Genomic DNA, 144,179 nt, shown 5'->3' on the forward strand with positions numbered 1-144,179 from the left:
AAGCACGAAGTCGAAAAATGCAAATGTCGAATGAAATGGTTTACGATGTGATGAGGAGGTTTCGAAGTGGAAAGTGACCTTCATCAATTACAACACATATATCATGATATTTGATTTTTACATGAATTACTGAGGGAAAGCATACCCATGCTCAACATATAAACTTTCATTACATGTACATTAATAGTTGTCTACAGATATAGACCCATGATCGGAATGACCATCAATGTAAATCCATTGTGCATATGATTTAGTACTCCTAAAATCGCAGCCCGGATGTATGAAACTAGATCTGGGGTCTTCTATCTCATTCAATCATTGGCTCAAGTATGAGTCTAACCATTTGAATATATGATCAGAAGTTGAACATAGGAAGACATCGTCTAATTACCAAGCAATAATGTAAGCTGTTAACAGACGTGAGAGAAATCACTGATAATGATAATTATTCTCAAGGTACTGTAGTACATTCTGCATGGTGTGAATGGATGATTTGATGTCAAACACCACACAAAGTATTTCGGTAGAAGGCCATTGATGTCAACCTATCGCCGGAAGCGAGAAACCTGCCATTTATGTATGCAAGTTTGAAGGTACTGGAAGGGTGTTTCTAAGTCAACTTTTTGGATGATGTGCTGATGTCGACAAGAAGTGACTCGTCGCAGGAGGGCCTTGATGTATCCCACATCAACGACACGAAACGAGTGTAATGATTTTGGTGACAGAATTTGATTGACGACACAAGGTTCAAGAATGGTGGTCATGAAAATGAAGGTTTATGGTATTGCAAAGGATGAATTTAAATTGGATGACTTATCTTGAACATGTCGATGACACTCAAATGAATTGGTCGCATTGATCCAAAACAAAGTAGTGGATGGTATGATATACCAATGGTATGATAACCATCAAGCTGATAACCCAACCCAAGTAGTCATGGTGATGGATCAAAAGTGTCATGTTCAAGAGCGACCTGCTACCATAAAGTGGTTTGCCCCTTTTTACCATTTTCCCCAGTCATTGCTGACCAGTACCTCTTTATTTTTTATCAAGCTTGAGGAGGATAATGTATGCTTGTTGTATGATTCTACCCTTCGGGTGAATCCATCGTTATGTGATGTTTTAATGAGTCTAGTGAAGGTGAAACTTGGTCTTGCATAGATGGACAAGTTTGTCACTATTTGATGTTTTAACAAGTTTAGCGACAAAGATAACTTGGTCCTTTTCATGTTTAGAGATTTTGAAAAGGGAAAAAAATAAAACTCCACAAGTTCTTTTTCGTAGATTTGTCTCTCAAACCTGAAAAAGCGTAAAACAATATGAGAGATAACCTATTGACCATGTTCGCTCAACATATTCCATTTTCGTAGTTAATCTATCTCAGCCTGACAAAGGGTTAAACTTATACTGAGTATATGTCATTTCCAATCTATTAACGAGCTGAAAAGGACAAGTGCTTGGCAATGTTTTCATGTTTAGAGAGTTTGAAAATAGCTTAAAGAGAACTCCACTTTGACAAATGAGTGGTGTCTAGGATAGCAATTGGTTCTGGTCATGTTGGAACTTTTCAAAAAACGTTGATTTCTGTGAAGAGGCTGGCTAATAAGACCACTCATTGCAACTGTTCCTCAAGAAGGGTAAAACAACCAAGTGAAAGTGTATGATCTCCAAAGGGATGGTATTGATGGGATGAAAACAACCAAGGCTGATAGAATGGAAATCAAGAGGGTTAAAAATGGAAATGGGTTCATTTTTACACAAGATTGAACCATAGGCAACTATGCTTGGATTCAGTTTCATGTTTACACAAGCTTGAAACGAAAAACTATGCTTGGATTTAGTTTCATTTTTACACAATCTTGAAATGAAGAACTATGCTTGAGATTGGTTTACATGCCCCCAACATTATGAAAGGGAGAATCTCGTGTAGCCAGATGGAAGTCGCTGCGGTGAAGCAGGATGGTTATCCAACACATTTTTGGCTTCGTCTAGATAAGGAGAAAGGTGAATGGGGTGATTCCCTTCACATAACCTACAGGGAAACTTAACTTTACCACGAGGTGCATGACCCCCAAGCTTCACTACATTCATCTAAGTATACTACTTGTGGCTATCAAGTGGATGGAATGAAGGTTCTTTTATGAGATCAAGTGAAAGACTCGACTGGGATTATATGAGATCTAGTCAAAGACTCGACTTGGAACATGCTCCAGGGGACCTTGTTTTATTTTTTAATGAGCCTGACATATGACAAGGAACTCTGCTCAGTTTCCTTATTTTATTTTTTAACGAGCTTGACACAAGATAAGGAACCCTGCTCTAGGACTTGTTTCATTTTCTAATGAGGTTGACACAGTAAAATAACTATCCTCTTATTCCTTGTTTCATTTTTTAATGAGCTTGACACAAGACAAGGAACTATGCTCATATCCTTGGTTTCATTTTTTAACGAGGTTGACACAAGACAAGGAACTCTCCTCATGGGAGCTGTTTCATTTTTTAATGATGTTGACACAATAAAAGAACTATCCTCATATCCTTGGTTTCATTTTTTAACAAGGTTGACACAAGACAAGGAACTCTCATCATGGGAGTTGTTTCATTTTTTAATGAGGTTGACACAGTAAAAGAACTATGCTCATATCCTTGGTTTCATTTTTTAACGAGGTTGACACAAGACAAAGAACTATCCTCATATCCTTGGTTTCATTTTTTAACAAGGTTGACACAAGACAAGGAACTATCCTCATGGACCTGATCACGACTCATAAGAGGTCATGACATCCAAGAGGTTCTCATTAGATGGGAGAACAATGCTCTGGAAGGGATCCATAGCAAGAAATCCATTAGAGAGATCTGGCTCCAATGCCCCTAGTACATAATGTACAACATCACTGAATTGATTGTCAGTTGATGTAGGCATGGAATAGGTTGCCACATAATTAACCCGTGGTGCGGATGATACCATTGGTACAATAGGACCATTTAGTGAAGATGGTTGACTGGAAGCCATATTTTGACTGAGAAATGAAAGCTGGTCAATGGTGACAATTTTTCCTTCATGCGAGAAACAAATCACTGGAAAGAGTGTTGAAACAATAGCTCCCATGTCATAAACATAGTCACACCCAAGAAGTGAGTTGTAATCTAAAGGTCCCAGGACTACCATCAGATTGAGATAAACAATTTTTCCTCCCAAAGTAATAGGCAACTAAGGAAGGACCCCTAATGGTTGACTGGTTCCTCTGTTAAAAGCCAAAATTTTTTGGGTAATAGGCACGAGTGGCAGTGAATCGAGCGCTTGCCAAGCATTGGAGGAAAGGATACTCATAGATGCACCTTCATCTATAATAGTGCCAGATACAATCATATTACAATCTTGTACTATGATCTGGAAAGGCACATAAGAAGGATGGAATCCTGCCAGTTGGTTCCAATCAAAGGAAGTGACCAGACTACTTGGAGGGGGTATCGTAAAAACGGGAGAATTAACCCCTTGAGTTACGAGAGTGGGAGGATTTTCTTCCTGTCTTGATGGAATAGGAGGATTTCCCCCAAGTTCATTGGAATCTGAAGAAATGAAAAGAACCTGAGTGGTATCATACTCACTCTCTTCGGGAAAGGTATGATTAACTAAAGGTGAAATCGGGTCAACTATTTCCTTGACCTGTGATTGGTCAGGTATAGACTCATAGGATTCACATTCAGAGAGAGTGGGTTTGACCGACGGTTGATTTGGGTCAGTCACTTCATCAACTAGTGAAGGATTAAGGGAGAGTCTCCTGTAACTAGATGGAATTCGTTGCAGAGAAGCATGACGGTTATCCGAAACTTTTTTGGCTTGATCCAGATAAGGACAAAGGTGAATGGGGTGATTCCCTTCACATAACCTACAGGGAAACTTTACTTTACCCTTCTTTCCATGAATTTTACTACCACTAGTTGATGGTGTGTCACCAGCATGATCTCTAGAAGTTGATGACATAGGATAATGTGAATGAGAAGACCATTCTTCTAAGATCTGAGGAATATTAGGACAATTTCAAAGAATATGGTCTCCCGCACAAAGTTTGCATGGATATTGAACTTTGTGAGGCTTATCAGATGATTTCTCATCAAAATTTTCATTCAAAGCAATGGTTGCTTGGTTGCCCCCCTACTGAATTTTCTTCTTCTTCTTCTTCTTCTTCCCTTTCTTCTTCTTCTTAGCCACCTGGTTACTAGTACCAATACTTTCACTAGGCGAAGAGGAAGAAGGGGAGGAGGAAACAACCAAGGAAGAAGGCAAAGGGACAGCTTTAGGATTGACTGGAGGTTGATTTTGTCCAGTTGGAGGAGTACTCGATTGCGAAGAAATCACAACATTTTTAACCAAGGAGGTTGAAAAAAACCATACTGGAAATCCAATGGTAAATCCCGAAAGGGACAATGTAGCCATATATGGAGCACCAATATCTCCGAAAGGAGGAAAAAGACTAGGATTCCCATGAAAAGGAATTCCTTGATCGGTGGACTCTAGATTTGTTGCCATATGTTTCAACCTAAGATCAACTAAGGACTGAGCATTGAGGATGTTATTCGTGGGAAATTAATTTCATTTTAATCAAAGTAACATGACAAAACAAAAGCAGGATAATCTAGGCAAAAGGTTTACCAAGCAACTGTGAACTGTAGAATACCTCCTGGCGAACCGAGAAGTACGGGAACACAATCTCCCCGAATGCTATGTTTGGTGTATCACAATGTACAAGGCGGCTGACTCGGTTACCTAAGAATGGATAGAAACCTAGTTATGTCCTCCCATATATACCTGAAAGTACATGGAGGCCCAATTCGTACTAGTGTTGTCTAATACAAAACTTCACAGTGAGAGCATTCCCATATACTTTACATACTATAACACCACCCTATATACCCGAAGGTATTTGGACGAGCTATGATATAATCATGTATGTGGAATGAGAAATCACACTCAGGATGTATTGCAAACAAGTTAGCGACAGCTACTATGTTTTACGATGCCATAACATATCTCTAGCCTAGAACCTCTAAATGTTTTTCGTTAGGTGACAACGCTCCATTAGGTAAATTCAGATAAATTTTAAGTCGATCTTCTTTAGAATTTTCCTTTCAAGGTTCACCACGTGATGTATGTTTTCAATTGCTAAAATGCAACTAATATGATAAACATTATTTTCATTCAATTGAACAATGAAAACCTTATTCAGTAGGGATAGAGCAATCAAATCTTTGACAAAGAGAAAAGAGCACATCTAATGAAATTTCCCTAGCTATTCCTGTGAGCACACAAAAACTTTTTCAATGCAACAAGCATGTATTTCTTTTTGATTTCCTTAATGTGAACGTGAACAAAAAGGAAACTAATGCACATACAATCAATCAATCTTTAACAAGAATGAAGACTTTACGACAGTTCCGTTTCGAAGGAAAAGAAGACTTTTATGGGACTTTCTTTCGAACAAAGATTAATCGACTATAATCTAACTTTGACTATGGATTGATAATGACAAAGAAATATTAATCAACCAAGTCAAAGCAGGGCTAGGAAAGGATATAGAAACTTATTTTCTGAGACATGACATTCATTAATCAATTACTAAGCAAACAAACACAAGAAGGTTGGAAAAAATTCAATCCAAAGGTTGGAAACTAACCCTAGGAGGATCAAAGCAACCCTTAATGGGATATAGTGTGCTTCAAAGCACTGTCCCTAAGCCAAATGTGCTATGCAGCACATTGTGTCCCTCAAAAGCCTGCATTGGTGACAATGAGCCATTTCAAAAGGCAATTTGACACAGTTTTGACCAAAATTGAATGTAAAACGGCTGAAATACAATCAATGAACACAAGTAGGGTCTGCAAGAGTGTCCTAGGAGGTGGATAAGCTACTAGCAAGGATGATATTCCCCAGCAGAGTTGCCAATTTGTTTTGGAGAATTTCGTACCCACGGATAAATACTAATTCCCTAGATAAGTAGCCATATCTAGAACAACAATTTAAAGAACTTTAGTATTTTCCTATAAGCAATAGATAAGAAAAAGAAGATGAGAATAACTACTTGTAGTTCCACTTTATTCTTGTATCCCTTGTATTGAACCTGTCACTCCTTCCCGTACTTAACATGCTTGAGAAGTACCTGTAAACACAAATAGAAGACAAAGAACCAATCAAAGCAAAAGATCTATTGAATACAAGTAAATGGAATCAGATACATTCATACATATAAGCATCATATATCAATACGAACATATGGGGAAAAGTTTCAAATACTTTATTGAATAGAAGAAGGAATCACAACCATCATGTCTAATTCAAATTCATTCCTCTAGCTTGGATCCCGTCCACATCACATCAAAAGCATGACAAACTTGTAGCATAACAATACTTATATCAAAGCCAATTATCATGGCAACATTATCTCCTTACAATTCAACATAGTCGAGCCCCTAATCACTTAGATGAGTGCTCAATTTATAGGAGGATGAAGGAGGTTATGTCATAAATGGGGGTATTGAATGGCCTTCCATACTTAGAATTAGTTCCATGGAGGAAGGGATGAGAGGATAGGATGCATCTTAACTCATTCCTTATCCATTTTCGAGCTCATAAGAGTTGATAAGTGAGGGATTCTTCTAGATGACTCCAAGAGATAATAATATTTCCCAAACCCTATGTGAATTTCTCTCAATCTCGCCCATCACAGGTGAAAGAGTTCCTAAGTGCTCTATAGAGCACCCTGGCATGGACTCAACTACTCTGCAGCCCGCCCTTACATGGGTCTACCTGCGTTGGTCCCTCTAGAGGCCATTTCGGGATGTCTTCAAGTCATGAAACTTGTTTGGGAAAAGTGATTTCTTGTAATTTAATTTGTCAACCCGGGGGTTTTATAAACTTGTGAAGCATGCATGCACTGTATGTGCTAGAAATTATCTTTCAGTTTAGATCAACCTAATGAAAAAATAACAAAAACCAATTCATCTAATTTATGAAATCAAATAATGAAAATGGAACTCAACTAACCTGTGAAATCATGTAAAGAAAAGAAATAAAACAAATTCAAAAGAAAATATAGCGCGTGCAATCACACTTGCAAGAATTGAAATTTTAATCTAAGAAAGAATTTCAAAGCATGTAAGAAAAGGAAACTAATGTATACTTAGTTACTCCAATACTCAATTATGAAGTGTTACCTTCTTGAGATGATGCGCAAGCAACTATCTATATTTTAACTTCTAATGTCCTAGAAAAGCAAGTAAAGTGTGCAGAAAATAACTCAGTAACTACCTGTATTAAATATTCAGGCATTCAATCTTGAAATATAACTAAATCAATTTCTTAGAATGATCTTTAGGAATATCAGATAATACAATCAAATGAGGATCTTAAATGTAAATGTAAATGTAAAAGCACAAAAAAGTATGCATAGGTTGAACATTCAATCAACCAATTTGAAGTCACCTTCTTGTCCTGATCTTTTATTCAATTATACAATGAATTGATAGTTTGATCTAAGAAAGTAAATAACAAAACATGAAAGGAAACTAAATAACTATGAGCTCTTGCCTCAAAATTAATCCAATTAGAAAATACATAAACATTTCCTATTGAAATATTTAAAAAAAAACAAAGATTACACAGTCATTCTAAAACTAATACTAAGAAAGCAAATGAACTTTAATCTATAAAAGGAATTAAATCTCACACATTTTAGGCAGCTGATATAAAAGTGTGAGAGATGGTAAATTGAGATGCTCCATATGTAAGCAAAACCAAGTCGAAATCAAGTAACATTCATGAGTAAGGTGCCACAATCTAATTCTGTATTCAAAGCTTGAGCATAACTCCAATTTTACACATGAAAATGGTACGAGAAAACTTCCCTTATTTATACAAAAAGAAGAGAAGCTATCTCATTAATGAGAGTCCATGAATCTCTCCCCATATCTCTAGAGTTACAATCAAAATAGGAAATGATAAGACACATGTCTTCTTAGAGTTTCAATACAAATAGGAAATGAGACACATATCCTCATGATCCCATGATATTCTCCACTCAAATTCGAATTTGGCTTTGGGAGGCCACATAAGGGTCTTTTAGAAGCTTCCTTTTGACCTACACATGTCAACAATATCATCCCACTTGTTAGGTATAAGAATATGCACATTATTTTCTAATTTTTAGCCATAAATTCACTTAAAAATGCTAAAAATTAATAAAGTTTGGAAAAACATAAATGTGACCCAATAATGATAATGGTAAGGTAAATGTAATGAAATGGAGGTAAATGTAATGAAATAGAGGTGGAGTGAAGGTGACAATATGGAAATATAAATGAAAATGTAATGGAAGTGAATGACAATTTAAAGGCCCAACAAAACTGTCTGGAAAGGAGGCATTCAAAAGGGTGACTTTTTTAGGGCATGTAGAAACTAAAATTAGGGTTTTATGAGCCCTAAAACAATGATCTAGATGATGGGAGTGACCTGCCCAAATGGATCTATAACACTCCCAAATCTCCTACATGAAATTCTTGCATAACTTTGTCAACTTCATCTTTTAATAAACAATTTAATAGAATGCCACCATTATATTTCCAAAATAAAGCATTATCTATGATACAATATTTCATTGATTTCATTTTCAAAAATCTATCTTTAGTTCTAGATAAACCAGGAGGAGCTTGTAAGTTTAGTAAAACAAATATGATATCTGCATACGAAGATGAATCTGTAAAAGGTTCACTGATATGTGGAGTCGCCATCTCTTCCTAATCATCTAGGGCACCAATGAAATTTATTTCTAAGGCCTGACAGTTTGATTCAACCATGATTTTAGCTAAACCTTGGCCTTTGATAAGTTTTGTAGGCTTTATTACAATGTCATATTCCAAAATAGTGGCAATCCATTTGCCTCTCTTTCCTTTAGGCCCATCCTATGTCAAAATGTCCTTTACTACTAAATTTGGAACATAAGCAATGATGTGTGAATACAAGATGTATACTCTGAAATATTTAATAGCTTTTACTAAATCAAGTGCTTGCTTTTGCATTATGTTGTACTTTAGTGTAGCATACCTCAAAGATTTACTGAAAAATGCAATAGGCTATTCATATCCTTGATCATTTTTTTGCAACAAGACTGCTGCAATAGTATGTTCTCAAGCAAAAAAAAAGTATAAAATCTTTTTGGAAATCAAGACTTATGAGGATTGGTGTTTTAGTAAGAGATTTTTTGATTGCCTCAAAAGAATGTTTAGCCTCTACTGTCCACTTAAGTGCTGAATATTTCTTTAACGTGTTATTTAGTTCTCTGATTAATTCTGCTAAGTTTGAAATGTATCTCCTAAGCAAATCGATTTTTCCTAAGAATGACTGTAAATCTTTGATGTTTCTAGGATGAGTGATGTTCAGGATTGCCTTTATTCTAGCTGAAATTATTCTGATTCCATCTTTGGGTATTATGTGTCCCAAGAGTTTACCTTCTTCTAGACCAAAGAGTGTCTTTTTGGGATTTAAGGAAATACCAATTTTTCTACATTTAATGAAAACTCTTCTTAGGTGATCTAGATGTTCATTATCTGATTTTGAAAACACTGTGATGTCATCTTGGTAAAAAAACTAGAAAGTCATGGATTTCTTTTGCAAAGGATATGTCCATAGATCTTTGGAATTTTTCTCATGCATTCATTAGTCCAAAAGGCATCATTAAATATATAAAAGTACCCCAGGAAGTGGTGCATGTAGTCTTTGCTTGATCCTCTAGTTGAATTAAGATTTGGTTATATCCAGAGAATCCATCAAGTAATGAAATTATGGATGAGCCTACTATACCCTTTGGAGAATGTGGTCCATTTTAGGGAGAGGGTAGTTATCTTTTAATGACACTTTGTTTAATTTCCTGAAATCAACATAGAGTCTGATTTCTCCTGTTTCCTTTCTAGTAGTGACCAAATTAGAGACCTAGTCTGAATATCTAATTGGTGCTATGATTTGTGTATCATACATCCTTTTCACTTCCTTTTCAATTAATGACATAAGAATTTGATTAATTCTCCTAAGCTTTTTTTAAAGGGTTTATGATCTTCTTTGATAGGTATCTTATGTTGAATTATGCTGGTATTATAAGACTTAAGGTCTTCATAACTCCAGGCAAACATATCTTGAAACTCTTTGAACATACTTATGTATTTAATCTTTTCATCTGGAGGTAATGCTTTTGATATTTTTATAAGCTTGGGTTTTTCTTCTCTTCCTATGTTACATTCTTCTATATCTACTTTTCAAGGTTCCATCTTTGGTTTCCTAGCTACATCATTTGAATCAAACAAATCTTCTAATGGGACTAATCCCTTGGGCAAAAAGTTATCTTTAAGGTTTAAAATTTTAGGATCATCATTCATTATTTCTTCTATTTCTACCTTTTCTAAGTTATCTATTTCTACTTTAGTGAAATTAGTGGGTTTATTCAAATCTAAAGCATTTATATCTATCTCACTATCTATGTTATTATCTATTGTACAATCAGTATCTATATTATAGTTTTGAAACTCTCCTTCAGCATTCATGAAATCATAAATTTGAGAATCTTGTGAAAAAATCTGCCAATATTTCAAATTGTCAGGTATAACAAGCCTATGTCTTACTTCTGCAGTGTACTTGTGGTTGGGATGAAAAGACAATTTGCAGGTACTAGAAAAAGTGGCCAGACTATGAGCTTGCATGTTCTGTTTCCTAGGAATGGCAACAAAATCAGTTTCAAGAAGGTCCTTAATCAAATCTAGGATAGTCTCTCTGTATTGGCTAAGTCTGGGATTATTCATAGAGTATTCTCCTTTAATTTGTTTTATAATCAATTCTGAATCTCCCATGATAGAAACTCTCTTGGCTCCAAGTTTTCTAACAATTTGTAGTCCTAAGATTAAAGCTTCATATTCTTCCATGTTGTTTGTGCATTTAAAGTTTAATCTAAAGGCATGACCTTCAGAATGATTATTTTCCATGTTGTGAATCCAAACTCTTGCACCTGCTCCTAATCGATTCATAGAGCCATCAAAATCCAAATTCCATATAGACTCATGAAATATGTTTTCACTATCAGGCGATTTGTGTTTTCCTTATACAGCTGTAATTTCAATTTTTTAATTGTTTGAATTGTACAATATAAAAGAGTCCATATTAGAATGCATGGAATATATGGGGAAATTCTGTGGTTTTTCTGCACTATTCACCATCTATTTCATCAAGGTCTCTCTGTAAAGATTTCTTGGCTGACCAAACACGGAGATGGTGGAATATGACATGTCTAGCTATAGAGATCGCTGCAATTTTTCTCCCCATGAGCGAGATAACAACATTCCATACTTGGGTGGGATATCAGCAAATACTATGTCCATGACAATGCTCTTTGTTGGGCATTGGACTAGAGTCACACACAAATCTTTAATCAGGTCGAGGCATTTGACTTGGCTAGAATCAAAGGAAAAGAGGTCCTTGTATGGTTTGGTGATAACTAAGTTTATTCTCTCCATGATTTCTTTTGGCATTAAGTTATGAGATTCCCCTGAATCTAGCATAACATTATGTAAGATTTTATCATGAACATTAAAGCTAATGTAGAATGGAGGGATACCCACTTGCTGATGTATGCCATTTACTTCTGGGCCAAACAATAACTCAGGTTGATCATCACTAAGGTTTACAACATCTTCTCCTTCAACTATGTTTAGTGTTCGAATGATTTGTGCTTTATATGATTCATTTTTCACTAACTCTATCAAAGGAACTGATATTTCAATTTGGCTATCTCAGTCTTAATGTTGAATGGCAATTGAGTTTTGTCTAATTGTGTGAGATCTTCCTGAGTAATTGTGGTCTGTGTAGTTTTATCTTCTTTATCAACAGTTGGAAATTCAATTTCTGTACCAGCTGTTTTGTTTTGGATTCTCTTATTTGGGATAGTTTGACCAGCAGTTTCAGTTTGAGTTTCAAATGAAGTTATATCTACAATTTTAGAGCTTGAAGTCTCCTGAGTTCCTCTAGATAGAATTTGTAGAACTTTGTTCAAAGGAGCTTATTTTATCTTTTTAATTTGGGTTTGGATTGATTTCTTAGTGGGAATTTCAGTATTATTTTTTGCTTCTAAGGTTGTACTATTTGTGAACTTCATATATAGCAGATTCATAGCCTTGTTTGAAGTCAAAGCACTCTCCAGATTCTAATTGTAATTATTGTAGCCTGTACAATTACTGTTCTTCCTGAGTAAGAAAATCAACATCTTTGTTTTTAATTCCTAAAATATTTATCTGGGTATCCTCCTCTTCTTCATGGTTTTCTGAACCCTCAAAATAGTTTTCTTGGAAAGAGGTCTAATCTGCTGATTTGGTATAGCATTTTTTCTAGTGTTAGGATTTTTCCTAAAGTTGGGGTTTCTTATTTGGGGTGGCTGTTGATTTTCCCACTGAGTTTTTCTTTCCACATTTTCTAATCTATCCATTATCCTTTCTACTGTCTTTGCTAAACTATCTATTTTACCATCACAAAAGTGGAGGTTTCCTCTTTAATGACAACTCATTTCTCATTTCTCATCCTATATTTTTTAGCTAATAAATTTGCTTCTACACTAACAGTATTGCTTTGCATCTGTTCTAATGTTTCAAGGTTTCTTTCCCTTAATTGGTATGACATATCAATGTCAAAACCATCAGGGAATTTGATGAGTGCTAGGTCTGGTGGAGGTTTAATATTAGCAGGGATTGCATTGTAGATACTATTGAACCTAGTACAATAATCCTGAACAGATTCATTAGGAGCTCTTCTAATGTTATCATATTCAGATAGTATTTGCAAAGGGTTTTTCTTTCTTTCCCATCTATCAATAAACAATCTATGAAAAGCAACTAAATCTACAATATGATTAGCAGGTAAACCTTTAAACCATTTCTTTACATCCCCTGTCAGTGTTTGGGCAAATAACCTCATTTGGACATCAGATTCATCAATCTCATGCAATTCAAAATAGCCAATCATTCTACTCACATGTTGTTGGGAAGTATAATGACTAGTAGCATCAAACAAAAAGATTTTTCTTTGGTAATCTTGAGGCATGCCATGTAGTTGAGCTGGTAAGACCAAAGGTGCATATTTGTTTGCCATGGCTGAGATTTTGGTTTGACTGTGGGGCAAAGCAGTGATGTTTGGAGAAGAACTTGAGATGGTTGTGGATGAACTAGATGAGCTTGAGTTGTTTGGTTGAAGAGGAAGTTGAGGAATAACTGGTTTATGGGAATGAGCTGTGGTGGATATTATAAGTGAGGTGGTAGTAAATGAAGCTGTATTTACAGATTTTGAAGATTCTGTAGAAAGTACAGAGGCAGCAGCAATGAGGGCATCTAATTCAACTAATTTTTGAAGATAGGCATCATCTATATGGTTTATCAAGGCTGAGGTTAAAGCTTCTAGTTTATTGAAAGTATCCAAAACAAGTTGATCTAAATCTGGATGTATAGGCACATTTTTTGACTTAATGAATTGAATAAAACTAGGGTCTATTACAATTTCATGAATTGAATTTTCTTATTTGGCTGTAAACAAAGAAAGATCAAATGATAGATCAAATTGAATATCCTCTAAACTTGATAATTCTTTGGGGAGTGAATTTTCTTTAACTAACTGACTACTACTTCCCTGAGTTTCTATCTTTTTTGATTTTCTGAAAATTCTTTCAAGGTCATCAACTGTTGTTGCAGGGTTTGGATTTTGATTTGCCCTGGTATAGTGTGTTCTCTTGGAAGCCATAATTTTATGTTTTTTGATTTGTTTTATGAAACTTTTTAACAACTCAAAAATGACCTTAAGGTGCAAAAGGTAAGACTTAAGATTTCCTTAAAATTTTATTACACTGAGGACTGTTCCCCAGTATGGTCGCCAATATGTTATCACTCCAAAATTTCTCTAGAGTTGTTGGGAAAGAAATAATAGAGGTAACCACAAACCTACTTTGGAGATTAGGATCTAGCCTTCCTAATTCTCAGAGAGGGCTCTCTCTTTATGATTTAACTTTGTTTAGTTAATTGACTTTAGGATATTTATGATTACACTTGGGTTTTGATTTTGATTTGGTGGTGGGATCACTAACTTAGATGGATAGAGGGATGTCTATTACCATTGGGCTATGGGGTCAAGTGTTTAGACAAAAGGACTGGATCAAGGTCTAAAGATAGTGTTTACAAGGCAAGGTAGTCGAGTAATTTCAGATCTTATGGTTGGACGGTGAATTTGTTTTCAATCGGATCCAAGGAGAAATTAAGGATTCCTTAGACCGGATTATGAAGGAAGTGAATGAGGTCAACTGGGATGGGAGAGAAATTAAGGATTCTCAGATCCGGATATCAGAAGAAAACATTAAAATCATTAACTGTTCCAGACAGAGTGTACTTAAGCAAATTCTGAAATAAATTTCCAGTTAGTTCATTCAATTTAGATAACATGTAAGTTTGTGAAATAGATAATAGAATAACATTTTCACAAAAGAAAATACTTCATTGGAATAGCTCAACACATGAATCCTGTAATGCAATCTGTTTATTGCTCAGTCCAGTCTACTAACTTGAAAAAATGATACAATGAACCCTTAGGTTTCTGATCAATACAACTCTACAAATGTCTAGTAATCCACACTCAATACTTTGAATTATGAAGTATTTATACAAAAATAGTTTACAAAATATCCCAAATTGTCTTGGGAATTAATCTAGGAAAAAGAAATATCTTCATGCAAGAAGATAGAGACATATGTTCAACTGTTGTATGTTGTCCCTGTTTATTTGGTTGTGTTGTCTTTATTTTTTTGACCTTTTGTTGTTTATTCTTTGCCTCGTTTTTGGTCTTCACGCTAGTTGTTCTTTTTACTTTGCCCTTTCAACTGATATTCTTTACCTTGATACTCTTTCATCTGGCTGGCCTGTTATTTTTCTTTTACTGTGCTTTTTCACTTTGACTGTGCATTTTTATAGTAAGTCATTTAACTTCTCCCAAATATCTGCATCTGGTAATTTTATATTTACCATTTTCCTATAAATTTCATCTGCTTCTATGTACTTAGCAAAAGTGGGCATGTTCACAAAAAGGTGTTTTACCTCATGCTAGAGGTAAAATAGGTTCTCAAATGTCTGATATAGAACCTTTCCAGTAGGCATCCCCTTCATAGAAGAATTATTTTCCTTATCCTTTGCCACCTCTCTGATTTTCCTATTGTAGTCTTCTTGTGGCATCAATTTGTCATTTATCACTAAGGGATTTGGCGGACCTTTCTGTCTTAAAACATCAAACTTTACCATGAACCTGTCTATAGCCAACTACATGGTTTGGCAATTTTCCTCAAGGTTCATCATCAAATTCCTCTTGATGAGCACCTTTTTAACCTCCCTTATGGTGCCTGTCCTGTCAGCTATGTCTAGTTCCTACAATTCATATTTATTTTTAGAGTTAAGGAAATGGATTATTCTAGTGGTTTCCTCTGGCATGTCTCCTAGTTTAGCCTTAACTCTTTGTATTGCTTTTGTAGCTTCTTTGACTAAGTCATTTTTCTCAAAGATGACTTGTATAGATGGCCAAATATCATTAACGTAGTCAATGATATTAGCCTGTAACTGTTCTTTAGCTTGGCCAAGTGGCTCCTTGAATGTTAGTTCCTTCTCTATGCTCTTCATTCTTTTAGTCAACCTGGTTGACTTCTGAACTTCCTCCTTGTGCATAATCTATGCAAGCTTATTCTCGTTGTCTAAACTTGTTATGTTTTATTTAAGCTTATATATCTCTATGGTCTAAATGGACATGTCTTCCATTACTTTGACCAATTTTCTTGCCTCATCACATGGTTGAGCTACTACTGTTGTCGAACCTGTTGCTAATGTAGATGCTATTACAGCTAGAAGTGCTATAGCCAATGGGGCTATAGGAGCTAACGAAGCTACCAAGGTAGATGGAACTGTTGTAATGATTGTTGGAATGACAATGGTAGTGGCAGTCTCAAGGCTGGCTTGTTTCAGCTGTATTAAGTTGTCCAACTCCTTCTCCATTTCTTTCAATTGGTCATTAAGTTGTAGAACCAGATCCATCATCTCCTCCTATTGTGTTTGGCTTTCTAAGACCTCTTTTGTCTGTGGATGCTCTGAATGAGGTAGTTTGAGTTACTTCTTCAAAGAAGCAATATCCTCATTCTTTTTCTTTATCAATTTCTCAGTAGCCTTGACATCATTGGGATCATGTCAACGTTCAATCGCCAAGTCTTCCAGTGACTTGATTCTGTTGTCCTTGGCCTATGAGGAGGCCTTTTCTAGTTTGTACTGTGCAGTGATATTATCTAGTGAGCCTTGGAGTCTGTGCACAGTCATAGCTTTGTTTTTCATGGTGGAATAGATCATCTCACATGCCTGTTTGTGAAACTCAATTTGGTCAATGGGGTGAACATCCCTGGCCAAAACTTCAAAGTTTGTTTTCTTATAGTCTGCTGATGATATTGGCTGCTAGACTGTAGGTTGCATGAATATCATTTGCATCTTCCGAGTCTTAATGTCAAAGTCTAACATTATACTATTTTGATTTGCAGGTGTCTTCTTGAAGTACTGGGCATAAGTCTCAGCCTTTAATGTATCATTCCTCAACTTGATTTCCTTGTACCTCTCTTTAATATCTTTCTCTTTATCCATAGGCCTGGTGGATGAAGAGACCTCAATGCTGAGCTGTTTCTCAATAAGTTGGGTATTTGAGATAGAAGGCTAGTGTGTTTCTTCTAAAGCTGCTAGGACTTTATTCATTCCAACCATTGCTTCAATGTCAATGATTTTGATTGAGTCAATGGTGTCTTCTTGTTCAGTTACAACATTAAGCTTGGGCCTCTTCTTGTAACTGATCTCAAATTGTTCATCTGTGGTTTCCATGGCTGAACTAGAACCTTCTTCCCTGGTTCTTTTCACATTCATGTCTTCATTTGCTAGAGTTTATAGGATGGGAGTAATATTCATCTATTCTCCTAGGGCTGGAACCTGTAGAAAGGAACTAGTATCAATCTACTTTTCCACATCTATCAATGTATTTTCCACATATACTACAGTACTGTCCATGTCTATCAAAGTGTTTTCCAACCATTCATAATGGTTGTAATATATCTCAATGTCTGGCCTAGGATGATGTATGAAAGGGCCCAATTTGACTTTGAGCCTTAGTTTATTTATGACTCCATGAGGGTCATATTGCCACATAAAACTATTCTTGAAGTTCATCTGTTGTAAAATCTTCTCAGCTTCTGGTCTAGCTTCCATATTATTACAAATAAAGGGGCCCAATTGGTTTTTCATTTTGAATTGAGTCTTCTTCTTGGCTGCTAGGAAGTTAACTTAATTAGAGTTTATAATCTGTTTAAAGTACTCTAATGCAAATATCCTCATGGGGAGGTATTTGGGCAGTTTATAGGGAGCTAGTTGGCATCCATATATCCTCATCTCTGTGTTTTCCTGGTATAGATACCAGTCTCCCACTTTATTGTTCTTCACCAACTATAAAACCCTTTTAATTTCTCGACTGATCCTGGGCTGATAGCTACTGGTTAGCATGTTTACAATAGGATGCACAAATGAATCAATGAAGTCTTTATAGGAAAAAATTGTAGATTATTCTTGGATCAATGGTGTCCAATAGATTATTGATCTTGGATTGCCTTTGGTTTTTAACTTCTAAATGTTGATTGGAAACCTGTCTGACTAATAGTACAGGAGCATGTGAAACAAAACTGAAGAGTACTTGAAAACTCTCTCATTTGGTAGCCTGATGAATTGTTCATGCATTCTGTCTGCTAGGAACTGAGCATAGTTATACATTATAGTAGGAGGCTTGCCTGGGAAAAAGATAGAAACAAAAGCCAAGACAACCTCATCAACATGTTCATTTGTGGTGTACCCTAAAATGCAAGAGAGCATTGTAATAATTTGTCTGCGTCCCTCAGAAAAAATGGTGGAAGCATAATGAGGACTATCTATTGGAGGGTGAGACTCCTTAATGATGAAAGTTTGAATAATTTGTGCTTTCTTTGGAATGTCTAGCTTGGTATAGTGGTCAAGCAAGCCTTCAATTGAAAGTGGGGTCTCATTTTGGCTTAGCTAGATTTTCAACATTTGATTAATGGATTTTGCTGTAATGGTGAATAAAAATCGCTGGTCAGGGGTGACTGTGGCTCTTTGAATGGGAATGTAGCAAGTTTGGCAGAAGTGGATGATTTCTGGGAATGGGTGTACCTGTGGGAAATAATACTTGGGAAAATTTGACTCCCAAAGCTGAATGTCATCATTTTGGTTCAAAAACTTGTCTTTACTCGAGTAGTGGAGTCTCAGTAGGTAGGCAGGGGAAGTAGTATCTTTAATTTGAAAGCCTCTATCAGCTAATGAAAGGTGGTCAATATCCAGGTGAGGGGCTTACAGGGTTCTTACATCCAGAGAGGTTTGGGAAGGCATAATTTGGTTTAATGAACTGAATTATGCTTTATGTAGCTTTGGAAGTAATGTTTAGGAGCTCTCGACAGTGGGAGGGTAATTTCAATCTGTAAGAAAGGGTTTAGGATGTACAGTAGGTTTCTCTTCAATTCAAGAAGGTTTTTTAGTTAATTTAATTAATTAACCATTCAATAATTATTGTGCATTTTTCAAATTCACAGGGTCATTCTGGTTTTTCCAAGAATACCTGGAAATTGGTGATTTGGTGTGCAGACGGGGTTCTATGGTAGCTGCAGAGGGTACTGAGGCTTGAACTGGATATTTGCTACTTCAATTTGGTGTCCACAACGTCTTCAGGTGGCAATTGGTGGCTAAATTGGTCGCTCAGAGGTTCTGGGTGTCACAATTGGTTTACAGCGATTTGCAGAAAAAACGAGTGAAAAGAGAAATTTGGGGCTTTTTTGGCCTTTTAACCGATAACAGTCACATTTTGGCGCAAATATTATTGAATGAACAGTGGGCAGTTTTGGCTTTAAGCGGGGAGGTGGTTTTGTGTGACATCGCACCGCTTTTGGATGGCAGGAGGTATTTTTCGCAAGCACATGATATAGAGTGGTGCTGCCACGTAACCCAACAATGCTCGGTCAAAACCACGAATCTCGCATGCTCTCGGGCCGTTAACTGTCAGACAATGAATCTGTGCGATACGGCTTTTCACTGTTGGATCTGGGGGTGGAATATCAGACAGATATCACACAGTTGAGTTTCACGGATGAAGTCAGGAAAGTCGTTAGCGGGGCTCGAGGTTTAATTACAAAGAATTGTAGTTAATGAATGAATAATGTCGAGATTTAATATGAGAAAAAGGCTAATAAAGGCGGGACCATGGGTTATGTGGTGGGGGTTTTTAAACTGCACCAGGGTTAGTGATTTAAAAAGGGTGTCGGGGAGATATAAAGTGGGGGACGTTAATTACATAATGCGGGGGCATACTAAATAAAAACTTAGGATAAAGGGGTTTTGTGGGTTTTTAAAGGAAAGGGGAAATTAATAAGGGGGGAAGGTGATATTTGTAATGGGGAATGGGTTTCACACTAAGGAAAGGAGTTTTGGGAAGGGGGGATGATTTTTGAAAGGTAATTGCTAGGGGAAACTGTAAAACCAACGGGTAAAGGTCAAAATGAGGGGGAAGGGAATTTATAAGTAATGAATGGATAATGGGGGAAATTAGGAAATAAGTATGTGGGGGTGTAGTGAAATGAGGGGGAATTTAGTAAACAGACTTTGGTGAATATCCTTTCTTTTTCTGAACTCCTCCTGCACATGAAACATTGGAATAAGCATGATAAATGTGCTTTTGACTTAGCAACTTTGTGCACTTTGCAAAAATTGTTCTACCTACCCTTTATTTACCCTAACATTTGTTCTTCATTTCAATGGGTGCATTTGAGCTTGCTGACCCTTTATTTTCGTTTCTTTTGATAAACAAACTATCTAATTCTAACCTTATAATTTCCAATGGCTCAGATTATACTAATGAGCTCATTATTATTCTCTACCTAACTATTGATCTGCCAAGGTTAAACAGTTTCGCTAGATCTCTATTCTCTATCTATCAATATGAAATTTAAAGCATGAATGAGTCAAGATTAAGCTATTTGACCATCATGGATTGTGGCATTTTGACAAGCTGCACACAATCTTATTTTGCAAATTAAAGTAAAAGGAGTGGCATTTGAATTTGAACACTTTCATGATCTATTGTTATCTCTTTTGGGGTTCATATTTTTCACTTTTTTGATCTTTCTTTTTTTCTTTTCGTCCTTTGATTATTCTTTTAGGACATACCCTCTTTACCTTTTTTAAATTTTTAATATGGAAAACATTTTGCATAAAGCAAAAGTATGTACAATATTGCAAGACTAACCATAGCCAATTCAAAATTATGAATCCTATTATTATAGGACCCTAACAGATCCTAGACCTCCTGACACTGCCTCTTTGACTCTTGGCAGACAGTCACTTGTACAACTTTTATAATGATGCTTTTACAATGACTATGTACAATGATACCTTTACAATGATTGTATGCAATGATTCCTACTTGAAGACTTCATGTGGTGAACTTCTTGATGTTCTTCTGAAACTTGATTTCTACTCTTGTCATGCTACCCTTTCTCACTCTTTAGAACATTAGATTATGCATTGAGTCTTCTTTTGATGAGTATATAATACCTGTAAAAAATCTTCAAAGAAATACCCATGAACATATGTCAGTGCTAAACAAAAAAAACAAATTAAAATACAAAGAAACTAATTCAATTAAGAGATGAACATGCATATACAGAAGATACTTACCTATAGGTTACCTTTGCTGCATCATTTTGCTACACCTTGCTCTTTGCTTCCCTAGAAAGTCTGGTCCTTTGCACCCCTTGAAAACACTTGATCTAGTTTTTCTTGCCTTCTAGGAGCACGATATTTAGTCTTATGTGTCTTTGCGATTTCAGATCCCCAACATGTGATCTTCGGTCCTATAGAATTCCTCTGAGTATTCTTTCTAATGCCATAGGTCTGACCCAATTTAGACTCTTCAAGACAAAGTTATGCCCAATCTCTCACAATGATCTAATTATTGACTAGTTCAGTAGAGCGAATTTGTACGACATACCACATGTCACTATTTCCTCCTTCAGCTCTGAAATTGATACAAAAACAACTACAGTCAGTGCACTATTCACCACCTTTTACAAAATTCTAATCCTCTTCTCAGAGAGAGAGTGATGACGATTTTCCCAAAGTCACTTCTTTGAGATGAAATTCGGGAACCTACAAAAACCATAGCTTCCACAGATCATATCTCCGAAAATATAGTGAACCAAGATCTGAAATTAGGTCACGACAGTCATCTGGATTGCAAATCAAATGGTTTTTCATTTCAGAATCTAATAATTCACAGAAATAAAGTTATAGAGAAAATGCCATGATCACTACATTTGGAGGATATATGAGATTTATTTTTATAGAGTTTAGAGGGGCTTCTATAGAGAATGTTGGAGGGATTTTAGGTTCTTAAAAAACTATTAATTATTGACTATTTAATTACCAAAACCAATTATGAGTGCCATGCCATAACCCCATAGGGTTTTAACCCACTAACTGGGGTTACTAACTTCAAACATGAATATCTTTCAAACCGTGAAGAATTACTTGGCATGCCATATATCAAAGGAAACATCTTGACGAGTAGAATCTATTTAGAAGATCCTTGACTCAAAATAGAGTAATTTTTCAAGTCAAAATTCCCTTGCAAGATCAGGGTAGCCCCTGGTGCTTCTTGGGTTGACATCAATGACAACCTCAAATCATATTTAGACCAACATAAACTATGCCTCGGAGAAAGATAACTACCATTTATGGAATAGATACTGCAAATAGTATCGGGATCAGAAATTTTTTCTCTCTTAGATGGATATTTAGGATACAACAAAGTTCTAGTCTCAGAGCCCGATAAACTTAAAATGAATTTCTGCACAAAGTGGGGCATGTTCGCATTTAACCAAATTCCATTTGAGTTGATTAATGCTAGTGCTACATTCCAACATGCCATGGACATCACATTCTGGGATTGATCAGACAAAGCATAGTGGTCTATATTAATGATGTTACAATGTTTTCCAAAGAGAGATTTGATCACATATGCCACTTGAAGAAAATTTTCGAGCAAGGTCGCAAGTACAAGATATATCTTAATCCAAATAAGAGCGTCTTTGAAATGTTTGAGGGCAATCTCTTGGGCCACATCATTGCTAAGAGTTGGATTAAATTATACCCAGAGAGGTTGACATAAATTATGCAAATTCCCTTCCTACTAAATGAGAAAGCTATGTAGTCCTTCCTATGAAAAATAAATTTCCTCCGCAATTTCATCTCCGATTATGCTCAAATTTTTAAACCAATATAGGATATTATAAAGAATGAAATAGTATACAAATGGGAAAAAAGGGAAAAGGACATGTTTTCTCATATCAAGTAATCTACTGTAGAGGCGCTTGCACTATACAACCCAAATTTCAGCAAGGGTGTTTTTCTCTACACCTTTGCTAATGACACTTCTCTCACCATTGTGCTCACACAAAAGGATTATCAGAATAATGAGCAGCCTATATCTTTTATGAGAGCTAGTCTTCAAGGACCCAAACTCAATTATCCCACCATGGACAAGTATATTTATGTAGTATACAAGGCAGTGAAGCACTTTCAACCCTATCTCTTGAAAAATCATTTTACTATGCTTGTTTCACACCCTGCATGAGATCATTGTTTTTCGAACAAGAACTGGGTGAGAGAATATCGAACTAGATGACTGGTCTACATGAATATGGATTAGATTTCAAACTAGTTCACATACTCAAGTTCCATGGTCTATGTCGACCAGTAGCAGAAGCAGTGGACGGAAAGGAAGAAGAAGATCTTTCAGGATGGGAGTAAGAAATCAAAATGCACAATATTGAGTGAGCTTACCCCACTACTGTCATGAAATCTTGGTATATAGATGTGCAGCAATACCTTGACCATGACACTATTCCTTCCCATATATCCACATGGAAAAAGAGGGAACATAGACTCAAATCATTATCTCTCCAGTTGGTCAATGGGATGATTTCCAGAAAGCACCATAATGGAGTACTGCTCAGGTGTTTGGAAGCACATGATTTAGAGAACGTACCACCTGATCCCAATGACATACCAACATGGGGACATTTCGCAGGTAACACAAAAACACATAAAGTCATGTAGGTTGGCTTTTACTAGCCTACGTTATTTAAGGATGCTCATGCTTATGCTCACATGTGTCAGGTTTGTCAAAGGTGTGCCAATAGAAACAAGAAGTCAGTCACCCCATTACAACCTATTACAGTGGAAGAACCTTTTCAACAATGGGGCTTGGATGTTATTGGAGAGATTTTTCTACATTCATCAAAGCAACACCACTATATTCTCATTGCCAAAGACTACTTTATACGATGGACAAAAGCAATTCCTGTCAAAGAGGTGAATGATCCAGACGTCATAAATTTCCTTCAGCAAAACACCATTTATAGGTTCTACATTCCTACTTCACTTGTTTTCAATAATGCAACACACTTTTCATCATTAAGACTTTATGATTTTTCCTTGGAAAATGGTATTGTATTGAAAAATTTAGCTAATTATTATCCATAGGGGAATGGCCTCATTGAATCCACAAATAAGAACCTCATATGTATCATAAAAAATATCACATTCTTTGAGAAAGATAACTAGAACTCCGCTTTAGTAAATGCTTTATGGGCTGACCAAGTTACACAAAATCCCTCTCTGAACACCTCCCCTTATTTCCTAGTATACAGAAAAGAATTTGTCCCCCTGCCCAATATCTACTTGCTTGCTCTCCAACTTTCACAAGAATCCCAAGGTAGGCCATGTTTATTAGTAAAAAGAAGGATGGACACCCTTCAAAAATTATAGGAAGAAAGGTTGAAAGAAAAAGAAATATTTTCACTTCATCAGAACCGCATCAAGAGGTGGTTGACAAGAAGTCTACAGGGAAGAACAAATTCAATGTGGGTGACTTAGTCTTGAAGTGGGATAAAGCCCATGAGGACAAAGGAAAACACATTAAGTTTCAATCCCTGTGGATTGGGCCATTCACAATCCATGAAAATCTTGGACAACAAACTTATCGTCTAAAATCACTTTGATGGGAAGATTGACTATCTCCTTGTTAGTGGCTAAGACCTAAAACAATGCTTTCAATGATGATCTGGGATTATTCCCTACACTGTGTACATAGTCTTCTCTTTTCTTTTTGTTTGAATTTTCCTATTTATTTTTTCATGTGAATAAGTGTTTTGCATGAACATGTTGTGGATTCTTAGTATGTGTGTGGACGAACTCTAAAGAGTCTTATGACACTTCAACATTTGGATATTCTCATGTTCGTCTTCCTTGTGTCTGTTATATCTTTTGGTCAGTGAAGTTCTAATGGAAAATATTATCCATTTGTAAGGAGAGTTTTGGTCCAACCATGAACCTATGTATATTTAGGAAGCTTCATTCCTACAATCGGTTTTTGTGTTTCAGTGTTTTCATGCTCATCCAATTAGTATAAGAGCAGAAGGAGAAATATAAATGAGCAAACCTAAATTAGAGGTATCTATATACTTATCTAAAGGAAGAACCTCTTCTGTTCTCAATAGGTCAGGATCCCTCTTCCACCAAAAAATGAATGAGTGTTGATGCACAGTCCTCTTTAAAATAAATAAATAAACGAAAAAGAAGTGAAAGGCTTCTTGTGTAGAGAAATGAAGCAAGCAACTTCGTCGGGGTACTACTCAGGCTTTCTAGCAGCGGAACAATGTTTATGTTCCTGCATAACTCCACCGGGGTAGTATCCAGGCCTACTGGTAGCAGAGAAACACCAAAGATGAAAAAATATAATCTGAATATCTTAAGATCGGGAGCTACACTACCCTTCCCAACTTGAAACATTGTGATATCATTGAATCTTTTGTTGTGTTCAACCGAGAAGGCATAAAAGAGATTTTTTCTATGCATTGGTTAAGTAGAGAGACCAAAGTAATCTAGAAAATGAATCAATACTCCCTGAAGAATGTAGGCCCTGCATAGAAGATGTTAACCGAGGCTGAGAAGATGGAATTCTACTAGTGTGTCATCAAGTGTTGTAGTTTCTACAACACCCTCCAAAATTTTGGCTTACACCCAATTTCATAGCCTTCCTTGGTCTTGTACATTGTTGTCTCAAACACCAAAACTCATTTAATATACTTTCTTGAATTATTTTGCTCCCCTTTGCAAGTTGAGTAAACTGTCATCTGTTCGCATGATTGGTTGTCACGCAATGTGTAGAATCTCATTCTCATGGTTTCAAGGGTCTATCTTTGTGTATATGATTTTTTCTAACCATGTAAACATCTATCACACTCATTCCCAAAGTTTTATGTACCGTCACACAAGTGTTGTCACGATCATTGCAAAGTGTATCATAAGTGTCACACTTGTCGTAATTGATCATAAAGTTGTCACATGGAGGGAAATGCATTGTTCATGTTCCCTGGGTTATCTATGTTGTTGTTTCATCAGGTATTCTATGTGTGAGATCACAATCAAATTTTTATCACTATTCACATAAACCTGACTAGTCTTACACTTATCCATTTCTAAGAAGGATTCCTGACCAAGTAACTTGGCTTCACCTAGCCTCCCTAAAATATGCACTACACATTTTTAGTCCTCTAGCTATGACCTTTCCCCTTGGCACTGTGCAATGCGTAGTTCCTACCTCCCAGGACTACTGCACTATGTTGTTTTCTATGCTCAAGCTTCGACATTGGCCTCTAGAATTTCACAATCCTTCCTCCCAGCCTAGTCCTAACTATGCACTATGCAATAACAAGCCTCAAGATTGTTCCTTGAGCCTATGAACTATGCAGTTGCATAATTTTCTAGCCTCCCTTGTCTCCTAGAACTACACATTATGCCCACTTAGTGTCCACCCCTCATCTTATCTCACTGGATCCTAGAACTATGCAATTTTCTCCCTCAATCTAGCCTGAACTGCACATTGCGTAGTCTCAAGGCTCAAGCCTTACCCCTGGATGCTTGAACTGACTATATAGTCACTAAGCCCTCTCTCTTGACCTGTCACCTGGTTCCAGCTCAATCAATAGATTAGAATGCACCATATTAGACTAGAATGTTTTCAGATTGATGTTGTCTAGTCTTATAGGTACCTTACCATGCTATGGTGAGATTATGAAGAAGGAGATGAAGGAGGGAAACATGCTAAAAGACACTCTTGTAGTTGAACATGCAAGTTGATCAATCACAAGAAAGCAAAGAGACATTAGTTTGTGATCGCAAATCAACACTTAATATCATTGAAGATTCTTTATCACCAAGTCATACAGAGGTGAAACGAAGATCATTTTTAAGCAGTCACTCAGCACACAGTAGCAGCAGTGGCTTGAAACCACCACATAAATTATTATTATGAGTACTCTCTATATATTTATGTATAATATGATATCTAAGTAAAGGGTATGAAGCGCTATAGATGGGGCCCATGTCTATTGATTTTAGATGGATATTTATTTTTTTCATTTGTTATAAATTCTCCTGTATCTCTATTGGAGTATCTTAATTGTTAATTTTATTATCTTGTTCTATTATTTTTTAATATTCTTTTTAAATTTAAAAGAGTTTTGTTTACTTGGATTTAATAGTGTAATTTAATTAGGGAAAGTCTATAGCTTGCACTTGAAAGTGTTGGCATTATGGTGTACATGGTGGCGACTAGCTCATGTTGGCATTTATGTCAACCCTTGTAGACTAACTGATGTTTAGATGTATTCATTGTAGCTAGTTGAGTTGGCATTGAGATGATTGTGTTAACATTGATGTCAATATTATGATGCCAGCCTTGTGATGTATTAATGGACAAATAATAGCATTTGTATGGTTGATGGTGAGTTGGCATATTAGTAGAGTTGGAAACTAGGTATTCATCTAGGTCTTCATGCTTATGCTCATGGAGATGACTTGTTGCAGAGGTGTTATAGGTCTGGTCAGAGGTGTTGCAGCTTGTGCAGATGATTATTGGAGAGTGTAGTACTCATTGGCACTCTTTCCAACCTTCTTTGTTGGCCCTTTTAGGTCAACTTGGTAGTGACACCTGGGAGACATGTTTGATCCACTTGTAGATGTGTCAAAGGTTATGTGATGTAAGAGCATCTAGACTTAGCCAGCAATGTGATAGTATGTTCACATGTTGTGGCGAACAAGAGATGAATTTCATTGAACTAAGTGGTCAAAATCAATTCTTAGTAGAGAGGGTTGGATCTCTCGAAAATTATCTTTACTCCAATTATTGTAATAATTAGAATATTATATTATTTTTAGAATAGGATATAAGTTGTTAGTATAGGTGTGTATCAGAGCTTGAGAATAGGGATTTAATTGTTGAGTTGATAAAAATAGAGATTGAGTTGTCAATGCAGTTAGGATGGTATTTGATTCATAAAAAAGGAAAGAATGTAATGATAGAGAGATGAGATGATCGAGAATAGAGTGAGTAAGCGGGAGGTGTGTGAGAGATAGGGTTGGAGAGTGAATAGAGGTCAGACAAACTATTGTAATAGAGCCAAGAGGGCAAGACTTTGGAAATTCTATTTTATTGAATAAATGATTAAGTGTGGTGTTGCATGTTAATCCTGGTGCAGAGATTCATTTGTATCTGTGTTTCAATGTTCTGGACCCTAATCAAGAATTTTTCTCTATTTATACATTTTATTGATAATCACATTCGATTAGTATTAAGGGTTAATATTGAGCTTAAGAACTAAACATTTCATTAAACGTCTTTCTTAAAAATATGAATTAAGCACGTGGGTAGTATAAGAAAAGTTGTAAGTGGCATCTCGCGCACCATAAAAGTGGTAACTAAAATTCATGCGATTAGCCTAAGTGGGTGACACATAGCATGAGAAAACTACTTTTCTCGCGTGCTCTCGACCTGGTATAGGTCGTGCAAGATTTCACGCGAGATTGTGTGATAACCATTGGATCGAGTGGGATTAATCGATGGTGGAGATCGACCGAGCTAGTTGGCGAGCAGGTGACGCAACATTTGTTAGATCAGAAGGAGTGAAATCAATGGTGCAGATTGAAGTGCTTGCCAAAGGGAAAAGTCAAAGAAGGACCAATGGTGATTGGTGAAGTAAGTGAAACCCTCAGGAAAAATCCATGTACAATATCCGTCAATGTGTAGCTGATTGGTTATAAAGTTAACTAGTAGTCTAATTCCAGACTACCACCCCATTTTCGTCAACCTCCTACATCATTTTGGTATCAGAGCTAGATTAATTTTTGCTATAGTAAACATGCCACCGAGGAGAGGAGTTGGAATAGTTTGAGGAAGACCTGTAGCAAATGCAGTTCTGCTGGATGAGATCCAAAATCTGCATACAAGGATGGAGACAATGGAGACTGCTCAAAGGAGAGCACATGATGAAGGATATTTCAATGCTGCAGAAGAATATTTTGAGGAAGAAGAAGAGGATGAAAGTGAAGCTACCAAATTTCTCAAGATATTGGCTAAAGCAAGTGGAAGAACAAAGGTGGAAATACCTTTGTATGATGGGAATCTCAATGTAGAATAATTGATGGATTGGATTAGTTCATTAGACAAGTATTTTGACTATGAGAAGGTTGATGATAAAAAGAATGTGAAATTTGCAATTACCAGATTGAAGGGTCATGCAGCTATCTGGTGGGATGAATTACAAACATCCAGAGGAAGAAAGGGAAAGCCCAAGATCAAACAATGGGATAAAATGGTAAGTAGATTGAAATACAAATTTATTCAAAAAGATTATCAGTTAAATCTTTTCATACAGATACAAAATTTGAGGCAAAAAGGAATGACTGTCAACAAATACAGATAAGAGTTTTATAAGTTGAGCATTAGAGCAAGACATGTAGAGGATGATGTAGAAAAGGTAGCTAGATACATAAATGGGTTGAGATATGACATACAGGATGAAATCAGCTTGCTGAGTCTGAAGACAATTGAATATGCCTATCAAGCAGCTTTGAAGGTAGAAGAGAAGATGTTGAGGAAGCAAAATTAGAGGAATAGAGGAAAAAGTTGAGCAATAGGTAGAGGAACTACCAGATCAAGATTTCAACACCCTCGGGGTGAAGCAAGAGGTTCAAGTAGTAGACCACCACAGAAAGGAGAATTTAGTAGAGGAAGATTTGCACCCAGAGGAAGAGGCCGAGGAAGAGAAATTCGGTGTTACACATGTGGAGAATGGGGACATGGATCATGGGATTGTACTCATAATAAAATAATAAATCAAAGGAATGTGAATGTGGCTGAGGCAAGGGAAGAATAACCTAAAATTGCAAACAAGGAAGAATCACCTGAAGTAGGAAAATCCTTGTTGTTGAAAAGGATATCGCTTAAGATAGAGAAAGAGATAAGAGAACCAACTCAGAGAAATAGTTTATTCAGAACTACATGCAAGTCCAAAGAAAAATGTTGTAAAGTGATAATTGATAGTGGAAGCACTAATAACCTTGTCTCTACAGAAATGGTGGACAAGTTAGGACTAGTAAAAACAATACACCCTACTCCTTACAAAGTATCATGGCTGCAAAAAGGACATCAACTTATTGTGATAGAAAAATGCAAGGTAGAGATACAGATTGGTACTTATAAGGATGTGATATTGTGTGATGTAATGCCAATGGATGTATGCCATGTGTTGCTGGGAAGACCTTGGCAGTTTGATCAGAAAGATATTCATGATGGGAGAATAAATACTTACACTTTGGAGAAGGATGGAAATAAACACACACTACTGCCATTGAAGGATGAAGTAGGCAAAGAAGCGCCTGGAAACAGTGTTATGCTAATGAGTGGGAAAGAATTGCTGCAAGAAATCAAGAAGGATGAACATATGCAATTTGCTGTCATAAGGAGACCTAAGGTAATTTTAACTTCTAGAAACTTAGATGATTTATTTTAAGAAATCAAAAATCTGTTGAATGATTTTATTGATATTATTGTGGATGAGTTGCCAAATGCATTACCACCCATCAGGAGTATTAGTCATCATATTGATCTAATACCTGGAGCAAATTTGCCAAACAAAGTAGCATATAGGTTAACTCCTCAAGAAAATGCAGAAGTTGGAAGACACGTATAGGAACTGATGGATAAGGGATTAATTATAGAGAGTCTTAGTCCATGTGTTGTGCCAATAGTACTCAGTCTAAAGAAAGGTGGTGAATGGTGTATGTGTACAGATTCCAGAGCCGTAAACAAGATTACTATCAGGTATATATTTCCTTTACCACACATGGATGATTTGATGGATTGTTTAAGTGGGTCAAAGTATTTTTCTAAAATATATTTGAAGAGTGGGTATCATCAAATAAGGATTAGAGAAGTAGATGAATGGAAGACTGCATTTAAAACAAATAGTGGGTTGTATGAATGGTTAGTGATGCCTTTTGGACTCACTAATGCACCTAACACATTCATGAGATTAATGAATGAAGTCTTGAAGGAATATGCAAGAAAGTTTGTCATTGTTTATCTTAATGATATTCTAATTTTTAGTAGAAGCAAAGAAGAACATCTAGATCATATTAAGTTGGTTTTAAGAACTCTGTAGAAAGAGAAACTACTGATAAATCTGAAGAAATGTAGTTTCATGAAAGAAGAATTAATCTATTTGGGATTTGTAGTTTCTAAAGAAGGTTTGAAAATGGATCCAGAGAAAGTCCAAGCAATTTGGAACTGGCCTATTCCAAGAAACATATTTGAGGTAAGAAGCTTTGGTCTCGCAAGTTTTTATAGAAAATTTATCAGAAGTTTTATTCAAATTTGTGCACCAATTATAGAAATGATCAAAGAGACTAATCAGCCATTCAAGTGGACAAAAGCAGCAAACCAAAATTTTAAGTTGATGAAGAAGAAAATTACAGAGAAACCAGTTTTAGCTTTACCTAATTTTGGGAAAGTTTTCCAAGTTGAAACTAATGCTAATGGAGTTGCAATAGGAGCAGTTTTGAGTCAGGAACAAAGATCAATAGCCTAATTTAGTGAGAAAATAAATGAAGCTAAGAAGAAGTATTCTTCTTATGGTAAATAATTTTATGCTATTGCGCAAGACTTTAAAAAATGGGGACATTATTTGCTACCAAAAGAGTTTGTATTGTATTCTGACAATCATGCATTACAGTTCATAAACAACCAGCCAAAATTGAACCAGAAACATGCCAAGTCGGTAGAGTTTTTACAGAGTTTTACTTTTGTGATAAGGCACACAAGTGGTATGTTGAAAAAGTTGTCAATGCTTTGAGCAAGGTAAATTTCATTGTACAAGAATTAAGAGTTGGTGTTGTAGGATTTGAAGAAATGGTTGACATACATAAATATGATGCAAAATTAAAAGATATTTATGCAACTGTACAAAATCCAATAGTTCATAATAGAAGTAAATGGTTAGATTATTTTATCCAAGGAGGTTTACTATTTAAAGGTAACAAATTGTGCATACCCAAATGTTCTATAAGGGAAAACATTATCAAGGAGAAACACAGTGGAGGATTATCTAGTCACTTTGGACAAGAAAAAACCTTTGCTCAGGTAAATTCCTTTTACTATTCGCCAAAGATGCAAACTGATGTTAAGAAAATTTTTGAGAAGTGTAGAATCTGTCAGCATGCTAAAGGGAGAAGCCAAAATACAAGATTGTACCAGCCATTACCAATACCAGACCGACCATGGGATGCAATTAGTATGGACTTTGTTTTGGGGTTACCTAGAACTCAAAGAGGGAATGATTCCATTTATGTTGTGGTAGATATATTTTCCAAAATGGCACATTTCATTGCATGTAAAAAGACTAGTGATGCAACACATATTGCTAATCTGTTTTTTTTAGAGGTTGTAAGGTTACATGGATTTCCTGTAAGTATTGTGTCTGATAGGGATACAAAGTTTGTTGGGCATTTCTAGAGAACTCTTTGGAAGAAACTAGGTGCCAACCTTAGTTTCAGTTCAGCATATCATCCTCAAATAGATGGACAGACCAAAGTGGTAAACAGAAGCTTGGGAAACATATTGAGAAGTTTAGTGTATAACAATCCTAAGAAATGGGATTTAGCACTTGCTCAAGCTGAGTTTTCTTATAATGACACTTCAAACCAAAGTACTGGAATGAGTCCATTTCATATTGTTTTTTAAATGAATCCAAGAGGTGTGTATGAACTCAGAAATTTGGGTAAACAGGAGACAAGAAGTGCAAAAGTTGAAGAGTTTGTAGAGCAGATGCAAAGACTACAAGAAGATGTCAAAGATAGATTGCAGGAAAGTAGTGGCAAATAAAAACAAAGAGCTGATAGCAGGAGGAGAGAAAAATAATTCCAAGTGGGAGATCTAGTCATGGTATACTTGAGAAAAGAAAGATTTCCTGTTGGGACTTACAATAAACTAAAGATGAAAAAGATAGTGCCATGCAGAATTGTGAGGAAGTTTTCAACTAATGCTTATGAAATTGAATTTCCAGAACGGATTAGAATATCACCTATCTGTAATGTTGCAGATTTGTATCCATATAAGGAGATAGAGTCAGATCTACAGAAGGAACCTGCCAAAGATAGTCAAGAAAGAGGTGGAAGCTAATTTGGAGAAAAGAGTATCCAAAAGAACCAGAGGACAAGTTTATTTTCAATATTTAGTCAAATGGAGGGGACAACCGATGGAGGATGCCAGTTGGATAACAACGACAGAATTACGAAAGTATGGAGTCAATCCTGAAAGTTTGATTAACGATTCTTTTCTTTCATAGGATTCTGACACAGGAGCATCCAGACTTAGCCAACAATGTGATTGTATGTTCACATATTGTGGCTAACAAGAGATGAATTTCATTGACCTAAGTGGTCAAAATCAATTCTTGGTAGGGAGGGTTGGATCTCTCAAAAATTATCTTTACTGCAATTTTTGTAATAATTAGAATATTGTATTATTCTTAGAATAGGAGATAGGTTGTTAGTACTGGTGTGTATCAGAGCTTGAGAATAGGGATTTAATGGTTGAGTTGATAAAAATAGAGATTGAGTTGTCAATGCAGTTAGGATAGGATTTGATTCATAAAAGAGGAAAGAATGTAATGATAGAGATATGAGATGATCAAGAATAGAATGAGTAAGCGAGAGGTGTGTGAGAGATAGGGTTGGAGAGTGAACAGAGGTCATACAAACTGTTGTAATCAAGACAAGAGGGCAAGACTCTGGAAATTATATTTTATTGAATAAATGATTAAGTGTGGTGTTGCGTGTTAATCTTGGTGCAAAAATTCATTTGTATCTGTGTTTCAGCATTCTGGACCCTAATCGGGCATTTTTCTCTGTTTATACATTTTATTGATAATCACATTCAATTAGTATCAAGGGTAAATATTGATCTTAAGCACTAAACCTTTCCTTAAACGTCTTTCTTAAAAGTAGAAATTAAGCACGTGGGTAGTATACGGAAAGTGGTAAGTGGTATCTCGCGTGCCATAAAAGTGGTAAACAGTATTTCTAAAATTCACGCGATTAGCCTAAGTGGGTGACGCGTATCATGAGAAAACTACTTTTCTCCCACGCTCTCGACCTGATATCGGTTGTGTAAGATTTCACCAGAGATTGCGCGATAGCCGTTGGATCGAATGGGATTGATCGACAGTGCAAATCGGTCAAACCAGTTAGAAAGTGTGTGATGCAATATCCATTGGATCAAAAGGAGTGAAATCAACAACTCAGATTGAAGTGCCTAAAAAAGGGAAAAGTCAAAGAAGGACCAACAATGATTGGTCAAGAAAGTGAGACCCCTGGGAAAGATCCACATACAAGATCCGTCAATGTGCAGCTAATTAGTTATAAAGTTAACTGGTAGTCTAATTCCAGAATACCACGCCATTTTTGTCAACCTCTTACATCACTATGTTAGACATTTGGCAGAATGTACATGAGTTGAAGAAGAACATCCAATAGGTGGCAGAGATTCTAAGTTGAAAGCTTGATGTTTTTCTTCATCCTTAGCCTCATTTGCATGGAGGCAAGCATGTGAGAGTGATTGAAAGAATCCAGTCACTGGTAGATAGGCTTAAGGAAGTGAACAAAGTTTCCAGTCGAGTTCAACCATTTTTATGCATGTGACTAAGGATTTTCACGAGATGTTTTTTGATTTCTCGTTCAAAACAAAAGAAAATCGGCAAGGAAATTCATAGAGGCTTCGAGAAAACATTGTAAAGGTCATAAATGATATGAAAAGTTCCTCCAATGATGTGAACTCATTTAGTGCACAGGTAGTGGTCTTAGTGGATTGATTTGGTCTAATTTGTGCACTCTTGATCCTAGCGCCAAGCTCAATTTCACCCTACATGTTTTATATTCATTATTTTGGAGTTCGTTGTTGGTTGGTCAATGTGTGAGTGAATGAGTGAAGGCTACTGTAGAGCCTTGAACCTATACCTTCCCATACACCTCTTAGCCTCCTTTTCCCACTCATTTCATCCACCAAGTTGATTAAATCATTGTATTTTAGGAATTTTTACATGGTTTTCTAACTATGCTAATGACTGTTGTTTGGTTTAGAATTTTGGTTCAGAGTGCTGCGTTTCCGCAACCAACACAGGTTTCCGCAGCTGATCCAGGTTTCTGCAGCCAGCACAGGATTCCGCAGCTGTTTTATTAAACGATATGTTACAGGTGTCCTCTGAGAAGATGAGCCACATGGGCAAGTTCCAGGGGTCAAGGACATGGCACGTGTCCCTCCAGATCACCCAGAACAGCCATAAAAGCCCACGGTCAATGAAGAGGCAAATACCGGTCAACAGAAGTGTTCAGCGGTGGCACGGCTCTGCGTTGCTCTATTTTTGGGCACGTGAAGCTAGGTGGCATCATCCTCAGCCACGGAGACAATATAGAAGCACGAATCCAACAACCATACTCTCTAGATTGAATGAACACGATGACAGTTACCTAGATCTGGGGATGCAGAGGATTCACGTGTTTTTAAACAGCTGGTTGAATAGCATAGATCTTGTTAAAGTAGCTTGCTTTCTCCTTATAAATAAAGCGTCCTTGAACGCTGTAGAGTTAATCGTTTTGTAATCATTTTTAATGTAATTTTGAGCTCCCCACTGTACTTTTACATTTGCTGTCAATACATGAGAAGACTGTTTTGCATTTAAGCGTATAACTACTCCTTGAACCGGCTGAAGTAGGCAGAGGGCCCCTGTTTGCTGAAGCCCTGTACAGTAATCTTTAATTTCTTGCATTTCTTTTTCTTGTTTCATGTATATTAGCTGTACAGATGTCTTTTAAATTGCTGCGTTTTTATTTCTTTTCACCATGTATATTAGCTGTACATAAACTTTGATTTCTGTTGATTTACATTTCTGCACTTTTATGTTCATGACTGATCAGTGTGTTATGCAGGTTTCTTAGGCAAGCCCGGGATAGTTTTCCTTCTTTTCTTTCCATAACTAGTGGCATGCATGATCATCTTGTCTATGTTGCTGACCTTCATTGTTTTGCAGTTTTGATTTTCCTTACTGTCATTTCTTTAACTTGCATATTTACTTTCTGCTCTTAGATATCAAGTTGTTCATCTATTGATGGTTCCTTTTCCATAATCAAATAATTTTATTGGGAGCCAAAATATCACTTAGTATAGCTTGATTTAGTTTGCTTTAGAACTCACATTACTTGACTTATTCATAACTGTTTCTTACATGATAAATTCAGCTGAAAGGAAAAAGGTTAAGAGAAAGTTAAAGTATTGTGACTAGTCTTTTTTATGTAGTTTCACTTAGATTTCACATTGCTTAACATTTCATGATATCTTTTCATAGAGAAGATTAAGTTGAAGAGTTGAAATAGTGTGAGATAGTTGTTCTTACTATTAGTTGGATTTAATATAGATTTCATTTTCATTTTCATTCAGCAGCAGAGATACTGGGCCGATGTCATTAGTCCTTTATTTGATGTCTTTATTTTCCTTTAAGAGTTGATTTTATTGCAGTTGTTGTTCAAACTTTCTTGTAGAATACTTTTTAAGTTTTGAGAAATCATTTAGAGATCACCACAATCATCCACATTTCACTTGCTTTATTACATTTCCATCACATCACAGTAGGAAAGATACATTCGAAAACAAATTTAAAAAAGCTAAAAACGACAAAAGACTAAGAAAACGGTTACCTAAGTACATATAGTACACCTCACTTCATCAGCTTACGAGCCCCGGGTTGACATTTAAAAGTTGCAATTTAGACATCACTAAATTGACCAAACATTTTGGCGCCGTTGCCGGGGAAGTGAAATTAGGTAGCCAAATTCTTAAAAAAAAAAAAAACAAGAAAATTTCAAGGAAGGAAAATTGATAACATCTCAAAGTATGCTCTCCTCTTGCACTTAATGTGATCTGGAGGATCAGAAAAGAGAAAGTTATTGGTTTAATAGTTTCTTGAGTATGCTCTCTTCTTGCACCTAGAGTGACCTGGAAGATCAGAAAGAGAATTATTAGCCCGACTTGAAGAAAAAATAAAAAATGACATGCATAGAGCAAGAGATTCTAGGGGAAGGTTTTTAGCTAGAGCCAAAAGTTCGATTTTTACAACTCCATCTACTTCAAGGAATAGACAAGAGACACCTCCATCATCTCCAACTTACACTCCTAGCCCTAGGATTCCTGGAATTCAAGAGGCAGGAGTCGACTCTCCCACACCTTCCATCGAATCTGAACTAGAAAGAGATCCTTTCCTTCCTTCTACAGAGAGACAAATTGTAATTGAAGAAGTAGAATCATCTGAAGAAGAGGGAGAAATTCCTTCTCATACACCCTTAGTAGAAGAACCAGAAGACTTTGAAGTCTCCAGGGAAACTATCATGACAGAGGAAGGAGCAACTGGATTTGGTAGAGGTAGAGGTAGAGGAGGAGGAGGAAATAATGGAGGAGGTAGAGATAACATTGGGGGAAATAGGGATGGGGATAACTCATTCGGATTTCCTATAGTTGATGAGGACTCCCAAGCCACAATGAAAAACATCTCACCATTTGTCCTCCCAAACTTCCATGGGTTCAAGAATGAGGACCCTGAAACATTTCTATTTGAGTTTGAGGTCGTGTGTCGAACTTATGATTATTTGGAAGACTCTCAAAAACTCAAATTGTTTCCTTCAACATTGAAAGGAGCAGCCTTGAAATGGTTCATGGGATTACTCACTCAATCCATTAGGTCTTGGAATGATATGAAACAAGCATTTTTGGATAGGTACCTGGACTATTGTATGCCCACCAATCACAAGGATGAGGTATTCAAAATGATGCAAAAAGAAGATGAAAACTTGGAGGAGTTACTTGAAAGATTTCAATACAACGTGAAAAGAGCAAAAATGAGTAACTTGGATGAGGAGACCTTGAAAGCCCTTCTATTAAAAGCCATTAGAGATGAATGGATAGATATTTTGAACATGATGGGAAAGGGAGATATATCTCAACTTCCACTTTTTGGTATAGCAGAATTATGTGTCCATCTCTCAAGGGGGAAATCTAAAACTCAAAAAGGGCCTAGAGATCCTTCTCTCATCAGAGCAAATAAATCTGCAACTGGATCGGTAAGTAGGGCTGAGATTGGCAACATGCTTGATGAATTCAAAACTGACATCTTAGGGAGTCCTAGTGAGCAACTAGACACCCTTAAGATTCACAATAAGCAAAAAGCAGAAGCTGAGGCTTTGGCCATCTTTTGCCCAAAGTGTAGGAAGAAACATGCTCTAAGGGAATGTCCCTTGGATGCAAAAGTTGTAGAAACATGTGTAATTTGTTCAGAGAATCATGAGACCAAGGATTGTCCTTCAATTCCTGGGCTCAAATCTGTCTTTCAAGAAGATCCAAATACAATCGAATCTCTCTGTTTTGTTGCAAGGAGACCTTGGCAGGGGCAACAAAATCAAGGGTTTAGCAACTCTATGAATTTTCAACCCCCACCAAATTGGAATCCTTGGCAACAACCTTGGTCCCAACCTCAAAATCCTTTTCAATCATGGGTACAAGGTATGAAAAATCCTTATGGGAGATTTGCTCAATTTTACCAATATCCTCCATCTTTTCAAAACCAACAAGCTCCACAACTTCCAAATCAAAATCCACAACTATCATTGCCATTTCCACAACAACAACAACAACAACCTTCTCAACAGAATCCAAATTCTCAACTCTTGCTTCCATTCCAACAGAAGTCAAACCAACTTCCTTCTCAGCCATTGCCAAACCCCAATAATAAAAAGCCTCAAAATGCTTACATGATGGAAGGTCAACAATTTCCTACCTATATGATTGTTCCTCTTAATGAAGTACAACTCAGATCAGGTAGAGTCCTAGATAAACCTTCTATAAATGCTCAAAAACAAAGAATTTTTGAGGAAGAGTCTCTTAAAGCCAATAAGGGTTCTGAAGCATCTCTTCAAAACCCAAACACTCAAAAAGAAAAAGAAAAAGAATTAACCCCCACAACTCCCATAGTTGAGCAACCTGCATCTTTATCCACACCTCCTTTTCCTGAAAGATTACAAATTGACAAAGGAGTGGAAAAACAAATTTGGTTGCCTGACTATAATTTTCTAGATGAATTGAAGAATGTCTGTATCAAGATTCCCTTGTTACAAGCCATTAAAGAGATTCCTATTCTAGCAAAAATAATAAAGGAGTTGAGTCTTAAAAGACCAGGAAGGAAACCAAGAGATACCAGAAGGATCCACCTGGTAGGGAAAATTGCAGATATCATGATGGGAAAAATTACTATGCAGAAATATGTAGATCCCGGTAGCCCAATTGTTAAAACACATATCAATGGGGTAGAAATACCAAATACTTTGATTGATTTAGGGCTGCTATCAACATCATGAGTAGACAGACTATGGAACAGCTAAAACTTCCTAATCTTCTTTTTACACCTACTTTATTGCAACTTGCAGATCGATCAATTATTAAACCAGATGGTGTATTAGAAGACATTCCAGTCTCCCTAGACTCTTGGGAATATCCAGTGGATTTCATGATTTTAACTCCCAAGAGTAATCTAGGAGGACATCCTCTTATTTTAGGAAGACCTTGGCTAGCCACAACTGATGCTTTCATAAGTTGTAGGTCTGTGGATATGTATATTTCTGATGGTAATTCGACAAAGAAGTTCAATCTGTATCCTCCAGCAAAAGCAATTACAGAAATAGGAGATAATGAGTGGGTTGATGATGAAGATACTATACAACCTGTCTTTACCATTTCTGAGATTAGTGAAGATAGTCAAATTCTGAACACATTAGAAAACTTTGAACCATCTTCAGAATATGACCACACAAAATTTCAGTTGGATTCTGACATTGAGTGTCTATCATCTAGACAAATGTCTCTTTTCTCTATGGAAGAGTTTGGTAGTTCTGCCATTGAGATTTTTCCAGGAAAAACATTGAATATCAACAGAAACTTGGAAAAATCACAACAGGGGGAGCTAACCAAAATCTTGCAAAAACATTCTACTGCATTTGCATGGGAGTATACTGATATGAAAGGTATTGACCCTAAGACTTGCATTCATCACATCTACATTGAGGAAAACAGTAAACCAATCGACAACCTCAAAGAAGGATGAATCCAAACCTTAGGGAGATAGTGAAAGAAGAGCTCCAAAAGTTACTTAATGTAAACTTCATTTACCCCATTTCAGATAGCCGGTGGGTTTCTCCTTTGGTTATAGTACCTAAAAAGAATGGTAAATGGAGGGTTTGCATTGATTACAGGGAATTGAACAAAGCAACTTTGAAGGATCACTTTCCTTTACCCTTTATTGATCAAGTATTAGATACTTTAGCAGGCAAAAAGTATTTCTCATTTTTGGATGGTTTTAGTGGTTACAATCAGATTCAGGTAGCACCTGAAGATCAGGACAAGACCACATTTACCTGTCCATGGGGAAATTTTGCTTACCGAGTACTTCCTTTTGGATTATGTAATGCACCCACAACATTTCAAAGGGCAGTACTAGGAATCTTTTCTAATCTAATTCATGATTGTGTAGAGGTCTATATGGATGATTTTACAGTTTATGGTAATTCATTTGAAGAGGCATTGGAGAATTTGGAAAAAGTCCTTATAAGATGTAAAGAAACAAATCTTTCATTAAGTCATGAAAAATGTTTTATGATGTTTACTGAAGGGATTGTTTTAGGACATCATATTTCAGGAGATGGAATTAAAGTTGATAGATCAAAAGTTGAAGTCATCTCCAAGTTATCTATTCCAAATTGTCAAAAAGATGTTAGAAGTTTTCTTGGATTTACTGGATATTATAGAAGATTTATTGAAAACTTCACCAAGATAGCATCTCCGCTCTTCAAATTACTTACAAAATACTGTGAATTCAATTGGGATCCTGACTGTCAATCTGCATTTGAAACTTTGAAAACAAGAATATCTGAAGCACCCATTTTGAGAGGGCCAAATTGGAAACTTCCTTTCCATATTTCTACAGATGCTTCAGATACAGCTCTAGGAGCTGTGTTGGGTCAAAAGGATTTAGTTCCTTATGCCATTTACTACACCAGTAAAAATTTGACTCCTACTGAGTTAAATTATACTGTGACTGAAAAAGAGTTCTTAGACGTTGTTCATGCAATCAACAAGTTTAGACACTATATAACTGGCTATGAAACTTTTGTCCATACTGATCATTCTGCAATTAGATATCTCATGAAAAAACCTGTTACTAATGGCAGAGTTACAAGATGGATTTTAATTTTACAAGAATTCAATATTACTGTGCTAGATAGACCAGGGAAACAAAATACAGTAGCTGATTTCTTGTCTAGAATCCAAAATACTAACGAAGATTCTCCTGTAGAGGATAAGTTTCCAGATGAATATTTGTTTGCAGTAACTACTAAAACTCCTTGGTATGCAGATATTGCTAACTATTTGGTTACAAGGAAGCTACCTCCACACTTATTTCCTAATGAGAAAAGGAAAATCATTCAGGAGAGTTCAAAGTATTCATGGATTTCTAATGAATTCTTTAAAACAGGGCTAGATTGTGTGATCAGAAGATGTGTTCCGGAAGATGAAATGCCTGACATCCTTAAGGCATGTCATGATGAACCATGCAGTGGAAACTTTGCTGACAAGAGGACTGCCTATAAAATCCTTTCTTTAGGATATTATTGGCCTTCTCTCTTCAAAGATGCAAAACAATATGTTAAAAGGTATGACAGCTGCCAAAGAGTTGGGAGACCAACTATTTCAAATGAAATGCCATTACAACCACAGGTACTCATCGAACCCTTTGAAAAATGGGCTTTAGATTTCATTGGACTCATTAATCCACCATCTAAACAAAAGAAGTATATATTGGTTTGCACTGATTATGTTACTAAATGGGTAGAAGCCAAGGCATTGCCTTCTGCCACTGAAAATTCAGTTGTTCAATTTCTTTTTGAGGATATTTTTACTCGTTTTGGTGTCCCAAGAGAAATTGTGACAGATCAGGGAAGTCAATTCACATCTAACTTGATGGAGAAGCTGATGGAAGAATACAAAATCAAGCATAGAAAATCTACTCAGTACCATCCGCAAGCAAATGGTCAAGTGGAATCTACAAATAAAGTTCTTGAGAGCATCATCACCAAAACTGTTCATCTCCACAGAAGAGATTGGGCAGAAAGGCTTCCTGAAGCCTTATGGGCCTATAGAATTACATGGAGGAACACAACAGGACATTCTCCCTATGAACTTGTTTATGGGAAAGAAGTCTTACTCCCCATTGAGTTTCAAGTCAAGACCTTCAAGATGGCAGTTCAGTTGGGGATGAATTTATCAGAAGCCCAAAAGCACAGAATGGAGCAGCTGAATGAGCTAGATGAAATAAGACAAGATGCAATTTTAAGGACTGATCTAGTTCAGCACCAAAGAACTAAGTGGCATGACAGATATATCAAAGAGAAAAAGTTTCAAAAGGGAGATTGGGCGTTACTGTTTGATTCCAAGTTTAAAGACTTCAAAGGGAAATTTCAGACTCATTGGCTTGGACCATATGAGATTGATGAAGTCTTTAGCAATGGAGTAGTTCGAGTCAAGACTATTGATGAATTTCAAACTCCTCTCATTGTGAATGGCCACCGATTGAAAATTTATCATAAGCCACTCTCAAAAGAGGACTTTGTCAAAATGTTTCAAGAAAATTCTGCAATAAGGCTAGTGGGGAAGAGTCCTTCTCCTCCATCAGCCTAGTCTTTGTTTCTTTCAGTTAAAAAATAAAAATAAAAAAAATAAAAAAATTTCTTTTGTATAAGCCTGAAAACCAATCATAGATTGGCAGTCTTATACAGAAAATGTAGAGTGAAAATCAGGGGTACCTGACACTCTATATTTTCCAAAAAAAAAATCTCTCTTTCTTTCCATCTTCACCTCACTTGTCATTCCACTTCACCTCCATCTCATTTTCATCTCCATTCCACTTCACTCCATTTCATTTCCATCTCATTCCACTCATTTCATTTCATTCCATCAATAAAAGTCCCCTTCAGGACTATTTTCATTCAGTTAGTTCTTTTTCTAACTATCTTTGTGCAGTTAAAGGGGTGTTGTCTTAGTTTCCGCAGCTGGAAACCGTTTCCGCAGCTAGCACCAGTTTCCGCAGCCAGAAACGATTTCCGCAGCCAGCATCACTCTGTCTCTACAGCCAGCATCACTCTGTTTTAAAAAAAAAATCTCACTGTCAAAGGTTAGCATCATCATCACCAAAGGTAGCAAAGATATGAGGCATCTGCAAGATCAAAGAGCAATAATGGGTCAGAAGCCTTAATCAACAAATGGAAAACTTCCAAAGGTATGATCAAAATCTCTACCAAATAACAATTTAATGTCATTGTATGCATAGTTATTAGATCATGGAAATTCCACTAAATACAATGATTTGATACGGCAAGATCCATATCACTCCTCTTCCACGATGATAATCCATCCACCTCATTCCTTTCTAACGGTCCCATAATCACTATTAATTCAAACTCGAAACGGGGCTGCTCTTTCATTTATTGGCCGTACGTGTAAGAAGTGACCTACTGTACTACGGCTCTCCTCCACCATAATTTCCGCAGCCAACGTTGAGACATGGCGTAAGTCAAGGATAATTTTAGGGGCGAATGTTCGCCCTTTGGCGAAATTAAGGGGTTTTAAATTTTTAGTGGGCGAATATTTTGTATCATAGTACATTTTTACAAATCGCCTCAAATAGCCCACCTTATTTTAAGGGAGAGGGTAAAAAAGGTAAATTTAGCCCTTGAAATTAGGACTTACAACCTTCCATTCGCCCATTTTCAAGAATAGGTTTTATTTAAGTGAATATATTCGCCCATTTTCAAGAATAGGTTTTATTTAAGTGAATCCTATGGGCCAAATACCATATTTATAAAAGAGGTATGGTAAATTAATAAAAATATAAATAAATGAGAGGTATGGTAAATAAATAAAACATTTTTTATATTTACTCCATAAGTCACCTTATATACATGTAAGGGTGTAAACAAATAAAAATATAAGTAAAGTGGAGGTATGGTAAATAAATAAAACGTCTTTTTATACTTACTCAAAAGGTATGGTAAATAAATAAAAATATAAATAAACTAGACGTATCGTAAATAAATAAAACCTCTTTTTATATTTAGTCCATAACCCTCTTTCTATTTATGAAGGCTCAAGAAAGAGGTTTTATTTAAGTGAATCCTATGGGCCAAATACCATATTTGTAAAAGAGGTATGGTAAATTAATAAAAATATAAATAAACGAGAGGTATGGTAAACAAATAAAACATTTTTTTATATTTACTCCATAAGTCACATTATATTTACGAACACTCAAAAAATGGGTTATATTTAGGTGAAACCTATGGCCAAAATACTATGGGACAAATACCATGGACTAGATTGTTATTAATACCATGCAAAAAAACATTATTAACTCTAATATTAGAATTAATAAAAATAAAGATAGCACATGGTATTGACCCATGGTATTCACCAAAATGGCACATGGTATTGACCCATGGTATTCACCTGGAATGTAGCCTATGCTAAGATTCACTAGGACTTTACAAAGTTTTATTATTTAGTGAAAGACTCGCCAAGATCTTACAAGATTTTATAATTGAGTAAAATATTCGCCATGCCTGGTGAGAGATTCGCCAAAAAATTATATATACATATTATATTATTGATAAAATCGCCTTCCATTTTTCCTATATACCATGGAGATTCGCCCATTTATTATATTTATAAATTTAGGGGTGGTTCTTAAAATTTTCCCTGGCGTAAGTCATCTGATCCCAAAAGGACTCAGCTGTTATTGTGCCATTATCACTCCACTCCCGCATGCATTGAATTTGTTTCTGTTATTTATCCTTTACTCCCTCGTACTCATAATATTTCCTACTCTCCATTTCCGCTGCAACCTCCATAGCTTTGCTCTAAACCCTGATTACAGTCACTGCATACGCTTTGCATTTCGATTACGGCCACTCCACTTACCTTAAGAATCCCATAATCAGCTCGTTTTTCCCTTGAACGTCCACACATAGTAAAATTTTCAGCCGGGGTTGAAAGCCGAGAATGGGAAAGTTACTCAGAGCTGAACCTGAGGGCCCAAAATACCTGGAGGGGTATCCGCAGACGAAGGAGTCATTGAAGAAAGCAAAGTGGCTGAAATTTATTCAAAAGTTCAGAGGTTATAATAAGGAAGTCACTAAAACCTTTGCTCGGTCCTTTAATGGACACATAGTGGAGGTAGGGGACTTGAAATTTACAATAACAGAGGCCACAATAGCAGCAGCAACCAGTTTACCACAAGAGGGAGATAGATAGTTTAAAAACAGAGGTCTGGATGATCAAGGATGGAAAGTCATGCTCAAAAACCCAGGTATGGATACTTCTATATTTACTAAAGGAATTCCTGTGCATGTAATCAAAGAAGAATGGTCTACGCTATTATTACTTGTTCAGAAGTTTATTACATGCGAGGGTCGTTTTGGCACCATGTACATGTATCATGCAAGGATTATGATGAATTTTATGGAAGGTCATGCCCTTAATTTACCTTACTTTCTGTTAGCAAGCCTAAAGAAAATGAGCTCTACTGTTCAGAAACATGTAGGCCATATTGAATCCCACCTTTACCATCACGGGCTCATCAGAATTCTCATTGAAGATCAATTGAAAAATAATAACGATACTTGGGAAAAGTTTTTGATCAAAAATCACTTCCAAGAAGTGACTGAAGCCTCTGCCAGCAGTTCCCCAAAAATCCCAAAAAGAAGTAGGAGGAAAGAAAGAAATGTTACAGCCCAGGACCTTCCTACAGTAGACACTCAGGAAACTGTTCAGGAGGAAGAAGAAGAGGGAGCTAGAAATAAGAAGCAGAAAAAGGACAAAGGTAAAATAACTATTCAAGAGACATATCCATCCCCTGAACCATCTGTAGAAGAAGAGTCTCAAACTCTGACCGATAGATTAGCACATCTTCATGTTGCTGCCATCAAAAAGAGAAAACAAAAAGAAAAACAGAGTGCCTAGAAAGAGAGCACTAGTCCATATGTGAGAAGAAGCAGTAGGCTCAACGGAAAGAAGAAAGTGACCCAAGAAAAACAATCACAATTCATTGATCTAGGTAAGGGAACACCTCCAACTCAACCTGACATTGAGTCAAGCCCTCCACGTGTTGAGTCAAGTCCTCCACGTGATGAGAGTCCTTTTCAGCCAGAACCTCAACCAGATTTTGATTTTGAGCATAGCCCAAGAAAAACACCTGAAGTAGACCCTGACCAGCAGCAGGTATACAACTACCTAGAGTCCTTGGAGCAATAAGTTGCAAGACCAAGCACCATATTGCCACTAGATGAACAAATACAGTCTTTAAAACAGGAAGTGTTTGAGTTGGAAGTCCTAAATCGGCATATTAAACAAGAAAACGAAGCATTAAAAGAACAGAGTAAGGTAGACAAGATTGTCCATGACAATACTATGCTCCACTTAGGACTGTGGCAAAAGAAGAATAGAAAGCTGAAGAAAAATTGTAAGAAGCTGAGCAGGGCATTGATTAATTTGAAGTTTAGATGTCTAGTCAAGAAACCAAGGACCATTTTGGCATCAAGGAGAAAGAGAAGAAGGCTGGATGTTCTTGCAGAAGCATCAGAGCACATGGATTGAGGAAAAGAACTAAGTTTTGGTTGCATGAGGACATGCAACACCTTCACAGTGGGGGTATGTAGAGCCTTGAACCTGTACCTTCCCATACACCTCTCAGCCTCCTTTTCCCACTCATTTCATCCACCAAGTTGATTAAATCATTGTATTTTAGGACTTTTTACATGGTTTTCTAACTATGCTAATGACTGTTGTTTGGTTTAGAATTTTGGTTCAGAGTGCTGCGTTTCCGCAGCCAACACAGGTTTCCGCAGCTGATCCAGGTTTCTGCAGCCAGCACAGGATTCCGCAGCTATTTTATTAAACGATATGTTACAGGTGTCCTCTGAGAAGATGAGCCACATGGGCAAGTTCCAGGGGTCAAGGACATGGCACGTGTCCCTCCAGATCACCCAGAACAGCCATAAAAGCCCGCGGTCAACGAAGAGGCAAATACCGGTCAACAGAAGTGTTCAGCGGTGGCACGGCTCTGCGTTGCTCTGTTTTTGGGCACGTGAAGCTATGTGGCATCATCCTCAGCCACGGAGACAATATAGAAGCATGAATCCAACAGCCATACTCTCCAGACTGAATGAACACGATGACAGTTACCTAGATCCGGGGACGCAGAGGATTCACGTGTTTTTAAACAGCTGGTTGAATATCATAGATCTCGTTAAAGTAGTTTGCTTTATCCTTATAAATAAAGCGTCCTTGAACGCTGTAGAGTTAATCGTTTTGTAATCATTTTTAATGTAATTTTGAGCTCCCCACTGTACTTTTACATTTGCTGTCAATACATGAGAAGATTGTTTTGCATTTAAGCGTATAACTGCTCCTTGAACCGGCTGAAGTAGGCAGAGGGCCCCTGTTTGCTGAAGCCCTGTACAGTAACCTTTAATTTCTTGCATTTCTTTTTCTTGTTTCATGTATATTAGCTGTACATATGTCTTTTAAATTGCTGCGTTTTTATTTCTTTTCAACATGTATATTAGCTGTACATAAACTTTGATTTCTGTTGATTTACATTTCTGCACTTTTATGTTCATGACTGATCAGTGTGTTATGCAGGTTTCTTAGGCAAGCCCAGGACAGTTTTCCTTCTTTTCTTTTCATAACTAGTGGCATGCGTGATCATCTTGTCTATGTTTCTGACCTTCATTGTTTTGCAGTTTTGATTTTCCTTACTGTCATTTCTTTAACTTGCATATTTACTTTCTGCTCTTAGATATCAAGTTGTTCATCTATTGATGGTTCCTTTTCCATAATCAAATAACTTTATTGGGAGCCAAAATATCACTTAGTATAGCTTGATTTAATTTGCTTTAGAACTCACATTACTTGACTTATTGATAACTGTTTCTTACATGATAAATTCAGCTGAAAGGCAAAAGGTTAAGAGAAAGTTAAAGTATTGTGACTAGTATTTTTTATGTAGTTTCACTTAGATTTCACATTGCTTAACATTTCATGATATCTTTTCATAGAGAAGATTAAGTTGAAGAGTTGAAATAGTGTGAGATAGTTGTTCTTACTTTTAGTTGGATTTAATATAGATTTCATTTTCATTTTCATTCAGCAGCAGAGATACTGGTCCGATGTCATTAGTCCTTTATTTGATGTCTTTATTTTCCTTTAAGAGTTGATTTTATTGCAGTTGTTGTTCAAGCTTTCTTGTAGAATACTTTTTAAGTTTTGAGAAATCATTTAGAGATCACCACAATCATCCACATTTCACTTGCTTTATTACATTTCCATCACATCACAGTAGGGAAGATACATTCGAAAACAAATTTAAAAAAGCTAAAAACGACAAAAGACTAAGAAAACGGTTACCTAAGTACATATAGTACACCTCACTTCATCAGCTTACGAGCCCCGGGTTGACATTTAAAAGTTGCAATTTAGACATCACTAAATTGACCAAACAGCTACATTGAGGAAATACAGTTCAGACCTAGTTGTGAGAAGAATTTCTTTAGTGTATGAGTGTTAATGAATGCATAGTGAGAAGAATTGAAGCATGTTGCAAAATGGATTAAATTTGAAGTTTTTGTAGTGGAGATTATTTTCGAGAGTTTTGTATGATGCTGGATACTTATTGTTGGTGAATCTCACATTTATTTTTGTAGGTTTTTTTAATGCATTTGGCACATAGCCATAGTGTCTTATGTTGTTGATTGTATTATGCAACATTCATATTTTGGTGTGAGGTTTTGTTATGAAACCAGCTCGAGAAAAGATAGAAAAGATAGATCAACGCCTTAGAATTCAGCCTCTTCGAGGGGGCAACCTCCTTTACATTACATAAATGAACAATTCTTGGATGATACAAATGACAAAAACTCCTTTCTATATATAGGAGTCTAAGGAGTCACAATATAATCCAGCCGACCTAACAATAATAATATAAAGCCACAAAAATAACAATAGAGGGATTCTATGGGCACAGAAATAACAATATGGGGGTAATAGGGGCACAACAATATAAATAAGGGGTATAACTACAATAGTAATGGGGTAATCACTAGTATTATAGGGACCCAACATGCCCCTCTCCTTCAAAAAAGTGTTGTCCTCAACGCTTGAGTAGTTCTGGATACTTCTGCATAAAATTATCATCCTCCCATGTGGAATCTTCAGCGGATAAGTTCTTCTACTTGATAAGATACTCTGAAATTGATCGATTTCGTAGCTGTCGAGTTCTTGTTTCTGTGACTGCTTCCGGTTCCAATATAATTTTTCCTTCCTCGTCAAGTTCTGGCAATATTGTTTGAATTGGGAGCTTGTCACCTATAACCTTCTTTAAACATGAAACATGGAAAACTGGATGCAATCGAGAAGCTGCAGGAAGCTCCAATTTGTATGCCATAGTGCCAATCTTTTGCAACACCTTGTACGGACCATAATGCTTTGGTGATAATTTATTATCCTTCTTAGCTTGCTTTAGGGACATTTGCTTATATGGTTGTAGCCGTAGGAATACCCAATCACCTACATCAAAACTTCTTTCAATGCGATGTTGATCTGCATGTTGTTTCATTCTATTTTGTGCCAATACAAGGTTATCCTTTAAGAGTTGGAGGACTTGTTGTTGATGTTCAATGTGATGTTCCACTGCCTGAAGCTTAGAATTTTCTCTTAAATATGATGTGATGGATGGTGGTTGATACCCATAAAGTGCCATAAATGGGGTCATTTTTGTTGCTGTATGGAAGGAAGTGTTATACCACCATTCAGCCAGAGGCAACCATTTGACCCATTGTGTCTGTTTATCAGATACAAAGCAACGAAGATATCCTTCCAAACATTTGTTTACTATCTCAGTTTGCCCATCAGATTGAGGATGATAAGATGAGCTATGAGCTAACTGAGTACCAAGACAAGAAAATAATTCTGTCCAAAAATTTCCAGTGAAAATGGGATCTCTGTCACTTACAATAATCTTTGGGTTTCCATGTACCTTTTGAACTGTTTCCATAAATGCAGTAGAAACTGTACTGGCTTTAAATGGATGTGATAATGCACAAAAGTGTGCATACTTGGTAAGTCTGTCAACTACCACCATGATGACACTCTTTCCCTCAGACTTGGGTAAACCTGTGATAAAATCCATTGAACCCTCCTCCCAACATTGGCTTGGAATGGATAAAGGTTGTAATAGACCTGGTGTCTTAATTGTTTCAACTTTATTTTGCTGGCAAACCAAACATTCCGCCACAAACTTTTGAATATCTTATTTAAGGCCATCCCAAAAAAATTCCTTCTTAACCCTGTGGTAAGTTTTTAAAAATCCTGAGTGCCCTCCTAAGGGAGAAGTGTGCAATTCCATAAGAATCTTTTGTTTTAGCTGGGAATTCTTACAGAGGTATAAGCGATCTTTGTACCATAACGAATCATTTTGCCAGCTAAATGTATCAGAAGTACTGAAATCTTGTTGTAGCTTTTGAATAAGTGCCCACACTTCTTCGTCATTCTTCCATTCCTCCCTTGCTTCGTTTATCCAATCTGGTTGGATAATAGAAATGGCACACAACAATGCTTCCACATCCTCATCCTTTCTTGAGAGTGCATCTGCCACCACATTTTGCTTCCCTTTTTTGTAGATGATTTCAAAGTCATAACCCAACATCTTTGTGACCCACTTTTGTTGCTCTTCAGAGGATAATCTTTGTTCTAAAAAGTATTTAAGGCTATCATGATCCGTTTTTACCTTGAAGTGTCTTCCCATTAGGTAGGGTCGCCATTTCTTAAGTGCATGGAGTATTGCCAACATTTCCTTCTCATAAATAGCTTTACTTAAAAACTTTCCCTTGATTGGACGACTTTCAAAAGCAATGGGTCTTTCATCTTGCATTAGAACAGCACCAATTCCATTTCCTGAAGCATCACATTCCACAATAAAGGTTTTTGTGAAGTCTGGTGTAGCTAAGATCGGTGCTTGGCACATTGCCTCTTTAAGATGTTCAAAGGCCTTTGTTGCTTCCAAAGTCCATGAAAATGAATCTTTCTTCAATAATGTTGTTAGAGGTGCTGCTATTCTCCCATAATTCTTAACAAACTTGCGATAATACCCTGTCAACCCAAGAAATCCTCGCAGATGCTTTATGGATGTGGGGATTTTCCATTCCTTAATGGCTTTAATTTTGTTAGGGTCTACCTTAACTCCTTCATGAGATACAATATGACCCAAATATTCCACCTCCTGGACTCCAAAGAAACATTTGGATCTTTTTGCATATAATTGTTTCTCCTCCAATAGTTGTAGCACCCTGTCAACATGTTCAACATGATCCTTCCAAGACTTGCTGTAGATTAGTATATCATCAAAAAATACTAACACAAATTTTCTAAGGAATGGTTTGAAAATTGAATTCATCAAACCTTGAAATGTTGAAGGTGCATTGGTAAGGCCAAAAGGCATGACCAAAAATTCATAATGACCCTCATGAGTTCTAAATGCCGTTTTCGGAATGTCTTCAATCTTCATTCTGATTTGATGATATCCCGAACGAAGATCCAACTTGGTGAAGTAAATTGATCCATGCAATTCATCCAGTAATTCATCAATAACAGGAATGGGGAACTTATCTTTAATAGTGAGCTTGTTGAGCTCCCTATAATCCGGACACATGCGCCATGATCCATCCTTCTTGTGCACCAATACTACTGGAGCTAAGAAAGAACTTTGACTCGGTTGAATTATACCAGCCTCTAGCATTTCTGCAACCATACGTTCAATTTCACTTTTTTGGACATAGGGATATCTGTACGGCCTGATGTTTGGAGGAACACTTCCTGGAATCAGATGAATAGCATGATCATGATCACACATAGGTGGGAGACCCTTGGGAGTCTCAAATACCTTGGAATGATTGTCTAAGACTTTTTGGAGATCTGGAGAAATAGATGATTCCAATGTGGAAACATCTAGCGAACATAATTGTGCAATTACACCTCTTTGCTCCTTTTTTAGAAGCTTTGTCATACCATGAGAGCTGATTATCTTTCCTGGTTTCCCTGCAATACCCCTTAATTCAACTTCCTTTCCTTCCGTAGAAAATTTGATGAAAAGTTCTTGAAAATTAAAAGCTATTGTACCCAAGGATTGTAGCCATTGGACTCCTAGTACAACATCAGCACCTCCCATTGGAATGGAAAGCATTGGGCTAGTCAATACATATTCTCCCATGGATAGCTTGATATTATGGCACTTTCCAGAGCAATTTATTGTTCCTCCATTTGCAATCATCACTTGACACTCTGGTGCTGGATATAAGAAGCAATTCAATTCTTTTGCTACCCTACAATGAATAAAATTGTGGGTGCTTCCTGAATCAATCAACACTATTACCTTTTTCTTCTTGATTTGTCCTTCTATCTTGATGGTTTGAGGAGTGGTAATTCCTGCCAATGCATTACAAGATATGGTCGGATTTATTTGTTCTTCATCTAGGCTTTGTTCCTGGAGTATATCTTCTTCTTTTGACCTTTCTTGCTCCTTTTCTTCTTCCTCTTCACAATCTATGTAAAATAATTTCTTCTCAGCACACTTATGACCTTTAGTGTATTTGCTATCACAACTGTAACAAAGCCCTTTTGCTCTTTTTTCTTCCAATTGTTGTGGTGTCAACCTTATAGGTTGTGGAAGACTAGGGGCAACAACACTTCCGTCTTTATAGTTGTGAGTGGTATGCTTCCTGGTTGCCATAATTTTGCTTTCCATTTTTCTTGCTAACCTGAATGCCTTCTCTAATGAATCAGGTTCCCAAAGGCGAACATCATGTTGGATATTATCCTTTAAAGACCCTATGAACACATCAATCCTATGCTCCTCTGGAATATCTTTTACCCTTATGTTCAATTTTTGGAACTCCTCAATGTGCTCCATTACTGAACCCTTTTGTTTGAGACTTATCAATTGGCTAAAAAAAGTGTTTCTTTTTGTATCTTCATAATGTGCTATCAATTCTTCCGTAAAAATTGCCCAAGTGATAAATTGTTTACGAGAACAAAGCCATTGATACCATACAAACTGATTTGGTTCCAAATATACAGTTGCCATACGTACCTTTTGTGCATTTTGCACATTATTGAGATCGAAGAATTGCTCCATTTGTAATATCCATGTGGCGGGATCCTTGCCATCAAACTTCCTCATATCGATTTTTGGAATATGGTGATTCTTCGATCCAACAATAGCATCTATGGAATCAACATTTCTTTTGTTCTCATCATGAGTTTCCTTTACTACCTTTTCACCATTAGTGACCCTTTCTTGTAGCAACTTCTTCAATTCTTCCATGTCTATCTTCAAATCTGTCTTCAAATCATCCACCTTAGCTTCCATGCCCTTTATCTTAGATTCCACGCCATTTACCTTAGATTCCACGCCACTTATCTTAGCTTCCACGCCATTTATCTTAGCATTTGTTAACTTTTGTGAGCGTGACATTTGTTGCACTTGTTCTTGTAATTTTGATATATCATGTAGCATTTCTTCCTCTTCTTCATGAGTCATGCTAGAGCTTTCAGGTTCCTTACTAGGTGTTTGCATTTTCTTTCCTTGGGGCATCAATTACCGATAATAATGCTTTACTATGCCCTTTGAATTCCGTTAAACCAAGCTTACACAAAAATTTAGAAAAAAAACTACACACCTTTTTTCACTTTATAGAAGCCTGATATTGACTCTGATGTATCTCTGTAATTTCGAATCATCTAGTTTTGAAATTGCTACCTGTAATAGCCTTCTGTTTCCTCTTTCCAATGCCACAAGTCTGAGCCAAATTGGATTCTCCAAGGAAGAGTTATGTGAAATCTCCCACAGTGACTTGCTTTTAGACTGGTTCAGTAGAGCGAACTTGTACGATGTGCCATGAGTCACTGTTTCAACCTTTGAATCTACAACCCACACACAAGAAACTAAAGTCTGTCCTCTTTCTGTACCTTCTTATGAAATTTCAATCCGATCCACAGAGAGAAAGTTATGACAATGTTCCCCAGGTCACCTATTTTGAATGTAATTCAGGAGTCTGCAAAAATACCAACTTCCTCAGATCATATCTCCGAAAATATCACGCGAAAAGCTCTGAAATTTCGACCCAAGGTTCAGCACGATTTCTTATCAAATGGGTTTTTTTTGCGACTTCTGAAACGTCACAGAAAAAAAGTTATAGCGAAAATTCCACGATGACCTGTTTGGAGCAGCAAAACCCTAGAATCCAAAGCTCTGATACCAAATGTTATGAAACCAGCTCAAGAAAAGATAGAAAAGATAGATCAACGCCTTAGAATTCAGCCTCTTCGAGGGGGCAACCTCCTTTACATTACATAAATGAACAAGTCTTGGATGATACAAATGACAAAACCTCTTTTCTATATATAGGAGTCTAAGGAGTCACAATATAATCCAGCCGACCTAACAATAATAATATAAAGCCACAAAAATAACAATAGAGGGATTCTATGGGCACAGAAATAACAATATGGGGGTAATAGGGGCACAACAATATAAATAAGGGGTATAACTACAATAGTAATGGGGTAATCACTAGTATTATAGGGACCCAACAGGTTTTGTTATGAATTTTAATTCAGCTGCTAGTGATATTATTCATTTGTTCTATTGGATGGATTATGGCCATTATTTTTCTTGTGTGACAGAATATGATTGTGGTGATTTTTTGTTGATGAGTTTGTCTTGCTGCCAGAGTTTGTATTACAGAGTTGAATAGATTTGAGAAGAAAGTCTTGGGATCCAGTTTTAAAATAGAAAACAAGGTTCGCATAGAGGAGAGGAGCAATGACTTCATGAATTTGGAACAATGATTATGGAGTTTCAACAAAAGGAATAGTTTCTCAATACAATGGTAGTTGGATAGTCCAATCGAAGTTGGGCAAGGATCAATTGATCGTGGTTGATTCCAGTGGATGGTAGTCCATAGATCCATGAGAACATAGTATTCTAAGCTGGTTAGTAGAATTGAGTCTCTATGTTGATCGGAGTCAGCTAATTGTATATGAGGTCGAGTCTCCATGCTGATGGGAGTCACCAAATCTATGTAAAAGATATATTTTGCATAATAGAAGATTCATAGTAGTGCAACAACAACAACGATGTTTTTTTCCAAGTGAAGAGTTTTCCACCAGATATCTTGTGTCTCATGTGTCCATGTATTCTTGTGTTCTTGTTCATGGTTATGTTTCTTATATGATTTATATGCATGAGATAATCTAATTATTGGTTGGTTAATATATGTGATTCATTAGAGAAGTTTAAATTGGTAAAATCCTTTAAGAATTCACACTACTAATTCACCCCAACCTCTCAGTAGTTCTCAAAGGTTTCCAACAATTCTTATCAGAGCAGGGCTCTTGGTTGCAACTTGATCACTAGATATTAGATCTGGGGTTTGTTGGAAAAAAATTTGAATTTTTTTTTTTTTTGCCCAGAATGGCTATCCTCAATGCGGTAAATTATAAGGTATGGCACAAAAATGTTAAATATCAATTTTTGTCTTATGGATCTAACATTTGGAGAGTAGTACGTGAAGATTGTGGCAATGATCTAATTGCAGATGAAGTTTTGCAGTAGGATGCACAAGCTAGATGCATAATCTGAAAGAATATTCATAATGATGATTTGAAGAGGCTAGTAGGTTTGAATTATTCCAATCAAATGTGGGACAAGATATAATCCTACTTAGAGATATTACCATAAACAATAAGGAAAATGAGAAGAAGAGAAACAAGAAGAAGTAGAAGAAGAAGAATGGCCTTCAAAAACAAGGATCTCAGCCACAAAAGTCTCATTCTTCAAGTGCACATGATTCAATGGATATTGAGAAGAAATAAGAAAATCATGAACCCAAAGGTATAAATATTAATGATTTTATGTTAAGTTATAATTTTGATGATTTGGATTTTGATCAAGCTGAAGTGCCTAGTGAAGATGAGGATAATATTAAGGTTCTTAGAGATGATATTTATAGACAAGCAGTTGCATGCAAGGATCAAGAAAAATCGTTGTAGATATGTGATGATAAGGAGTCTAAACTCAAGGAAGAGATTGTCAACTTAAAGATTAAATTGGAAAACTCTGAAAAAGTTGAGGAAGACATGAGGAAGCAGTACCAAGAAAAGGTAAATGAATGTGAGAAATTAGAAGATGAAGTGGTTTCCTTGAGAAAGCAATGAAATATAGAGAAGAGCACGATAGCCTTGGATAATTTGCTTGATATCCAAAGATCACCATTGGATAAATCTAGTCTTGGATTTCAAAAGGATGAATCTAGTTTGCATGCAGGAAAAAAAATCAAATAAGAACCCAAGAAACCTGTAGCAAACGACACTAGTAGAAAGAGTGAGAACCAAGGAAACAAGAAGCAGATCCATCAAACTATTAAGCAACAAAAGGATCAACAACAACAAATGAGCAAAAACAGCAACAAAGAAAAAAATCTCAAGGAGCTTCTACATGAAGAAAACCTTTTGCTCCTAGAGATGATCGTGGAAGCTCTATTATATTTTAAAGGAAGCAAAGTTATTTTGTTCCTTCGATATATGAGGTACAATGTTATAGTTGTCACAAGTATGGACATGTTGCAACTAACTATAGGAGTAGAGTGTACATATCACATCAGCAAAGCTTGCAATAATATCAACAACCAAGGAGATTGAACAATAAGTATAATCATGCTTTTTATGGTTATTTCTACTCATGTAACCTGTTTGGCCATAAGGCATCTAATTGTAGATATAACAAATGGAGGAGAAGCACATTTCATGCAAGGCTTAGATCTAGCATGAGAAGAAGGAGATCTAATCCTCTTGCTACATATCGGCCATGTAGAGTGCTACACATGTCATAACTTTGGCCATATGGAAAGAGACTATTTGTTGCCTCGTTACACAAGCCAAAATTGATAAAAGAAGCAAAATAAAAGAGGACCTAGCACAAAATTAGTGAAGGAAGAAAAGAAGAAAGTGAAGGAAGAGGAGAAGAAGAAGCCAAAGACCGTTTGGAGAAAGAAGGAGCATCAACTCTTCAAGTAGTGAAGAGAATCCCCTCCTGTAGTCCATGATTATTTCCTACATATTTATAGAGGACTACAGAGTTCATGAGAGGTGCACAACCTCAGGGGGATCATTTGGTTTCTTGATGAGTTATTTTGAGCCTCATGCACATTTAGGTCCACAAGATCAACCTGTCTCTTGGAGGTATATTGATCTCAGGGGGAGCTATGCATGGTATGATGTTTGCCTAGATTATTTTGCATATTCTTCATTGTTTTCACTCAGTTATTTGCAATAGATTTATGTGTGTTTTCATGAGTGAAAAGGAGTACATTTTTCAGCCACATATATGTTTTTGGTTTCCGCTAACAATTGGTTGAAAAGATGTGCAGCCATGCATATAATGTACTCATCCCTCCAGCCATGTATAAAGATGACATATAACATGGACCAACCGTGTATGAGTTGTCATATGATGGTTACTACAACCATGTATTTATTATTTTATCATCATTATGTATTGGTTGAGAGTCCAGTCTTTAGTATGATGTGTCATCATGGTGATAGGATTGTTATGGAGGAGTATCATGAATCTATTTTGCAACCACATGTATGGGCTAATGATGATGTAATAGTCATAATGTATCATGCTTTTTAGTCATTGGTCCATAGGACATGATCATAAGAACCATGTATTTATTGATATATTCATGTCAAATGCTCATGGAACCATGTACTTATGTTGTACTATCATTGGGTCATTTACTCATGAGTCATGAGGTCATGTTATGGTCATATATTGGTCATAAATGAGGTCTTATGTTGTTGCTACAACCATGTATATATCATTGTATATGTTATAGGCCATATTGTCACATCCGATCAATAGGCCTCCTAATGGGATCAATGAACATCCTATTCCCCATTGTCATCATCTTGCACAAATCCCTAAGCATGCCTCTTTCATTCCCTAGAGTTTCTGCATGACACTGCATCATCTAAGCTAGTTTTAGGACCAACGTTCCCTAGCCTCTTGTTGGACAATGTGCACCTACAGGTTGCTCCATTGTGGTCTGTGTTGATCACCTATAAGTTTCTCCCCTTTACACCTACGTTGGTTCTAGAAATTTGTGAAAAAGAGAGAAATTTTGGAAGCTTCCTCTTCCGAAAACGTCCAAAATTTGTTACAACCATTTACCTCAGATAAAACACTTAGATCCTATCCTACCCTACTTTGGATTTTCCATCCCTTATCCTTTGATCCCATCCTCCCATCAATGGTGGATCTAAAACCTTAGATTGGTAATTGGATAAGAACTCCCAACTTACCCTACTCTATATATTCACAACCTTCCATATGCAAGGGGTTGGATTTTGGAGAGTGATTCTACCCTTATGTTGTTGTTGTGAGAGGTTTCATTTCATGCATTTAGGGTGGTTGGAGGTGCACATTGTGACAAGGAAACAATAAGTCAGCCTGGAGGAGCTCTTCAACAAGATCAACATCTATATGGTTGTAACTCCTTCCATTTTTAATAATGCAAATAATCATTTGTTTTCCTTTATCTCATGTTGTTATTTCATGCATTTCAATACCATCTTTATCTATTGAATAGGGTATTTAAATGATACCGCATAGATCTCGTAGTTTCTTGGCTTGTGTTATCTGACTGTGCAGGTTTTAATTTTGGAAATCAGAGCTGGAATTGGAACATTAAAGCTAAAGAAGGAGTGAAGCATGTGACAAATTCTAGATAGGCTTCATTCCATCATCTATTTACTTTAAGGAAAACATTGGGTTCATTGTCTCTCTATTGTTCTAGATTAGCCAAAAACCTAGGGGAGATACTTTTGTGCACAATCATAAATCCTGCATAGCAAATTGGAAACCATAATGGTGATCAACGTATTCCCTTGGTAATTTCTTTGTCCATTGAGTTTGATTACCTCTTTGATAGACCTTTGTTGCTTTACCAAACCAAGAACAGAGCTAGGAAGTGATTTCATTGAGTCTCTTTCACAATTTTTGTGTCGAAATCCTCTATAACTAGACCAATGCTCCCCTAGTGCCTTTGACAGAGTGTTGCACCTCACCTAGGCCCACTTTGTATTTGTTATAGCTCTGATACCACTTGTTATAGATATAACCCAGAAATATATGATAATCTAAATAAACCCAAGAAAAACAAGATCTGAATATAGATAGAAATGCTTCTTTATTGATATCAAAACCCTTAAGGTAGGGCAACACCATATATTCACTCCTTAAGGAAGGAGACCACTCCACAAGCCATATGCCTGTTCATACAATATTCCTTGACACTCTCAATGTGGATTCTCTAGCCTCTATATAGGCCTCATACATACAATACCATGGGTCATTACCATGGTTACCTCAATACCATCTATCTAATACCATGGGCCCATTACATTATTACTAACTACTTGTGGTCCCTTACATGATACGGGTTAACCACCTTATTTATTACTATGGCCCATCCCATTATTACATTATTCCCTTGAGTACCTCCCTTTGTACCCCATATTATCCCCCCTAGGTATATAACAGTATCAGTGTTTCAAAGCATTGGTGCCTCTTCTGCACTAGCGTTGGCCCCTATTTTTGCACAAAATTTTCTCTCTTTTTTTATTGTCTTTTTGACCAGCTTACTTCTGGCTAACCTTCTGATGAGCCCCAATTTTGGTACAATTCGGGCTCATTTTGGCCTATTCTCTCTGCTCAAACCATTCACTTTTTACTGCTTATGCATGCATTTCTTAGTTTATTCGTGTTGTTTGTACGAGGAAGGGTAGACACTTTATCTACGTGACTAATGCATTATGATTTCAGGTTTTTGCATTAAAAGGGAGAAAAGACCACGTGAAAAGGAGGCAAGGAGACAATGAGGTGGCACTGCTGGTTTTTAAGAGAGGATGTCCACGGTCTTAGGGACATTCCTCGTGATTCCCACCAAGAACTCTGAGCTCCAATCCATCCTCCCTCCGAGCTTAGAAGCAGCCAGCTGTTCTACAGGAACAGCAGTTATAAACTGCTCTACAGGAACAGTAGTTATGACTGTCCTACAGGATCTGCAGTTGAACTCTAGCTGGACAGCCGAGCTCCTAAAATCAAGGACACCTGTTGGATAGTCTTTTTGGCATAAATACTGAGGTCGTAGCCTTGTAGGGAAGCTTTTTGAACCTTGGCATTACTCTTGTAATTGAAAAGTACGAGCTAGAGCTCAGTTTTTGTTCCTTTCTGTAAGCCAATTTGGCATGACATCAGATTATGAATAAAGAAGGCAGATTTTGATCTAGTTCTGAGTTTTCCCAAGGAGCTATAGCTCTCAGGTTAGGGCCCAACCTGAGAGCAATAGATCTCCTCAGTGTTGTAATGTGTTTGCATTTCGTTCCAGCACTTTGAGTTTGTTTATTTTCACATGCAATTCGGATTTCCAGCTTGTTAATTTAGCCGTTTTCATGAGCATAGATAGGACTAGTTTATGGTGATTTGCTTTCAGTGTTTAAGTTTGATAGGAGGATAGATATAATCTCTTGGAGCTCCAGCAAAAGCAGGTTGTAAAGGCTCACTGCCATCTCACTGTTAGGGATTGGGGTGTAGTCCATGACCAACCACCAAAAAGAACAGCAGTCTTCTCATCTCCATGCAAGCTGCAACATAAACGTTTTCATTGAAGATCTATTCAGGCATTTTTGACATCGATCCATACTGCACTTCCACGCATAGGTTTCATTTCTTGTTTTCCATTTCTGTTCATAGGTTTCATGGCACAATTATCATAGGTTAATGAACTTCTCGTTTTGATGCATAGGTCATTTGTTTCATTTACGCTGCTCCTTCTCAAACCATTTTCTTCTTCTTCTTCTTGATCTATCTGCAAGTTCTATTCAACCTCTGTCTCACTCATTTACCCTCCAACTCTCTCATTTCCCACATAGCTCCATCTCCTTCAACGTTCGTTGGTTCCCTCCTTCCAATCATCAAACCATTGCATACACCCTTCCTTCATCTGATTTTCCAGCTCCTGAGCCATCATCAGGTCCATCTCCATCTCACTTAGCCTCCCACACCACTCCAACACTCCATCATCTCCCAAAACCTCCACGGCCAATCATCCTGTAGAATTGCACAGCCATCCTGTAGAAACCAGAGTATCCTGTAGGATCCCCTGCAGACTTCCTGTAGGAGGCCACTCACTTGGTTGTCGAGCTTCTGAATGTGAGGGACCTCTGTGGATGGATGCTAAGGATCCCTAGGGACCTCTCCTAGCCTCCCCAACCTGTCCCGCACTTTCCTTCCTTCTCCATCCCATCTGCACCACCAAACCCTAGTTAGCACAAAATCACAATCATTCCACACACTTAAAGGAAAAATACAAAAACATGTCTTTCATGATGCAAGTAGTTTAGATCCATGCATTTGCACATATTAGAGGTGACAACAGCCTTGGTTGAAGTTTCATTCACACTCTTTGCATTGTAGAGGTTAGACTAGTTAAATTAGGGTTTCCTAGGTTTACATGCTTTGATTTGCTTTCAGTTCAGTTTTTCAAGTAGAGTAGCTTTCCTTTGAGCATAGCTTTCGTCCATCAGTTAGCAAGCTTCTTCTGAGAGCCTATAGAAGTTGGCTTGAGCCCTAGCGGACTTGTGCCAGCTGACCAAGTGACAGCTGCGACAAGAGCTAGAACTTGTGCATATAGCACCGTCGCTTCCAAGTTTGTACGAACTACCGGGTTGATAAAATGAGAGACAGGAAGCCCCAGGAGTTGTAGCATTATTGCTACAATACTGGAGCTCACCATCTTTTTGGCGCCGTTGCCGGGGAAGCGGCAGAGTATTGGTGATTGTTGCTATTCTTCTATTTTCCTTTACAACCTTCTGCTAAGTAGTTTATTTCATTTCCCTTATGCAATTTCATTTATGCAAAAGTAGATTAGCATTTCTTGCTTTCATAGATTAGCATGTCCTGCTTTCATAGATTAGCATTTCCTGCTTTCATAGATTAGCATTTCCTGCTTTCATAGATTAGCCTTTCCTGCTTTCATAGATTAGCATTTCCTGCTTTCCTAGATTAGCATTTCAATTCCGCAATTTCATTTCTGCAAGCGTAGATTAGCATTTCAATTCCGCAATTTCATTTCTGCAAGCGTAGATTAGCATTTCAATTTCGCAAGCGTAGCCTAGCATTTCATTCCTGCAATTTCATTTGAGCAAAATAGATTAGTCCTTTCCTGCTTTCATTTCAATTCCGCATTTTCATTTCAGCAAGATAGTTAGTTGCAGTTCAATCTATTTCAGTTTTGCAAGTAGAAGTAGGAAAAAAGAAAAAAAACAACCAAAAAGATTGCATTTCATGCTTTGTAGGAGTAGAGATAAGTTAGAAAAATGATTGCACAACCCCCCCACTGCTTCACACAGCCAACGTTCTTCTTCGATGGCTGTGATGAAAGAACCCCTGGGTGGACATCAAGACATATCTGAAGAACCTCTAGGGGAAAAGAAGAAAGAAACACTCCTCTGAAGCAAATGGCTACAACCAGAAATGATTGGAGCAGTCCCTTGTCCAAAGATGAATTTGAAAATCAGATCGAAGGTTTCAAGAGTGATATGAGGCAGTTTCTTGCCATGCAACTGGATACCTTGCGGATCCAAAAGAAGCAAGAAGAAGCCAAGAGGGCTTTGGCCATTTTTTGTCCTAGGTGCACTAGAAAGCATCCTTGGAACGAATGTCCAATGCACTCTCTAGAAGTGTGTTTCATCTGTGAAGAATACCATCCTACAGATCAGTGCCCTTCCTTGCCCAGAATCAAAGCTACATATCAAAGAGCTAAGGGAGCCACTGAATCACTCTGTTATATGAACCAAAGGAGGCCACATGGACCCGTACCCTACCAGCAGGAACTACAAGGGACACCCGAGACCTATTATGACCCTTACCAAGCCACCTTCATGCCTTCTTGGGGTCCCCCTGCTCATCCTTCCTGGTCTACACCTCCTCCTTGGTCATATCCTCCTTGTTCCTTCACAGATCCATATTATGCCCAACCAGCTGCTCATTCGTTTCACTCTTATGCTCAGCCACAGCCTCAGTGGAATGCACCTTATCAGGAGTGGAGGCCCCAGTACAACTCTCATCCCGCTCATTTTCCTCCACCACCTGCTCATCCACAACCATCGCCTCCTCCTCCACCAAGGCAACCCCAAATGCCTACCCAACCACAATGCCATCCATCTCCATCTCAAACTCACACCTCCACTCATCTACCCGTACCATTTCAAAATCCATGCAATGGAGTAGCTCAACCCAATTGCAAAGCTGAGGCACAACATGTGCAAATGACTCCTCTTGAGCTCAATGATGTTCACCAAAGTTCAGGAAGAGTGTTGCAAAGCAAAGATTCTATTGAAGGACCAAAGGAAAAAGAAGATTCCAAAGAGGAGATCAAAGAACCATGGGCTGCACTTGATGAAGAGAAGAGATCTAAATCAGAGATCGAGAGAGTTCCCTCATGGTTATCATCAAATCCTCCATGTACTCAAGAGAAAGATCAACAAAAAGAGGAAGATCAGAAGGTCATGATAGAAGGTGACATGAAGAATGATCCAAATCAGCAAGATGACCAAGGATATCAAAGCTATATTGAGATATGGTTTCAGAAGGTCACTAAGTTGCAGCAGTACTCTCCTCCTCAGCTATGTTTTGTACTTTCAAAGTCAGATCATTTTGTCTCTGAAAGTTGGATAGTTGTCAAAGCATGCATTCCGAGCCTTTACATCATTTTGTCTCTAATCTCGATGTGCACATGGCTCCATTGGAAGTATTCTTATACTTGAAAATGAGTTTGTTTTTCAAGTAGGGTAGGGTAGAAAAAAGAAAAAAGAAAAAAAGAAAAAGAAAAAAATGAAAAAAGAGAAAAATAAAAATCTAAGGTGAAAACCTCCTTGGAGGCGCTTTAGATTGGCTCATTGATTGAAAACCTCCATGAGGCGGTCAATGGGTTGGAAAAAAAAGAGAAAAAGGAAATAAAGATCCTTGAGTGAAAACCTCTCTGAGGCGCTTAAGGCAGGTGGTAAGGGTGAAAACCTCATTGAGGCGCCCCTGCTACCTTTCAAAAAAGAAGAGGAAGAAAAAAGAAAAAGAAAAAAAACAAGATCAATAAGCTATTATGTGAAATTTACATGCAGATTGCAGGTGTTCTATGGAGGAGAGGAAGCCTCTCAAGTCAAGGTCAAAGGTCCTTCTCATGCAGCTAGGACACCTCACAAGCTCCTCCTCCAAGAATACTTATGTTTTTCAAGGTATGTGCAATTTTATCATGGTTTGAATCTTCTACAGGAAACTGCTGTCTTTCTACAGGAAGGCACAGTTTTTCTACAGGAGAGCACAGTCGTTCTATAGGAAGGCGCGGATTCTCTACAGGAAAGTGCAGACTCTCTACAGGAAGGCCGAACTTTCTACAGGAAGCTTTGTGTCTACAGGAAGCTTCCTGTAGGAGTTTTGGGCAGCCAGAATTCGTCGTAAAAGGAGATTTCGCGACCATGGCTTGGTTTGGATGCATGTAAGCCTCTGTTAAGCATCCTTGCACGTTGCTGTCACCATGCTCCACCACCTGTGTCGACATGCGGCCAAGTCCCTGCACAAACAAAGGAAATCGATGAGTTCTCGTGAGAAAGCCATTTCCAAAATAAAAAATGATGGGATCTCATACCACAGGCATCAAGAGCTCCAGGATCGTGATCAGAACCGCCATCGTGCAGCATGCACCCAAGGAGAAAGGACTGTTACGAGACCCCTCGCGGGGATCCTGTAACAATTCAACCTGCTCGAGTGGATGCCATTCACAGCACCGTCATCCGAGATGAAACGCGGGCGCATGCAAGCCAATCCGTCCACTCCAGCGTTGGCATCTGGTTACCACGAGCTTCCGGGACTGTGTAAGCCGCATGCAGCAGGTAGATCCGCTCCCCGTCGTCCAAAAACCGAAAAATCATGTGCAGCCGCGTGCAGGTAAGTGTCTTCCCCTTCATTCCATCAAATCGCATGAATCTAACTTTGAATTTGTTTGCAAAGTGTAAAATTGAATGGTTGAGCGGCCGTATGGCCAGTGGGCTGGCCACGTCGGCTAGTTAAGTGTAATTGGGTGATTGGGTGGCGGACATGACAAAGAGAATGAACGGCATGCACGTGGGAGCACTCTTGTCAGAAGCATGAGTTTAACAGGAAAGGCGGCGGCAAATCTGAGGGAATGAATGCAGCAGTGAGTGAATACGCAGGCGGAGGATGGATGACGTCGCCCAACGGTCCGGCGGGGACAGCTCATCCCCCGCGCCATGGATTGCGCCAGTTCAAAATCCAATCGGCTAAATCAACCGCACGCATTTATCATCCAACACTTCAACTCGGCTAGCCATTCTGATCTCCTCTGTATTTTGATACGCCGAGTTGTTGGCTACCAGAACGTTGGTCAAGCACACCGTGAGCGCGGCCAACTACAGTCCTCCCCGAGAATTGCGCGTGGCTTCTACAGGAATGTGGTTCTACAGGAGCACAGTCTACAGGATGGCTGTCATCTACAGGAAAGCGGGTGCCTCGCAAAGAAAGGTGGCCAATTAAGGAGTTCAAACAACAGGGTCCATCATGCCGGGTGGGTTTATAAGACGAGAGCCCACTGATTCAAATACACTAAGGAGAAACCCGACAGTAGTAGAGCTCTTCACCAGAGCACAGTGGATGCTGTTTTGTGATAAGCTGCAGGGCTACAATGATGAAGTAGCCGAGGAATTCTTGCAGGCTCTGCAGCCTAAATCCCAGACACTGGCCACAGTAACCTTCAGAGGCCTAAGCCTCAAACTCACCCCAGAACACATCAGTCGGATCACAGAACTTCCTATGGGTCTGCCGTGGGACAAAGACGAGAGAAAGCTGAGCCAGCAAGCCAAGAAGGACTTCTTCCCACCTGAAGAAGAATTCATAGAGGATAAAAATGGGGTGAGAAGGACGAGCTTAACACCACCTTGGAACGAAGTCAGTTTGCACATTATGAAATATATCACTTGTGAGGGGCGTTACAGCATCATATATGCATATCACTTCTGGCTGCTCAGTGAGCTAAGACATCGGCTTGATCTTCCCGCAGAGCAGAGACTGAGCATTCCTTACTTTTTACTACAGTCCTTAATGGAGTGTGCTACAAAGCTAAGACAGGGCATCCCTGATCAGATAGCCCATCATGGGTTAATAAAACTGCTTGTGGAGGACGCATTGCACTCATATAAGGTACCCCTCTCATGGGAATCCTTTCGCAATTTGACCAAAGACGGGGATATTAAAATGCTGGTCGAAGAAACGGGTTCCTCTAGCAGTGAGGAACACGAAGCAGTGGCCGAAGAACAAAGGAAGGGGCATAAGGAAAAGAAAGGCCAAGAAAAAGGTGGCATACCTACCCCGTCAGCAAGGGAAAAGAGGATGAAGAGCAGAATGGACAAAGCAGAGGTGGCCCACGTCAGCCCAAGCGCCTCAACAGCACCTACACCCAAAGCAAAAAGCAAAGCTCAAGCAGGCAAGCAAGCGGAAGTGAAGACCCCTGTGTCTACAGGGAAGCAAAAACGGGCTTCTACAGGAAGCCCGAAAACACAAACTCAGGCTTCCACAGGAAGCCCAAAAATCATTGAAAAATAGGCTTCTACAGGAAGCCCGAAAGCAAAAACAAAGGCTTCTACAGGAAGCCCGAAGATCAGTGAGAAGCAGGCTTCTACAGGAAGCCCAAAAGCAAAGACCAAGGCTTCTACAGGAAGCCCGAAAATTGTTGGAGAACAGGCTTCTACAGGAAGCCCGAAAATCGTTGGAGAAAAGGCTTCTACAGGAAGCCCGAAATTGGGAAAAGGGGCTTCTACAAGAGGCCCGGAGGTCATTGAGAAACAGCCTCCTACAGAGAGTCCGAAGACAGAGAAAGAATCTTCTACAGGAGGCCCGGAAGTGGGCAAAGCACGGCCTTCCACAGGAAGCCCGAAATCTGAAAAGGAGGGAACCTCTACAAGGAGCTCTGAGAGAGCAAAACGCAAAAAAGAGAGGGCTGGCATTCTTGAAAAGAAGGCTGCAGCGGCGCTGGCTGCCCTCAGTACACCTCCGAAACCGAAGGAGAAAAGGGAGAGGGAGACCCCTCTACAATCTGAAGCCAGGAGAAGCAAGAGGATGACCACGGGCAAGCCACAGCCTCCACCCAGCAGCCAAACCACTTCAGGGGACGTCCCTACTTCACCCAGTGCAAGAACCCCTTCTAAAACATCAGCCACCCCCGAAAAGGGGAGCCCAAAAATAACTTCCTGGACACGAAAGATAGGCCAGTCACCTTCTGAAGCCTGACTCAAGGAAATAGGAAAGGGGAAGGAAGCATCACCTTCGTCACCACCAGGGGCAACAAAGGCAGGGCCGCCAACAAAAGGGAAAAGAAGAAGCGCCACCCTCGGCAGAGAAGGCAGCACCACCAAAATCAGGGAAGGAAAGGCATGCTCCGGGCTCTAGTTCTCGGCCAAAGACGAGGAGCCAGGGCAAAGTTGCTCAAGGATGAGCAAATGGTTCAGTTGGGGGGTGATGATGAGCCCCAATTTTGGTACAATTCGGGCTCATTTTGGCCTATTCTCTCTGCTCAAACCATTCACTTTTTACTGCTTATGCATGCATTTCTTAGTTTATTCGTGTTGTTTGTAGGAGGAAGGGTAGACACTTTATCTACGTGACTAATGCATTATGATTTCAGGTTTTTGCATTAAAAGGGAGAAAAGACCACGTGAAAAGGAGGCAAGGAGACAATGAGGTGGCACTGCTGGTTTTTAGGAGAGGATGTCCACGGTCTTAGGGACATTCCTCATGATTCCCACCAAGAACTCCGAGCTCCAATCCATCCTCCCTCCGAGCTTAGAAGCAGCCAGCTGTTCTACAGGAACAGCAGTTATAAACTGCTCTACAGGAACAATAGTTATGACTGTCCTACAGGATCTGCAGTTGAACTCTAGCTGGACAGCCGAGCTCCTAAAATCAAGGAAACCTGTTGGATAGTCGTTTTGGCATAAATACTGAGGTAGTAGCCTTGTAGGGAAGCTTTTTGAACCTTGGCATTACTCTTGTAATTGAAAAGTACGAGCTAGAGCTCAGTTTTTGTTCCTTTTTGTAAGCCAATTTGGCATGACATCAGATTATGAATAAAGAAGGCAGATTTTGATCTAGTTCTAAGTTTTCCCAAGGAGCTATAGCTCTCAGGTTAGGGCCCAACCTGAGAGCAATAGATCTCCTCAGTGTTGTAATGTGTTTGCATTTCGTTCCAGCACTTTGAGTTTGTTTATTTTCACATGCAATTCGGATTTCCAGCTTGTTAATTTAGCCGTTTTCATGAGCATAGATAGGACTAGTTTATGGTGATTTGCTTTCAGTGTTTAAGTTTGATAGGAGGATAGATATAATCTCTTGGAGCTCCAGCAAAAGCAGGTTGTAAAGGCTCACTGCCATCTCACTGTTAGGGATTGGGGTGTAGTCCATGACCAACCACCAAAAAGAACAGCAGTCTTCTCATCTCCATGCAAGCTGCAACATAAACGTTTTCATTAAAGATCTATTCAGGCATTTTTTACATCGATCCATACTGCACTTCCACGCATAGGTTTCATTTCTTGTTTTCCATTTCTGTTCATAGGTTTCATGGCACAATTATCATAGGTTAATGAACTTCTCGTTTTGATGCATAGGTCATTTGTTTCATTTACGCTGCTCCTTCTCAAACCATTTTCTTCTTCTTCTTCTTGATCTATCTGCAAGTTCTATTCAACCTCTGTCTCACTCATTTACCCTCCAACTCTCTCATTTCCCACATAGCTCCATCTCCTTCAACGTTCGTTAGTTCCCTCCTTCCAATCATCAAACCATTGCATACACCCTTCCTTCATCTGATTTTCCAGCTCCTGAGCCATCATCAGGTCCATATCCATCTCACTTAGCCTCCCACACCACTCCAACACTCCATCATCTCCCAAAACCTCCACGGCCAATCATCCTGTAGAATTGCACAGCCATCCTGTAGAAACCAGAGTATCCCGTAGGATCCCCTGCAGACTTCCTGTAGGAGGCCACTCACTTGGTTGCCGAGCTTCTGAATGTGAGGGACCTCTGTGGATGGATGCTAAGGATCCCTAGGGACCTCTCCTAGCCTCCCCAACCTGTCCCACGCTTTCCTTCCTTCTCCATCCCATCTGCACCACCAAACCCTAGTTAGCACAAAATCACAATCATTCCACACACTTAAAGGAAAAATACAAAAACATGTCTTTCATGATGCAAGTAGTTTAGATCCATGCATTTGCACATATTAGAGGTGACAACAACCTTGGTTGAAGTTTCATTCACACTCTTTGCATTGTAGAGGTTAGACTAGTTAAATTAGGGTTTCCTAGGTTTACATGCTTTGATTTGCTTTCAGTTCAGTTTGTCAAGTAGAGTAGCTTTCCTTTGAGCATAGCTTTCGTCCATCAGTTAGCAAGCTTCTTCTGAGAGCCTATAGAAGTTGGCTTGAGCCCTAGCGGACTTGTGCCAGCTGACCAAGTGACAGCTGCGACAAGAGCTAGTACTTGTGCATATAGCACCGCCGCTTCCAAGTTTGTACGAACTACCGGGTTGATAAAATGAGAGACAGGAAGCCCCAGGAGTTGTAGCATTATTGCTACAATACTGGAGCTCACCACCTTCCTTGAGTCTTCAGTGTCTTGCGGTCTCTATAAAGCCTCCATTTGTTTTGCATTTGTGTTTGATTGACTTTGGTAAGAATTGGTTTCAATTTTTCTTTGTTCTTATCATTTGGTCACTTGCAAACTAATTTCATTTTGTCATTGGTCGCTTGGATGAATTGTTCTTCTAGTCCTCTTTTTAAAAGTGCATTTGAATCAATGATTAAACTTTTGCATCTTAGTTTTCCTCATTTTGAAAATTAAGTGTGTTGAAAAGGAAAATCTTTGCATTTTCATCTAGGGTTTTGTGTGTGAAATTGAGTGTTTTCGCTTTCATTTTTGCAAATAAATACCCCCTCAATCATCAGGTGGGGGGTCTAAATTATGTATGAGCGTTAATTGCTTTTGAGTCTCATCTCTTTTTACTATTGAAATTTTCACCCAATTTCAGTTTGAGTCCTATGTTCATGAAATTTCATATTACATTTGATTTCATTGGAATCCTCTTGTGGTTGTTTTGAAGAATTCTCTTTCATATATCACATTTGCATAGTTAGAATTCTCATTTTCACAGCAGGAAAGGAAATCGTGTATAGATTACATTTGCATAGTTTTCAAGGGAGCCATGCATAGATTATATTGCATGGTTTAACATATTTTAATGCTTTGAATTGAACTGGAATAGCGAAATTGAAAGATCTAGTTAGGAAGATCTTGTTTGTTGCATCATCGTTTGCACCTCTTCCCTACACTAGATAGCTTTCATTGAAATTGAAAAGAGTTATTTTTCTCATATTAGTTTCATCATAGGTGTGTTTAGGTGACATCAAATTTGAAGCCTTGAAATCAGAATTTAATTCAAAATAAACTCTAAAATTCACCTTAATTAACCTAAGGAGCATTTGTAACATTGATGCAAACATTTCGAGGTCTAGACTGGTGTTAGGTTCCTATAATACTAGTGATTACCCCATTACTATTGTAGTTGTATCCCTTATTAATATTGATGTGCCACTATTGTCCCCATATTGTTATTATTGTGCCCCATAGAATCCCTCTATTGTTATTTTTGTGGCTTTATATTATTATTGTTAAGTCGGCTGGGTTATAATGTGACTCCTTAGACTCCTATATATAGAAAGGAGGTTTTTTCATTTGAATCATCCAAGAATTGTTCATTTGTGTAATGTAAAGGAGGTTGCCCCCTCGAAGAGGCTGAATTCTAAGGCGTTCGACTATATTTTCTATCTTTTTGTGAGCTAGTTTCATAACATTTGGTATCAGAGCTTTGGATTCTAGGGTTTTGCTGCTCCAAATAGGTCATCGTGGCATTTTTGCTATAACGTTTTTGCTGCAACGTTTCAAAAGATAAAAAGAAAACCCAATTGAGACAAAATTGCACTAAATCTTGGGTCTGAATTTTAGAGCTTTTCGCGCTATATTTGCGGAGATATGATCTGAGGAATTTGGTCTTTTTGCAGACTCCTCAGTTACATTCCAAATAGGTGACCTAGAGAAAATCGTCATAACTTTCTCTCTGAGCATTAGATTGAAATTTCATAAGAAGGCACAGAAAGAGGACGGACTGCAGTTTCTTATATATATTTTTCAGAACCAAAGGTTGAAACAGTGACTCGTGGTACATCGTACAAGTTCGCTCTACTAAACTAGTCTATAATCAGGTCACTGTGGGATATTTTGCATAACTCTTCCCTGGAGAATCCAATTTGGATCAGACTGGTGGCATTGGAAAGAGGACGCAAAAGGCTACTGTAGGTCACAATTTTAGAACTGGATGATTTGAAATTACAGAAATACATCAGATTCAATATCAAGCTTCTACAAAGTGAAAAAAGGTTTGTAGTTTTTTTTAATTTTTGCATAAGCTTGGTTTGAAAAATTAGTTTGAAGGAATTCAAAGGGCGTAGTAAATTATTATTATCAGTAATTGATGCCCCAAGGAAAGAAAATGCAAACACTTAGTAAGCAACCTGAAATCTCTAGCATGACTCATGAATAAGAGGAAGAAATGCAACATGATATATCAAAATTATGAGACCAAGTGCAACAAGTGTCACTTGCACAGAAAGGAACAGAATCTAAGATGGATGGTTTAAAGAAAGACATAGAAGCTGATATGGATGGTTTAAAGAAAGGCGTAGAAGCTAAGTTGGATTTTTTAAAGAAAGGCATAGAAGCTAAGATGAAAAACGTGGAAGCTAAGATGAATGACATGAAAGCTAAGATGGATGATTTGAAGATAGATTTGAAGACAGATTTGAAGACAGGCATGGAAGATTTGAAGACAAATTTGAAGACAGATTTAACCAAGTTTCTACAAGAAATTATTTCTAATGGTGAAAGGGTAGTAAAGGAAACTCATGATGAGAACAAAAGAAATGTTAATCATGATTTCATAGACTCTAATGGTGGATCGAAGACCCACCATATTCCAAAAATTGATATGAGGAAGTTTGATGGCAAGGATCCCGCAACATGGATATTACAGATGGAGTAATTTTTTGATCTCAATAATGTGCAAAAAACACAAAAGGTACGTATTGCAACTTTATATTTGGAACCAAATCAGTTTGTATGGTATCAATGGCTTTGCTCTCATAAACAAATTATCACTTGGGCAATCAGAAGAATTGACAACACATTATGAGGATACAAAAAGAAACACTTTTTTTAGCCAATTGATAAGTCTCAAACAAAAGGGTTCAATAATGGAGCACATTGAGGAGTTCCAAAAATTGAACATAAGGGTAAAAAATATTCCAGAGGAGCATAGGATTGATGTGTTCATAGGGACTTTAAAGGATAATATCCAGCATCATGTTCGCCTTTGTGAACCTGATTCATTAGAGAAGGCATTGAGGCTAGCAAGAAAAATGGAAAGCAAAATTGTGGCAACCAGGAAGGATACCACTCACAACTATAAAGATGGAAGTGTCATTTCCCCTAGTCTTCCACAACCTATAAGATTGACACCACAAAAATTGGAAGAAAAAAGAGCAAAAGGGCTTTGTTATAGTTGTGATAGCAAATACACTAAAGGTCATAAGTGTGTTGAGAAGAAATTATTCTACATAGATTGTGAAGAGGAAGAAAAAAAGGAGCAAGAAAGGTCAAAAGAAGAGGATATACTCCAGGAACAAAGCCTAGATAAAGAAGAAATGAATCTAACCATATCTTATAATGCATTGGCTAGAATTACCACTCCTCAAACCATCAAGATAGAAGGACAAATCAAGAAGAAAAAGGTAATAGTGTTGATTGATTCAAGAAGTACTCACAATTTTATTCATTGTAAGATAGTAAAAGAATTGAATTGCTTCCTATATCTAGCACCAGAGTGTCAAGTGATGATTGCAAATGGAGGAACGATAAATTGCTCTGGAAAGTGCCATAATATCAAGCTATCCATGGGAGAATATGTATTGACTAGCCTAATGCTTTCCATTCCAATGGGAGGTGCTGATGTTGTACTAGGAGTCCAATGGCTACAATCCTTGGGTACAATAGCTTTTAATTTTCAAGAAATTTTCATGAAATTTTCTACGAAAGGAAAGGAAGTTGAATTAAGGGGTATTGCAGGGAAACCGGGAAAGATAATCAACTCTAACGGTATGACAAAGCTTCTAAGAAAGCAACAAAGAGGTTTAATTGCACAATTATGTTCACTAGATGTTTCCACATCGGAATCATCTATTTCCCTAGATCTCCAAAAAGTCTTGGGCAATCATTCCAAGGTATTTGAGACTCCCAAAGGTCTCCCACTTATTCATGATCATGATCATGCTATTCATATGATTCTAGGAAGTGTTCCTCCAAACATTAGGTTGTACAGATATCCCTATGCCCAAAAGAGTGAAATTGAATGTATGGTTGCAAAAATGCTAGAGGCTGGTATAATTCAACCTAGTCAAAGTTCTTTCTCTGCTCTAGTAGTATTGGTCCACAAGAAGGATGGATCATGGCGCATGTGTCCGGATTATAGGGAGCTCAACAAGCTCACTATTAAAGATAAGTTTCCCATTCCTATCATTGATGAATTACTGGATGAATTGCATGGATCAATTTACTTCACCAAGTTGGATCTTCATTCAGGATATCATCAAATTAGAATGAAGACTGAAGACATTCCGAAAACAACATTTAGAACTCATGAGGGTCATTATGAATTTTTGGTCATGCCTTTTGGCCTTGCCAATGCACCTTCTACATTTCAAGGTTTGATGAATTCTTTTTTCAAACCCTTCCTTAGAAAATTTGTGTTAGTATTTTTTGATGATATACTAATCTACAGCAAGTCTTGGAAGGATCATGTTGAACATGTTGACAAGGTGCTACAACTATTGGAGGAGAAACAATTATATGCAAAAAGATCCAAATGTTTCTTTGGAGTACAAGAGGTGGAATATCTGGGTCATATTGTATCTCATGAAGGAGTTAAGGTAGTCCCTAGCAAAATTAAAGCCATTAAGGAATGGAAAATCCCCACATCCATAAAGCATCTACGAGGATTTCTCGGGTTGACATGGTATTATCGCAAGTTTGTTAAGAATTATGGGAGAATAGCAACACCTCTAACAACATTATTGAAGCAAAATGCATTTTCATGGACTCCAAAAGCAACAAAGGCCTTCGAACATTTTAAAGAGTCAATGTGCCAAGCACCGGTCTTAGCTACACCGGACTTCACAAAAACCTTTATCATGGAATGTGATGCTTCAGGAAATGGAATTGGTTTTGTTTTAATGCAAGATGAAAGACCCATTGCTTTTGGAAGTCCTCCAATCAAGGGAAAGTTTTTACACAAAGCTATTAATGAGAAGGAAATGTTGGCAATACTACATGCTCTTAAGAAATGGCGACCCTACCTAATGGGAAGACACTTCAAGGTAAAAACAGATCATGATAGCCTTAAATAATTTTTAGAACAAATATTATCCTCTGAAGAGCAACAAAAGTGGGTCACAAAGATGTTGGGTTATGACTTTGAAATCATCTACAAAAAAAGGAAGCAAAATGTGGTGGCAGATGCACTCTCAAGAAAGGATGAGGATGTGGAAGAATTGTTGTGTGCCATTTCTATTATCCAACCAAATTGGATAAACGAAGCAAGGAATGAATGGAAGAATGATGAAGAAGTGTGGGAACTTATTTGAAACTTACAACAAGATTCCAGTACATCTGATACCTTTAGCTGGAAAAATGATTCATTATGTTACAGAGACCGCTTATACCTCTGTAAGAATTCCTGACTCAAACAAAATATTCTTATGGAATTGCACACTTCTCCCTTAGGAGGGCACTCAGGATTTTTAAAAACTTACCACAGGGTTAAGAAGGAATTTTTTGGGATGGCCTTAAATCAGATATTCAAAAGTTTGTGGTGGAATGTTTGGTTTGCCAACAAAATAAAGTGGAAACAATTAAGACCCCGGGTCTATTACAAACTTTATCCAATCCAAGCCAACGTTGGGAGGAGGTTTCAATGTATTTTATCACAGGTTTACCCAAGTTTGAGGGAAAGAGTGTCATCATGGTGGTAGTTGATAGACTTACCAAGTATGCACACTTTTCTGCATTATCACATCCATTTAAAGCCAGTACAGTTTCTACTGCATTTATGGAAACAATTCAAAAGCTACATGGAAATCCAAAGATTATTGTAAGTGACAGAGATCCCATTTTCACTGGAAATTTTTGGAAAGAATTATTTTCTTGTCTTGGTACTCAGTTAGCTCATAGCTCATCTTATCATCCTCAATCTGATGGGAAAACTGAGATAGTAAACCAATGTTTGGAAGGATATCTTCGTTGCTGTGTATCTGATAAACAAACACAATGGGTCAAATGGTTGCCTCTAATTGAATGATGGTATAACACTTCCTTCCATACAACAACAAAAATGACCCCATTTATGGCACTTTATGGATATCAGCCACCATCCATCACATCATATTTAAGAGAAAATTCTAAGGTTCAAGTAGTGGAACATCACATCAAACATCAACAACAAGTCCTCCAACTCTTAAAGGATAATCTCGGGTTGGCACAGAATAGAACAAAACAACAGGCAGATCAACATCGTAGCGAAAGAAGTTTTGATGTAGGTGATTGGGTATTCCTACGGCTACAACCATATAAACAAATGTCCCTCAAGAAAGCTAAGAAGGATAATATATTATCACCAAAGTATTATGGTCCGTACAAGGTGTTGCAAAAGATTGGTACGATGGCATACAAATTGGAGCTCCTTGCAGCTTCTCAAGTGCACCTAATTTTCCATGTTTCATGTTTAAAGAAGGTTATAGGAGACAAGATCCCTGTTCAAACAATATTTCCAGAACTTGACGAGGAAGGAAAAATTATATTGGAACCGGAAGCAGTCACAAAAACAAGAACTCGACAACTACGAAATCGATCAATTTCGGAGTATCTCATCAAGTGGAAGAACTTATCCGCTGAATATTCCACATGGGAGGATGAGAATCTTATACATAAGCATCCAGAACTACTCAAGCATTGAGGACAACACTTTTTTGAAGGAGAGGGTCATGTTAGGTCCCTATAATACTAGTGATTACCCCATTACTATTGTAGTTGTATCCCTTATTAATATTGTTGTGCCCCTATTGTCCCCATATTGTTATTACTATGCCCCATAGAATCCCTTTATTGTTATTTTTGTGGCTTTATATTATTAGTGTTAGGTCGGCTGGGTTATAATGTGACTCCTTAGACTCCTATATATAGAAAGGAGGTTTTGTCATTTGAATCATCCAAGAATTCCTCATTTGTGTAATGTAAAGGAGGTTGCCCCCTCGAAGAGGCTGAATTCTAAGGCGTTCAACTATATTTTCTATCTTTTTGTGAGCTGGTTTCATAACAACTGGAGACGTGTTTCAACGTCATTAAATGTAGGAGTTGTATTTGTTTTCCAGTGTTACATTCCGAGGTGAAATATTTTCCCACGTATGTGAGTGTATAGGATCGTTCTCCACATACATTTGGCTATATTGGACGGTGATCCACACACGTAAAGTATATCAGAATGCTCTCATTGAATGGTTACGCATTAGACAACAATACTATAGACTGCACTCTCACGTACCGTCGAGTATATTTTGGGAGTCCCCTATAGGTTTTTATCCATCCATAGGTAACCGAGTCAGTCACCTTGTATACCATGATACACTGAACACAAGATTCAGGGAGATTTCTTGCATTTACGTTAAGTACTTGGTTAGCCAAGGTGTATATTGTAGTTCAATGTTGATTGGTAAACCTTTATTCCTAGTTACCCCTTTGTTTTGTTTGTGTCTTTAATTTCTAAAATAAATTAATTGACTGCAGAACAACATCCTCCCCATGGAACAACTCCTTAGTGGATATTAGGTTGAGACTAATGGAAACAGTTCTGGAGTCTACTAATCAAGGGGACCCCTCTAACGAGAATCCTGATCCTTTTGCTTCTTTTGGAGATATTGGTCCTCTTTATATGGAAATGTTATCCCTTCCTAGATTTACCATTGGTTTTCCAGTTTGGTTATTTTCAACCCCCATGGTTTCGAATTTCAAAACTGCTTCTCAATCGAATTCTACAACACCTTAACAACATCAACCTCATGTTGATCCTAAACTTGACCATTTTCCTTCTTCACCTATTGTTTTTTTAACCCTTCCTTCCTCTTCAATTAATGAAAGTCTTACTTCTAGTAACTAGGAAGCTGAGAAGAAGAAGAAAAGGACAAAGAAGAAGAAGCAAAATAAGCAAGGGGAAACCAAGCAACCACTGATATGGACTCAACTAGTATGGAAAAATCTGCCAATTGTTGGCATTATGATACATGTGTTGTACTTTATGGCAACCCACTTGTAGCAGAACAACTCACTTGTATATGGTAACTAGATGAATATACGTAACTAGATGAATGTACATGAGAGATATTAGATGTGACAAAATGCATGGTAGTTCAAAGGAATCATTTAAGAAGTAATATGGAAAATTACAGTGTAAGAGGTCTATTAAGAAGTAACAGGACATTGGTACAAAAGAACAGGAAGATGGAACATAGGTCTACTGATCAGAATAAACAACGTAAAGGAAAAGGTTGATGTAAAGCAGTTTAAGAAGTATACACAGGTGCACTTAGCCAAAACAATGTATACACGCTGGTCCACAGAACAAAAGAGAGTATACGTATACATGCACTCTCTCAGGAGGAAAAGTGCGTACATGTTGGAAAACCAAGGTTTTGGTCCGAGGTATTTGGTCCAAGGTATTTTGGTCCAAGGTATTTGGTCCGAGGTATTTGGTCCGAGGTATTGACCCTAGGTATTTGGTCCAAGGTATTTTGGTCCAAGGTATTGGTCCAAGGTATTTGGTCTAAGGTATTGACCCTAAGTATTTGGTCCAAGGTATTGGTCCTAAGTGGTTTTGGTCCGAGGTATTGACAAAGGATCTAAGTATATAAGGAGGAGAAGATCAAAGGGCTAAGGGCACAAGTAATGAATATCTTATGAAGTGTTATATCAAAAGAAAATATGCATGTTATGGGTTTCTGATGCTTTTCTTGATCTAGACTAAATATGCACCTGAGCATTTGATGATGGATGAGATCTAATGATGGATCAAGATCATAATGACTTATCATTATGTGATATGATAATGGATGGGCTAGATCTGATTGCTAACACATGTTTTATCCATTATATGTGATGATTTAAGTATGTCTGAAGTCGGGAATTGCAGCGAAGTTATAAGTAAGTATTTGTAGATCTATATATTGGTTCGCTTTGGTGAAGATGCGTATACACACTGTTTCAGCTCTTCTAAGTAGCATATGAAAAATAAAAGGTTGATGTTCAAGGATGACTGATCTATCAGATCAGTGATGTTGTTTTACTATTGTCTGTCAATGAAGTCTTCTTAGATCTGAATGTAAAACTAAATGCATAAGGAGGTTGGTATTTGATTGGTTGATTTTATAAGTGTGAAGAAGTGATCTCTGTTATTGCATGTGTAAAGCTCTATAAGTTGACATTAGATGTTTAGTTTATTTCTTATTAGTACAGACTTGATTCAAAATTTTATATTTGCAGTAGTTTTGAAGGTATACGTAGGTTTTATTAATGGAAGTAGCATATACACGCAGTTTGGGTTCAGCCAAGTAGCGTATGCATTGTGATGGATGGTCTTGAGGTTACAGCTGGTTCTGAATAATGATGCAGTGTTCTGGGTTCAGATATGTGTATTGGTTACAGTGATCTGTCTGTTCCAGTTGATTGGTTGAATTTGATTAAGTTTGAATGAATGGTTGATTCGACTGTGTCAGAGGTTCAGTGATTGTTTGAATCAGTTGTTCCGTGATTGTTTTATGTCAGAGGTTTCAATTATTGATTGATTCAAAGATTGATGATTGGGTTTCAGTTATATTAGAGATTGATGTTTGAGTTTCAGTGATTTGTTGAGGCAGATGTATTTGATGGATGTATTGCAGTAGTGATTGAATTTGAGCTTCAATGTTACTAATCAGTCCAGTGTGAAAATTTGATGAAATGTAGCCGACATATAGTGTTGTTTTGTACTAGGAGCATCCAGTGTGAAACGTGGTCCCTAGAGGATACTGAGGGTTGAAGCCTTCAATGAGGAAATCGAAGCTTCCTGCTAATAGTGGCTAGTGATTTGGTCAGGGGGTTGGAGCTCCCTTCCAGTGGTAGATGGAGAACTAGTGAAGGTTGTAGGCTTCTGTAGGTTGAAGCCTACGTACTAGTAAATATATCGGCTAGTACAAGAACTAGGGGGTTGTAGCCCCCTTCCAAAAGAAGCTGGAGAATGAGAAAAGGTTGTAGCCTTCTATAGGTGGGTGCTTGCGTACTGGTATGAGTCTGCACTAGTACAAGATTGTAAACATATTCTCTTATTATTAAAAGAAGACAGAGACGACAGCAGCAGGTGGTTTTCACCCACATTGGGTTTCCACCTTAAATCTTGGTGTTCATTTGTGTCACTTATGTGTGATGGTTTATTCTGTTATTACTGTGCATGGTTACTATTTAATGTTTAATAAAGTACTGATGCACTGATTAAATATCAACATATGATAAATTAACTGAATCATAAGTTCACTCGATATACGTTGGTTACCTTAAGAACAATTGCGTGCACACAAAAGTTCCCTTCAGTGAAGTAGCGTATATAAATCTGATTATCGAAATGAAAAAGTTATTGATTTGTAAATACTGATTCACCCCCCCTCTCAGTATTATTTCCAACGCCAATCATCCCCATAAAGTTAAATTCCCTTGCATGTTATGTAAGGGTGACCACCTTCTTAGAGATTGTCCTGGTATTCCCAAGATATTATAAGTGTGTTCCACAGGCTCACATCAACCTTTTTCATCAACTTCTAAAGACCATGCTAGTGAAAAACCCTCAATTAGTGATAGTAAGGTCAATGGGAAAAACAGTAATGTCAACCTTTGTCCTTATATGGATGAAGCCTCAAAAGTGTTGGAAAAACTTACAACTTCTCAGCCACAACTTTGAGCTGGTTACTAGAAGCTTTCTCCAAATCCTCCACTAGTTTATGAAGTGATTAATCAAAATCTAAATCCAATCAATCCAGCTCTCTCTCAACATGAATCCCATGAGTCCATTCCTCACCAAACATTAGTTGAGAAAATGATCGACTCGATTCCACCTTCATTTGATTGTACCTTTCCCATAGAGAGTGAAATTCATACCTCCCAGGTTCATCTTATTTCTTTTGATTCTACCGGACAACAGGGAATTTATCCCTTTCCCAGGAAACCCCGTCCAAGAAAATAGGCCATTGGATTTGATTGGAGTCGATTGAAGAAACCTTGTCTCCCTTCTTATATGACTTTTAAGATCATGGTAAAGGTTTATGATAAGAAAATCCATCACAATTTTATAGAGGAGGGAACTTCTGTTAGTATTCTATCCTCCATTTCTTGTCAAGCTTTGGGTTCCTCACAGTTTTTGTTGTCGCTCCAAATCTTTTAGGTTTTAATAGAAGAACGAGTCAACCCTTGGGGAACATTCCTCAGTTTCCTATTACCTTTGGAGGAAAAATTGTCTGAATTGATGTTATGGTTGTCATGGGCCCTTTGGACTTCAATTTTCTCCTAGGGCAAGGCTATGTTTATGCTATGAACGGTGTTGTGTCCACACTCTTTCGAGTGATCTAAATCCCATACGATGGAAGGATTGTGGCTATCAATAAAATTTCATCTGTTGGTCTTGATTTGACTACCAATCATCCTACTTCCCTTAGCATTCCAAATGTGCAAGTGGTATCTTCCCCACCATAGGTTAATTATGTGGCAACTTATCCCATTCACATACCTACTGTTGAATATTAGCCTTTCACAGTCTGCTCAACTTCTTTCGACCAAGATCCAGCAAGTGATATGGTGAACCATTTACTGGGGAATTGGGGCATGATATTTCCATTGAATCCCTTGATATATATCCCTTCTAGAGCATTGTTCTCCCATATGATGAGAACCTCTTGGAAGCCATGGTCTCTCGAAGGCCGTGATCAGGATCGGAGTAGAGTTCTTTTCTTATGTCAAGCTTGTTAAAAAGTGAAAGAAGATCTAATGAGGGTAGTTATTTTACTATTTCAACCTCATTAAAAAAATGGAATAGGTTCCCATGAGCATAGTTCTTTTTCTTGTGTCAAGCTCGTTAAAAAATGAAGCAAGCTTTTGGATCATAGTTGTCTTCTTGTGTCAAGCTCATTAAAAAATGAAACAAGGTACCTGGAGTAGAGTTCCTTGTCTTGTGTCAAGCTCCTTAAAAAATGAAACAAGGTTTTTGGAGAAAAGTTCCTTTTCTTTTGTCAAGCTCGTTAAAAAATGAAACAAGGTCCTTTGAGAAAAGTTCCTTTTCTTGTGTCAAACTCGTTAAAAAGTGAAACAAGGTGTTGAAGCAGAGTTCCTTTTCCTGTGTCAAGCTCATTAAAAAATGAAATAAATCCCCTTCTAATTCGAGTCTTTGATTAGATCTCATAAATTCCCAATCAATTCTTTCAGTTGATCTCATAAATGAACCTTCATTCCATCCACCTATTAGAACCCAATAGTCTACTTATGTGCATGAAATGAAGCTTAAGGATAATGTACCTTGAAATGAGTCATTATGCTACGGGCATGCAAACTTATTTCAAGCATAATATCCCATGTTTCAAGCTTGCATAAAAATGAAACCAATTTCAGGCATAGTTTCCCATGTTTCAAGATTCTATAAAAATGAAACCATTCCCATTATATCCCTCATGATTTCCATTTTTATTAGCCTATTTTTTCCAGATGAGCCTTGGTTTTTACAATCCATCGTCATCATCTACTTGGCCGATCATACACTTTCACTTGGTTTTTACGCTTTCCTGAGGAATCGCTGCGATGAGTGGTATTATTAGCCATCATCTTACCCTCTACGTGTCTTGAGAAATTCCATCATGACTAGAACCAGTTGCTACCCTTTATACCACAAATTCTTCTAGGAGGCATTCTCTTTAAGCTCTTTTCAGAATTCTAAAATATGAAAATATCGTAGAGCACTTTCCTTTTTTAACTCGTAAAAGTAAACAAAAAGACATATACTCAATATAAGTTTAACCCTTTTCTGGGCTAAGATAGACTATCTACGAAAAAGGAATACCTTAGTCGAACATGGCTAAGAGGTTCTATTAAGTATTGTCTTCTACCTTTTCGGACTTATGAGACTATCTACAAAAAGGGACATCTAGAGTTTCCTTTTTTTACCTCCTTTTCAAACTCTCTAAACATGAAAAAGATGTTGAATTTTACCTTCATTGTACTCGTTAAAACATCAAACAATGATGGACTTGTCGAACATGACAAGGTTGAACCTCTCCTTCTCAGGAATCATTAAATATACTAGGAGGTATTCACCCAAAGGATGAACTTAGAGATCAAGCATATGTTATCCTCCTCAAGCTTGTTAAAAAATAAAGAGTTACTCACGAGTATGGTTGGAGAAAATGGGAAAATAGGGTACTCCATTTGCTAATAGAAGCGAGTCACTCTTGAACATGACACTCTCCCACTTCATCTCTGTAGCTGTTGGTTATGGTAATCTTCTTGTATTTTTATTCTCATATTGTTTTTAGAGTTGCCAACTCCATTCTGTGTCACTAATGTGTTCAAAAGAAGTCATTTAGTTAATATACGTTACAATACTCTTAAGCTTTCATTCCATGTTTGTCTTTCTTGATCCAGTTCTGTATTAGCATCATTTTGTCTCAATCATGATACCCACTTCATGTCATGGATGGGAGGATACATCAATGCCCTCTTGTGATGAGTCACTTCCTATCGACAGCAACACATTATCCATGAAGTTGACTTCGAAATAACCCTTTGGTACCTTGGTGCTTGCATACATCAATGGAAAGTTTCATCACTCTAGGTGATAGGTTTACATTAATGACCTTTGACTGAAAGACTCTGTGTGGTGTTTGACATCATGTAATTTATTCATATCATACATATCATACTATAGTACCTTAGGAGCCATTAACATCATCGATGGTTTCTCTCACGTCTTTTAATGGCTTACAACATCAGCTAGTAATCAGACCATGTCTATCATGTTCGACCTTGGCTCATTGATTTACATGGTTAGAATCGTATGTTGGTTGGTTGTATGAAGGAGATAGAAGACCTTGGATTTAGTTTCATCCATCTAGGTTGCGATTTCAGGAGTTATACAAAGATCACAATGTATGATGGCCATGATCATACATATAGTTATCCAGTCATGGGTCCAACAGTTGTCATCTGTGGATGTGTATTTTGATCATTGTACATGTTACTTTAGCTTATGTGTTGAGTATGGGTATGCCTCCCTTAGCAACAAAGATGTCATGATGAAAATGTATTGTAACAGATGAAGCTCGTCAGTTGTCTTGATCATGAATTGTCACAGGGTAAAGCAATTCAGTCATCATTCATCATTTTTGACTTTGTGCTTTACGGGGAAATCTGTTATAGGCCATTTTTTCACATATGATAAATAGGCCTCCTAATGGGATCAATCAACATCCTATTCCCCCTTGTCATCATCTTGCAAAAATCCCTAGGCATACCTATTTCATTCCATAGAGTTTTTTCCTCAAATTGCATCATCTGAGCTAGTTTTAGGACCAATGCTCCCTGGCCTCTTGTTGGACAACGTTCACCTATAGGTTGCTCCAATGTGGCCTACGTTGATCAACTATAGGTTTCTCCCATTTTCACCTACATTGGTTCTAGAAATTCTGGAGAAAGAGAGAAATTCTAGAAGCTTCCTCTTCCAAAAACTTCTAGAATTTGTTACAGCCATTTACCTAAGATAAAACATTCAAATCCTATTCTACCTTAATTTGGAGTTTCCATCCTTTATCCTTTGATCCCATCCTCCCATCAAATGTGGATCTAAAACCTTAGATTGCTAATTGGCTAACAACTCCCAACTTACCCCACTCCTTTATATATTTACAACCTTCAATATGTAAGGGGTTGGCTTTTGGAGAGTGATTCCACCCTTATGCTGTTGTTGTGAGAGGTTTCATTTCATGCATTTAGGGTGATTGGAGGTGCACATTGTGACAAGGAAAGGACAAGTTAGCCTGGAGGAGCTCTTCTACAATATCAGCATCTATTTATGGTTGTAACTCCTTCAATTTATATTAATGCAAAGAATTCTCTGTTTTCTTATATGTTATGTTACTATTTCCTGTATTTCAATACCATCTTGATCTATTGAATATAGTATTTAGATGATACCGCATAGATCTCTTAGTTTCTTGGCTTGTTTTATCTGACTATACAGGTTCTAATTTAGGCAATCAAATGATAAATTGGAACATTCAAGCTAAAGGAGTAAAGTGTGCGAAAGATTCTAGGTAGGTTTCATTTGTTCATCTATTTACTTTAAGGAAAACACTGGGTTCCTTGTCTCTATGTTGTTCTATGTTAGCCACCAAACCTAGGGGAGCTACACAATCGTAAATCTCGCATAAACATATATTTCATATGAGTCATGTTCATGTGGAGTCTCGGTCCATATGGTGCTTCTATGTGTCAAGGAAGCATTTCTTGAAGCAAAAGTGGTTCACTACAACCTTGAGATGATATTAGAGATGGCACGTGTTCAAAGGGAGCATCATTTGCTATTGTTTACTTCAGCCGTACATTGTTGGCATTATGATCCACTTGGAGGTTTCATGGTGTACCTCATGCTATGTTATGATAGTTGGGGTTCTTGGCCTCATGTTATGTTCAAAGATATTTGGTAGTTGTTGCTATGTAGTTGTGGAGGGGATTGTATGTGACTGATTCATGTGGATGTTGTTGCATATGATCATTGTATGGTTTAATTATGTTGGCATGGTGCTACATGATGCTGATGTGGAGAGTATGTATGTTGGTTGATATGCACAATATTTTAACCATGTAGAGATTAGTTGCTCCAGTATTTGTGCTTCATTTTTGTTTCCTTATCATATGGACTTTACCCTTTTCCATTGATATCAAAGGGGGAGTTGTATAGGATGATGGTATGGAGAGTTTGTATGCTTTCCATCAATGCCAAAGGGGGAGATTGTTGGCATTATGGTGTGCATGGTGGCAGCTAGCTCATGCTGGCATTGATGCCAACCCTTGTAGACTAGTTGATGTTTGGATGCCTTCATTGTAGCATGGTTGTATCTAGTTGAGTTGGCATTGAGATGATTGTGTTGGCATTGATTTCCACCTTATGATGTATTGATGGACATATGATAGCATTGGTATGGCTGATGATTAGTTGGCACACTAGTTGAGTTGGAAACTAGGTCTTCATCTAGGTCTTCATGCTTATGCTCATGGATATGACTTCTTGTAGAGATGCTGCAGGTTTGGTCAGAGGTATTGTAACGTGTAGATGATTTTTGGAGAGTGGAGGACTTGTTGGCACTCTTATCAACCTTGTTTGATGGCCTTTTTAGGTCAACTTGGAAGTGACACATAGGAGACATGTTTGATCCACTTATAGATGTGTCAGAGGCTATGAAAAAGATTTGGAGGCATGTAGAGGAGCTGAAGAAGAGCATCCAACATGTGGTAGAAGTTCTAAGTTGAAGGCTTGATGATTTTATTCATCCTTAGCCCCAGTCTCATGGAGGCAAGCCTATGAGAGTCACTGAAAGGTTCCAGTCCCCACAGACATGCCTCTAGGAGCAACTAAAGGTTCCGGTCGATTTCATCCAGTGTTTTGCGTGCAACTAAGGATTTTCACATATTTACTCCACATTCCTCGCGCAAATTGGAAGACAATTAGCAAGGAAATTCCTGGAGGCTTCTAGGAAAAGTTGTAAAGGTTGGAAATGGTTTGAAAATATCCTCCAATGATGTGAACTCATTTAGTGCACAAGTAGTGGTCTTAGTGGATTGATTTGGTCCAATTTGTGCACTCTTGATCCTAGCCCCAAGCTTAATTTCTTCCTACATGTTTTATATTCATTATTTTGGAGTTGGTTGTTGGTTGGTTCAGTGTGTGAGTGAACCAGTGAAGGATGTATCGAGGAAATAGGCTTCAGACCTAGTTGTGAGAATAATTTCTTTAATGTATGATTATTAATGGTTTCATAGTGAGAATAACTAAAGCATGCTACATAATAAATTAGATTTGAAGTTATTTTAGTGGATATTGTTTTGGAGAGATTTGTATGCATTTGGATAGTTATTGTTGGTGACTCTCACATATGTTTTTGTAGGAGCTACTAATGCATTTGGCACATATCCATAGTGTCTTATGTTGTTGATAGCATTATGTAGCATTCATATTTTGGCGTGAGGTTTTGTTGTGAATTTTATTTCAGTTTCTGGTAATATTATTCAGTTGTTCTATTGGATGGATTATGACCACTATTTTTCTTGTGTGAGACCATATGATTGTGGTCATTTTTTATTGATGAGATTGTCTATCTGCTAGAGGTTATATTGCAAATTTGAATCAAGTTGAGAAGAAAGTATTGGGATCCATTTTCAAAATAGATGAAATGTGGCCACATCGAGGAGAGGAGTAGTGACTTCATAGATGTGGAGCAGTGATTATAAAGTTTTAATAAAAGGAACATTTTCTCAATCTAATGGTAGTTGGATAGTCCAATCAGAGTTGAGCAAGGATAGATTGATCATGATGGATTTCATCTAATGGTAGTCCATAGATCCGTGGAGAAAATAGTATTCCAAGGCGATCAGTAGATTTGAGTCTCTGGACTGATCAAAGTTAGCTGATTGTTTATAAGGTTGAGTCTCCATGCTGATGGGATTAAGAAAATATATGAAAAAGAAATATTTTTATTAATAGAAGATTCAGAGCAGTGAAATAATAACAAGGGTGTTTTTTGCCTAGAGAAGTGATTTACACCATATATCTTCACCCTCCCCCGACCCCCACCCCCCAAGTAGTGCTCAAAGGCTTCCAACACAAATATTACTCTTCAGATGAAACAACCTTTTAACTAGACATATTACACTAGTAGAAAATGATGAAATTAATAACTAGGTGACTAAAAAAGTTAGTCACCACAATTATTTCAAGTGAATTACTCCTAAAATTGAGTAATTTTAAGTGACCGATCTAAAAATGACTAACTTAAATGACTAATTTAGTCGATGGATAAAGTATACGACTAGATAATAAGTGACTAACTTAAATGACTAATTTAGTCTAGGATTAAAATATATGACTTGATAATAAGTGATAAAATTAATAATTCTTAACATAAATGACTATTATAGTCCAAGGATAAAAATATTACCAAATAACAAGTACAACAAATATATAAATTAGTCATTTATGTTAGTAATTTTTGATTGTGTACCACTCCATAAATGGAAAATTGCAATTTTGATACCGAAGTGTTGCATTTCACTACAGGTGTCTTTGAATCCATCTGCAGTGTTAAAATTTAGAGACAAAGGGGACTCTGAATCCATTTACAATGTTAAAATTCCAAATACCCTTTTGTCTCTAATGTGTAACATTGCAGATGGACTCATTTACAATTAACATAATTGCATGTATATCTACTTTACACTGATGTCTTCATTAATATTTAGATAATCAAATTAATATTAATAGTTATATTTCTTTGTCCATAAAGTTTAATTTTTAAATTTCATTGATTTATGTTAAAAGTGAGTGGTTTTAAATCTAAGGTTAAACCTTCATATTTACATTTAATAAATAGATAAACATAACATTTCTTATGTTAAAAGTGTGAGTTCATTTAAATCTAGTATTAAAAAAGTCATATTTACATTTGATAAATACTAAATAGATAAACCTAAAATATATATTTACATACCTATTTAGTAAGTAGGTATGAACCTTAATTAATTGAAGTATGAAATTTAAATTTTTAATGGTGTATGAACCTTTGTTAATTTTTTATATGAACATCAATAATTTTTTTAATGGTGTATAAAGTTTTATTAATTGTTTGATATAAACCTTCTTTAATTTTTAATGGTATTATGAACTTTTGTTAACCGTTTCTTTTTTTTAATAATATATAAACATTTATTAATGATTTAATTATTTTTAATGGTGTATGAAGTTTTATTAATTGTTGGATATGAACCTTAGTTAATTTTTAATGGTATTAGGAACTTTTGTTATTTTTTTCCGGAGAAAAAAAACGAACTTTTTATATAGAAGATAAAAAGTTACAAGCAGATGCAAAAGAACATTCAGTTCTGTGAGGACTTCTCCCTCAGCAAAAAACCAGAGAAGGATCATGCTTCTCTGAACTAGCCATGTTCTTCAAAACCTTTCAGTTCCCCTGTACCAGGTACAGGTTGCTTCCCCTTTGGGATCCAATCGCAAGTCTCAGTCTTTGTGTTACAGACCATGACTTGAACCACAACAGTACAGTTCCGTGGGCCTCCTTGAAAGGAAAACAACCCACCAACATAGTGACGCCCGCATACCTTGGGCAATAAGTTCATAAGTCCAGCATTTACTTGTCCATTACAAAAAAGAAACATGTGACTATATACAGAAAAGGAAAATAAACAACAATAGAAATAAGCAGCGGCGATTATGCATAAGGCAGAAGATCCGACACATGGATCTGATCATGCACTTTTTCAGCCATTTTCCATATGCCCATAGCCTGCTGCAGACCATCTTTAGATAGCTTGTCCGCAGCTTCATTTCTGTCCCTGTAGATGTGTTCAATTGAAAAAAAATTAAAGGACTGTTTTAATGTCAAGATCTCTTCAAGAAGTGGCCTCAACATGTAATTTTGACACCTATTGTTACCATTTACCCACTTCACTACATTCAAGGAATCTCCAAAAATCTGAATTGCGAAGATGTGCCTATGGATAAGCCAACAGAGGAGAAGTTTTAGTGCAGATAGTTCGGCATAATTGTTAGATCCGGATCCAATACCCACTGAAGCCATTAAGGAGTGAGATTCGGTTAAATGTATAATTATCCCTGCCCCAGCTGCGTTGTTCTGTGAGGCCCCATCAAAATAGGCCCACGGGATGCCTGCTCTTATTTGTTCCTCCCTGCTCTGTGGCTTTTTCTTTGAGTCCTCTGGATCAGGGATACTAGAAAAAATAGCTGAGCTTTGAATAGCTATAGCTTCTGCTGAAGGGGTACTGTCATTGAAAAGACTTCTGTTCCTGGCTAACCATACTCCCCAGCAGATAATAGGAGGGAGATTCCTCAAGTTCTCTTCTGAAGAATGGTTCCACCACTGCTCCCAAGCAGACATTATGGATCCCCCATCCCATCTAAGTTGTTTCTTCAGTAGTTTGTTAACCTCCTCCCACACCTTTTTTGAGAAAGGGCATCCCATGAAAAGATGAAAAATGGTCTCCGAGTCATCTTTATAAAGAGGGCATCTTCCAGGCCCTTGTTTGAATCTAGCTTGTAGAACGTCCCAGGTTGGTATCTTTTGTTTTAGCACACACCAAAAGAAAAGTCTGGCTTTTTTAGGACATTTTAATTTCCACAAAGGTTTTGCCCACCAACCTGGGTCCTCCCATCCTTTTTTCGACATTAAAAATTTGTAACCTTCTTTTGGGGAATAGGATCCTGAGTCAGTGAATGCGTAGACCAGCTGGTCCGGTCTATCTCTTATTCTCACATTGGATCTTGTTAACTCTTGAATGAAAGTCTGCCATTCGTTCCACCATAGAGGACTGATCTCAAGGTCTTCACCCGATTTCCAAGCTTGCCCCCAGATGGATGACTGCCCTATTTTCTCCACCTGATATAGATGAACAATGCCTTTAGAATCCAAATGTCTGATGAGCCCAGGAGACAAAGCAAAAAGTTCGTTACATCCCACCCAGGGGTCCCTACCAATCCTTACATTCTCACCATTCCCTACCTGCCAAGCCAGACCTTGCTCTATGACTTTAAATGCTTCAGTGGTGGCTTTCCAGATCACTGAGACATTCCTTCCTCTCTTGTTTTGGTTACGAATCCAATCTTCCAGGGGCACTGGATCTATATACTTGCGCTTCACTACCCTTGTCCACAGATTCTCAGAAGTTATAAGTCTCCAGCCGGATTTAGCTGCCAGTGTAGTACTAAAATCATTGAGGTTCTTTATACCCCAACCACCCCAATCTTTAGGTCGAGCTATCTTATCCCATGCTGCCCAGGGAAGTACAGAATCCTCCTTGGATCCCGACCAAAGAAACCTACTGCAAAGCTTTTTTATCTTATGAAGGATTCCTTTTGGAATCCAGGTCAAAGCTGCCCAAAAGACTGGCATGGCTTGCAGTACTGAATTTACCAAAGTCAATCTGCCAGCTCTAGATAACCACTTGAAACTCCAGTGATTGATCTTTGCTTCAATTTTGGCCACCAGCCAGTTCCAATCCTGCTTTTTGTAAGAATTAGGTTTCAGCCAGAATCCCAGGTACTTGAAGGAAGTCTCCAAATTGAAGACCTCAAAAGGAAGAATGGCAGTTATGTGAGAACATTCAATTCTGCTGAAACCTTCCATAATTAGCTGGGACTTCCTAAAATTTATTTGCATTCCTGTAGCTTTCATGAACAGATCAAGAATATTCTTTAGTTCTTTCAATTCATTCAGATTCCCATTTGTAAATAGTAGAATATCATCTACAAAAAGGAGATGAGAGATGAACATATTTACAGCTACTTCCAAACCTTTGATCAAACCTGTTCTTCTTGCCTCCAAGATCAATCTGCTGAGCCCTTCTGCCACTAGGAGAAAGAGCAGCGGGGATAATGGACATCCTTGTCTCAGTCCCCTTTGCCCTTTGAAGAATTGAGATGAAGCCCCATTTATTAAAACTGCAAAACTTACGCTGGTTACACAACCCATTACCCAATTTATAAATTCCAGCTTGAAACCCAGATGGGTAAGCAGCAACCTGAGATAAGACCAGCTGATCCTATCATATGCTTTGGACAAATCTATCTTAATCACAGCTCTTTTCTTGATAGACTGTCTTAAACTGTGAATTGTCTCCTGTGCTACCCCTATCGCTTCATGGATTTGTCTCCCATCCAAAAAACCAAATTGTTCACTTGAAATATTTCTTGAGAGGACCGGTTTCAAGTGCACAACAATGATTTTTGCTATAATTTTATAAACGCAGTTACAGAGGGAGATGGGCCTGAAATCTTCAAAAGAGTCTGGGTCCTCTTTTTTTAGGATGAGGGCTATAAAGGTTGCATTGAAAGGGGAGTAAATCTCACCTTTCCTTCTTGATTCTTCCACAACCCCTGTGAGCTCTTCTCCAATTTCATCAAAAAAATGACTGAACAGTTCAATAGTCCACCCATCCGGTCCTGGGCTTTTATCTTTTGCCATAGATTTTACAACATTTTCAACTTCCTCCTTTGTCACCACATCCACTAACTCTTCGGCCTCTTCCTCTTCAACAAACCGGGGAAAACATTGGGCTGTTCTGATTACCTCTGCTAGAGTGATCCCTCCTTGTTCCGAAAATAGACTCTGGAAATGATTTTTTCCCAGATTTGAGAGGTCCTCAAAAGATGAAGCTTCTCTTCCATCCTGATCCTTAAGCTTCCAGATAGTGTTTGCATTTTTCCTGCCTTTAGCATAGTTATGGAAGAATTTTGTATTCTCGTCTCCGGCCTTCAACCATATCGCCCTGCTTTTTAGCCTCCACTCCTCTTCTTTGTCCAATAAAATCTTGCTTCTTTGTTTTTCTAGCATCAGGATCTTGTCTTTGGATTCCTGATTTGCATACCCCTCTACCTCTGGATCCTCCATAGCTCTAATTTCAGCATCGATTTTGGACAGCTCCTCATTCTGACTGATCCTCCTAGCTTTTGCCCATTCTATGGTCGCTTTTTTAAGTCTCTTTAAATTATCCATAAACAGGGCCCCTTTGTTCTCCGACGAAGAGCTGCCCGGATGCCTCCAAGTGTCTCTGAAAAGGATATTGAATGAGTCCTCCTGCAACCAGGATGCGTTGAATTTGAATGGAGTAGCTGGTTTAAGGGGAGGCTTTTGAAACTCCATTAAGATGGGGAAATGATCAGAATTCCCCCCTTCACCAACCCATTGCCTGAACATAGGGATGTTTACTGTCAGATCTTCACTTATGAGAAAGCGATCCAAACGCTTTGCCACTCTTCCCTCCCCTGCTCTTCTGTTCCTCCAGGTAGGTTTTACCTTGATGAGATTCACATCTATAAGGTTATGGGAAAGAAGAGTATTTGCAAAGAAATCCGAAAGCGGATCTTCCCTGGCTGAGGGACCCCAGGCCTCCGCATTTCCCATTGAGAAATTTAAGTCTCCTCCAAGGATCAAACTTCTGTCCTTTAGAAGGGATTTGGATAGGAACTGGTTCCAGAAAGATTCTCTCCCCTGACATGGCCCATAGACATTTAGGATCAGAATAGGGAAACCAATCTCAGGGGAAAAGGCCTCCATACCAAGAACATGAGCCATTCCCCAAAGGCTATTAATCTGCAACCTACCTTCTCGAAAACCAATAGCCAAACCCCCTGAATGCCCCTCAGCATCAATGGCATGGAAAACCCATCCTGGGAAAGAGATTCTGAGAGCTGATTCCACCTCCAGGCTTCTGCCAAGTGTTTCTTGAAGAAAGAGGATGTCCGGATTATAACGAGAGACTAACTCTTTTAGGGCTAGTTTTTTGGGTTTACTGGCTCAGGGGGTTTGCTGCTCTAAGCGCCCCAGGGATGGTCATTTGTTTTCCATCAGCAACGTCAAACTTTGCATTAACCTGTGCTTTTGACAGGTTTGATTTCCTATCCCTACCCTTCCTTTTGGAAACCTGAGACGAAAGAGGACCTAAACCTCCAACCGGGTCAGGGGATTCTAACACTTTACCCAGTCTTTTGCCCAGAGATCTTAGGTTATAGTGTCAAGACGGAGAGGAGAGGGTAGGGTTCAAACAGGATTGAGGTTCATCTTCGCAATTCAGATCAATGGAGGGGATTGCATCAATAAGATTTTCTATCGATAACTGATCAATTGTATTACTATTTTTAACAGGAATTTCAACATTTGAGAGATTATCAATCAAATTTGAAAAAGGGGGAGGATTGCCAAGGTCATGTTGCATACCATTTGGATCCTCCATCACGACATCAGTTCCTTCAGCTGGAATCTCCACAGCTTTTTTCTCTAGGGGGGCTTGGGCCACTGTGACTTCAGGAGCAGCTGTTGTGGCCTGGCTGCCCGCAGGGTCCTTTTCTGTCTGGATCTCCTCTATTTCAGAGTCCTTTTGGGTGTCCACAGGCACGAAGTCCTTCTCCTTCCTCATTTTCTTTTCCTTTTGCTCACCTTTTTTCTGTGATCTTCTCCTGCGATTTCCCAGTGGGCAGTCCCTTGCCAGATGCCCATATTCGTGGCATCTATGACACCTGAAGGGAAGGTGTTCATAATCCAAAGGCTGTTCAAACACGTAGTCTCTATACTGAAGATTAATAGATTCTACTAGCCCCTCCTTAGGATTTAATCGAACGAGGATCCTGGCCATCGCTCTTTCATGAGTGTGAAGAAAAGACATATCGGCTTCAAGGTATGTTCCCATCAAATTCCCTATGGACCTGAACACCGATTCCACCCACAGAAAAGGCGGAAGACCAGGGGCTCTGACCCAAACAGGAAATGCGTCCACCTTCTCCTTCTTAGCATCAAATAGTGGCGTCCACCTCTTAAACAGGATCGGGCGATTTCCAAAAGCCCAGTTCCTCTCTGCTACCCAATCGGCATCCTCTTTCTTTTCGAATCTGGCCATAAACCAGCCCTTTACCAGAACCATAACTCTAAATGAATTTGCAAGGGTATCCTTCCACTGGGTTTCGGCCCACTGATTCAGTGATTTACCAGACAATTCCTTCCCTCTAACTCTACCCACTAGGGTACATTCCGCCACTACTAATGCATCGTCCACCTGTACGTCCATGCCGAGAACCAGGTTACCTCCAACCTTTCTCTTTTTAAAGGGTTTATCTTTCTTTTGTTTACCCCCTGCCTTATCCTTATCAGGGTCTTCCTGCCCTCCTAACGAGTTTTGGGCTGCTAAATCCTGCGAATCCTGGGGTCCATCCTGCCTTGCCGCATGAGATTGAACCGCTATTTCATCCTGTGAACCCTGGCGGCCCTCTTTCAAACCCTCCTTATCATTCGATCCGAGCCCCGGGATCCCTACTTCCTTACCGACGCTTAGGGTTTCCCCGACCTTCCCAATCTTCAAAGCCTTACTTGTTTCAGAGGCAAAACCTTCAATGCTCGGACCAGGGTTGCGCGACTCTTTAAGAGGTGAGCGCCTAATAACAGATGGCTGGCTCCTCCCTTCCGTTGGAGCTCTTCCAGAATTTAAATCCCCCCCAACCGACCTCCATACTCCCTGATTTGTTTGGAAATTGATGATATCCTCGAGCCCCCCTGACGAACGGACTGTACCTGGAAGAAGTCTATTTTTACAGCCCTGAGAGCCGTCTGGAGCCTGAAAAGGGTCTTTCTCTGGGAAAACCGGCTCTGGGAAATCCTTCCTTCCTTCGTATTTCAGCCCTGCCAAACCCAGATCTTCCCCTAACCGACCTTTTGAGCCTTTGATGCTCCACACGCCTTCTGCAGACGGATCAGCGGTTGCATGGCTGCCATCTGACCCGAAAAACTTGACTAGATTCTGGACAGTTACCTCTTTTCCCCACACCGACAGGATATCCTCAGGAGCCGGGTCTACGTCAACAGTCTCATTTGGTTTCACCATGGTAAGAAAAACAATAAAAAAATCAGAAACTGACACCGCTAGCGGCCCGTTACCTGTTGTTGTCGTTGCTTGGGAACGTCGACTGCCGGCTCACCAGAAACCCAAACTGCAAAAGCCAAACCACACCTGTTTGACCGTAACCTCTTCCGTTTCGGAGTTCATTAGGAACTTTTGTTATTGTTTAGATATGAAATTTATTTAATTTTTTAGTGATATATAGACCTTTAATAGTGATAAATATTTTTAATAGTGTATAGATAAACTAATGATCAAATAAAACTCATTTCAATAAAATCAAATTATAATAGTTTTTTTTTTAATAATGGACACTATTTTTAATAATTAATACATGTGTAATTGTTTTTAATTTTTCATACATAACGTAATGCTCATTTCGTGCTCATTTTGTGGAAATGGGAAATAGGCCATGCAAGCCAAATGTTGGTTATGAAAACTGGCTATGAAAATGGAAAGTTTGGTATGAAACTGGGTATGAAAGCCTAGGAACGAAAACCAAATATTTTTACCCACGAAACTGGCTATTCTTACCTCGTGAAAACTTGCTAAGAACCTTGGTTCTATGCAAACCCATTATTCTTATTTTAAAGAGGTCCACTCTAGGTTTAATTGGTTTCTAAACTCTCAATGAAAATTGGATGTTCAGTCCATAAAGATGGCCCTTTGGCGCCAAATGTTTTCCGTTGGCGGGAGGCTTTTGGTATATTTTCAGAGATTTGAGAGAAATTGGTTATATGGTTAAAGATTTTTAGGGCTTGTGAAATTTTCTATATAATTACAATTCTTGTCATGGATAGACGAGTAATGGGGAGAACTTGGAGGGTTTTGAAGAGGCAGGAAACAACTAATTTACAATTGAAGCCTGCAATTTTAGAGATGAAATCATAGGTTAGTTGGGTCTATAGGTTTATATTTTTCTATGTTTATGCATTTTTACTACTTTTCCCTAAGTTTGTTCTACAATGTTCGTTCTATAGAGTCAAATTTCCCTGATGCACATACCTACAACTGAAACAACTTTTGTTGGTTGCGGAATTTTAAATTTTTGACATCACCCACTTTTATTTTTTTCTGCAACCTTCCTGCTTACTTGATATTTCCATATTTTAAAAATATAGCTTTGATTCTTTAGATTTATGACTTCAATGGGCTTGAGGGGTATCTATTCTTCCACAACCTCTCACTAGCATATCTATGTTTTAACATAGGAAACTAGGCTTGTAAATAGCCTATGATAGCAGAGTAGTTACCCTGAATAGGTGTGGTTACCTGAGAGTTTGTGCTAATAATTTGATTAACCGAGAAGGATGTAGAATATGGATCTCTCCCAGCCAGCTAAAAAACTATTTCGTAGGAATGGAGTTCAACGAAAGTATTCATGGCAGGGTGGTTGTATACAAGCCTGCCCACATCTCCCATCTCATTAACACTTGGTCCCCCCAAAATCCATTAGATAGAAGGCAAAAGCCTAGCCTACCACACTAGAACTAATGATGTTCAAGCAATATGGTGTTTTGGTCTCTTAATTTCATATGAACTTCAAAGGGTTTAGGTTTCTCATTAGGCTTAGTTTCTTCTGTTAACCTTTTCTGTTCAGTGTTTATTTAATACATTTTATTGTTCTCCTATGGAATCTGATTTAATACACTTTATTGGTTTTCAATGGAATCTGATCACCCTAAATTGAATTGAATATGAATACATGAATTTCATTGAATATAAGGACATGTTATGTGAAAATGCGTGTTACGATTCATGTATTATATTTTAGAAACTGAATATACAAGCATGAATGACATTTAATTTAAAGAAATGAATATGAGAATGCCAAATTTCCATTTATGTCTTTATCATTCAATCAATAATTCAATTCATCATGGTCAGATCCAATCATAAAGGAAAAATGCAGTGGAAACAACTTAGTGTTTAGAATTGTGTTTATCAAAATTATAAGTTTCTTCATCTCCAAGAATAGATTTATAGTTAGAGCTATCGGAAGACAATAATGATTGTTTCATAATTTTCCTTGTATTTATTTCTAAACTCCAAAGAAAAATTCCTTATCTGGACCTCCACTCAGTTCCCTTCTTTCACAACAAATGAATAAATTGTCTGACAAATCTAAGAGTTGTGCCTCTATTGATGGGGAAGTAGCATTGTGATTACCCATAGTGCCTTCTAGAGCCATTTAATTTCAATTATCATATCCATTAAAACTTGATCAGTTTTAGAGGAAGTGTCAATTAGTTTTAAATAGTTTGGTTTTGGATAATGGATTAATCAGTCTAACCATTTTCAAATCCAAAACACAATTTCCCTTAATAGATTTCTTTTTCAACCCTACAAAAATTTAGTTCTTCAAACAAATGATTGATGGCACAAGGGGATTGAGGTTACAAACAAACCTTACACTTGTGGACTGATAGAGGATTAGAATTATTTGGGAATCTAGGCCTCCAATCCAGTGATAGCTCTCATGCCCTATAATCTTAGCCACAAATTGCCCATATATATTATGTGACCCATCACAGATTAATGGTGAGTAGTTTCAGTTTGAGTTAATGTGAAACTTCACACAATACATCCATCTGTGTAACATGCTAATTTGGATATGTATATATGAAACTACAGAGAATGTGAGGCTACAATGGATTGATAGGATCTAGACACCGCTATAGACATTTTGGGACCAATGGGACATTATAGATGTATTCTATGTACACAACAAATTGAGAGTAAGTTAAGAAGATAAGAAGTAGACATAAGATGTAGATTTTAATTAGGGTTTAGGGAATAAGGGGTTTAAGGTTTAAGGTTATATGGTGTAAGGGGTTAGCAGTTCAAATTTTAGCGACTTAAGGATTAATAAGACTAGACTAGGGCTCAATGGTTAAGGTGTTAGGGGTTAATAGGTTAGGGATAAAAGGTAGGCTTAGGGGTCTTAGGGCATAGGGGATTTAGAGGCTTATTAAGATGATGAAACCATAACATGGAAATAAATAATCTTTCAAGCATACTAACCTTGTATGGATTTTCCCCTAATGTTTATGGATAAAAAGATATCAATATTCTAAAGCATGTGGTAGCCAAACTATCAACTTCCCAAATCGACTCCCTACATCATGGAAAATCTTTGAAAATTATTTATCTTTACTAAACCAAACATTTCATTAAAATTAATTATTACCATAATATTACTACATTAATACACTTTTTAACTACACAAAGCTTATTTTGATTTCACATTAATTCACATTTTTTATATCAATCAGTCAAAATCCCTTGAAATAATGTTTGGTGACATAAAGACCCAATGGGGTTTTTACGATTAATAAAATCCTATTAACCAAAAGAAAAGACTTACACATTTCATTTAAATTTGATTCCACTTGAAAAACTCATGCATTTAATTTAAGGTTTCATGGGATTTTTGTCTTTCAAATATCAATTTTTTTTTTCCCTCATTTCTTTCCATCAAGTTGCAAGGTTTATCAGGTAAGGAGGAGAAGGACGGGAGTAGACATGCAATCGAAGGTATGTTGAATTCATTCAAGATATTGGATTCTCAGTTTCTCCAATCATGGTGATTGCCTTCTGCAATGAGTCCTTTCAGTGTGAAACGCGAATCTCTTCATCCATTTAGGTCCTTCCATTAGCCATCTCGGTTTTTCCAAAATAGCTCGAAGCCTTATAAGATGGGTATTTTATGCAGTCAAATGACTCAGAACTGCACAAGATTATCGAATTCAAGGCTCGGGAAGTTCGAGGAAGAATCGCAAATGGAATTCAGGAGATTTCCCATTATGGAGAATTTGATTGGGGTGAATTCTGGAAAGAAATTGAGAGAATGAGAAAAGAATTAGGATCATGAGCTCATAATTCAAGTAAACTAGGTGTCTCTATACTTTAATCAGGTAAACGATTTGGTTAATGTTTTGATTGAAATAGAGTTCTTTAAGAGAAGATCCTTGGTGGGTGGCCTATTTCATATTGAATGATTTGTTGGGATATGTGGGCACACGATATAGGATAGAATTTCTCTACCTATAGTTAGGATCGAGAGTAATTGTTTAATTCTGAATGAGTTGTGGTGATATGTGGGTACAAGATATAAAATAGAGTTTCACCACCGACAGTCAATATTACGAATGGTTTTATATTTGGAATTGGCAAAGTTTAAGGCTCAAACATAACTACATTAAGTACCCCATGCTTGGTATGCATATGCTATTTAGGAAGCCATAGTGGTCTGGTGATGCAATGCAATTTCCAAATCACTTTACCAAAAAGGCTCTAACAAACTTCTAAGAAAAAAGTCAGTTCTAGTTTTTGATTGAGTTGTAAAAAATGTAAGATTCATACATGGAACATGGTATAGATATTGATATTTAGAACTTTGTGATCTCTTCAACCAGTTATGAATTGGGAAAAGGCATGTGACATCACCCCTTTTGGTTAGCTTATGCCTTGTGACCCTTCCATTCAGTTGGGTCATCTTGTCTCTACCAGCGTCTCTTCCACAACGCTACTTTAGTTTGGGGGGGGCTGCAATGTACAAATCATTCCATTTTCATCCACCCTTGTCAGTCCAACAACACCAACTTCACCTTACATTAGATCCATTAGCACTTTGGTCAACTCATTTGGACTAGTTGTTGTGGGTGTGCTTCTTAGTCGTGTCGTGCCTTTGTGGCGCATGTGCCACCTGCAAGCTCATGTGCGCTCTCACCCACCTTGGCTCCTCCTCCCTTGGGCAAGATGGGATGGTTGGTCATGTCGCACCCTTCATGGCACCCGTTCACCAAGCCATCCTTGTGCAAAGCCAATGTGCCCAAGTGGAAACTCCAAATCTTGGTTTTTTTTCCATTGTCTTAGTTTCGTTGAAGCCTTGGCCAACTACTCAACCCTCTACCAACACGTCGATAACATTGGATTATTTTTTATACAAACATAAATAAATGGTGCAATGAAGATGTCACCTTGCCTCGATTAAATACACACCCAACTTAGGCCCTAACAACAACCCTCAACGAAATTAAACATTACTCAATGATGAAAATTTCCTCAACATTTTATCATTAAATCAAATTTTTTCTATAATAATAAACTTCTCACTTTTACTTTTAAATCCATCCCTTTATTTAAATTTACATTAACATTAATCTACTATTAAACATTTATAAAAAAAATCCTCTAAATTCCCACATGAATTTATATATCCATATTATTATTTTTTACCAAATAATTTACATTAAATAAATAAAATACCAAAAAAAAATACTTTAAATAAATAAAAATGTTCCAAATGTGTCTCATTCTTAATAAAAGAATCTAAATAAATCAAATAAAAATCAAATAAAGCTTCATCCCACCAAAATCTGCCGCCATGACATAATTTTTCACTCCCCAAAACTGTCAAATCAGTCCAATTTTCAAAGATCATAGACCGGTTTCACACTGCTGTCATAATCACAGGTGGCTTGTATGCAATGGCAGGCACCGGCGCCAACACCGATAGTGGAGGCTTCCAGATTCTGTGAGAGTTCCTCCCGATCTTGAGTGGCACTGGGCATGGACCCTGCAATTCCCACTTCATTGCCTTCCACGCGCCCTAATTTGTCATCATGCCTGACTCTAATAACTATATTTTCTAACAATGGCTTTTTTTACACTAGAGAGCAAGCCACCAAATCTGCAGCAAAAGCTACCTATTGGGATTAGCGTCATATATAGCGGGAAAGTGGAGCATCGATGAAAATCAAGCCTCTCCTTTGCATGCTTCTCTTTCTCCTGGAAAAACAAACTTAAAGCAACTCATGCATTCCAAAGAGCGATTCGCCATCAATTCATAGACCAACAGGTGGTGGGATTTTTGGGCGCAGAATCATTGAAGTTGGATGAGGTTGACATGGCTAAGGCTTCCCAATGTTGTTATTTTCATTCAGAATTCATTGTAGCCCTACAAATCATTCTCCAATTGCCTCATAGCTACCATGGTTCCAACCCTAAGTACTCCCTCATACACAGATCTGAAGCCACCAGAACCGAGCTTCCGACTAAAATCTAGCGTGATTTCCTTTAGTTCGTCAAAGGTGAATCTGGGTAGTAGAAATGACTATGTCTTCAAGAATCCTTCTTCCCCTTTGGGTGCTACCATCTTTCTCAACCGATGCTTCTTTCGCAAAAGGGGAAAGAGAAAATACATAGTTATTATAAACAACAGAACAGCCCGCAAACTGATGTTGATGATGTTCCCCGTCTGCTTCCAGAAACAAGATCTGCAAGTTTTTCTATTGTCTGGGCTGAATCAGCCATGACCTTGATGAACGCTACCTGGGTTCGATCCGAGATGGTTCTCATAAACAAATCTGATATAGTTCTCATAGACAAAAGCTCTTCGTAATGGAAATAGAATTCAGAGGATTGCCAATAAAACATAGCTATGCAAGAGAAGTTGGACAAGAATAGGCTCTTTCATTCATCCAGGCTTGCTTGAAGCAGACTCACACAAGTCCCTGCTAGGAAAATAATCAATTCCTTGCAGTTGCACCAATATATGATGCTAATTACATTTAAATCCATCTTTGGCTTGTAGCAAAGGAGTGCATAAATAGGGGGGAAGAGTAGAATGCCAAGGAGAGGCTTGCTTTTGTCCACGCACAGGCTGGTTTTCTGTTTCTAATCTGTAGTTTGAGAAAGAAGTACACCAATTCTTGCAATCAGAAGTGATGCAACCATCAGAGTTTTTTCCATTTATAATGCCCGATCCAAATCGTTGGTCATCTTTGGTATGTGTGGTTTCTCTTATGATTTTTCCTCCGTGAAAAAGTTTCCTTATTGTTGCAGAAGGTTTCTTACTTTTGCTTAGGTTTCTCCATGTTTATGAATATTTCAGTTTTAACTTTCAACAACATTTTAGAGTAGGAAACTTTTGTAGGATAATTTGATATTGAGAAATGGTTGTTGATACAATGATATGACACCATTCTTGTCAAATAGCTCCATTCATTTTTTTCCCCTTTACTTTTCCTACTCCATTGGAGTTGTTATTTGGTAGTGTTATCCCGTGGTTTATGCTAAATTTGTTGCAAGTAGGCCATTTATAGTGTGTGAGACCATGTTTCCAAGTTCTTCAAGTAGAATTATCTTACTAGAGTTGGCGACTCAAAATATTATCAAGTCCCTTTATTTTTCTTCTTGTCTTGACACACTATTTCTTATATATCCCGAAGCACTCAAGGCTAGTTGGCAATGGACTTACTTTTCAAGTCATTGAAATATATCAATGCAATTGATAGAGACTTAGAAAAATGTGAAGTGCTTGTGTATTAATTTGTCAGAAATAGTCCCTCTTGCTTTTGGCATAGAATTTGTAGTAGCATGGGAATATATTCTTGTTGTCTATGCCTACCAAACACAATAATCTAAGTTTCTAGTTTTCTTCCCCCCAAAGCTAAGCATTTTTCTCACACAATTTCATTTTTATATGCAGTATTGTGTTGTTCATACAACTCTAGGTATCTCAGGGCTTTTCAAAACTTGTGACCATACCCTCCAGCCTATGCTCCCTTGGAAAAGGTAGGTATAAAATTTATAATCTCACAAACTAAATCTGAATTCTTGTTAAGATGGCTTACTATTTTCCTGCATTTGTTTAAGCATGCAGTCTATTTATTTGCATGCATAATATAGAGTACAAAATGATTTACATTAATACATAACAAGGCAGCTACAGTACCAGTTTTACATTACATTAGGAAGCAATATTTTACTTATCCAGAAATTTCATGCATTCTTACTCACTTAAGAAAACGAGATGGCCATGGCTCAAAGACACCTTTCCTCATCATGGAAAAGATTCTTTATTTTGTCCACCAATCTTCAACTAGGCTCCACTCTTTGAGATCTCATCTCTACAAACTTCCCAAGTTCTCCTTGTAATCCCCTTGCTAATGTTCTCACTACAGCCTTCATTGTTTTAATGGGTTGGCTTTGGAAGGCCAACTATCACAATGGTTCATTACCACTTTCAATTTGCTAACCAAGACAAAGTAAAATAAAAGAGGACATGTTTAAAAAATTTACAAAAGTAAAACAACTAGGTGCATATTACAAAGTTTGGTGAGGATCCAGTTTGGATCAAAGTAACAATAAAATGGCTATTAGACTTTGTCAAAGGTGATTAATGAGGTCAAAGTAAAGATGTAAAGGGAACAAAATCAACTTAATCTGAGGAAAATGCATCTCTGACAAGGATAATGCTAGACCCTAGGATGTGAAGCTATGGTTATGTGCAGCAACAGTGAGCTATTGGATCAATGAGAACCCAAAGACAAGATACAATGTCATCCTTGGGCTGAAGTACACATTGGTACTGATTTCTATATTATGCATTTAAATGTTGTAAAAATTTTGTAGAGTTGAGTGCTTGAATTTCAAGTTAAATAGATACTTTAGCTAGTTTGATGAGGTTTTTGTTACTTATCAACTTCTTTAGCGAAAATGGTTGAGACTATGTTTGATTCATAAATATGAACATCTCTACCCATGTTGAAGGCATTTCCTTTCTCTTATCAATCTCTTCAAAAACATAATGCCAAATTTGAATGGTGAAGTCGCAATCAAAGAAATATCTTTGATTCTCTTCCAACTTTTTATGCAAGACACATCTAGAGGGGTCTTGGATATCATGATTCATAAATTCTCTATTGTCAATAGTCAGTTATGAACTAAGGTCCAGTTAAAAATATTCACCTTTGGAAAACCATCATTTTTCTATATGTAAGTATCTTGGTACAGGGAGGCGCAACATCTCTAAAATTAAAGTAATGTAACCCAGTTTTAATGTGTATTCAGTACATTTTACCCCATCTATGGATGTCAAGAGAGATTTTGTCTACATGAGCTATACCATTCAATTGGATTTGGAAAACAACTGGTTGAGGGAGAAATTTATCTGGAGGAGACATAGTACTCCATCCAACCATATGCCTTCATCTTCCTCATCCCATATTGAGATATCATAAATAGTTTTGATTCCCTAAGCCATCATCTAGTTTCTTAATTCCATTAACTCATGTTTGTTCTTAAGCAGTGGTTCTCCCCATTACACCATCCTCCCATATTTTTATCATTTTTGTATTCCCTGGAATCCATTTCAGATCGGACTATAATAGGGGGCCTGCTGCTTTACAGTCACAAGATTGGAGACCCTTGCTACTCTAGGAGAGGGTTATTAGGATTCCAAGACCTTTTTCTGCTAGGGAAAACATATTTTTGTGACTATTGTTTCTTTCCACTATTTTTGGGTCCTAAAGATAAGCCACGAGAGGATGATTGCACCAAGGTAAATATTCATGAGAGCAAGGGTCCTTAATTTCCATAATGACATTGTCCTTTAGAGCTTGGATCATGTTCTAGGTTAAATGATGAAACTTTTTATTGTTATATTTTATGCTTTGAGACTGAAACTTTTTTATCTCTTTGTAAAAGAGTTGAGCATTGATATAGAGGAAGAGAGGATAGGACATATTTTATGAGCACTACTCTACTAGTCAGGTTTAACCACTGAGAATTGTAGGTAGTCATTTTGTTTTTAATCTTGCTCAATAAACAATAGATGACTGGTGGCCTAATGTTATTAGCATTCCTAGATACTTGAAGGGGTTCTAGTTTGAAAAGCCTGGAAATTACAAAATTCTAGAAATGAGCTGTATTTGCTAAGAATTTATGTTCCATCTATATATTTGGATTTTCCCTTTGTTTACTTTTCCACCAGATGTGTTTAAAATTGGAATCAATAAACTATGGGAAGGTTTGGAATGTTTGTGGGACAAGATGTCATAGTGATCAGCTAAGATTGTAGTTTTTCTTTCCTGAGTAGCTGATGTAGAGGTTTGGCCTTGATTTGATCTTTGCCTCTGAGAGGATTGATTTTGGCAGGTGCATGTCCTTGATGTTGACTGATATTCTTCTGAACAATTTCCCCTCAAACTTCCTCTTTAGCTGGAGTTTGCATTGGGTCTGCTTTTTTTGTCATTGATGAAACCACAATATTTGTGGTATGAATTGTACATGAATGACAACAATTCATTATTAGATTATTTAGTGCACTCTCCTTTATTTATTATATTTACATCAACCCCTAATAATGTTGTTCATGCAAGCTATCTGAAAAGCCTTGCAGGTTGTACAAATCTTCTATAGAAATAATTTTTCAAAACGTGTGGTCTATTGATAATGATATTGGGGGGAGGCTCAGAATGGAAGCAAACCATGAACATAGTAAAATTGTCGACAATTTTACTTTTTATAGCTTCATCAATAAGATCTTTGCAGCATGTTTTCAGATCATTGTGTTCTTACTACTTATGCCTGGAAAAATCAACTGCATTTTGCCTTGTAGAACTTCCCAGATACATGAAAATAAATTCATCATCTTTTGAAAATTTTGTCTTCTTTACCTCAAGCTCTGCACTCAAATTCATACCACCAATAGTAAGATATTTCATACCTTGTATGCCAATCACCCAAAACCCTTGTGACATTTAACTGACAATTCAAATAAACATCATCCACATGTCCTCCTAATCCTTGAATATGTTTTCTCTGTCTTGTGCAACAAGGCCTATGATCCCTTGACATTTCTATAGCCCATCCATGCCTAGGCAACACAGCTTGACAGTCTCCAACATTTACAACTAGTAGAGTTCTCCTAGAAACCATTGTAGTTAGGGTTGTTGTACTTGATGAGAGAACAATGTGAAGTAAACAAGACTTAGCAAATGTTTGTCTGTCTCTCCAAAAAAAATTCTAATTGCTTTCTCCAGTGCTAAAGGAAAATCAGGATTCTATACAATGAACCTGGATAGATTGTCATTAAAAAAATGGGTAGCAGCTTTTCCTCCATGTCCATCAAACACCCTATAGAAGACAACAGGACATTGACCAAAGGAACTCTGGTCATATGTTTTTGGAAAAATCAACAATGCATAAATTTGCAGCTTCCATGTTTTCATGACCTCCTATATCATACCAGAATTGAGAGTGCAGGACTGGCATACAGTCTGTTGATGAACATTCTCTATTTTTATTTCAAACAGTGCTGGAAATCATCATTCAATATTTGTATTACCCCTCTGTGACACTAATAGAACCCTTCAAATCTTAGTAGCAATATACTACTGTAGCATTTACCTTATTAGAGCATGGCCAAGGTGGAAGTTCTGAAACCTTTTCGAGGTTGAAGTAGTTGTACACAATACCATTTTACTAGTTGAAATGATATTGCCTGATGACCTACAATGTTAAAACTATCTATAGAAGACCCTCTTGTAATAGTATTTATTTGTAACTGTTGTCACGCTATGAGTTATTTTCCCAATACACAGGAATAACTCCAACCATTTGTTCCTTCTGTCTGATGCTTCCATTTGCCTCTTTTAATGTTGATTAATAATGTAAAATACTGACCAACATTTTCCAGATTAACACAGCGATGGAAAACCATCTTGAACTTGCCTTAGATAAGGAGGATATCTATAAGTTGTTCTTGGAAATAAGACTTATATTGACTACCTAAATATATCATTGTTTTACGACTACCATTTCTAATCCATCAGTGAATACTCTTCGAAATAATTTGAAATCTAAAGGTCAACAAAATAAAATAGTAGGAGATGACATTACCCAATGTTTTATTCATCCAATGAGCCTTGGAGAAAACAAAAAAAGATGAAGGCCAATTTTATCTTCAACCATAAATGATGCAAAAACAATCTTTTCTAGCCTAGTACTTTTCCTTGTTCCAATATGAGAAACAATAGTTTACTTTAGGCCCTATAATTTTGTGTATGGACAAGATAAAGGCCTTTTTCCCACATTTAAATCTGACGTTGATTTCAAGTTTTTAACCTGGTAGATCGAATTCCTTCTCATTTGGTTTCAAACTTTAGATTTCACTTACTCAACTGTGATCAAAACGACTAGGGTATGAACTTTGAACATGCTGGGAATTTTACATGGAGGACTATGAACATGTTGGGACTTGTCAACCTCTTAATCATTGATTTGAAATTAGTTCTAAAGGTTCATGTTTAAAATCAACATTTAATGACTAAAATTTAAAAGAACTAAAATTACATAGGAAATACTCAGCCAATTGATAACAAAGTTCTATCATATGGGCTACATCTCCAGGTTCATTTTAATTAACAGATTGATCCATTCATAAAGATGCAAAGTACATCATGTTTCCTCTTTACATCAAAATAATGGCCTCAATCCATAGAAACTACCTATGATGTTCTCTAGGAATATGACAATGGCTTCTTCCTGCAATCCATGAACTTAGGTTTTCCTTATTCTCCCGATGACGGGGCACTCTGCCTCTGATTCAATCCCATAACCTAAATCTATTTCCTTTTATTCTTCCTAATGCATTGTTGAACCCAGAGGCCTTTTAGTTGTGAACACATATTGCTAACTCATACAAGTCTTCATACTTAAGAAAACCCTTCCTCTTGCTCATTTATCTAACTACAAAAATAGATTACTTAGTGTTCCATTGCATAGACTCTGGTATGTGTGGAATATTTCTTTATAGAGGTGTTGGCTCGAATTTCTTCAACACTTGATTTGAAAATCCCCTTTTTTTATCTTATCAATCAATGTTCTCCCACTCACTTTCTTGTGCTTTTGAGTGCTTCCATCACCTTCTCCTTTGCATTCGTCACGGGAGACCTGGTTAAGGCACACTGTGGCACCATTGTCAAGCACACAAAATTTTAGTTAACTTATGATTTTTCTATTTCACTTGGAATCTACCAGTATTGTGGCATAATGCCTTGAATAATGAAGTCTTTGTTAGTAGACCTTTTGTGTGTATCTGGTTAGTATATGGACATTTGGGACAAACAACATTAAGTTTCGGTGTTGGTTAGGTTTCCAATTTTATAAACCACATAAAAGGATTTCAATATCATGTAATTTGGTATCAGTTTTACAGTATAACCCTTTAAACTAGCCCTTGGACTGGTTTGATGACCTTTCCCATATTGAAACGACTAGTTTGGGAACCAACCTTGTTAGATTGACTAGTTTTAGTTCTACACCAAACCAGTGTGGGTGTGGCTGCAACAAAATCTAGAGGATGAAGCAATTTAAAAAAAACCACGAAACCCCTCAGCTCCCTGAAACCCTAAAACATTGTTATGTAGTAGCTTGTAGCATGTCATGTTTTGGACTCTGGAGGACACTTAGAGCATCACTATTTATGTATACTGTTTTATATTTGTATTACACTTGGTGCCATTTTTCTATATTCGCCCTTACATGGCATATATATGAGTGGCATTGTTAAGCCCCTATACTACTAGTGTAACCCCTTATTGTTATTAGTATAACCCACTTATTATATTGTTGTACCCATGTAGTACCCATATTGTTACTATTGTGCCCCATAGAAGCCCACTATTGTTATTATTGTGCCCTTACATTATTATTGTTATGTCGGCTTTAATTATGTTATGACCCCTTAGACTCCTATATATAGAAAGGAGGTCTTTTCATTTGTATCATCCAAGAATTGTTCATTTATGTAATGTAAAGGAGGTTGCCCCCTAGAAGAGGCTGAATTCTAAGGCGTTGATCTATCCTTTCTATCTTTTCTTGAGTTGGTTTCATAACATTTGGTATCAGAGCTTTGGATTCTAGGGTTTCGCTGCTCCAAACAGGTCATCGTGGCATGTTCACTATAAATTTTTTTCTGTGACATTTCAGAAGTCGCAAAAAAAACCCATTTGAGAAGAAATCACGTTGAACCTTGGGTATGAATTTCAAAGCTTTTTGGGTGATATTTGCGGAGATATGATCTGAGGAATTTAGTCTTTTTGCAGACTTTTGAATTACATTCAAAACAAGTGACCTGGGGAAAATCGTCATAACTTTCTCTCTGGGGATCGGATTGAAATTTCGTAAGAAGGTAAAGAAAGAGGACGGACTGTAGTTTCTTGTATGCATGTTTTAGATCCAAAGGTCGAAACAGTGACTCATGGCACATCGTACAAGTTTGCTCTACTGAACTAGTCTATAAGCAAGTCACTGTGGGAGATTGTGCATAACTCTTTATTAGAGAATCCAATTTGGATCAGACTGGTGGCATTGGAAAGAGGACACAGAGGGCTCTACAGGTCGCAATTTCAGAACTTAAAGATCTGGAAGTACAGAGTTATAGTCATTTCAAGGTCGAGCTCCTAAAATAAATAAAAAAAAGCAAGATGAGGAAGTTTGATGGCAAGGATCCGGTAAATTGGATACTTCAGATGGAGCAATATTTTGATCTACATGGTGTACAACTGTTACAAAAGGTATGTATTGCATCTTCATACTTAGAACCAGATCAATTTTTATGGTACGAAGGGCTTTGTTCTCGTAAAAAACTTGTTACGTGGTCAATTTTCACAGAGGAAATGATAGCACATTATGAGGATACAAAGAGCAACACCTTCTTTAGAGCAACACCACAACAATTGGAAAGAGTAAAAGGGCTTTGTGACATAGTGGAAAGAAAAATTATAGAAACCAGGAAGCTTACCCCTCACAACTATAAAGATGGAAGTGTTGTTTCTCCTAGCCTTCCACAACCTACAAGGGTTACACCACAACAATTGGAAGAAGAAAAGAGAAAAGGGGCTTTGCTACAATTGTGATAGCAAATGCACTAAAGGTCATAAGTGTGCTGAGAAGAAATTATTTTACATAGAATATGAAGAGGAGGAAGAAAAGGATCAAGAAACATCAAAAGAAGAAGATATACGCCAGGACCGCATGCCAGAGAAAGAAGAAATGAATCAGACCATATCTTGTAAAGCATTGGCAAGAATTACCACTCCTCAAACTCTCAAGATAGAAGGACATATCAAGAAGAAAAATGTGCAAGAAGTGAAAGATCACATCGAGAAATAAGAAATGAATCCAACCATATCTTGTAATTCATTGTTCGAAATTACCACTCCTCAAACTATCAAGATAGAAGGACATATCAAGAAGAAAAATGTTCAAGAAGTGAAAGATCACATCAAGCATCAAGAAATGAATCCAACCATATCTTGTAAAGGATTGGAAGAAATTGCCACTCCTCAAACTCTATATATAGAAGGACATATCAAGAAGAAAAAGGTTCAAGTAGTGAAAGATCACATCGAGCATCAACAACAAGTTCTCCAACTTTTAAAGGATAACATCACTTTGGTGCAAATTCAAACGAAACAACAGGTAGATAAACATTGTAGTGAAAAATGTTTTGATGTAGGTGATTGGGTATTTTTACTGCTACATCTCAAGCAAGCTATTTATGAGAAGGAAATGTTGGCTACCTTACCGAATGGGAAGACTCTTCAAGGATGAGGATGTGGAAGCATTGTTTTGTGCTATTTATATTGTCCAACCAGATTGGATAAACGAAGCAAGGGATGAATGGAAGAAGGACGAAGAAGTATGGCCACTTATTCAAAAGTTGCAAAAGATCCCAATTCAAACAATATTGCTAGAAATTGAAGAGGAAGAAAAAATCATATTGGAACCTGGAGCAATCACAGAAACAAGAACCCGACAGCTACGAAATCGATCAATTTCAGAGTATCTCATCAAGTGGAAGAAATTACCCGCTGAAGATTCCACATGGGAGGACAAGAATTTTATACAGAAGCATCAAGAACTACTCAAGCATTGAGGACAACACTTTTTGAAGGAGAGGGGCATGTTAGGCCCCTATACTACTAGTGTAACCCCTTATTGTTATTAGTATAACCCACTTATTATATTGTTGTACCCATGTAGTGCCCATATTGTTACTATTGTGCCCCATAGAAGCCCACTATTGTTATTATTGTGCCCTTACAATATTATTGTTTTGTCGGCTCTAATTATGTTATGACCCCTTAGACTCCTATATATGGAAAGGAGGTCTTTTCATTTGTATCATCCAAGAATTGTTCATTTATGTAATGTAAAGGAGGTTTCCCCCTCGAAGAGGCTGAATTCTAAGGCGTTGATCTATCTTTTCTATCTTTTCTTGAGCTGGTTTCATAACAGGCATGTTTTTTCTTGGACTCTAGAGGCCATCTAGAACCTCACTGTTTATGTATTTTGTTTTGGATATGCATTGTTCTTAGTTCCATTTTGTTCTATTCACCCTTAAATTGTATATACATGAAAAAACTTTTCATATTTGGTCTCTAATGATTTGAATTTACATTGAATGATTGATGTGTGTGTGCGTTTGTTTCTTTATTGATTAAAATTTTCATATTTTATGGAATTTTTTAGTGAAATGGTTTATAAGAAGAATCATCAACTGACTCTGATATAACTACAATTTCACCAAAGTTGATTCTGATTTTTAAAGCATTGGTCATGTTATGGGGTTTGAGAGCATTTGGAAACCAAACATATACCAAAAAATTAAGATTGTCCTCTTATTAAAGAAGGATCTATGGGGATTGTAATTGGTATCAATTTGGAGGAAGCATGTATCTCATTTTGCAGGTAGTGTCAAGGTAAAAGTGCAATCCTTGAAGTGGATATCCTTCGATTTTAAACTTCGCTCAAAGATTTCTAGTATACAATCCCTTTAGGGCCCATGCAACTAATGTATACCGAGATTGTATAAATGTCCTTTTGAAGCATGTCTTGTAGTTTCTAATTTAATTTTGAAGAAAGGTTGATATATGATGATTATTCCTCCTCAATAGATAAAAATATTGTCATTGCACTATAAAAATACTCCTTGCACTATTGATTAGAATTGTGTATACTTATGCATAACCTAAATTTATTGTTTCTATAGTTGAATAACAAAAATCAGATCAAATTTTATTATTGAACCAAAACACTCGTGTTTGATGCTTAGTCCATGCAAGGAAGTATAACTATCAAAATTTGAAAATTTGAATGCATGCATTCATTGAAATTGGCACATGGATGTCAATAAACAATACATGTTTTGCAGTGTTCTTGTATATCCTTGGGTTAAAGTTGAAACATTTTTGACCATCTAGTGTTGCTAGTTCCTAGTGAAATGATAAGTACATGCTTTGTAATTAGCAGTGTATTAAGACTTAGGCAGACATATGAGGATAGGAATTACTTGTCACTTAACAGAGAACAATTTTGAATGTTGATTCTTGAAAATTTATATGGATTCCTCTTTCAGATGAGAAAAAAATAGCATCACATGTGGAGACAAGGAATAGTTTTGATTCCTACTATCCCATCTATTTCAGCTAAAGCCACCAATTCAACCTATTCAAGTATTTTAAAAGAAATAATGTTAACATTGTAGTCTATGGTCCAATACGGATTGTTCAAGTATTTAAAACAACTAAGTGTTATAGCTTTTAGTTTCATCTGTCAAATAGTTGTATGTCATTACAAGTACCCAAAAGAAACATCAAAGTATTTGGAGTTAAGCTACACAAAACATGGCCTTTAGTTTAGTGATTCAAGTTCCCCAAACTATGTTGACATGCCTTCTATGCATAAGTTACCCTTACATATTTATTTGATACACCTTTGACCTTGATTTGACTAGAACTAATGTTACGAACATTACTATTAATTGAATTAAAGTGATTCCTCCAATCTTATTGTCATGGTTGCATAGTGGAGGCTTATTCAAACTTTATTCATAATAATCTTAATCGCATATTTGAGTAGTTGAGGCTTAGTAAACCTAAACCATATTAATCTTAATCTTGTGGTTGAATAATGTAGGCGTAGTGAACCTTTAAGCATAATTATTACCTGTAGGTTGAAAATTTTTCAAGCCTGTTATAAATTTATATTTGAAAGGCATGGACAATGATGAGAAGAACATTTCTATTGTCCAACAGGGTTCCTAGGATTTTGTTATTTTTGGAAAATCAATTATGTTTCTATTTTTCACTTTGTATTCTTGATGACATCGATATATCCATTATATTCATTTTCATTTGTATCAACTAATTACATATTTGAAGATTTTTTAATTTTTATGTCTTTGTCTTTTCTTAGTGCATCTAGTGACTCTTTTTTTATACATTAGATGAGTTTAATTTTGTATGTGTTCTTGACAATGACCTTCGATCCATAGTGTTTGGAAAACGTTACAATTTTATTTTTAAGAAAAAATTTAGAACTCATCTCAATCTATTTTAAAAATATGCTTGCTTTTATAGGATAAGTCTTGGCAAGTTCGTTATATGGTGGAAAACTAGTTGTATGAACTTTGTGAGTTAGTTGGCCCACAACCTTCCAGGTATTTTTCCATTGAATTAATGAGTGCATATTTGTGCATGCTCTCATTGGCATAGATACTTGACAAATGATATCACGGATGTAACCCTGTAATTTTGACCCTTGGAATATAATCAATCATATTATACCTATATTGTAATAACCTGGGTATTTTGGGGTGTTTCAACCTAGGTCATTGATGTTGAGGTTGTTGATGGCATTGAAATTCTTGATGTTGAGGTATATGCCGTATAATTTTTTATAGTCTACTTTAGTTTATATTCCAATATTTATCGTCTTTCATGTCTTATACTCTGCATTTCATTCATTCTCAAGAGATGAACTCAGTATTGATGGTAAGAATAAGGAATTAAATAAAGTAGAATAATAACACGGTATTGACAAATGCAAAAAGAGAGAGACAAGAGAACCGGTCTACTGACACCCTTAAAGCCAATATCCTGCATAAGACACACACATAGAGACTGATGATCAAGTATTCAGAGTTGGTGAATTCACTTGCAATGTCTTCGCAACACAGTGATAATGTTTTGAAGTGATGAAACAATATTTCATGTGTAAATTGTAGTCCAACCAATATGAAGTTGGAAACTCACATTGTAATACTTGACATTTTATATAATATAATTTGTGGTTGAAATTAATCATAGTTGCATTTGATATTATTTAGTATTGTAATTAACAATTGTAACTTTACGTTTTCATATTAGATGAACATGCACATTGTATGATTTTTTTTTAATTTAGTCGCAAAATCATACTAATTTATGTTGATTAATAATGAACACTTAAAATCAATTTAAAACTATTAAATTAGTAGTTTACATTGATTAATGATGAACACAAATAGATTGAATACATGACTAAATTATTTGTTTATAATAATTATTAATGAAAATAAATTAAATGAATATAAACTACTAAATAAGTCATTTACATAATGAATATGAAACTACCAAAAAAAAAAATGACTACTGCAAATTAGATATTTGTGATTAGAGATGACTAAATTTTGCATATATAGGACTATTAGTAGCTAATTTACAGTATCTTATAACAGGACCAAAATTTTGTCATATTTTATTGGTCATTAATTAGTTTCAAACGATGACTAAAATTTGCATATGTGTGACTATTAGTAGCTAATTTACAATATCTTATAACACAACCAAAATTTAGTTATATTTCTTTGGTCATTAATTGGTTTCAAACGATGACTAAATTTTCATATATATGACTATTAGTAGCTAATTTACATTATCTTATAACACAACAAACATTTCGGTCATATTTCTCATTAATGAGTTTTCTTGAGTGATCATATATCAATATATTTTGTTGTATATTTGGTCATTAATTGTGGCAATTGATGAATAAATCAGTGACTAAATTAATGACTAAATATACTAATAGATGATAAAATTGAGACAACCAATTAATGACTAAGTCAATGTTGAAAATGCAACAAGATGATGGATCTTAGTGGAAAGGAGCCGCCTTCACTAAGCGGGCCCGCAGGCTATTTTTGGCGCAAAGTCTATTTTTAGACTATGTCTATCTTTAGACATATGGATCATGGTCTATGAGTTGTAGGATGTTGTTTATGGATGATTGGTCATGTTGGGAAAAATATATGGACTTCTATTTTTGGTTCACAACGAAGTGATCAGAGTCTATTTTTAGACTTCCAGGCTAAAAATAGAAACAGTCAAATATTATTAGCCCTTAGTAATATTTGGACTCTAAACATTATCTTATTCTCTTGGAGCACTTCAGTTCGAGATACGGATGTGGCACATGCAGCTGACAGAAGGAATCACGTGGTTTCTTATCTGTTATTTGAGCTATTGCATGGAGAACTTCAGTTAGAACTCATGCATGTGAGTTCTGTGGAGTTGGATGTGGATTTGATGGAGTTGTGTTCAGTTTGACTTAGTTGAACTAGTTGTATTTAGTCTAACTGTAGAATACTCTAGTAATGAGTTGTGTGAATTAAATATTAATTAATTCACTAATTATTAACTCATAAAGAAACTAAAGAATACATCAGTTAACTCAGTGCATGGACAGTTCAATGGAGACAGGTGTTAGAGGTAAGTGAAAGGGTGAGTTGTGACTATCAGTTGTGCATGAGATTTTGCACATGCAGGGATTGAGTAATGCCAATGAGGACTGCACAGTGTGGGCCAATATCTAGGCAATTGTAGCTTGTGCTCACGTGTTTCTCTTGCAGGATTGTGTAGTGGAGGCAGGCAAAGCAGCGGAGGAGATACCTATGACTTGTTCGAATCTGAGCTAGTTTTGTGTGTAACAGGTGGAGATAGTACTGAGTACCTGTGAGGAGTATTGTACTATGTATTGTTACATGTTCTCAATCATTATAATATACAGATAGTGTGGTGTTCTCAGCTGTATGCTTTCCCCAGGTTACATACTGTGTTAACGTGCACATGTGATTGATGTTTCATTGTTTTTAATGCTACTAAATTGATGATCAACGTAGAGGAGGTTATGTATTATGCATGTATTCCGCAATAGTGTATAATCGGGATAATCTCTGTGAATAAGTGTTTTATTATTCAAAATTTCTACAGTTAAAAATGACTAAAAGTTGGTCACGTCATAAGATACTGTAAATTAGCTACTATTGGTCACCGACTAAAAAATAGTAATTTATATGCAAATTTTAGTCTTTTTTTAGTAACTAATTAGCCATTTTGTAATAGTGAATTACCTAAAGCCAAAATAACCTTCCAATATTTTACTCTATGTTATTTGAAATCGAGTGGAGAATTAAATATTTTAAATTAAAATATTATGATACATGATTTTGATGATGCCATTATACATTACACGTGCCAAATGTCTTAGGTTTAAATAGATCATTGTCATATTAAGGGGAGACAACAAAAATATAATAGGCATGGAAGAAAACAAAATCATGACAAATTTAAAAAAAAATATGTGGTTAAACTAATATAGACTATGTCCACCCAATATGGGTTACATCCATAGAGAAATGGCTAGGCCTTTTAATATAACATTGGAAAGATTTGACATTTTTATATTATCCTCCTCCGTTTTACCATGCCCTAACAATGGCCCAAGAGAAAATTACAATGAATTCATCATGATCCTCAATAGACTACATACCATGAGAATACCATTGGAAAAATCATGGGTACTAGAAATTTAAGCCTATAAACCACCAATGATAAATTGACTCTATGACTAAGTCAATTTTAGCAACCATCCATCAGAATACCTAGGTAATTAGTTGTTGTATTTGCCAATTTTCTAGGACTTTTTTCTTGGTACATAGTTTCTCAACTATCTCACATCCTACGATATCACAATCCCCTCTCAATAAATCATACAAGTATACCTTCCACCCTCGTACCTATTCAAGTTGTCCATTCCACAATTTTATCAAACATAACTTGATGTGTCATTACATTACAATATGTATGCCTCACTAATAGGTATTACAACAAACTAACCTCAAGCTATCATATAAGTACACCCACCACCCCCATACCTATTAAACTGGTTTATTCCACAACTTGATCCTCCAACTTCTCTATGCATGAGAGGGATGACATCATTTGCTAATACACTAAAACATGTATGCCTAAATAACATGTATTACAACAATCCTAGGAATATATCCTACCTATGGCTAAGCTTTACAACTATGAATAAACACTCTAGTATGTTCACACACTACTATGGATCTTCATAACATATTTTATCCTTCACCAAGCCTTGTCACCATTGAGTCCATATACATTTTTTTTCCTTGTAGCTAGGTGACCTTTCTCTCACTATATGCTCATATTCTTCAACATCTTTCTGTTATTCCTCCATTGTCCTCTTATCACCTTGACGTGGCCATCAAATCTCATTTGTAATTGAAAAATACACAACATCTCTCGTTATCACATTGTCATTAATCATTATTTTAATCCAAACAACATATCCTACCCATGTGCCCCACTCCTCACTTAGGGTTGCACCTCCTCTGCGTAGATTAAGATATCCAACTAATGAATCTTCACATTTATTTTGATTTGTGTTTATTTGCATGTTCATGCATCCAAGTAGCATATCTACCTCTACCAATTATATAGAAACTATCTTCACTAATAAGTTCATCTAAGAAGTGCCCAAGCAAATTTTGAGAGTATCCCAACTTTGATACCAATAGCTATAAAAAGGAGAGATAATATATATATATATATATATATATATATATATATATATATATATATATATATATAGATAATAGGTACAAAAATAAACAAAAATGATGACCAATTCATAGGATAGAAAATTTAAGTGGTTCACTCAATATGGACTACGTTCACAGAGAAATGGCTGAGGCTTTTATTATAGAATTTTATTATATCATTGATAAACTCTATGGAATTTTTACAGTATCCTCCTCCCTTTTACCATTCCATCACCATGGGCCAAAAAAAAATTACAATAGAGTCATTATGCCCCTAAATAATTTAGATAACATGATCGGTCCAGCCCCCTCTTTACACTCGACAAACTTTATAAAATGGATATAAATTAATGTGAATGATTTTGGTGGTGATTAACTACGTGATTAGGTTAATCAGTGGGTGATTACAATGATTAGCACAGATATTTTTACTCTCGGTCTTTATTACTCATACCAGCACCATTGGATGTTGGACATGTGTCCCTTCCTCGGTAAACTCACTCCTGCCTTGGTTAATGACTCACAAACCCTATTCTCCCGGTCATTTGCGCATTGTTCTGTTGGTGGTTTGAGGGTTTTACTATTTGTTCTTCTGGTGCGATTTCACTGTGTGAATATGCTGCTACTGTTGTCTTTGCTCGGCCTTGACTTATGCTCGGCTCCAACGGTTGGTAAGTATACACTGTTCTGTGCTATTGTTTTTGTTTTTCCACCTCGATGCTTGATATGCCCTGTCACTCTATGGAAAACACGCTTGTTTTGAAGGTTTTTTTCAGTTTCTCTGTGTATAGTCTCAGCTGTTCATTTCACTTAACTATAGTGACTGCTCCTTGCATCTGTTTCTTTAATTCAATGGTTCTCAAATTTCACTAGTCATGTTGCTCTGTTGCATTGGTAGGTTGTGGTCTTGGGGGTTTACAACTTCGGCTTTTTCCACTGAAATGAAGGTAAGTTGTTGTTCTCTTCCATCATCATTTTCCCCTTGTTACACTGTTGACTAACTCAGTTGCTCCTTTTTGAGTAGTGGAACACTTGAGTGACTGCAACCTCGGTGCTCTATCTCTTCACTTGTAAGTTCCGAACCCTAAGCTTCTGGTATTTTATTCCCTTGATTATTCGCTTCCTTCCACGCAACACTTACACTTTGTTTTGGTGGATTGTTACAGGTGGTTCGTTCTGGAGACCCTAGCTTCTACTATGTCGCGTGCTGGCAAGACCCGGATAGGGTAGCTCCTATTAACTTGGTTTATTTTCTTGTTTCTATTGTCATTAGGCTTAAAGCATCGCCTGGCTAGTTTTAGGCGCAGAATCCTCTGTCTGTCTAGCGTAATGTAACTGTAGTCCTCAGGCTTGCATTATTACAGTTTTTGGGTTGTGGCTATAGGGTTTACAAGTTAGGTTTTTTCAACCCATTCTCTATTATGCACTTATTGGACTTAAACAACGTTAATTTCAGTATGGACTGTAATATATATTTGACAGAGATTATATGATTACTTTTTGTGAATAAATGAAAGGGTTCCGTTCTCAGGAAATACCTGTGTTGTTGGTTTCTATTCTCGCTGACTGGAACTTGTGCATTATCCAAGGATTTCTTTCACTTGTTTGCTTTCGTTTGTCTGGGACTAATCATCCACGTCTTTTTAGTTTCTTTAGTTCTTACTCTTACAAGATCTTGTTGTCTATCAGCCTGTTAAGTTAATGCAAATAGAAACAATACGTATGTTGTGTAGAATAGAAACAAAAGGACTTGCTTTTACTGTGTTAAGCAAATCAATGTAAAAGACTGTAGCTGGACAACTGTGGGATGTTAAATGTAACTTCTGTGTGCTCAGAGATTTCTATTATTTTTCTCTTTCCAAAAGTCGAACCTGTTACAATGCATTCTATCTTCTTTTGAATGATTTTGGAAAACAGTTTCTTTTAACTACTGTTAGTTACATTTGATGGTTTGTTTTTAGTTCTAAAACTGTTTATTTTTCCTATGCTATGATTTGTAATGGATAACATGATAAATGAAAACAATTAAATACAACAGTTCGTATAATTCAACTTTTATCTTCCTAAATACTACTTCTCTAAGAAATTAAAATAATAATAGAAATGAAATTAAAGTGTTCACTTGAAATTTCCTCAGTCCTCTCAGAGACCAAATGACCCTCTGTCATGATGATCCCCTTTAGCTAGATGCTCCTACATCAGGCTCCCAGGGTAATAAAAAGTCATGGCTCCGTTCCATGAGCTCCTCCATAGAATTACCTGCTTATTGTATCTGTGCCATGTCAAGCCACGAACTGTCCTCGATAGGATGGTTCTTCCACTTGACAAGGTACTGTAGATACTCCTTCTTATGAGTTCGCTTGGCCACCTGTGTGTTGAGAATCTTCTCGATCTCATGGGGTTGAGCCGAAGGCATTTGCCTCATCCAAGAACCACCTTCAACCTGGGTGTCCCGTTCTGGCCGTACCACACTGTCATCTTCAGGGTTGGCAGTATATGGGAACAGGTCTACCATGTTGAAAATAGGCGATATGCCTATATCCGGTGGTAGCTGTATTTCATAAGCGTTGGCTGAGAATTTACGCAGAATTTTACAGGGACCAATCTTCTTAAATTTCATCTTATTATATGTGCCCTTAGGAAACCGTTCTTTGCGTAAGTGTGTAAGGACTTCATCCCCTACATTAAACTGCACTTCTCATCGCTTTAAATCTGCCTGTTGTTTATATTTCTGATTGCTGTCCTGCAACTTTGATTTCACCTGCTCATGTAGATCATTCATTGCTTTGGCGAAATCTTCCCCATCAACACTTCTCTTTTCCAATTTTCCCAGATCCCGCAACTCATGTACTCCACGAGGATGCATGCCACATAGGATCTGAAATGGACTGTACCCGATGCTACGGTTCGGTGAATCGTTATAAGCAAATTCTGCCTGAGCAAGTGCACGATCCCATAACCATGAATTTTCTCCAGTCAGGCTCTGTAGCAGGTTCCCCAAACTCCTGTTCACCACTTCCGTTTGCCCGTCAATCTACAGGTGATATGCAGAGCTGAAATTCAATTGTGTATCCAAATTCTTCCACAAGGTGCGCCAAAAGTGTCCTGTGAATTTCACGTCCCTGTCAGAAATAACAGATCTGGGTAGGTCGTGCAATCTGACAATCTCATTGAAAAACAAGTGAGCTACGTGAGTGGCATCACTGGTTTTTCTACAAGGGATGAAATGCGCCATTTTCGAAAACCTGTCTACCACCACCATCACCGAGTCATAACCTCGCTGCGTTCTTGGTAGTCCCAAGACAAAGTCAATGCTGACTGAGTCCCATGGTCTACTTGGAACAAGCAGTGGTGTGTAAAGTCCTGTGTTTTGACTATGTCCTTTCGCCAATTGGCAGACTTTGCACTTACTCACATATCACTGTACATCCCTTCACATTCTTGGCCAGTAATAAAAGTGTCTGAGCTGATCTAAAGTTTTGTCTATGCCGAAATGTTTGGCTAGACCTCCACTATGCTTCTCTCGAATAATATTTTCTCTCATCGAACAATCAGGAATACATAATTGTCCCCCTTTAAACAATAACTTCTCCTGTAAATTGTAGTCCAACCATGGACTATTGTTCCTTAGCAAGGGATTCTGACAGGCTTCATAAGCCTCTTTGAAATCCACGTCGGTCTTATACAAGTCTTTCAAATGCTCAAATCCCAACACTTGTATTGTACTTTCTTGTAAGAGCAAGGCTCTTCTGCTCAATGCATCTGCCACCTTGTTGGCCTGCCCACTGATGTGTTTCAATACAAAAGTGAAACTTTGCAAATATTCGACCCACTTGGCATGCTTGTGGTTCAGTTTATGTTGTTGCGTCATATACTATAGTGCAGAATTATCAGAAAATAAAACAAACTCACTCCCCAGCAGATAGTGTCTCCAATGTTTCAGTGCTTGGACGACAACATAGAATTCCTTGTCATAGGATGAATACTTTTTCCTGCTCTCATTCAATTTCTCGTTGAAAAATGCAACAGGTTTGTCTTCTTGGCTGAGTACAGCTCTAATGGCTGTACCACTTGCATCATAGCAAACCTGGAAAAGCTTATTAAAATCTAGCAATCTTAAAATTGGTCTTTCTGTAATCTTCTTCTTTAGGAGCTGAAAGCTTTTCTCTACTGCCTCGGTCCAACGAAAAGGCTGACTTTCCTTTTTTATAGTGTCCAACATAGGTGCGCAGATTTCACTGAAATTTCTTATAAATTTGCGATAAAAACTTGCCAGCCCATGAAAACTACGTACCTCAAACAAGATTTTCGGGGATGGCCAATTAATGATCACTGCAATCTTCTCTAGGTCCATCTTGAACTTGTTTTTTGCAATTACAAAGCCCAAATAAACCAGTTCTCTTTGTAGGAAAGTACATTTTTGTTAGATTTATCAGCAAATTGTTCTACTGCAATTTCTCCAGCACACTCCGAACATGTTGAAAGTGTTCATGCTTAGTCTTGCTGAAAATTAATATGTCATCAAGATACACTATTACAAACTTTCCGATGAACTCTTTCAGTATTTCATTCATCAGTCGCATAAAAGTGCTAGGGGCATTACTCAAACCGAATGGCATGACTATCCACTCATACAACCCCTTCATAGTTTTGAAGGTTGTCTTCCACTCATCTCCTTCCCTGATCTGAATATGATGATAGCCACTCTTTAAATCAATCTTCGAGAAGTATGCTACCCCACTCAGATAGTCCATCATATCGTCCATCAGTGGCAGTGGAAACTTGTACTTGATGGTGATCTTATTGATGGCCCTCAAATCCGTGCACATTCGCCACTCTCCTCCTTTCTTGGGAGCGAGAACTGTTGGTACTACACAAGGGCTCAAACTCTCCCTTATCAGCCCTTTATCTAGCAACTCCTGCACCTGTTTTCTGATCTCCTCATTATCTTTGGGGCTCATCCGATATGCTGCCTTATTTGGTAGACTTGCTCCAGGTATAAAGTCGATATGATGACTGATACTTCTTTTGGGAGGCAACTTGTCTGGCAAATCATCAACTACAATATCACTGAACTCCTGCAGCATTTTCTGAATTTCTACAGGCAAATTAGACATTTCTGTGTGCAACAACACTGTCTTTGCCCTCCTCACAACAGCATAGTTCACTTCACTTTCTTCAATCTGCTTCAAAAATTGTTTTCCACCCATTAGTAATGCTTTCGTCCCGCTTGTTTCTGTTGTCTCCTCCTCCTTGATGGGCACAAGTGTGTGCTTGATCCCATCTTTGACAAACTTGTAGCAGTTTGTCTTCCCATCATGCACTACCTTCCGATCATACTGCCATGGCCTTCCTAGCAGTATGTGACACATGTCCATTGGCATAATATCACAAATAAATTTGTCTTTGTACCTACCAATGTGGAACTCAACATCACACTATTCGTCAACCAACAGCTGATGGCCTTTTTGCAGCCACGACACCTTATAATGGGTGGGGTTCTTCAGCTGCTTCAGACCCAACTTCTCTACCATCTCAGTGGCAACCAAATTATCTATACTTCCACTGTCGATGATCAACTTGTAGCATTTTCTGTGCGACTTGCAAACTATCCAGAATAATGCTTTCCTTTGAGTTTGTTCAACTGTTTCTTTGGCTGGTTTCAACAACACTTTATTCAAAAATAAGGCTTCCCCTATTTCTGGTACATTTTCTGCTTCTTAGGGCAGTGCCTCTGCTTCCTCAGGTTGTGCAACAAATGTTCCTCTCTGGCCAGCTTGTTCCGCTTCAGGGAATTCAAAAGATCTGTGCCCCCATTTGTGGCACCTGTAGCACTGATAGTTAGCTCCTCTACCTCGGCCATTCCCTCTTCCTCGCTGATATGGCCTGCCACCTCTAGTGTTGTCTCCTTTTTCTGTTGTTCCTGAAGCCTTGGAGTTGCTACCCTCTTCACTATTATTAGCAGTTCGTCCTCTGCCATAGGACTGTCCTCGTCCTCTGTCGGTTCCCCATCCTCTCCTAGCATTTTGTTTTCTGGTGATCTTCTCCTCTGCCTTCATAGCACTCTGGTATGCTTCTTCTATATTCTTCGGGGAAAGAATGCTGATTTCATCCAATATTTCCAGTCTCAAACCATTTACATACCTTGTTGTTTTCTCCGGGGTGTCCTCTGTGTAACCAGCTCTTAAATTTACCCGGTAGAATTCTTCCATATACTCTCTCACTATCATCCCTTTTTGTCTCAAATTCTGCACTTGCCGATGCAGTGCAATCTAGTAATCCTTGGGTAGAAATCTGCCTTTCAGCTTGGCCACCATCCTTGGCCATTTCTTTATTGGCAACTTGTTCATCCTTCTTCTTTCCGCTTGGACACTGTCCCACCATAGGGCTGCATGTCCTTTCAGCTTCGTTGCAGCGAACTTAACTCTCCGATCCTCACTGACCTCTTCACATTCAAAATACTTGTCCAATTCGCTGATCCAGTCCAACAGAACTTCTGTGGACAAGCTGCCATCATAATTTGGGATCTCTGGTTTAGGCTTGCTGCTAGCCAATAGGACCGACCTCAACAACCTCATCTCCGACCCTTCTTCATCTGATCCATCTGTTGTAACTATGGCTTCTTCTTCACTGTCATCTCCTACCTCTAGATCCCTTCTCCTTCCTGCTTCAACTGCCTCCAAATGGGCAGTAAGGATCCTTATTTCTTCTCTCAGTCCTTCATCTGCTACTCTGTGCACACCTCTCCCACGTCCTCGTCTTCCAACTTCCATGTCTATCCTGGCACTTTCAATTTCCTACTCTGATACCACTTGATGGGTCCAACCCCCTCTTTACACTCGACAAACTTTATAAAATGGATATAAATTAATGTGAATGATTTTGGTGGTGATTAACTACGTGATTAGGTTAATCAATGGGTGATTACAATGATTAGCACATATACTTTTACTCTCAATATTTATTACTCGTACTAGCACCATTGGATGTTGGACATGTGTCCCTTCCTCGGTAAACTCACTCCCACCTTGGTTAATGGCTGACAAACCCTATTCTCTTGGTCATTTGCGCATTGTTCTGTTGGTGGTTCAAGGGTTCTATTGTTTGTTCTTTTGGTGTGATTTCACTGTGTGAATATGATACTGCTGTTGTCTTTGCTCGGCCTTGACCTGGATATATGCTCGGCTCCACCAGTTGGTAAGTATACGTTGTTCTGTGCTATTGTTTTTGTTCTTCTGCCTTGGTGCTTGATATGCCCTGTCACTCTATGGAAAACACGCTTGTTTAGAAGATTTTTTCAGTTTCTCTGTTTATAGTCTCAGCTGTTCATTTCGCTTAACTGTAGTGACTACTCCTTTCCTTGGTTTCTTTAATTCAATGGCTCTCGAATTTCACTAGTCATGCTACTATGTTGCATTGGCAGGTTGTGGTCTCGAGGGTCTAAAGCTTCAGCTTCTTCCATAGCAATGAAGGTAATTTGTTGTTCTCTACCATCATCATTTTCCCCTTGTTACGTTGTTGACTGACTCAGTTGATCCTTTGTGAGTAGTGGAATGCTTCGGTGACTGCAACCTCGGTGCTCTGTCTCTTCACTGGTAAGTTTCGAACCCTAAGCTTCTGGTATTTTGTTCCCTCGATTCTTCTCTTCCTTCAACATAATGCTTACACTCTGTTTTGGTGGATTGTTGCAGGTGGTTCATTCTAGAGACCCTGGCTTCTACTATGTCGCGTGCTGGCAAGACCCGGGTAGGGTCACTCCTTATTAACTTGGTTTATTTGTTTGTTTCTGTTATCGTTAGGCTTAAAGCATGGCCTGGATAGTTTTAGGCATAGAATACTCTGTCTTTCTAGCGTAATGTAACTGTAGTCCTTAGGCTTGCAATATTACAGTTTTTGGGTTGTGGCTATAGGGTTTACAAGTTAGGGTTTTCAACCCGTTCTCTATTATGCACTTATTGGACTTGAATGACATTAATTTCAGTATGGACTACCATATATATTTGATAGAGATTATATGATTACTTTTTGTGAATAAATGAAAGGGTTCTGTTCTCATGAAATACCTGTGTTATTGGTTTCTATTCTTGCTGACTGGAACTTGTGCGTTATCCAAGGATTTCTTTCGCTCGTTTGCTTTCGTTTGTCTGGGACTAATCGTCCACGTCTTTGTAGTTTCTTCAGTTCTTACACTTACAAGATCTTGTTGTCTGTCGGCCTATTAAGTTAATACAAATAGAAACAATACGTATGTTCTGTAGACTAGAAACAAAAGAACTTGCTTTAACTGTGTTAAGAAACTCAACGTAAAATACTGTAGATGGACAACTTTGGGATGTTAAATGTAACTTCTATGTGCTCAGAGATTTCTATTATTTTTCTCTTTCCAAAAGTCGAACCTATTTCAATGCATTCTGTCTTCTTTTGAATGATTTTGGAAAACAATTTCTCTTAACTGTTGTTAGTTACATTTGATGGTTTGTTTTCAGTTCTAAAACTGTTTATTTTTCCTACGCTATGATTTGTAAAGGATAACATGATAAATGAAAACAATTAACTACAACAGTTCGTATAGTTCAACTTTTATCTTCCTAAATACTTCTCTAAGAAATTAAAATAATAAAAGAAATGAAATTAAAGTGTTCACTTGAAATTTCCTCCTCAGTCCTCTTAGAGACCAAATGACCCTCTGTCATGATGATCCCCTTCAGCTAGATGCTCCTGCATCATAACATGAGAATTCCATAGTAAAAACCATGGTTTACCATGGGCTATGTTGATAGAGAAATGGCAAAGACTTGTATTATATCATTAGCAAACTCTTTGATAGTTTTACAGTATCCTCCTCCCTTTTACCATGCCCTCACAATGGCACATAGGAAATTTACAATGGAGTCATCATGTGCTTAAATAGGTAAGACACATGAGTTAATCATGGGAAAAAATATGGATTAATACAACTTCAAGATTGGAAACTGTGAATGGTAATTATTCAATGGCTGAGTCAAATACTCCTTCAACCCAAGTGAATCTTCCACTCAACTCAACTTTAAATACCACTTGACATTACTTTTTATAGGAATTGTTAATTATGAATTATGTTTCACCACCAAACTTTATTAAAATTTCCTAATCATATATATATAGATATATAGATAGATAGATAGATATATTTTATAATTTTAATTTTTTCTTTTTTAATTTTAAAAAAATTAATAAAATATTATAGATTTGTGTAATATCGCCTAGCTTGAAGTTTTTATTTAATTAATTATACATATGTGCATTTCACTTTTAAATGTTTAAGCCTAAAATACATTTGAAGAATTTAATTATCAATAATTTATTATTGATAATGATTAATTATAAATTTGAAATTATGATGTTTTGTTTTTATGAATAAAGAAATTTGGAAAATTGATTTTTGGAGTATACATCGCTGAAAGAGATGAGGCTGCAAAACTATTGGTGAATATTAATTACCTATCAGTAAGTCCTAGGCATTTAATCTGGATGATTAGATTTATTGAGAAATTATGGAATTGGCCAATTAATTGTTTCCCTAACATATAGGAGGTTGTCTTTAGGAGTGGGGAACATAAGCTCATTAATGAGCTCGTAACTACTTGCCCCTTGTTGGTGACGTGGAGGTAGATACTAACCACCAAAAGAATGGTTGATAAGTAACTCATAAAAATCCTTTTATCTACTTGCTTTCATCTCATTATAAGAAAATATGAGAGACTGAAGAGAAGCAAGTGTGGAGAATACAAGGAGGAAGTTACAGGCTTGTTATGCTCAGGGGGATACTAGCTAGACGCAATATCAAGGCTGAGAGGAGCCAAGTACTTAATTATTAATTTTCCAGATATATTCTCTAATTTTGTATTATGAAAAACTTTAAACAATGCATGATTTTGATGGAACTAAAGAAAATAAATATTAATTTTTTTTTGTTCATTCCCTAATATTATTGAATTATATTTTTTGAGTATTTAATGGTTTTTACAACAATGTTTGGATAATATTTCTCTATTTAGATTTTTTTTACAAAGAGGTTGATACATAATTAACACACACACACATATAAGAAGAAGACAAATTAGCAAACGTAACTTTTCTATTAAAATGCACACACGTGCCCGCACACACACACATATATTCATTTGAATCATATTTTGAATTGAAAATAAATATATGTGAACATTTATATAAACAAGGAAGCATGTCTAGTTGATACAAATATGTTATGAAACAAAGGAAAATTTAACAACACACATCTACCAATATTATTTGACATATATTTGTAAAGAGTGTAACAATTTTCCACATGGATTTGAATTGATGGGAATGGGTGCACTATTAAGGCACTCCTTGCGATAGGCCATTGGTTCAAATCATCACCTATGGGTCTATCCTACAAAAACAAATGCATAACAATTGGAAATTAAAAGAAAACATATACATAATCTCATAAATTGTAAAAATAACATTATGATAGGTACATATATCTTCAAAAAATTCACTAGTAAAGGAAAAGTTATAGAACCTGAAAGTTCTATCCATAATGACATAAATAGTTATTACTATAGAAGATTTTGATATCCTTTTATAGGTTACTTCCACTCAGGAAGAATAATATACAACAGAGAAATCTAAGAAAAATAATTAATAAGAATTTTAGAGTTAAAACTCTGGTGATGAGCCTTCGAACATAGTATATATGCCAGGGAGAACAAGAGAGACGAAGGGTTTAGAACACCTAACTTGTGAAAGCTTGACTGAATCTACAATAAGCTATAGAAATGGTTCTATGAGTACTTGGAAATAACAAAGGAAAACTCAGAACTTGCTTTCTTTCTACATTTAATGGATCCCTGTAGAAAACAAAAATAAAAATAAAAATTAGTATAAATTACTCCTACTGTGATAAAGAAGGAAAAAGAGCAAGAAAATTTCTTCCCATAAATACGTTGAAGAGATTAGAAATTCTGTGGAAAAATCCCATCATATCTATATAGGGGAACACATAAATTAAAACAAATAAAAAGAGTTTAAATAAACAAAGTGGATATACTAAATAGATATCTAAGTTAAATATATGAAAACAATGGTTTATAAAAAGAAAAACCTTATTTTAATATCTTTAATAATGAATGTAAATATCCAAAGGGATATTACGCTAGAGAGAGAGAGTGATACTACTCTCTGTTGCCATAACAATAGAAATCAAAATAACGAGTGTACTCCTGTGAAGCAAAGAAACTAACAAAAAATAATCCACGATAGCAGAAATAAAATTAGGGAAGCAACTTATATAAAAATTTCACTATTACAACCAATATAAAAACCCAAAGGGAAGAAACACACATTAAAAAAATGTGTATAAATGAATATTGAATTATTATAGAACATGCAATAATTTATGACCAAGAGACTTAAATTTTGGTTATTATTAACCTACAAAATTTATTTATAAATATGAAGTTCAATAACTACATATATGTAAGTATAGGTCGTATTTGTAGGCAGAGTATGTATTCATTAACAAAGGATATGAATCTGCAACCTATACCTAGACATAACAAACTTAAAATTAAGGGAAAAGCCACAATTTAATAAGAAGCCACAATTTAATAAGAAATAAACCCAATAACGAAATGGAAGAAAAACCCTAATGAAATTCTGTGAAAAACTGAACAAAAGAACAACAATTTACTCATATCCGTAATGGGTAAAAACCATAGAAGGAATTTGTGGTGAAAATAACTTAGTAATAGAGGAAACATATAGAATGGCACTGAATCCTTTGTAACTCATATGCAAAAATGAGTCCCCATACATGTACCTGAAATATTTGAAGGAGTCGTGCACTGAAGATTAGATATACGAAACCATGAAGTTGTCATAGTTATTCCAATGACAAGTTAACACATGAAGAAGAGTGTAAATCAACCCATAATTCCCCAATGTTCTAATAAAATTATATACTAAAGAAATTCTAATGAATTTAAAAAAACAACTAGAGCTTTATTCCAAAGGATTGCCCGAGAAAAACTATAGAACAAAAAATGTCGAAGTTCAGTTCATTCAAACATCTCTCAACTATGGTAAACTTTTAGGGCCAACATCCAAAGGTTTTTATGGTGAAACCTTGAGAGGAGTTCACTACAAATATAACATAAAACACCCAACAAACATTACAACATGAGAAAAATACCTTTTAAAATGAAAAATGTTAAACCATAGAATAACCTAATTGCAATATTGATAATACAAATTACCTCTACACAAAACCCCTGGTAAATTAACCAGTAATCATATGCCTGTAATAGCTAAGTTTACGACAAATGGAAGGATTAAAACCTCACTTCTTTCTTAGCAAACAGTCAAGAAAATAACCCTCCATAGAGCCAGTGGCAGTGCATTAGACTACAAAATGCAATGGCGGAACGAATGAGCCAAAAAGTTGTTAGAATACTCTTTGTATTCCAAGAGAAACCCTAAGACAATTCAACACTATCGATTTGAAAAAAACACATTATAATCATTGATTTGGTAGGTCAGATACACCCTTCATGGAAGTATCTCATATCAACATGTATCTACATGGAATGTTCCAGAATTCATGTATTTTGCGTTGAATAAACCATATCGAAATCAAAGCAAGGAGTCAATGAACATTATACCACATCGTTGTCGAGAACCATAATGATAAAGGTTAATAAATCAAACCCATCGCATAAGTGATTGACTAAGAAGGGTTAGACATATATATATATATAGCGTTCAAAATCATGACTTTATGTATGCATGTATGAAATGTTTTCTAGATACGGTATAAATTTACCATGCAACAACTGTAATCAATTATAGGATATTATTATTGAGTGGAAATAAATTCAAAGGATTGAAGTGATATGTATATAATTGTGTAGTGGTCATGAATTTTTAACGGTTTCCACACTTTTAGAAATAGTAAAAGAAATATGGGCTACAACTAGGGACTTCAAAGAATTCACAAACATAAAATATGTTTACCATTGTATTCAACGATTAACAAAAATCATTTATTTAAGAAAAAGAGAAGTCCTTACTGTAAGAACAAATCATGTTGGTAAGGGGTAAGGACAAACTATATCAAATCACAGAGTAGCTTTATGTTTACCATTGTTTTCAACGATTAACAAAAATCATTTATTCAAGAAAAAAGAACAAATCCATGCTGGTAAGGACAAACTATATCAAATCACAGAGTAGCTTTAGATAAACTTTAGTAAGTTAAATTGAAGAGACGGGAATTGTGAATTACCAAAGTAATGAATGGTTATTAGAACATGGAAAATCATATATAGAACACGATAACTTGTTTTAAAGATTGTTTAAGAAATAATGATACTATTGTAGTTTGATAGGAAGGGTATCATGGTAATAATAAAGTTGAAAACAAAAATCATTTATTCAAGAAAAAGAGCAGTCCTCACTGTAAGAACAAATCCATGCTGGTAAGGACAAACTATATCAAATCATAGAGTAGCTTTAGATAGACTGACTTTAGTAAGTTAAATTGAAGAGACAGGAATTGTGAATTACCAAAGTAATGAAGATGGAAAATCATATATAGAACACGATAACTTGTTTTAAAGATTGTTTAAGAAATAATGATACTATTGTAGTTTAATAGGAAGGGTATCATGGTAATAATAAATGTGGACATTAACTTAAAAAAAATATGTTAGGAGAAATATGTAGAAATATGTGAGGAGAGGTACATTACAAATGGTATTAGAGTTATACGTTATAATATTGGGCCTTTTATGGGTCTTGAACTAAAACAATTATTTTTGTGTATTATCATGATAAACTAATCTATGAACCATTAAAAAGTGTGAAGTATGGAAGAAGAATTCAATGGGAAGAACTCCATAGGATCTCCTAGAGGTGCTGAAGAACCGGAAAATGAAATAGGAATGATGGGCAGAGGAATTAGTAATGCAAAAAATCAAGACTCTGAATTATTGCAAGTAATACAGAGTTTGAAGGAAGACTTAGATAATATAAAATAAAATCAAGAAGATTGTCCAAAGTTAAATAAGATAAGGAGGAGATTAATAGTTACTTGATAAGAAAATTAGAAGAAGATAGAGTTAATAAAAGAACAATAGAAGCTCACAAGAAAAGAACTAGGAGTAAATCAACATGCACTACTAATTCTATAACTTCTAGTGGAAGTGAGTTTTATGAGTTTGATAAGGATAGATAACAAAACTTTGAGAGTAGTACTTCCACATCTAGGAAAAAGAGGATTACATATCGACTACAAGGAGAGTTAATTAGAAATATTAGACCTCCTAATTTTGATGGTGAGTTTGAAGAAGGAGAAAAATCATGGCTTCCCAATATGTCCAAATATTTTGAGGTCTAAAATTATCCAAGTAATTTGAAGGAAAGACTGGCAACTTACCAGTTGACTAGTACGACATATTTATGGTGGGAGGAGAAAAAATATGTTAGAATAATTACAAGCAAAAATTTAACTCGGAAACTCTTTAGGAAAGAATTTAAAAAGAAGTATCTAACTAAAAGTTATTTTGATGTAAAAGCTAGAGAGTTTCATGAGTTAAGATTGGGGCAATCTGCCATGGATGAGTTTGTTAATAAATCTACGAGTTTGTTGAGGTATGTGTCATACTTGTGTTGGAAATAATACCGAGAGGGGGGTGAATCAGTATTATCAAGTCAATAACTTTTTCATTTTATACTGAAATTTATATATGCTACTTCAATGAAGGTAACTTGCATGTACACGCAACTGTCTTTGAAGCAACCAACATATATCCAACAAACTTATGATTCAGTTAATTCATCATATTTTGATCTTTAATCAGTGCATCAGTACTTCCTTAACCATATAAATAGTAACCATGTGCAGAAATAACAGAATAAACCATCACACATAAGCAACACACATGAACACCATGATTTAAGGTGGAAACCCAATGCGGGACAAACACCACCTACTTCTGTCTTCTTTTAATATAAGAAAAACCTATTTACAATCTTGTACTGGTGTAGAATCATACCAGTATGAAGGCACCCACCTACAAAAGGCTACAAACTTCTCTCGTTCTCCAACTTCTACTGGAAGGGAGCCACAACCCCCTATCTCTTGTACTAATCGATCCGTTTACTAGTACGTAGGCGCCAGCATACAGAAGGTTCCAAACTTCACTCATTTTCCAGCTGCTACTGGAAGGGAGCTCCAACCCCCTGGCTCTTGTACTAGCTGATATGTTCACCAGTACGTAGGTGCCTCCCTATAGAAGGCTACGACCTTCTCTCTTCCTCCAAGGACCACGTTTCATAAATTTTCAGACTAGATACTCCTGGAACACCACACCACAATCTAAAGGCCTCATTTCATCAAATTTTCATACTGGACCCATCAACAACATTGAAGCTCAAAATCAATCACCACTGTAATACAACCAGTCACTAAAAACCCATCATCACTGAAGCAAATCACAATCAATCAATATGAACATTCAGAACACTGTCACCAGAACACAAAGCAGAACCCAGAACTCTACATGAAGAACCAGAACCAACTGAAACTTCAAACATCATATTTCATAATGTATACACTACTTCGATGTGTTGAACCAATGTGTTTGCACGCTTTTATCAAAGAGAACCAGCGTACAGATCTGAAAATACTAACTTAAAACTTCACAACTATTCCAGACTTATGGAATACCCAGATCATAACATTTATAGAATAAAACATGCGTTAGTATTCAGATCTAGCCCAATCAACATCAGATCATGCAATGATAAGTCATTTCGGTTCTTATGATCCTGATTTAACATTGTATCCAAGGTGCACAAAATATTTTAGATCATCTCATAATCATAGCCCCTGCAACATAACATATACTTCATATAGAAGTATTCCTCAGAAACCCATTCACTTGCACACAGTGACCTAATGATCTTCTCCTCCTTATATAGTTTTAGGCCTTTCTCAATACCTCAGATCAAAACCACTTAGGACCAATACCTTGGACCAAATACCTCGGACCAATACCTTGGACCAAATACCTCGGACCAATACCTTAGACCAAAACCTTGATTTTCCATCCCATACGTGATTTTCCTTCTGTGAAAGTGTGTGTGTACATATACACTCCTTTTTTTTAGTTAACCTGTGTGTATACACTACTTGGACAAAATTAGCTAGCGCATACTTCTTAAACCATTTCTAGAGTCTGATCTGTAATCCTTTGTTGTTAACCTCTTGCATTGTGAAGTGTCATCTATGTGAGTTGCCATCAAGGACAACACCTATATCATAATACCAACAACTTGAAGGATGAAAGGCCGAAATACAAGTATTTGTTAGTTGTTTACCTTTCTCGTATAGAGAAATAATTGAGTTTGATAATCCAAAAATCGTGGATGAAACCATAAGAAAGATGAAACTGTAATTTTCTCAAAATTAGAAGAAAGGTGACAACTCAAAAAATTGGATGGCTAGAAATCATGAGAAGTTCAACACTAAGAAAAAAGGTTCAAGAAACTAGATTTTCCAAATACTTATAAAAGTAACCAAGGAGGAAATTATAGCATAAGTGTGAACAAGCAAAGGAATTATGGATAGAAAAATGGACAAGGAATTGGAGCAGGGAATAAAAGCTTCTAATAAGCAACTACACCATAGCTTAAATGTTGGGGTTGCAATGAAAATAATTTATGGAGATATTTTCCACAAAATACAGAAAACAAAAGGGGTATGGTGAATAACCTGAAAGAAGCTTTAACAATTAATGGCATTGACTACAATGTTTTGAGGATCAGTGCAACATTGGATGGAAGACAAGAAAACCAAAAGTCTATAATGGTAGAAGTCCAAGGTAAAATTTACGAACATAATGTTTCAATATTGATAGAACCTAGATCTACTTTGAGTTACATTTCCCCTACTATTATTGAAAAGTGTGAAATTAGAAAGGAAAAATGAAGAAAACCATTGTTAGTACAACTAACCAGAGGAACAAAAAGGAAAGTAATTGAAATCAGCAAAAACTATTTATTGAACTTGAAGGGAATGAATACTCAACTAATTCTAAATGTTTTACCTTTGGGATCATATGATGTGCTAATTGGAATGGACTGGTTAGAATCTCATAAAGTAATTTTGAATTGCTTTGATAAATATTTCACACATGTTAATGATGATGGGTAGGACTACATAGTTAAAGGGGTTCCAAGAGTTGTTACTATCATGGGGGCTTCACTAAATAAACCTATGGCATATCATGTACTTTCATGGCATACTAAAAAATACCCTAAATTTGACTACATCTTGGAAAATGCCTATATATATAACATTATTTAACCCCATACCAATGCAAACCCAATTCACCTTCAAAATTTAAAAAACCCTTACTTTCACTAGATATTGTAGGTATCCATTTTTTCATTACCATTTTTTTCACCTCTTTATATATTTTCATTAATTTTGGGACCCATTTTTTATACGTGCCAATATAAAAGCGCTTTACCCCCCTTTATATGCTTAATATATTATGTCATTTTTTCCTCAATATATATCCCCCAACATGAATGCACATGGTATGGCATTGTTATCCCAGTGAAGCCCCCATGGTTTCTGTGAGGCATATTTCTACCCTGTAACTGAATAAAAGTGCTCACAAAGGCTATCAAATTTTTTCCATTCAAGTTGAATATTTAGTTGAAAGAAAACAAAAACCATCTTTGGAAGACTACCTTGTTTTACGACAATACAAATATGTCTTTCTTGAGGAGATACCAAGACTTACTCCAAGGATAGATATAGACTTCATTATTGATCTCATTCCTGGAACTATTTCAGTGTCTAAAGCTCCATATAGGATGAGTATCCTTGAGTTAATGGAATTGAAGATTCAAATACAAGAGTTGTTGGATAAAAAGTACACAAGGGCTATTGTATCTCCTTGGGGTGTGCCAATTTTATTCGTCCAGAAGAAAGATGGGACAATGAGGCTTTGTATTGGCTATAGGCAGCTAAACAAAATTACCATTAAAGTAAATAACGTTTAACCCAAATTAATGACCTTTTTTATCAAGCTCAAAGAGCATAGATGTTTTAAAAAATTGAGCTAAGGTATGGATATCGTCAAATAAGGATCAAGGATGAAGATATACATATGAAAAAATTCATAACAAGACATGCACACTATGAATTTGTAATGTTGCCATTTGGACTCACTAATGAACCAAAAAAATTCATGTGCTTGATGAATAGTGTATTGAGTCCTTTTATTAACAAATTTTTCATAGTATTTATAGATGATATTATGGTTTACTCTAAGAGTAAGGAAGAACATGATCAACACTTGCAGATTGTTCTTCAAACACTTAGAGAGAATGAAATATATCCTAATTTTAGCAAGTGCTCATTCTATCAAGAACATATTCAGTATTTGGGGCATGTAGTGTCTAAATAAGGAATTTTTGTTGATCTAGATAAGATTAAAGCTATTATTGAGTGGCCAGTGCCTCAATATGCAGTTGATGTCATGACATTTATGGGGATTAGGTTACTACAAAATATTTATAGAGGGCTTTCTAAACTAGCTTATTCTATTACTTCTTTGCAAAAGAAGGGGACAAAATTTGAATGGAGTTGGAAGTGTCAAGCTAGTGTTGAGAACCTAAAACAACTATTAACCATTGCCCCTAACCTAAAACTAGTTGACCCCAATAAAGAGTTTGCTTTGCACCCAAATGCTTGTAAAGAAAGAATGGAAGGTTTTTTTAATGCAAGAAGGTCATGTAATCAGTTATGAGTCTAGAAATATTAAGGACCATGAAAATAATTATGTTACACATGATTTGGAATGGGAAGCCATAATAAATGAATTAAAAATGTGGAGACATTATCTGATTGGGAGTAAATTTCAGCTAACATACAATTTTAGCCTTAAATATATCTTTGACAAACCAAACCTAAATGTTAGGCAAGGCAGATGGTTAGCATTTCCTAGTGAGTATGAATATGAAATTTTACATATTAAAAGAACGGTGAATAAAATTGATGATCCTTTCAACATAAAACTACATCAAATATACACACTTTCAACAACAAATTGGAAGACATATTTGATTAAAAGGATAAAAGCAACAACAAAATTTGATGAAGAAAACCTGCAAATCGAAAAGATATTGCAGAAAACTAATGAATTAAGTGGGGCCTTGATGTGTTCAAAGGAATTTTCACTCATTTGTCAAAGGAGAACTAGTATATGATCAGGAATCCATCCACTTTTTGCAACAAAATATCATCACCAATTTTGGTGTTCCTACATCACGTGTCTTTGATAATGCACCATAATTTTCATCATTAAAACTTTATAAATTTGAATTAGAGAATGGGATTGTTTTGAAGCATTCATAAAATTATTGTCCCCGTGGAAATGGTCTAGCTAAATCGACATACAAGAATCATATCCATATAATCAAGAATACCATCTTCTCTAAACAAAGGAATTGGCATAAGGATTTGACCAATTATCTGTGGGTTGACCATGTTACCCTGAATCCTCCCCTGAAAACCTCGCCCTACTTCTTGGTTTACGGTAGAGAAGCTATTTTTCCTTTGAACCTGTATCTTCTGGCCTTGCAACTCTCTCAAGGGTCACAAGGAAATCCTTTCCTCCTAGTTTATATAAGGATAGATACACTCCTTAAACTTGAGGAAGAAAGGAACAAGGCTAAACAACATTTTTTTGTACATTAGAACTGTGTAAAGTGTTGGTTTGATAGAAAATCCATAAGGGAAAAGATCTTCGATGTGGGTGACCTAGTTCTGTAATGGGACAAAACCCATGAAGACAAAGGTAAACACACAAAGTTCTAACCTTTATTGATTGAACCATTGGTTTTTCTAAGAAAATTGACCATAATTCCTCTAAGCTAAAATCATTAGAAGGGGGGGACTGATCCCCTTCCCATAAATGGCCAAGATTTAAAACATTATTTCCAATAGCAACTACAAGTTACACTTCTTGTACAATTGTTTTTCTTCTTTTATTTTGTTTGTGTCCATTCGTTTATTATGTAGTGATGTCTTGTCACATCTTGCTGGTTGGTCAATGTACATAAATAATACCCTTGTGTAAAGTTCATGGCTCAAGAGGCCTTGTATTACAATAAAGGAGAAGTGTGACATCCACAACGCTTGGATACCTTTTGTTCTCCTTCTTTTTTTGGGAAATTCCATAGGTTGAGCTAAGTCCAAATGGAAAATACTATTAGTCAAATAGGTGAACCCTGAGGGAACCTATTAGATCAATGCCTATACTGGTATCTAAAATGCTCCAATTGGTATAAGTCTACTTGTGTGTTAATGTTTGTCCACTCTAGTAGAGAAGGGATAAGGGGAAAATCTAATGCGAGCAAATAAAAAACAGAGGTCTAAATATACTTTTATAAAGGGAAAGCCTCCTTTTCTCTCAATAATTCGGGATCCCTCTTCCACCTATTGAAAATAATAATTGCTAATGCATAGTTCTATTAAAATAAATAAATAAAGGGTGAAAGAAGAGAAAGGCTTCTAGTGTAGGGAGGTGAACCAAGCAACTTCACCAGGGTATTGTTCATGTTCGCTGACAATGAACCATTGTTTTTCTCCTGAAGTGACTCCATCAAGGTACTGTCTAGACCTACTAGCGGCATAGAAACACGAGAGATGAAATATCATACTTTGAAAATCATAACCTCGCTGTGGACATGACCCTCTCATATATCTGAACAATTGTGATATAGTGTACTTCTCTATGTGTTTCGAAAAAGTAGATAAAAGTGAGATGATATGCATCAAAAAGGCTTGAAAAGGGAAACTCGAGGTAATTAATACTTCCTCAAGGTTTGACCCTTAACCAAAAAACTTCTATGGACAGAGAAACTGAAGTTTGCCCAGTCTGCCACTAAGTGTTATCGTTGCTACAACACCCTCCAATATTTTCACTACATTCTAATTTTAGAGCCCACCTTATTGTCATGTCAAGTGTCACCTTGTTCATTAAGTGTCGTTTCATGTTTTTATATATGCTATAAGTGTTCTTGAATTTTCTCAAGTGTTTTCGCATTGAATAGAACATCTATAGATGCATTCCATGGTCACAACATCTTTGTCTTATCAAGTGGCACTTCTGGGTTGCAGTCACACACACTTACTAGAAGTACTTGGGGATCATGTAGAATGTGGTGTTTTGATGTATACTCAATTTTGATCAAGCTTGTCTAAGCTTCCTTGATGCGGTATTGTGCGTCGCAATTGGTTCTATGTCTAAACTCATCCTATTCACCCCTTACCTTATCACCCAGACTTGAACAAATTTCAGTTGCAAAGGAAGCCTATTAAGGCCAAGAGCATATAAGCACACTTCAAATCCTTGATCAGAGATCATTCATTGTTAGGAAGTGTGCCCTGCACCCTCCTTGAGAGTTGGGTGCACAGCCAAAGCATGAATATCCTTCCTTGTTCTAAATTTCACCCCCCAAAATCACTAAGTCTTCCATGAGCACACTCCTTTGACTCAAATATGTGCGCCTTCCTTGAGTGCACTAGTGCACCCTAAAGACTCAAAGCCCAAACCTTCAGCCTTCCCCTATGCAACGTGCACTCTCCTAAACTTGTTGATTGCACTGACACACTCTGAAGGCATGAAGCCCGAGCCTTCAACCTTTAAGAGTGTGCCCTACGCCCTTCCTTATGCCTCTTAAGTATGTGAGCACACCCCAAAGGCACGAAGCATCAACCTTCAACCTTTAGGAGTTCAGCTTGCACCCTCCCTCTCTCCCTTGAGTAAAAAATGCACTTGGGAAGCTTGAATCCTTCCCCTTTGGACTTATGACATGTGCCCTACCTTGATTTCCTTCCTCTTTTGAGTGCATGAGCACATGCCAAAGCCTCAAATCTCCTTCTTCTCGGACCTTCAACATTTCGAAGTGTGCCCATGCATCATGCTTGGCCCTTTTGACTACAACGAAAAGCCATAAACATGAGAATATGCACAAAACATGGAAAAATAAGAGATTTTCATGATGATGGTTGCTCGTCATGAGTGATTGCAAAAAAATGTATTCCATGGACATCATGACAAGTAGACATGAGGAATATCGGGAAAAGAGGATAAACAAAGGAAATGTAAATGGAACCAAGAACACACTTAAAACTTCATGATCGAAGCGCCCAAAGTCTCTAATATTGAAGACCCTTTGGAGGGTCAAAGTGTCATGATTAGAAGATGAATGAAGAGAAAATACAATGGAACTCATGTCACCACTAGAGAATCACCACATCATCAGTCACTATTAGTCACATCCATCCAAGATAGTGACATGTCAAGTCTTATCATATGATGATGTGGAAGTCATGATGTAATATTGTGATCATTTTAAAAGACAAATAAGTGGAAAACTAAGGGTCACGTATGCAATAAAGAGTCATGGAAGTCCAAAAGACATGTAATATCAAAAGTCATATGTAATTCTAAAAGTGATTTGGAATTCCAAAGGTTTTAGAAGTCTCGATGGTCATTAGAAGTTAGAAAGTCAAGAGTCATGAGGATGTGAAAGGTCATTCCTCAAGTTATAAATAGATCCTCATTCCACATGTAATGGAAGTTTAATCTTGTCTTCTCCAATAAGGCATTAGAGAGACAAATTTAGTACTTTTGGGAGAAAGTAGTGGCTCTAGCATTCCATTATTAGAGCTAGTGGTGTTCATTGCATTTATGTATCTTAGGAGTTTTTCTTAATATTGAAGGCTTTTCAAGATGAAACATTTTCATACATGGATTATGGATGTATATAAGACTATTCTTTGAATGTTTATGGTTCATGTTTGTTTTCATTCAGTACTGGATTAGTTGAACTATTTCAGTTAGTTTAGTATACCTTGTTGGAAATGTGTTGTTATGCTTATAATAATTGTCACATCCTTGTGGACTATTTCATTTGATGTTAGAAAAACCTTCCTCTCTTACATCTGTCTCCGTTAGGGTAGTACTATTACTTATGTCTTCAGAGGCTCACTTAATTTTCCCCCACAATAGAAGAACCAGGATACATTGGTAATCAAACATACATAAGGAATACTAACTTTCTCATTCGAAAGGACAATTGCACTTCTCTCTTATGTTGAAAATTAAAGACAATGCATATCATTAAGTAAACAGTAGCTGGATGTTGGTGCTCAATTTTTTCCCACATATAAACAATTTATGTATGCATTCACTCAGGACTAAGGAGTCCCCTTGCTCTATGCGTAGCTGTTGACCTCTAGTACACCACAGGGAGTAACCTTGAAAATAGAAATATCTGTTTTTAAATGAGAAAATAGATTTAGGCCAGGAAGAGATAATTTGTCGTTGTAATAATTAATGGCTTAAACAGAAGAGAGGAACAAGACTTAATTAGGCTCAACTCTAAGATTCCTTTCCAGAAAATCAGAGAAAATAACAGTTAATTTGAATGAAGATGATAATAAGGTTTTCAATGAAGAAAAAGAAAGAAAATAAAGTATAAGAAAACAAAAATATAGGAATGTTCACCACGCTTGAGTTATGACATGTGCATCAAGTACAAACATGTCAGAATTTTGTCTTATTCTGTAAATGGTAACAATTAATAATTAATATTGTGACCGAAATCGCCACTAGAGAGGCAAAATTTTATAATTTGGGGAACAAAGCACATACACAAATAAAACACATTTAGAACAGAAATAGTGAGAGAAACTAATGCAATTACATTTAAGGCAAGGACCATTTCCAAAATGAAAAGTAACTTTCATTCATTAACCATCACTGATTGATCATCCATCCTATGTTGATAGTATGAATATTAGTACATAAACGATAAAATATCTAAACAAGAGCAAGCCTCAGATTTAGTTTTATCGTAATTGCATATTAAAATAACCAAAACAAAAAAAGGAAAAGGAAACGAAAGGAAATCATTGAAATAAAACTTTAGAATTGAAAAGTGAAAATGGTGCCACATGTACAGTCAGTTTCTGAATATAAAATGTTTCTCACTTCTGCCAACAACCCCCCCATAATGGGAAACAGGGCTTTAAATAATAGTTTTTCAAAAATATAACTATCTCTTGCAACTGTCGTCAAAGAAATAAAATAAAATTTGGGAATGAAATAATCAAACCTCATGTTGTTGTCGTGACTTTGTAGTTTTGGACTTTTTAGTGAGTCCCATAGGAGTGAGTATGTGAGACCCATGTATTATGATTGTCAGAGTGCATGTCGTAATTAAAGGAATCTCATCCCAATATTCAAGTTAGTCTGATGCAGACTACATTGGTGGAACGGACCTGGCTGGCTATGATGTAGTTGCAAGTCGTTCAATCGCAACACTGTGTTTGTAATTGTTCTTTAACTTTACTAGATTTTCCCACTCGCATGTAATATTCCTAGTAGAAATTTTACAATGATAACAAAGACATGCACAAATAAATAACACATAAAATTTCATAAATGCATTCACATAAAACAGAAATATCTGCAAATTACCAAACTGGCCAAATTTTATTAATAATATTTGTTGTGGTACAAATTAGATAGAGAAATTGCACCTAGGCTTGCACAAGGCAAGCTACAAGCACTAGGTGATGAGTATGAGAAAGCCAAATGGCTACAATAATCAACACCTCTAGAAAATTGTGTTGCTCCTCCAAAACTACACTACTTCCTGACTTCTCCCCCTGATTTTCCCACTCTAGAGTGCCCAAAAAATTCTATAAAATTAGGGAGTGCTCCTTGACCAAAACCCGGAAAAAATCAGAAAGGGTTACCCTTAGTTCCAACTTTCAAAAATTGACCGTTTACAGCTTGGGCCTCCACCAAATTCGAATTTTGTTATTGTGGCTACTCCTGTCAATCTCTTATCTCCAAACTCTAGCAATGCTCCTCAAATTTCCCTCCCAATGATTTCCAACACCCCAGCTCCAAACTCCCTTGGATGATGCTGCCCCAAAAGATTCTCACTCCAATCACTGCGCAGTCATGGAGGAGATGATAAAGTTATGTGTATGATAAAGTGAGAGCTGCATGTAGGTTGGTCCTCTTGGCTGTAGTTTCCCTAAACACTCATGAAAATGATCAAAGAACACTCCTGTAGCTTCTTCAGCCAATTCGCCAACAATCCAGCTCCACAAACAACTAGTGAATCCTCCCTCTATGCAGTGGTGGATCCCAAACTACATGCTCTACTCCAGAAATGTGTGGGACCTATAGATGATGCCTCTTCTAGTCTTAGTGATGAAGGAAAGCCTTCCTAGGGTGGCGCTCGAAGTCCACCGAAGAAAGGTTGAGTTTCTCTCCTTGGGAAGATCTTATGCTAAACAACACAATATTCGCTCAACTGAACAGCTAAGGAAAATTTGATTTTCATATAGACAAAAGACCCTTATTTCTCCCTCATTCCTTCCTTTTATAATTGTTTGCCATTCATTCCTTTTGGGTCCCTCCAACAATTTGATTTTCCTCAAGGAAGTCAAATTCTTTCTTCCCTAAGTGTGTACTTTATGTGGGCCCCATATTCCATTATCAATTTAATCATTCATTTTCTCTAATGTTGGTGGCCTCCGCCTCTCCAAAAATTAAGTGGGGACTCCCTCCACCAATTTTTTCTAAGTTTACATGTCAAAATATTTCCCAACACCCAATTGAAAAATAGAAATTCATCTTAGCAAAATTAATTTAATTGGGGAGATCACAGTCCTCCCCACCAAAAATGCCTTGTCCTCAAGCAATGCCTGAACAAGCACCCTCTCGATCAACTAACCCCAATAGTCTCTGCACACAATACTGGGGTCCCAAATGTACCACTCAACCATCCCTGATATCTGACTCATCCTTCAAGGATCCCAAGCCATCTTGATCAGCATGAGGCATCCCTTGCTCCACCTGTTGTCCAACTCAGCATAGGCACTAGACGTCTCTTGCATACCACCACTAAGTAGAGAATCATGGTAGTATAAATTCATAATCGTCTCCTTGTGAAATTGATCTACCGAATAGTCTCTCTTGTGCACTTCAAGAGTAGACCCCTGAAGATGCAATCCAAACCTTGTGGGATGGAATCCCCGTTTTCTTGCGCTTCCCCTGATCTCCTCCTGCTGATCACCCTACCACACTGGTGAAGTCCACCACACCAGTGAAGTACACCACATGATCAACAAGTCACGAAAACCCAATGGAAAATATGGATTACCTTCCCCTATAGAAACCCTCTCACCTCCATGGGTAGTTGAACTGCTAAGCCCTATTAGGCCAAAATCCCAAGCTAGTCCAAAAGGGGTGCCACCATGATGTTGCTGCACCACTCTAATCATGAAAGTTTTCCCGTCACGCGCAAGATGTATTCCCCTCTCCTGGGACCTGATCGAAAAATAGATATGGAGTCCCAAAGAATTTGGCCCAAGAATCCCCACGATGTCATGACCTACCCATCCAACACTCACTTTGATTTGTAGTGGCAATAAGGAAAACAATTCTTTCCATTTGACAATGGCCTCAACGCTCCCCCGCATGTCAAACCAAGTGGGAGTTGGGTCACTCTCTGTCCTGCTACTGCTCATCATGAAACAAAGTTTCCAATTAACCAGCCAGATCCCTGGATCCCACA

This window comes from Pinus tabuliformis, chromosome 2_2 (genome assembly GCF_031772625.1).
Source record: "Pinus tabuliformis cultivar Carrire ecotype Pingquan chromosome 2_2, CPIR1, whole genome shotgun sequence".
Taxonomy (NCBI): domain Eukaryota; kingdom Viridiplantae; phylum Streptophyta; class Pinopsida; order Pinales; family Pinaceae; genus Pinus; species Pinus tabuliformis.